The sequence below is a fragment of the Oryctolagus cuniculus genome, chromosome 11 (assembly GCF_964237555.1).
Source record: "Oryctolagus cuniculus chromosome 11, mOryCun1.1, whole genome shotgun sequence".
Lineage (NCBI taxonomy): Eukaryota > Metazoa > Chordata > Mammalia > Lagomorpha > Leporidae > Oryctolagus > Oryctolagus cuniculus.
In genome coordinates, this window is record NC_091442.1 from 58,092,677 (window position 1) to 58,217,424 (window position 124,748).

The 124,748-nt window shown below is 39.1% G+C and overlaps 8 protein-coding genes across 9 annotated transcripts; all 8 read left to right on the top strand.

Moving 5' to 3' along the window:
• Positions 1 to 22,142: 22,142 nt before the first annotated feature.
• On the top strand, positions 22,143 to 23,090 carry LOC127491028 (olfactory receptor 6C2-like). Its single transcript, XM_051845627.1, has one exon. The coding sequence runs from the start codon at positions 22,143 to 22,145 to the stop codon at positions 23,088 to 23,090; it is 948 nt and encodes a 315-aa protein (XP_051701587.1).
• An 8,999-nt stretch (positions 23,091 to 32,089) lies between these two features.
• On the top strand, positions 32,090 to 39,882 carry LOC100344217 (olfactory receptor 6C2-like). 2 transcript variants are annotated; one of them, XM_070052354.1, is made up of 2 exons: positions 32,090 to 33,001; positions 39,865 to 39,882. In XM_070052354.1, exons 1-2 carry the CDS (start codon positions 32,090 to 32,092, stop codon positions 39,880 to 39,882), a joined length of 930 nt encoding a protein of 309 aa, XP_069908455.1. The 2 variants fall into 2 exon arrangements, with proteins under 2 accessions (XP_069908455.1, XP_008254816.4); XM_008256594.4 differs by lacking the exon at positions 39,865 to 39,882 and having other exon boundaries at positions 32,090 to 33,025.
• Positions 39,883 to 48,500: 8,618 nt separating this feature from the next.
• Positions 48,501 to 49,436, top strand: LOC100344466 (olfactory receptor 6C2-like). The gene has a single exon (XM_002711050.2). The coding sequence runs from the start codon at positions 48,501 to 48,503 to the stop codon at positions 49,434 to 49,436; it is 936 nt and encodes a 311-aa protein (XP_002711096.2).
• A 16,117-nt stretch (positions 49,437 to 65,553) lies between these two features.
• On the top strand, positions 65,554 to 66,507 carry LOC138844479 (olfactory receptor 6C2-like). Its single transcript, XM_070053170.1, has one exon. It carries the CDS (start codon positions 65,554 to 65,556, stop codon positions 66,505 to 66,507), a length of 954 nt encoding a protein of 317 aa, XP_069909271.1.
• A 10,649-nt stretch (positions 66,508 to 77,156) lies between these two features.
• LOC138844491 (olfactory receptor 6C2-like) lies at positions 77,157 to 78,137 on the top strand. Its single transcript, XM_070053184.1, has one exon. The coding sequence runs from the start codon at positions 77,157 to 77,159 to the stop codon at positions 78,135 to 78,137; it is 981 nt and encodes a 326-aa protein (XP_069909285.1).
• A 9,069-nt stretch (positions 78,138 to 87,206) lies between these two features.
• LOC100358862 (olfactory receptor 6C2-like) lies at positions 87,207 to 88,160 on the top strand. Its single transcript, XM_008256595.3, has one exon. The coding sequence runs from the start codon at positions 87,207 to 87,209 to the stop codon at positions 88,158 to 88,160; it is 954 nt and encodes a 317-aa protein (XP_008254817.2).
• Positions 88,161 to 107,954: 19,794 nt separating this feature from the next.
• LOC100344719 (olfactory receptor 6C2-like) lies at positions 107,955 to 108,893 on the top strand. The gene has a single exon (XM_002711051.2). The coding sequence runs from the start codon at positions 107,955 to 107,957 to the stop codon at positions 108,891 to 108,893; it is 939 nt and encodes a 312-aa protein (XP_002711097.2).
• An 11,533-nt stretch (positions 108,894 to 120,426) lies between these two features.
• LOC100359120 (olfactory receptor 6C2) lies at positions 120,427 to 121,500 on the top strand. The gene has a single exon (XM_051844918.2). It carries the CDS (start codon positions 120,520 to 120,522, stop codon positions 121,498 to 121,500), a length of 981 nt encoding a protein of 326 aa, XP_051700878.2. The 5' UTR covers positions 120,427 to 120,519.
• The last annotated feature ends 3,248 nt before the right edge of the window (positions 121,501 to 124,748 follow it).

The window sequence follows — 124,748 nt, forward strand, 5'->3', positions numbered from 1 at the left end:
GAATACATTAACAAATTATAGAATAATAGCCAGAAAATAATTCCATTAATCTCGTAGGGACTGAAATTAGGATATATATTGTTGTAAAAAAAACTCTGAAATCCATGCGTTTTAAGGAGTCCTCAAAATGTGATAGAAATGTGTTATGAAAATGCATGACTTTAAAAAATTTGCACATTAACTTATCTTTTATTTGCATTTCTTATACATTTGCAAATACATTTATACAATATGGACAAATCTTAGAACTGTAAGTCAAAAGGTATGTTCCAGAAAACAACATATAACTGATAGCATATGTACAAACCTACATATAATACAATATGGTTGAGAGATAATGGATAGAGAAACATCATAATTGTTGATATATAGGTGATATAGATAGATGATAGACAATCTCAGAGAGAGAATGATATATTTCTCTATACATGGGTGTGCGTATGTATGTAAATGTTGCACTTATTGCAAAAAATAATTTTCTATCTAAAGATTATTACTATCATAGATGCCTAACTAATTCCAACTGAGTATTCCAGAAGAAATTTTACAATACTAAAGCATGCATCAAGACATTTTTGGTTCACAATATGTGAAAATCTATAATCTTGTCAATACTAAGAAAAGCAATATTTGTTGCAGTGAGTAGTTTGATTTTAAACTTAAATAATATGATGGCCCCAAATTAGTAATAATCAATTTTATGCTACCCATAATGCTACAGCAATAATTTTAGAGATTTTCACTTTGTGTTTTATCATCCAATATACATTTCTTAATTAAAGCAATACCAAGCTTTCTAAGAAGAGCAAGACTAGGTGATCAAGCATTAATAACTGACTAATTAGGCACCCATGTTCAGTCACCATTTGCAATGCCAGCATCAATAGGCATCAGAGTGAAAAACTTTAAGCATGGGGGAGACCAGAGTGGAGTTCTAGGCTTCTGGCTTCAGTCTGGCCCAGACCTAACTATAGCAGCCATTTGGAGAGTGAACCTGTGGATTGAAGTTAAAGATTCTGTCTCTCTCTCTCTCTTAGTCTCTGCCTTTTGAATGTATAAAATAAAACTCAATTAAATGCTTGATTAGTATTTGATTGATTAGATAAATAATTTCCTTTCAAGTGATCTAAATGGGCACTTAGAATATGCAAGAATAATAAATTGAAATTATTACAGTAATAAGACAGTTCAGTAACATGAACACAGAAAACAATTACCTAAAAAGGTAAACACTTTTTAGGTTACTTGAGAAGGTAAATGTCACGGTATTATTTAAGAGTGTAAAATGGAAAATACCTTCAATATGTAAAAATAAGTAATTTTCCAAGTAATTTTTATCAGGTAATAAAATTTTGAAGTAAAAACAGTAGTTAATATACATGAGTGCTCTTCAAAAAGTTCACTGTAAATGCCTATGATGAAAAAACTAGGTATGGTTTTCAAAATAAAGCACCAAAATTAACTTATTGTTTAATTCCATTTTTCAACATTTTGACATACCGTTGTAGTCTCATGTAAAATATTGTTAATACATTTTATATACCAAATACCAAAGAGAACTGTATAAGCTGATCCTATTTCTTATAAGGATCTACACAAAGTGCATTTAGTTATGATTTTTACAAATTCACACAAAACAATAGAAAGTAAAAATAAAAATATCTTTTCATAAGATATTATAGTGCATTCATATTTTAAGAAAAAAATCCAGTCATTATTAACAATATTCCATCCAAGAAAATCATCAAAAAACATACATTTTTTCCAATTTCTCTATTAACAGCAAAAATATTAGTGAATTCAGAAACTGATTGATTATTTTAGACATGTTTTTCACTAAAAGAAAAATGATGCACTTCATTTTCCTCTGAACTTTTGTTGCCAATTTGCAAAATAAGTCAGATGTTTCCACATAAACTTAGAACATAAGCACTGAAAGAGAAAGAAAAATAAAATATCCTATGTGGTATACAAAGTTTTTCTTCTTTTAAATTAAAATATTTAATTAGCATTCCTTCTTACACTCGTGTTATTAATAAATATCTTTGCCTCTTCTATTTTCCTTTTTGTTGTTGAATATGTAATATTTGTATTTCTATGTGATTTCCTCATGACTTCATTTATAAGTTTTAAAAACTCCACGTTACTTCATTAATCAGTTTTATTTTTAGTAAACATTTTCTTTTCTTTTCTTTCTTTTTTTTTTTTTTTTTTTGGACAGGCAGAGTAGACAGTGAGAGAGAGAGACAGAGAGACACCCTCCAGTGGCCGCTGTGGCCAGCGTGCTGCGGCCAGCGCACCTTGCTGATCCAAAGCCAGGAGCCAGGTGCTTCTCCTGGTCTCCCATGTGGGTGCAGGGCCCAAGCACTTGGGCCATCCTCCACTGCACTCCCGGGCCACAGCAGAGAGCTGGCCTGGAAGAGGAGCAACCGGGACTGAATCCGGCTCCCCAGCTGGGACTAGAATCCGGTGTGCCGGCGCCACAGGTGGAGGATTAGCCTATTGAGCCGCAGCGCCGGCCAGTAAACATTTTCTTATTTTTTGTTACTTACCATGTTTATTTTCCTGTGTTACTAATTTTCCAAAGACTTAATTCCGGATATTTGATGGACATGACAGCTCTTAGAGCTTTACAGATAAGTCCAAATCTTCCTTACATTTAAGTTGACACTTTTTATTTCGCTAATGTCTGTGTTTTACCCTCTATTCTTTTTTTGCAAAATATAATGAGCATTTTTGTGATTAAATGTGGGATCCAGAGGATTTTCAAAAGCGTCAAATAGACTTTCATTCTTCGGTCAGGTCAGAGCAAATTAGGTAATCAATAATTATCAATGGTAAATTGTTGTTGTACATGTGTGTTGATCAGAATCAGCATTTCCAAAAGAGATATTTTCTTTAGTATTTCTAAATATGTACAAAACTGAGTGAAGTCAACTCTCCCAGAAAAAAAAATCTTGCTATGTTTTATTAACTAAGCAGTTTTATTAACTGTTTAGGTCGTTTTTTAATCTAGATAGAAGTAGAATAATCATCAGTCTTTCCACAATTCTATAGGACAGCGTATGAATAAAATCTCCTAAGGTCATTGAAATGCAGCTCCACGCCATAAATGAAATTTTATGCCCCTGCATGAAGACAATTAGCAATTATTAGTGCTCTACTTAAAAAGGAATAATAAAATAACACACTTAAATCTCTTTTTTGTAACTTATACTGTATTTGTAATTCTCAAATTTTTGAAGGAACAGTAATTCCACTGTTTTACTTACCATTAACAGTGTATGTTGTTATCCCTTTTTCTCTAGAATACATGAGAAACCATAATGAAAGGCAAATGGACTCACTGGAGAACAGTACTTAATATTGGCAGCAGGAAAATTAACATAACTTATCTCTCAGGTTAATTCAAAGCAGAGCTAAGCTATGAATGCTTTAATAGTATAAATTTTCTTCACTATCACATATATCTTAACGTGATTGGATCTATGCCTTGGATAACAAATATTTCTAATAAACTCATCTTTTTAATACATAAATTGTAACATAATGTATGTTAATATACCCAACTAGCCCCATCTCACAAGCCTTCACAAAGATGAACATAACTGAGATAATTGCCTGTTGCTTGCAAAATATTAACTAGTTTCCAATTATTTAAAAGGAGTAATGTTTCTCTGTGGGAAATCTAAGGGGAGATTCCCTATGGAAAACTAGGAAAGATTTAAAATTATCCAAAACAGCATATAAAACACTGGGTTTTTATTGTATATATAGTTGATTAAAATTTCATTTATTGTTAAGCATGATGATATAAAGTATCATGTTTGTCACATAAAAATAATCATTTCAGAACAATCATTATTTGTATTATAAATAATACGTATGTGTCAAAATACCAAAGGAAATTCCTTTGGGGATTATTTTTTACCAATATATGAATCCATCACTCAGAGAATAGCATATTTATGCCTGGTACAAATTTTACTCAAATTATGTTGTAATTATGTTCAATATTAAGAATAAATATAAACTTCTGTATAATATTATGATTTGAAAATGAACTTCTGAACACTTTCATCATGTTATAATGGAAACCTAAGTTTAAGCTTTTCTACGTATTATTAATAATTATAACAATAATCAAGTATTGAATATTTATTATGTGTGAGGCACTCTGCCAATTGTTGTGCATACATTATTCAATTAAATCACCATAATGCACAATGAAGACATAATTATGAACACTTTGCTGTTGAAAACTGAGAATTAGGGAAATCTTTCTCACACTCTTGAGTTTCAGTTTATGGAGACAAGACTGTAATAAATTCTTGAATTTCAAAGTATAAATTGTTAACTAAATGCCATCTTTCCAATAAAGCAAATGGATAGATTGATGATCGATGAGAGACACATGAAGATATACATAGATACAGATAGAAAAGAAAGGTAGTTAATTTAGATAATAGGTATAATATTCCTAACATTATATCTGTTATTTGAATGTAGAACAATGTTTTGAGTAAATGCATGATTTAAAAAGTAACACTTTTGTACTACAGCATACACATAAAAAAAACCTAAAATGAATTCATGAAGCTTTTCTACGTATACATTTTAGATAAAATGTTGAACAATGTTTTGAGTAAATGGATGATTTAAAAAGTAACACTTTTGTACTACAGCATACACATCAAAACAAAACTAAAATGGGCCAGCGTGGCGGCTCAATAGGCTAATCCTCCGCCTTACAGCGCCGGCACACTGGGTTCTAGTCCCAGTCAGGGCACCCGATTCTGTCCCGGTTGCCCCTCTTCCAGGCCAGCTCTCTGCTGTGGCCCAGGAGTGCAGTGGAGGATGCACCCCATGGGAGACCAGGTGAAGCACCTGTCTCCTGCCTTTGGATCAGCGCAGTGCACCAGCTGCAGCGCGCCAGCCACAGAGGCCATTGGAGGGTGAACCAACAGTAAAGGAAGACCTTTCTCCCTGTCTCTCTCTCTCACTGTCCACTCTGCCTGTCCAAAAAATAAAAAATAAAAGAAAACTAAAATGAATTCATGAAGCTTTTCTATGTATACATTTTATCTAAAATTTTGATATTCCAACTATATTATTATTGTATGTATTTTGAGTGAGAGATTTTAGATTTTTGTGATTTTTATTAGCACTCAGAGTTCTTAGACTGCCATTCAAAATACATTAAATTTTCTTATTGCCTTTTTGTCCCCTCTATTGGCTGTTACTCATTGTGAAATACTTACTTAATTTCTATTTGTATCCAATTATAGATTTGCCTGTCTTCATTTATATGACACTTTAAAATATCAACTTTAAACAGATCCTATATCATGTAATGCTTTCCTAATTTCATTTAACTATTCATTATTCTCTTGTATTTCTTTGAGTATCCTTACAATAATCCTTTTAAATTCTTTATAAAGCACTTCATTAATCTTCTTGATATCAAAGCATTATTGAGTTCCTTTATGGGCATGAAATTTCCTTGTTTTTTTTTGTATTCCTTGTGTCCCTATGTTGATGTTTGGGTACCTGGAGGATCATTTATCTCAATTTTTATTTGAGGGGCAGAAGTACCAAGACAGAGAGAGAGAGCGCACTCCCATCCATTGCTTCTCTTCCCAAATATCCATGACAGTGGGAATGAACTTGGTCAAACCAGGGAGCCAGGAACTCAATTCACAACCCCCACATGGGTGGAAGGGATCCAACTACTTGGACCATAGCCACTGTCTCCAAAGGTTTGCATTGGCAAAAAGCTGGAATCTGGAACCATGGCTGATAATTGAATCCAGGAACTCCGGTGTGGGACACAGGTGCCTCAGCCACCAGGATAAATGCCTGCTCCCTCTATCACTTTTATTTTATTTTATTTTATTTTATTTTATTTTACTTTTTGCCAGGCAGAGATAGATAGTGAGAGAGCGAGAGCGAGAGCGAGAGAGAGAGAGAGAGAGAGAAAGGTCTTCCTTCCACTGGTTCACTCCCCAAATGGCCATCACGGCCAGCGCACTGCGCCAATCCAAAGCCAGGAGCCAGGTGCTTCCCCCTGGTGTCCCATGCAGGTGCAGGGGCCCAAGCACCTGAGCCATCCTCCACTGCCTTCCCGGGCCACAACAGAGAGCTGGACCAGAACCCAGAGCCCATACGGGATGCAGGCGCCACAGGCGGAGGATCAACCAAGTGAGCCACGGAGCTGGCCACCCCTCTATCACTTTTAATGCAAGGCTTTTGTGGATTGAAGGCTTTTTCTTGAGGATCTATCTTAGGTGTGAATTTGGTAGGTTACTTCAGCTTTAATTCCAAATGGGTGCTGACTTGCTGTCTCCATGTATCATCTTTCACTATTAATGTTGGCATGTTGAGCACACTACTCCCTCCTGCTTGGGAGCGATGCTGGGTCTGGATCACAGCTTCACTTCTGATTCCAGCTTCATGCTAATGCACACCCTGGGAGACAAAAGATGATGGTCCACGTCCCTGTCACCCACATGAGATACTCACATTGAGCTCTTGTTCCTGGCCCAGCCCCAGCTGTTAGAGGTATTTGGAGAGTGACCCAACCAATGGGAGAGCTCTCTGTTTTCTGTCTCTTTCTGTTTCTCTCCCTCTACAGTTAATAAAAATATGATTATACCTCTTCCAGAAAAATCTCTCTTTCTCTCTCTTTCTCTCTCCTTCTCTTTCTCTCTCCCTGTCCCTCTATATATTCCCCTCCCTCTCCTTTTCTGCCAGGGACTAGAACACGCTGGCAACTTTTCTGCCTAAAACCCTTGCTTCACTTGACGTCCATGGTACCACACTCCTCTATGTTCTTCCCCAACCTCATAACAGACTCTTCTCTTTTTTTTAATTATTTTTATTTATTTGAAAGACTGAGTTACAGAGAGAGGTAGAGACAGAGAGAGAGGTCTTCCATTTGCTGGTTCACTCTCCAGATGGCCGCAACGGCCAGAGCTGTGCCGATCCAAAAGCAGGAACCAGGAGCTCCTTCCAGATCTCCCACGTGGGTGCAGGGGCCCAAGGACTTGGGCCATCTTCTAATGCTTTTCCAGGCTGTAGCAGAGAGCTGGATTGGAAGAGCAGCAGCCAGGACTAGAACTGGCACCCGTATGGAATGCCAACGCTTCAAGCCAGGGTATTAACCCTTTGCGCCACAGTGCCAGCCCCTTAACAGACACTTCTGACATGGTTTTTGCTTGTTCCTCATTATTGTGATCCTGGGTGTTGAACTGGACTTTTGCAATCAATCTTTCTTCTTCCTATACTCATTCCAAAGGTGTTTTCATTCAGTCTTGTGTTTTCAACTCATTTATAGGCTGATATCTCTCCTATTTCACCTCTAGTTAATATCTCACTAGTGAACTCTAGACCCATACAAAGGGTCATGTACCTGAATAAATCAAGTCTAAGAATTCCAAAAAGGAACCACTTTTAATTGCCAGTTGTGTTCTTGATAACACTCTTCCTAGAATCCAGAGCTAAACAGGTCAATGTCACCCATAACTTCTCTCTTTTGCACTCAAAATATAGTTTACTAGCAAATCATGAAAGATTTTTATTGAAAAATTTTTGGACTTAACCACATCTCATCAATCTCAGTGTCACTCTTTAGTTTAAAACCATCTTATTTTTTGATGTTTTATTTACATTTTTAGTAGGCAAAAGATTTAAATTGATGGTGAAGTCATTTCATTTGATAAATTAGTATTGGTCCCAATGGAAAATACGGTATTTTATCTTCAACGACAGGTAATACACTTATTTTTTTGTGAGAAGTATAAACTTATCAACACGGGCATTTCTATTCATATTTTATCTTTCTCGACCTCGGATGAGAATCAAACTACAAACTGTGGTATGGTGGGGGAGGTGACATGAGGAATAGCAAGAGGCCAATGAGCAATGAGTAACATTTTTAGGGGAAATGGGCAGTAAGGGAGATTAGAAGAACAAAATGAGACTATCAGAGATGTATGGTATGTGTGGAGAAATATCAAGGAAATTTACAAAAGTTTATATGAAGTGTGGCAGTGGGTTATGAATTATTCTCCCATTGCTTTATCTAAGAAATGTTCTCAAATCTTACATTTAGCACGAACTACTTCTGGCTTCAATATTTTCCATATTTGACATGCGTCTCCACCTTTATCACAATTGCATCATCCAAATAAAATGCAAAGAATATCTTAGCCAATTTGTGCTGCTGTAACAAGCAACCTGAGACCGGAGAATTTACAAAGAATGGAAATCTGTATTCTCGTAGTTCTGGAGGCTGCGACTTCCAAGAGCAAGGTGCCTGCAGATTCAACTGTCTGATGAAGGTTGCCCTCTTCTTCGAAGCTGGCACCTAAAGGAAGACCATTGTGTCCTCCCATGGTTGAACCTAGAAGAGCAAGCAAGCCTAATACTGAGAGAAGCTTCCCTTGTAAGGGCCTTCATTTCATTCACAAGGGAGAAACCTTCACCCCTTCAAGGGCCCACCTATTAATCCAATCACATTCACCATTAACCTTCAGTGCCTCTGTTTTGAAGAACGATTCAAACCATCATAGTTAGATAATTTTTAATTTTATAATTAAATAGAAACTTTCATTTCAGTCAGTTGTATGTTTAAAATATTATAATTTGATCCCACATACATGTCTTATATATCACTCTTTCCATCATGATGATATAGAAAGCTGAGTATGTAGATACACCATAGGTTTTATTTCTTTTTTGATGGATTAATAAATTGGAATTTCTAATAAAATATTTACATCTGTTATTCAATATTTCAGATTTTGAATTGTAGACTCATCTGATCAACACTTCTGTGAACTCAACCCCCGTTTACTCTCCTTCTCTCCCAACAGAGAATACTGATTTCAATTATTCCATCATTTCTTGTTTGTATCATGACCCCCCCATTGCCTTTTATTGTCCCATATTGCTTTCTTGGTGACACCAGAAGCAGTGTATGTAGAAATCAAGTTCCACTGTCAAATAGCATATTTTTACTCTTGTCCATATTGATTATCACTAAATATAATATTGGATACCTAATATTCCAGTATTAGGTGTCTTTTATCCTTCTTTTTTCCCTAGATTTGCATCCAGTGGTGATATAAATAAGATAAAATAAATATAGAATAAGATTGACACAAAAAATAATTTTTCAAAATGTATAGATTGAAGATGGCTTCCATTTTTTCTTTTCAGGTGAAAGAAATTAATACCAATTCTAAAAGTAACTTCAAAGGTGAGACAAAACCATAATAGTTGATTATTTGCCAGATCAGATTAGAACTGGCTGATCATTTGAAAAAGATATATATCTTCATACCTTACATTAAATCATAATTCAGGAAGGGAATAAATAAATAAGAATGAAAATCAAAAATTATTGGAAGAATATATATTTGTAATATATATATATGTTTGTATATAGTGAGATTAATGTCAGTAGAGACACTCAAAAAATGATAGCATATTCAGAAATAAATGATAAGGTGATTATATTTTATGACAGAGTAATCAAATTTTCTGTACATCAACAGCATCATAAATAGTACTAAATGACAAATTGTAAAGTATGTTTTCTAATATAAAAGATGGTTATCAAAAACTTAAATAAGGATATTTAGCATGTGAAAATATGAACCAACATTCCAAAAACAGTTAAAAAGAAGTAATATTCTAGTCATTAGTTATAAATGACCAATAAATTATGGAGACATTGTTCTACATTATTATCAATCAACAAACTGTGAATTAAAATAAACAACAAAATATTATTTGGATTATTATCATGTGATGTAGTTCCTATACATAGAATGCATCTTTACCTTGGTGCTTACAATGCAACTTCCATTCTCCAAGGAGACTGTTCCAATTCCTGGATGCATTACTTAGCCTTTGTTTTGATTTTATAATAACATTAATTATATTTTATAGTAATTAGTGATTCTGAAGCAGGGTCACCAAGGACACTTGCTTTTTTATATAACTTAGTTTCTCTTATCTATTACAAGGGATGATATGAAACATCTTCAACTTTGTCTTTGTTGAACCTTCTAAGAGACCCATTCTGAGTTAATATTATTAATTAATATTAATATTAACTTTACAATAACCAAAGAGAATTTCTTGTTCCTCCCTGCCCACTTATTACTCCTTCTTTCTAATTATCCTTTGAGATTATGCAGAAACAATTTCTCTCAAAACTTAAACTGCTATTGAAATTCAGGCATTGAGTATGTATTTCAACTGCTAACTTTGAGTAAAAGTTAAATGACAAAGTACAATGAGGTGGTGTCTACCTCACTACCAATACATTCTTGACTGGTGGTAGATTTCACTCAGGATCTATGTGGAATGCCTGCCTGACAGATCAAAGAGTAAGTACTTTTGTATTTCTCAAGCTGCTTATACTATTTTTTGTGAAATTTAGTAAACTGGAATAATTACTATCACTTTCCTGCCATTTACATATGTGTGTGTGTGTGTGTGTGTTAATTTGAAGAGCTCATAAAGATAGAAGGAATTAATTTCACTTCTTGAGTGTCATTCCTTTTCAATAACATTGAACATGGAGGTAGTTGATGTTTACAAGCCTGTTTTTTATGAAGTAGGAAAGTATGTGGGTAATAATATATACTAAATTTAACACATGTGTAATATTAATTTCCCCCACTGCTAACACAAATGCATGCATATAACCATAAATATATAAATATATAATCTACATATAAATATTCCTGTACCAATTTAACAAAACTTGGTTTGACATTTCACCTATAAAATATTCTGTATTTATACAAGCAAAACAGTCTTATTTGTGCATACTAAATTAAAATCAATAATTACACTTGCATTATAATTTTTCAGAATATTTCTTAGACAGGAGTAACTAGAAAGTCAGTAACTAGAAAGGCAAAAGTGTTGTTTTTGCATCCTTGGATAACACCCAAAATCAGCTGACATTTGCTAGGGGTTACAATATTGAATGAAGAGAAGATGCTTACAAGAAAGGAGAGTGGTCACTGGGAAGAGCAGCCCTGTACTTCATATGAGTTCTCATGGATATTTCAAGCATGAATCTGCAAGACAGAACAGGTACCCCGTCCTGTGTCACTGGTTAATATATGCAATTTTTTTAAAGACCTCACTACGCTACACTTATTTTTCATGATGTTTTTAGGTTTTATATCTCTCTATATTAGAGAGAATATAAATGAGTAGTCCTATGGCACTGTGACCAGTAGAGGTGATGAAGTGCCTGTTCTGATTCATAAGCTCATACCGCTCATCCTGCTAGGCATGAGGAAGGCGTGACACCAGTTATTACCCTGAAGGAAATACCTTCCGTGTGCATGCCGCGCCTTCCACGTGGACCACAGGTATAAATGACTTTTCTCAACTAAAATCCTAAAATATGAGTAAAGAACATATACTGATGTCTGTCTGTAAACATCTGAGAAACTATTATAATTAGAAATGGGAGGGACCGGTACTGTGGTATAGCGGGCTAAGTTACCACTGGAAGCGCCGGCACCCCATGTGGGTGCTGGTTCAAGCCAAGCTGCTCTGCTTCCATTCCAGCTCCCTGCTAGGGCACGGGCAAAAGCAGCAAGGGTGGTCCAGGCCCTTGGGCCCCTGCAACCCACGTTGGAGACCTGCATGGAGCTCCTGGCTCCTGACTTAGCGTAGCCCAGCTCCAGCCATTGAGGCTGTTCGGGGAGTAAACTTAACAGAGGATCTCTCTCTCCCTCTCTCTCTGTGGCTCTGACTTTCAAATAAACAAAGTAAATCTTTAAAAAAAGAAATGTGAGAACATAAACATTATATCATTGTGAATAAGGCTCTAATCGCAAGACTATAGCAGTCTAACTGGGGAGAGAAAATAATAAATAAGCAACACTGAACAACTCTGAGGTAGAGATAATGGCTCTCAAAACATCAGAATTATACCTAGTCAGTCTTAAACTAATGGAGATGGTATTTCAGACTTCATTCTAGATACAGTAAGGAAAATGGATTAGAAAGACTTAGAACAGGAGACGTCACATCCAGTTAGAACATGAATTTTCATTTTGAGTGTTAAATCAAAATAATGTGAAACAGAGTAAAAACATGAAATGGAATAGACAAACATATGTATAACATACTAAGGGTATTAAACTGTAGAATCTAAAGAGATTATCAATTACACAGATACAGACAATCAACTAGAAGAAGGTCTGGGAGAAATCTAGGTTTTTTACTTTGTCAAGAAGAAACACTAATGAGTTAAACAAAAGAAGCCAGATTTTTTGTTTCAACAAGCAGCAACCTGAATAATCAAAGAAAGATGAAAAAGTAGAGAAGCAGACTGCTTAGAGAATAAAAAGGAACACACACACACACATGAGGGTGCTTCAAAAAGTTCATTGAAATCGAATTAAAAATGAGTTTATTTTATTGAAAACCTTTCTGGAATTCATGTGTATGAAGAATCATTAAAACACTTATGAAAGGACAACCATTTAGCCTACCACTTGGGACACCAGTTAAGGTGCCTGTGCCCCACATTGGAGGGCCTGGGTCCAATATTTGGCTCCAGCTCCTGACTCCAGCGTCTTGCTAGTGCAGATCCCGGGAGGCAGTGATGATGGCTCAGGTAATTGGGTTCCTGCCACCTACGTGCATGCCTAGCAATTCCCTGACCCAGGTCCAGTTGTTGCAGGTACTTGGGGAGTGAGTCAGCAGGTGGTCTCTCTCTCTCTCTCTCTCTCTCTCTCTCTCTCTCTCTCTCTTTCTCTGTCTCTTCTGCCATCCCTCTAAAATAAATGAATGCTAAAATTGATCATGGAAAATGCATATTATGAAAGACCTAATGCTTGGGTCTCAAAATTTGTTGTATCACACTATCATCTACATTTCCATGAAATTTTTGCGATACCCCCATGTATAACTTCAAAGCAAGTATATAGTTAACTGGATAAATTTATGATTTGAAAGTTTTGTTTTAATAACACAGTCTTTGAAATATAGTTGATTGATGTATGTTAACCTTAGCTACATCTAATCAATACAACTCATGCCAAGCATTTCCTTATATTTTATTACACTTGTGCATTAAATATTAGTAAAAGCTGTAGAAAAAGGAATGATTATATAATATTAAAGGGTTAGGGCTTGCATAGCCTTGGAAACTCATGAGTGGTGCATAGGGAGATTACTGATGCCATAGACAGGAGTGTCAATTGGTAAAGTCAACAACAGGAGTCACTGTGCACTTACTCCTCATGTAGGATCTCTGTCCTTAATGTGCTGTACATTGAGACTTAATGCTATAATGAGTACTCAAACAGTATATTTCCCTTTGTGTTTCTATGGGGGTGCAAACTGTTGAAATCTTTACTTAATGTATACTAAACTGATCTTCTGTAAAAAAAAAAAAAAAAAAAAAAAGAAGAAGAAATTATTAATTCCCAACTTGACTCTCGCTGGGATTAAACATGACAATAGGTCTGATCTGATTTCATCATCATTTAAAAAATCATCTATTATTTTTCACTTTATGTTTGTGTGGGAGCTAACTGTTGAAATCTTTACTTAATGTATGCTAAACTGATCTTCTGTATATAAAGAGAATCGAAAATGAATCCTCATGTGAATGGAAGGGGAGAGGGAGTGGGAAAGGGGAGGGGTGCGGGTGGGACAGATGTTATGGGGGGGAAGCCATTGTAATCCATAAGCCGTACTTTGGAAATTTATATTCATTAAATAGAAGTTTAAAAAAATAAAATAAAATAAAAATAAAGGGTTAGATGAAATGATTAAACTGAAGTTTGTCTTTTTCAATTATTGCACTTTATGTTAATGCAACATTATAGGAAAAGTGAACAGCCACCTCTATGAATAGGAAACAGATCATTGGCCGGCACCTTGGCTCACTAGGCTAATCCTCTGCCTTGCGGCGCTGGCACACCGGGTTCTAGTCCCGGTCGGGGTGCCGGATTCTGTCCCAGTTGCCCCTCTTCCAGGCCAGCTCTCTGCTGTGGCCAGGGAGTGCAGTGGAGGATGTCCCAAGTGCCTGGGCCCTGCACCCCATGGGAGACCAGGAGAAGCACCTGGCTCCTGCCATCGGATCAGCACGGTGCGCCGGCTGCAGTGCGCCGGCCGCAGCGGCCATTGGAGGGTGAACCAAGGGCAAAGGAAGACCTTTCTCTCTGACTCTCTCACTGTCCACTCTGCCTGTCAAAAAAAAAAAAAAAAATTAAACGAAAAAATAAGAAAGGAAGGAGGAGAGTGGATGGGAGCATGGGTGGGAGGGAGGGTAGGCTGGGAAGCATGTTAAGCTCTTAAATCCATATATATGGAATACATGACATTTGTTCACCTTATGTGATTAAAAAAATTTAGATGCTATTCTGAAAATATGTCATTGTAAAAATTAAACAAAGCCGGCGCCGCGGCTCACTAGGCTAATCCTCCGCCTTGCGGTGCCGGCACACCGGGGTTCTAGTCCCGGTCGGGGTGCCGTATTCTGTCCCGGTTGCCCCTCTTCCAGGCCAGCTCTCTGCTGCGGCCCGGGAGGGCAGTGGAGGATGGCCCAAGTGCTTGGGCCCTGCGCCCCATGGGAAACCAGGATAAGTACCTGGCTCCTGCCATTGGATCAGTGCGGTGCGCCGGCCGCATTGCGCCGGCCGCGGCGGCCATTGGAGGGTGAAGCAATGGCAAAAGAAGACCTTTCTCTCTGTCTCTCTCTCTCTCACTGTCCACTCTGCCTGTCAAAAAAACAAAATAATAATAATAATAAAGAAAACAGATTATTAACAGTGTTGCGTAAACCTAAATAAGGGTACGCAAAAGTTCATGGAGACAAAAAGTGAGTTTATTTTGGTGGGGAAATTTTGAAATCCATGCAGTTTTTTTTTTAACTTTTGTTTAATGAATATAAATTTCCAAAGTATGACTTATGGATTACAATGGCTTCCCCCCCATACTGTCCCTCCCACCCACAACCCTCCCCTTTCCCACTCCCTCTCCCCTTCTGTGGGGAGCAACCCGGACTAGACTAAGTTACTGGAATTAAGACTTATTCTATGCATCTGCTCTCCCACAATATGGCGCTGAGAAGGGAGAAGCAGCTTCTACACAGCTGCCTCCAGTTCAACCAGTAAACAGCAGGACCTGCTCCTGATTGGAGGAGAGCAGCGTACTCGGCGTGTGGGCAGCCGAGTTGGGATTGGTGGAAGAGGACTATAAAGGAGGAGAGAGACAACATGCACCAGGAACATCTAAGAGGAACATCTAAGGGGAACATCTATTTGAAGGAACACCTGTGCAGCCCCCGAGAGAGCCGGCCGGCGGTGTGCCGCTCCCCCACGGAAGTGGGGAATGTGGCAGGGGGAACCACCCTTCCACGGAGGTGGAAGGGACGGTAGCCAACCCGGGAAGGACCAGCAGCCAACCCGGGAAGGACCAGCAGCCAACCCGGGAAGAACCAGCAGCAAACCCGGGGAGGGCCGAGCAGACAAAAGAACAGCGCAGGGTCCTGTGTCGTTCCTCCACGAAGACGGGGAGCGACATAATGGTGCGGTGACTCGGATATGAAGCCTAGGCAGGGTTCAGTGTCATTCCTCCACGAAGAGGGGGAGCGACACCCTTCCATTCACATCAAGATTCATTTTCGATTATCTTAATATACAGAAGATCAGCTTAGTATACATTAATTAAGGATTTCAACAGTTTGCTCCCACACAGAAACATAAAGTGAAAAATAATAGATGATTTTTTAAAATGATGATGAAATCAGATCAGACCTATTGTCATGTTTAATCCTAGTGAGAGTCAAGTTGGGAATTGATAATTTCTTCTTCTTTTTTTTTTTTTTTTTTTACAGAAGATCAGTTTAGTATGCATTAAGTAAAGATTTCAACAGTTTGCACCCCCATAGAAACACAAAGTGAAATATATTGTTTGAGTATTCGTTATAGCATTAAATCTCAATGCACAGCACATTAAGGACAGAGATCCTACATGAGGAGTAAGTGCACAGTGACTCCTGTTGTTGACTTTACCAATTGACACTCCTGTCTATGGCATCAGTAATCTCCCTATGCTCCAGTCATGAGTTTCCAAGGCTATGGAAGCCCTCTGAGTTCTCTGACTCTTATCTTGTTTAGACAAGGTCATAGTCAAAGTGGAGTTTTTTAAAAAAGATTTATTTCATTTATTTGAAAGGCAGAGCTAAAGAGAGAGGTAGAGACAGAGTGAGGTCCTCCATCCACTGGTTCACTCCCCTGATGGCCGCAACGGCCAGAGGTGCACCGATCCGAAGCCAGGTGCCAGGAGCTTCTTCCAGGTCTCCCACATGGGTGCAGGGACCCAAGCCCTTGAGCCATCTTCTACTGCTTTCCCAGGCCATAGCAGAGAGCTGGATTGAAAGAGGAGTAGCCAGGACTAGAACTGGCACCCATATGGGATGCTAGCATTGCAGGCCATGGCTTTAACCCACTGCGCCACAGCGCCGGTCCCCATACAGTTTGTTTTTAAGATTTGTTTTACAGAGTGAGAAGGAGAGATCTTCCATCCACTGGTTCACTACCCAAATGACTGCAATGGCCAAGGCTGGGCCACGCCAAAGCCAAGAGCCTGGAACTCCGAGCGGGTCGCTCACATATGTGGCCCAAGTATTTGTGCTGTCTTCCACTGCTTTTCCCAGGTGTGTTAGCAGGGAGCTGGATCAGAAGTGGAATAGCTGAGCTTCAAAACGGTGCCACCATGCTGTCTCCATGGTTTTGTCATAATATGCATTTTTCCATGAACTTTTTGAAGAGCTTTCATATACATTGGTTCAAAAATGTTTTGAATCAAGATAATCAATTCTTTCAATTCCATTTCCACAAACTTTTTGGAGTAGCTTCATATAAACATAGACCTAGTCCCTACCCTCATACTCTCCAAAACTATAAATATTATCTAACTCTATATATAATTTTGGCTTAGATTTGAACTTTGTATGACTATGATGATATCAGTGTTCTGTAGTGTTTAGTTTCTTTCAGTCAAATTTGTGAAAACTTCCCATAGTGTTGCATGTGTATTATGTTTATCTCCTTGTCATATAGCTCAAATTTATGAATACATAATAACTTTAACCTTGATTTTGTCACTGATGAGCATTTTTGGTTTTCAAGTTTGGATTATTGAGAATAATACTGTTACAAACTTTGTGAAGCATATATACATGTATGTATGTAAGTATATTTTGTGTACATATGTACATATTTCTGTTGGGTAAATGTCTAGAATTAGTTCATAGGTACCTGGACATTCAGCTTAAAAATATATTCAGAAAGTTTTCACATTATTTGTAGAAGTGTATGCACATACATTTAAGATATTAGTATTCTACTTATCCCATATTCACAGAAACACTTGTTATCATCCATCTACTTAATATTGATTACTCTGGCGATTATGCAGTAGTTATAAATTGAAGTTCTTTTTATCAGTACTGAAAAGGTCACATTTTTGCATATTCATTGGTTAGGTATAACCATTTGGGAAGGAATTTTTTCATTATCTGTAAGAATAGATTCTGGGCCGGCGCCACGACTCACTAGGCTAATCCTCCACCTTGCAGCGCCGGCACACCAGGTTCTAGTCCCGGTTGGGGCGCCGGATTCTGTCCCGGTTGCCCCTCTTCCAGGCCAGCTCTCTGCTGTGGCCAGGGAGTGCAGTGGAGGATGGCCCAAGTCCTTGGGCCCTACACCCCATGGGAGACCAGGAGAAGCACCTGGCTCCTGTCATCGGATCAGCGCGGTGCGCCGGCTGCATTGCGCAGGCTGCGGCGGCCATTGGAGGGTGAACCAACGGCAAAGGAAGACCTTTCTCTCTGTCTCTCTCTCTCACTGTCCACTCTGCCTGTCAAAAAAAAAAAAAAGAATAGATTCTGTGTTTTTATTGGTTTACAGTAGTTATTTATAAATGCTGATTATAAGTCCTTGGCAGTTATAGCAAATATCGCCTCTCGATTCACAACTTATTTCATCTGATACAATTAACTTACATGCTGTGAAATGCATTTATTTACTGGGTGGTTTTTCAGCAAATTTTGACAAATCTGTGCATGTGGTTTTATAACCATTACCAAACTCAAGGTACATATACATTTCTATCACTTAAAAACATTTGCTTATCCTCTTTCCCAATTAATCTCTGGGAAAAACACTCATCTCTCATAAATGAAATCATAAAGCATGTTCTTCACAGTGTGCATTTTTTAATTTTTTTTTGATAGGCAGAGTTAGACAGTGAGAGAGAGAGACAGAGAGAAAGATCTTCCCTCCGTTGGCTCACCCCCCAAATGGCCGCTACAGCCTCGTGCTATGCCAATCCGAAGCCAGGAGCCAGGTGCTTCTTCCTGGTCTCCCATGTGGGTGCAGGGCCCAAGCAAATGAGCCATCCTCCACTGCACTCCCGGGCCACAGCAGAGAGCTGGACTGGAAGAGGAGCAACCAGGACAGAACCCAGAGCCCCAACTTGGCAAACTATAATTTAGATTTATCGTTCTCATCATATATATCAATTTTTATTCTTTTATACTGTGTAGTATCCCATCAATAGATATAAGAAAAATGTTCATTTATTGATACTTTATTATTTATTTATGCTGCATTCAAATTTTTAAAGTTTTGATTAACAAGATTTTCTCTGTACATATGTTTTTGTTTCTTTTGGGAAAATTCTAAAGAATATATTTTCTAGTCACATAGTAGATATAGTTCTAATTTTATAATAAATAGTGAAATAGTTTTTCAAATTGATTTTCCATGTGAAACTCAGGAATTCTCTTTAACTCATATTTTTCCTGTACTTGGTATTGTTATGCCTCTTGATATTCTTATAAAGGTTTAAATGTTTATTCTTATAAATGTTGATATTCTTATAAATGTTTAGTAATATCTCAGTCTTTAGATCTTACTTGCTTGATGACCAGTGATGTTCAGTATTCATTCTTCTTCCTTTGTGAAATATCTGTTCAGGTTTTGACCATATTTTAGTCAGGCTGTTTGTCTTTTTTTAATTTTTTAATTTTTAAAGATTTTATTGGAGTCAGCGCTATGGCATAGCAGGTAAAGCCACCGTCTGCAGTGCCAGCATCCCATATGGGTTCCATTTTGAGTCTTGGCTGCTCCACTTCCAATCCAGCTCTCTGCTATGGCCTGGGAAAGCAGTAGAAGATGGCCCAAGGCCTTGGGGCCCTGCACCCGTATGGGAGACCCGAAGGAAGCTCCTGGCTCCTGGCTCCTGGCTTCAGATTAGCCCAGCTCTGGCAGTTGGGACCATTTGGGGAGTGAACCAGTGGATGGATGATCTCTCTGCCTCTGCCTCTCCTTCTCTCTCTATGTAACTCTGACTTTCAAGTAAATAAATAAATCTTTTGTAAAAAAAAAAATGTATATACTTGAAAGGTAGAGTTACAGAGAGAGGGAGAGACAGAAAGAGCGGTCTTCCATCCACTGGTTCACTCCCCAATGGCTAGAACTAAGCTGATCCGAAGCCAAAAGCCAGAAGTTTCTTCCAGGTCTCCCATGCAGGTGCACGGTCCCAAGCACTTAGGCCATCTTCCACTGCTTTGCCAGGTGATAAGCAGGGAACTGGATCAGAAGAGGAGCAGCCAGACCCGAATCGGCACCCATGTGAAATGCCAGCACTGCAGGCAAAGGCCCAGTCCACTACAACACAGCGCCAGCTGTTTGTATTTTCATTTGTAAGCTGTGTATGTGTATCAGTATATTGATGAGAATATGTTCTATTCCTATCTGAAACTTTTGTCAAATACATTTTATAAACATCTCTCAGTATGTAGTTTTTATTTCATGTTTTAACAATACCATGCGAGCAGAAGATCTTAAATTATGTCTATTATTTACTTCCTTTTGTTTTTATTGTGTTCTTTTTTTAAAAAAATTATTAACATAAAGAGAACAGATTTCATTCATTTCATAGGTACAGTTCTAACATGATAACCATACTTCCCTGCCTAGCTCTCTCCCTCCCTCAAGGCCCCTACTTCCTTCCCTTCACTTTTTTCTTTAATTTTTGCAAGGATTTAATTTCAATCCCCTCCATAATCACAGCTTTAATTCACCACATGCAATATTCAACAAGTAAAAAAGTAGGAAGACCACAGTTCCCAGGAGTATAAACAAAGGCTAAAACAAAAATGATACCACATGATGTCCATTTCATCCCTACACATTTTTTTCTGTATTGTGTTCACTTTTTTCTATACATATGTCTTATTATTGCAGCTCCATTCATTAAAGACTTCTTGTTTTATCTATGTTTGCTTATGTCGCTCTGTTTCAGTATACACAATTCCATTACAATAAGTTACTTGCAATGTTTATCCTCTCAATTCAAGTTTATATCATCAGTAATCAAGCTTTTCTTATTTTTTGTAATTTCCATTTTCTTTGTCTTTTGCATAATTTTTTACAGATAATTCCCAGGTACTTAATGTTTAAATTGATGTTGTAAATAGCACTTCAAAAGCTTCACGTTCCAAACTCTCAGAGATGGGACACATATCCCAAATTTTACACATACTGACCTTCTATCCTTTCCTTTGCTACACTTATTCATTCCTGATTTTTCTTCATTTCATGGACTTCTTTTGGTATATAATTATGCTATATACCAAGGAAGAAAAGTTCTTTGCCTATTACCTTTGCTTTCATATATTTTTTCTAGCCTTACTGTATTTACTAGGAATTCCTATGGATTGTTGGATAATAGTTGTGCAGTAGTTATTTTTACCTATTTTGTGATTTTAAGGAAGAGTGTTCAGGGTTTCCTCACTAATGTATAACATGAGCAGAATCAGTTTGGTTGTTAGTTTTTAGTAGAATCTTCCTGGGCATCATTTGATATAATATGATGACATTTTCCCCCTCATCCCTTTCATAGGGTACTTATATTGACTATTCAAAACTCTTTTGCATTCTAGGGATGAATTGCACCTGGCAACAGTATATTATGCTTTCTAAATAGTGTTGAATTTCAATCATTAATATCAGTTGAGAAGTTAGTGGCTTATAGTTGTTTTACTTGTATTATAGTTTCATATTTGAATTTCAGCATATTGCTAGTTTCATAAAAGAAGGTAAAAACTGCTCTTCAGTTTTCTGAGAGAATGCATAGACTTGATGATACTTCATGTTAAATACCTTGCACTAAACATTTCTGCTTTAGAATGATTTTAACCACAAATCCATTTTTTAATAGTTGTAGGATTATGCAGGCTGCCTAATTCATCTTAGTTGTGCTTTGGTAGTTTTTTAAAAATCAGTTCTTTCATTTAAATTTTCAAACATATGTATATTAATTCCTTATGGTATTCCATTACTATTCTTTTAGTATCATCAACCATATCCTTTCTTTAATTCTTGATCTTACTAATATATGTGTTGTCTTTCTTCTAGTGTTTTGTTTTACTTTGTTTATCAGTTTGTTGAGAAGCTTATCAGTGTCACTCATCTCTCACAAAAATTAAATTTGGGGATCATGCATTTAACCCACTTGTTAAGACACCCATGTGCCATGTCAGAGTGCCTAGATGTGAGTGCCAGGGCCTGCTCCCAATCGTACCTTGTTGTTAATGTGAACCTAAAAGGTATCAGTTGGTGACTCAACCAATTCGGTCCTTGCCATATTGTGCCCAGATTGAGTTCCCAACTTCTGGCTTTGGCTAACCACAGCCCTGACCATTGTGAATATTTGGGAAACCATTGCAATCTCTCTCTCTTATTCTCTCTCTCTCTTTCCCCCCACCCCCGTCTCCTTCTCTCCCACCCACCCTACCCCCCCCATCTCTCTGCCCCTCAAATGAAAGTAAATAAATATATTGAAAACAAAGTTTTGGTGTTGCTGATTCTATTGTCTTCTTGGTTTTAATTTTACTGATTTCTGGTCTTTATTGTTCCTTCTTTTGGCTTATTTGATTTTATTTCTCTCTTTGGTTTCCACTTTGTTATCACTGAAGTTCATGTATTTCATTCACGTTTAAAATTTTTAATTTCCATTCTTCTTTTCAGATACTCTGGCTTTGACCTTTTACATGCAGCTCGCCCAGAACATTAATGGTAGCTATGAGAAATCACACAACAGTAACAACATTCATCTTGCTGGGACTCACAGATGACCCAAAGCTGCAAGCTCTGCTTTTTATCTTTTTGTTTCTGATGTACGTTCTGAGCATAACTGGAAACACGACCATTATCATTCTCACTCTGACAGATTCCCATCTTAAATCACCTATGTATTTTTTTCTGCGAAACTTCTCCTTTTTAGAAATCTCATTCACAACAGTCTGTGTTCCCAGATTCCTGTACAGTATATCAACTACGGACAACACTATTACTTACAATGCTTGCGCCAGTCAAATATTTTTTATTGGACTCTTTGGGGCCACAGAGTTTTTCCTGCTGGCCGCCATGTCCTATGACCGCTACGTGGCCATCTGCAAGCCCCTGCACTACACGACCATCATGAACACCAGGGTCTGCCTCATCCTTGTCATCTGCTGCTGGATTTCTGGGTTAGTGATCATCATCACTCCACTTGGTATGGGCCTCCAGCTGGAATTCTGTGACTCCAATACTATTGATCATTTTGGTTGTGATGCATCTCCTCTTTTTAAGATAGCATGTTCAGACACATGGTTTATAGAGCAGACTGTTATTTTTTGTGCAGTGTTGACTTTCATCATCACACTAATAGGCGTGATGCTTTCCTACGTATTTATTATCAAGACAATTCTCAGATTCCCTTCTGCTCAGCAAAGAAGAAAAGCTTTCTCCACCTGCTCTTCCCACATGATTGTGGTCTCCATCACCTATGGCAGCTGCATCTTCATCTATATCAAACCTTCAGCCAAAGAAGAAGTGGCCATAAATAAAGGGGTATCTGTGCTCACCACATCTGTTGCTCCTTTGTTAAACCCATTTATTTACACCTTGAGGAACAAGCAGGTAAAACAAGCTTTAAATAGCACAATCAAAAAAATTGCATTTATCTTACACAAGTAAGAGCACTCCAAACCTGGGCAATTAAATGAAAATGAAAGATAAGTTCTTAACATTTTCTGGAATCCTATTTAGTTCAGCCAAAGGCTAACAACTTTCTGATCAATTCTTGAAATCATGATTTTCAAGCTAGTTAGCTAAAATAAACTTTCTCTTTCTTTGATCTCAATCAGAATTATTTCCATTATTAAGAAATATGATAATTGACTTTCAGAAAATAAAATATTCCTTCATTTCTCACTTAGCTTTTCTGCTATTAAAGCATAAGAAATTGCAGAGCAGACCACACTAACTTTGAGTCCAGCCTGGAGACCTACCAGCAGGCAAGGGTACCCATCTAATCCAATGGAAGAAAAGCACGTGTCCTTCTCTCAATGCCCCAAAAGGTTGCCCAGAAACTGGTGGGGAGAAGGTTCTGACAATTTGACATCAGCAGAGGCTTGCAGCAGCTGCTGTGCAAACATGTGACCAGGAACCATTACCACAGGGGAAAAGCCATGTTCCCCAGTGACTTTGAGTATGACTGGGAGGGTTGAAAGGGTACTTGGCACCCATGTAGGACTGAGAGGTGCCCCCAGCCTCTCAACATATCACAGGCTCTGGTGCTCAAACCGCCAAGGTGGGGCACCCACAGGCAGCCGGCTCTGGAAACATCTCTGCTTTCTCCAAGGACGGGGCAGATCCTGTGCACCCTGTGACTGTGGGAGCCTAGTGTCCTGTGACTGTAGGAATCCTGTGACTGTACAATAGGGCCCCATTGTAGCTGGGTTTCTGGGCAACCACTGTGTCTGGTGGCAGAGGCTCAGAGCTCCCTGATTGCCTGGTGTGGGTCACCGTAGAAGGTCCCATGTTCACACTGAGGACAGCACAGACCCTCTGTGTGGTTCATGGGCTATGTGGAGGGGGTGCTGCCCACTGTGAGTTAACCCCACTCATTGCTCACCTTGAAAGACAGGGGTGAGGTTCTGATTATGCCAAAAGACATGAGCATGCCCTATCCCCTGCAGACAACAGAGGAGATTTACCATACCCAACATAGACACTTGCTCCACCTGGTCCCAACATGTAACCCTGGATACTCGCACCACCCAGGAGCACTGACCAAAGCTCCTTGGCCACACCCAGCACACACCTCTGAGAATTCCCTGAAAGAGCAGAAGTCCACTAATCCGAAGAAGTATAGTTCAGAGATAGAGGCGAAACCAACAAGTATCTCCACAAAAGCCTAAAAATAAATGCAGCAATTCAAAAAACAAGAATAAGGGAGACAACATGACTTCCTCCAAAGGAACACAAAAAGCACTTGAATATTAGCATGCCGAGATGAAGAGACAGATGAAATGCTAGAACAGGAATTCAAAAGAAGGATTCTGAGTAATCACTCAGAAGCAATGAGAAGCAAACTCAAGCATTAAAGAAATTCATACATGACATAGATGAAAAGTTTTCCCATGAGATTGAGATTTTGAAAAGATATCCAACTGATATATTAGACATTAAGAATTCACTATGTCAAATAAAAAATACAATGGAAAGTCTTAACAACAAACTTGGTGAGGCAGAATACCTGAGCCAGAAGACAAATCTTTAGAAATATCACAGTCAGACCAAAAAACGAAGAGGAAGTTAGAAAAGTGAAAGCAATGTTCAAGGGTCAACACCGTGGCATAGTAGGCAAAGCCTCTGCCTGCAGTGCCGGCATCCCATATGGGTGTCAGTTCATGCCCTGGATGCTCCTCTTCTGATCCAGCTCTCTGCTTATGGCCTGGGAAAGCAGCAGAAGATGGCCCAAGTGCTTGGACCCCTTCACATACATAGGAGACCTGGAAGAAGCTCCTGGCTCCTGGCTTCAGATCGGCTCAGCTCCAGCCGTTGTGGCCATTGGTGTAGTGAACCAGCAGATGGAAGATGGTTTTTTCTGTCTCTCCCTCTCTCTGTAACTCTGCCTATGAAATAAATAGATTTTTTTAAAAATGCTCAAGATATATGGGATACTATCAAATGACCCAACATAAGGGTCTTAGGAGTTCCTGAAAGTGTGGAAAGAGAGAATGGATTAGAAGGCCTATTCAGTGAAATAATTACAGAAAAATTTCCAAATTTGGAGAAAGAAAGGGTTCAACCAAGTACATGAAGCATATAGGACTTCTAAAAGACATGCCCAGAAACAATCTTCACCACAATACATTGTAGTCCAACTTTCAACAGTAAAATATACAGAAAAGATTCTAAAATGTTCATGAGAGCAAAGCCAGATTACTTTCAAGGGTGTCAAATTAGACTCACAGCTGACTTCTCATCAGAAACACTTCAGGCTAGGAGAGAATGGCAAGACATAGACTAGGCCTTAAGAGAAAAAACCTGTCAACCCAGAATACTGTATTTCACATATACAGATTTTTTTTTTTTTTTTTTTTTTGACAGGCAGAGTGGACAGTGAGAGAGAGAGAGAGACAGAGAGAGAAAGGTCTTCCTTTGCCGTTGGTTCACCCTCCAATGGCCGCCGCTGCAGCTGGCGCACCGCGCTGATCCTGGCAGGAGCCAGGAGCCAGGTGCTTTTCCTGGTCTCCCATGGGGTGCAGGGCCCAAGCACCTGGGCCATCCTCCACTGCACTCCCTGGCCATAGCAGAGAGCTGGCCTGGAAGAGGGGCAACCGGGACAGAATCCGGCGCCCCAACCGGGACTAGAACCCGGTGTGCCGGCGCCGCAAGGTGGAGGATTAGCCTGTTGAGCCACGGCGCCGGCTCTCACATATACAGATTTAGCAACACAGTGACACTTCCACCCAACCCACTCTCCCACCCGTGCCTGCACCTTCCTCCTCCTTTCTCTTTTATTCCCTCTTAGTTTGCATAATTATCTATAAAAATTTTATAATGATCTATAAAAATTTATAATTTGTTCAGTATACTTTATACTCTGAAGATTAACCCTACACTAAGTATTCAACAAATAGTAGGAAGAAAAAAACACTGTTCAATAGAAGAGACAAGAGCTGTAAATAATAATCGAATCTCAGAATGTTGATTTCATTCTTATACATTTTTTGATACTCTATTAGTTACCTCAGATCAGGGAAAATATATGATATTTGTGTTTTGGGTATTGGGTTATTTCACTGAAAATACTGGTTTCCAGTTGCATCCATTTTGCTGCGAAAGACAGGATTTCATTTTTCTGCTGAGTAGTAGGGAATTGGAACATTTATCACTGCTGATGGGACTCTACAACTTAGTTCAACAACTTTAGAAGACAATTTGCATTTCCTCAAAAAATTAAATATACATAAAACAATTGACCCAACAATTTTACTGCTTGTTGTCTATCCAAGGTAAAATATATATACAGACAAAATCTTGAACCGAAGTATTAAGAGTGGCATTATTCATAAAATCTCTACTAATGGATTAAATACTAAATAAATTATAACATATAAATGCAATTAAACTTTATTTGGTGATAAAAAGAATGTAAAATGATACATGTTATAACATGAATGAACCTTGAGAACATGCTGAGCAAAAGACAGTCCTGACAAAAGGCCACACGTTCTATTATTTCAGAAGTCCAGAATGGCAATTCCCCAGAGTCTGAATAAAAGTTATAGATCGCCAGCAGCTGGGGACAAGCAGGAATGGATGTGATGCTAATTACATTGTTTCCTAAACTGAGAAATCTGTTCTAAAATTAGTGGTGAGAATTGCAAGATGCCATAAATAAATAAGTACAAGTAGTATAATTTAAACTGTATAATTTTACAAATATTTTTCATAAATTGCATAAATGTATACAGCAAATTGTATAAATTTGATTATATAATTTAAAAGGGTAAATATTATGACCATCTCCCTTTAAAATAGATATTTATTTTTAATAACTTTATTATTTTTCAGCTTTAAAATTTAACAATCTTTAACACTATTTTGCAATATTTACTTCACAGGTAGACATTGCCTGTGTAGTATTTTTTCTTGAAAATATGGATTTGTTTTTAAAATGAGCTACTGCTACATATAACAATTTCAAATCTTTATACTAAGGGAAAGGAACCAGACTCAACGCATACATATATATTACCATATATTAAAAATCCCCAAAAATAATGTTCTGGTAATAAATGGAATCAATAATGAAACCAAAAGACCTCTGATGAGCTGGAGCTGGAGAAAGGATACAGACGCGACAGGAAGGGACAATGATGGGGTGACAGAATGTTCTATCTTGATTGTGGAGCTGGTTACAGAGGAGTAGATGTCTGTCAAAACTTGTCAAACTGTGCAGTAAAATGGGTACGTGCTATTCTGTGTAAGTTATTACTCAAAAAATCTGCAACCTAGGCTTACCTCAGATCTGTCCTTGATTAGATTAAGTGAGCATTCCCGAGACTCTACAAACATAAAGAACAATAATAAAAATGCTCACTCATGGCAGGAGTGCATCTACAAGGGTGCCCTCGTCTGTGTGGATGGAAGGGAAATTCTAATTACTTTTTACCACATCATTAATGTAGTCCTAAAAGTAATAAAATAATTGGTTGACAAAATTTTGCATTTAGCAATTATTCTGATAATATGCTAAAATAATCTAAACATAGGATTCTTATGAAATTTGTTATAATTAAGGAAAAGTGGGAAAAAATCTAAAATTATTCATTAGAGACTAAACAAAAAAGGTATCCAAGTAGATTTAAATTTAAAATAGCATGTGACAAACTGTCTACTTCAATGTGTTTTCTTAATTTTATATTTATGCATTGTTCAATATTACATGTAATATATATGGGAAGAGGGAAAATATATATTGCAAGAGGGAAAATACAGAATATATTCCAAAATATTAGTATTTGTGACCTTTTATAAAGTTCTTTTCCTTGTTTTTTGCCCTGTATCTCTGCTTTTCTTTATCAAATGTCTCAGAAATATGTAATTTCCCTATACATGCTTTTAATTACTTTATGTGATAGAAATTAAAAGAAACTGGCCTAGATGAGATTTTTTTTAATTAGATTCCAATTGATTTTTCTTCCAGTCCTGTTTTAAACTGTTGTCTGACTCAGATACTTTCTCCTGTCCCTGAGGGCTTCGTCCTCACTAATAGTATCCCAGATTTGATACTTTTTTTTTTCTCCAAGTCCATTCCACAGATGATTCATTAGTTACTTTTAAACCCAGGTGACCAAGGACTCTGTTTATTAACTAGTTGCAAAACTGGCAAATAAAACAAACCTCAAGCTTGAAATTGAAACAAACCTCTCTGAGCAAACAAGTTTGGAGCTTTGATTCTTTCAAAGCTACCAGGCGCTCCTTTTACTGGTATTACGCTCCAGTAATAGAGCATATAAAAGAAAGTTACCTGGGCTTATGACAGCACAAGTTTGTGCAATTACCTGAGGGTAGAATCCTCAGTCTCTGCAAACTTCTATACCAGTGGGCACAGGTTCAGGTGGAAGTCTAAACATTGCTTTCATTTTCACCTGTGTAGCCATAAGAACAATTGTTTCTGAACAACTCATCGAGGGAGTTTGACATTAACTGCCAAAAGTGTAAGTAAAATAAATTCTGAAATTTCAATTATATAACTCTTTTATGACATTGAGTCATATATGTCTCTTAGGCAATGGATTTTTCTTGCTTGCATAAAACCAATAATTGTAAATTTCCAAAGGGATATTATAGAAATGCCATTTTTAGAATGCATTAAATTGGATAGTTTGTGTTCATTGATGTGATCATTTTTGTGCAACAATACATAGGAAGCCTTTAAAGAAGTATAACTTGAGGACCATGAAGACATAATAACACCACCTCAACCCACCCCCCAAAAAACCGACAACTTAAGCAACACTGCATCAGCTCACAAGAACTTAAATCTTAAAAATTTTTAAATAAAATATAAGCAGGCATCAGTCAATGATATTGAGGTCAGTTCACTATTCAATATCTATAATATCAGAGTTCTCACAGAAGTACAGCTGTAATGATTCTGTATCTGAATGCTCCTCAGTGAGCAGGGCTACAGTAGTTACCACAGAGAAGCAATACTCTCTCTCTACCCAGGGAGAAAAGCAGACTAGAGGGGAGAGCCAGCTGCAGAAATGCATGCTCTGCTCTCAAAGTGACCTGGTGGAAGTACAGGTGGGCACCTACATGGCATGGGGGCGTCCTAGTCCTCAGGTAACCACGGGCAAGTCCTTGCACCTCCTGTGTGACAGTGACCCTAACTCCTGGACTTACCTCTGCAACTTACACACATGGTTAGAGCAGGCACAGGCCCCCGCTCAAGAGGGAAGGAATGTCCTAAAGTAACATCAGGACACTGAAGCCCTTCACATAACACAAATATTGAAGCCTCCAGGAAATCCTGCAGGGAATTTACTCTTGGAAAGTACTGATTCAGTTTTTTTTTAACATTTTGAAAAGTTGGTGCAGTGCTTTATGAGCATTAGTGGAGAAGCAGAAGGTACAGAAAATAGCACCACAAATATAGAATGTGGAACTCCCTGGCTTCTGATTTTGCTACTCTGTGGAATGATGCACCAGTGTAGGAAAGCAATGTCAGCAACCAAGCTCTCATTCATCCAAAGGCAGTTAAGACAGGAGAAGAAACAGTGTTTTCAGGAGTGAAGGTAACAGCAGTGAGCAGAGGGTGCTTTTTCATAAAAAAAAAAAAAAAAAAAAAAAAAAAAAAAAAAAAAAAAAAAAACTTCCTAGCAAATACAACCAAACAGTGAAAAATTAGAATACAGCAAATTAAATAAGAAATGCAAAATTCTATAAATTTTTAGATTCATCTTAAATTAAAAAAATCCAGCTTCATCTACAATTTTTTACTTAAATCTTTGTTATTAAGTTCAGGGGCACTGAAAATTAATATATGGCACTGTGTGACACAGTTTTCATTAAAAACATCACTTTGGTTTGTAAAAAAAATGTACATTTTCCATGTTAAAATTGGGATAAGAATTGCTTGCTCCGATTAGTACCCCATCAAGTATCTGAGTTTTCTATGTCCTCAGAACAGATGGAACTGGAGTTTGTTGCACAGAGATATGAAAAGAAAGAGTACCAGATAAAAACTGAGCCCAGAGAGATCATTCATGCAAAGTGATAAACTCAATACCTGGTCAAACTTACCTTTTGAAGATACAAGTCTTTTGGAAAGAAAGACAGGTAAGTGTGGTCACTTCTGTGTTTCTGGTATATGATAGCACTTCAAAACATTCATGGAAAATGAAATAAAAATGTTTCTTTTGATACAAAAACTTTTTTTGAAACACATCATTTTTTATAATACATGTTTTTACAGACATTTAAAATATCTTTAATATTTAGCCATATTCTGAAAACCAATATTTGTGGATCTGAAGCTTTAAGTCAAGATACTATCTACTAAGAATACACTTGTTAAATTATGGAATATTCAGTCTAACACTCTCCCAACCGAGCTATTTTCACTTTGTGTTTCTATGTGGGTGCAAACTGTTGAAATCTTTACTTAATATATGCTAAACTGACCTTCTGTATATAAAGAGAATTGAAAATGATTCTTGATGTGAATGGAAGGGGAGAGGGAGTGGGAAAGGGGAGGGTTGCAGGTGGGAGGGAAGTTATGTGGGGGAAGCCGTTGTAATCCATAAACTGTACTTTGGAAATTTATATTTAGTAAATAAAAGTTAAAAAAAAACTTTAAAAAAAGTTATGGAATCTAAGAGAAGAAACTGAGAAGTTTATGCACAATAGAGACCAATATGAAAAAAAAAATACCCAGAAATTAGAAATAAAAAGGTAAGAGGAAAAATGTATGTGATGTTCAGTTATCAGAGAATGTAATAAACAGTATATGGTCAAAAGTAAACAGTCCACATAGAAATACTTTTAATTTTCAGAAAAACGGAATTTAAAAAATTAAAGAAGACCTTTGGTAAACTTCAGCCAAAATGTTTCATTAAAGTGGTTTGGGCAAAAAATCTAATTACAATAGGGTATAGAAAGAATGGATTGTGACAAAAGAAAGAAAAGCCATTGTGGACCAAGGTTTTCAAATGCTGAGACTATGTGTATTATTTATTTGGAGCTAGGCACTGTTCCAAACAATTTTAGATATAGAGAAAGAAATATAGATATATAGACATCCACATGTAGAGTTTAATTTTTTAAAAGTAGAATATAAAGGACACAGATTTGGGGTTTTTTTCCCATTTTTAAATGACAAAATTGAATCTCAGTGAAAGCAGACAATAATTGAAAGTGTGATTGCATTTGCAACCTTATTCTTTTGTATGTAACTGGCATTGGTACTGAGAAGTTAGAATGTGTTACTACCTCAGTTATATAGATTGAAAGGAAACAACTGTGACAATGTCACTCAAGCCTATGAATGTCTCAGCAAACACATTGTAACATTCTAAATAATGTTCTCATCCAAACAGTTTTTTCTGCAAACTAGGCGCTGCCTACAAATTTTAGACAGAAAGAAGAAGCAGGGTGAAGGTGAAAGGACATGAGAAAGTTTATAATAAAGCGTAAGTTTAAAAACGAGTGTTAATGCTACAACTCAAAATCTTAAGCAATGGATATCAAAAGCTTGTTAGAGTAAACTTGCACTATTGGTGTTACTTTCACAGTTTATCAATAACCAAATTCAATCAGTTGAAGATGTGGCTGTAGAACTTAGGAAACAAAAAAATGATAATACAATCCCATCTGCAAATAAACTGATACAAAATGGGAATTTAAAACATTGAAAAAAGGACTTTTAATATGTTGGGGTAGAGTATACATTAAGTATTCTGATTTTCAAATATCCCCTAAATTATCCCACAAAAAGTCACAGTGAAAACTGTGCTACTATTGTGATGGTATTATTTATAAACTAACACATATTGTGTGTCCTACAGTTTGGCACAGTTTGATGAGCAATTAATTATTGCTGGCTGATGTTAACACCAAGCCCCTCATAGCAAATATCTGAATTGCATATGCGGATTGGGTAGGAGTCAGTTATGAGAAACCACACAGTCACAACGTTTGTCTTGCTGGGGCTGACGGATGACCCCCAGCTGCAGGCTGTGACTTTCATCTTTCTGTTTCTCACCTACGTGTTGAGTGTAACTGGCAACCTGACCATCATCTTCCTCACCTCCATACATTCACACCTGAAAACGGCCATGTACTTTTTCCTACAAAACTTCTCCTTCCTAGAAATCTCATTTACAACGGCTTGTATTCCCAGATACTTGTACAACATATCAACCGGTGACAGAACAATCACATACAACAACTGTGTCATTCAAATGTTTTTTATCGATCTCCTTGGTGTCACAGAATTTTTCCTCCTGGCCATCATGTCCTACGACCGCTATGTGGCCATCTGCAAGCCCCTGCATTACGTGACCATCATGAGCAGCCAGGTCTGCAGGAGACTCGTCCTCTGCTGCTGGGTAGCCGGCTTCTTGGTCATCCTCCCACCCCTGAGCTTGGGCTTACGTCTAAAGTTCTGTGACTCTAACATCGTTGACCATTTCATCTGCGATGTGTCTCCCCTCCTGAAGATCACATGCACAGATACACGGTTGATAGAGCAGATGGTCATGGTCACTGCTGTGCTGACCTTCATCATGACCCTGGTCTGTGTGGGTCTATCCTACATATACATCATCAAGACCATTCTACGATTCCCCTCAGCCCAGCAAAGGAAGAAGGCCTTTTCCACCTGCTCCTCCCACATGATTGTGGTCTCCATCACCTACGGCAGCTGCATCTTCATCTATGTGAAGCCCTCAGCAAAGCAGTCAGTGGCCACTAACAAGGGTGTGATTGTGCTCACCACCTCCATCGCACCTATGCTGAACCCCTTCATCTACACCCTGAGGAACAAGCAAGTGAAACAAGCCTTCAATGACTCAGTCAAAAGAATTGCTTTGTTCTTAAAGAAGTAAGAGAATATACAGGCACAATTGTTTTTTCCCAACATTTTCCATCCACAGTTGGTTGAATCCAAAACTCTGGAACCCATGGATGTAGTAGGATGACTTCCTTTGTTATATATTGTAAACCAAGGAAGAAGAATGGCTTTGAGACACTGGCTTGGTCTGAAAGGTAAGATTTAAATCCTGAAGTCATAATGTTGTTGTTGGTGTTTATCTTTACACTATAGCAACAACAAACAGAGCAGTTACTCTTCAGAAAATCACTAGAGCCCTATTGTTTTGCATTCTACAAAAATAATTTTAAAAATTGGCACACCCTCAGATCCCAAAATGGTGGACACTGGATTACATGTATACATTGTGCAAGGTTCAGTCAGGAGTGTATATTTAGACTTTCAACCATTTATCATTTCATTATAGTGAAAACATCCAAAATTCTAACTTCTAGTTTTCTTATATAGAAATATATACTAAATTAACCCTATATGTTGTCATCATGTAAAAGTACATATATGGCATGCCATTTAACATAAGCATTCATAGAAATAAATAATTTAAATATTTGTTGTATTGAAAACAGTTTATATTCAATATCATTCTTCTAAAATGAAAACATATCTTATCATAAACAATGAGGGGCCAAAATTTTAAACAAAAAATAAATGAGGTCAATACATTAAGTACATTCTGTTTAGGAAGTAATTAAAATTGAAATTGCCTATGAAATCCAATACAGAACTGAATATGTGAATATAACAAATGTTGAGGTTCCTAAGAAAGGCCAATGGAATCAGGGAAATGAGCTTAAGAAGCCACTGGCCACGAGCAATGACCTTCAGTGGAAGCAGAACTCTGTCAAGTATAGGACCCCGAAGTCACAGATGTCCCTTCCATCCAGGCTTGGTGACATGCTCCATTCCATCAGCTGCTTAAGGTTAGTCCATGACCAGGATGGTTACAAAACAAAGAAGGTATTTTCTGAGGTGTAAAAACTTACACTTCTTTGTTGTATATAACTCCAAAAGGGGAAGAGAGTAGCCTGGGACACTGTTGGTGGAAACACACATTGGTACAGACTTTATGGAAAGCAGTGTGGGGACCAGCACTGTTGTGTAGCAGGTAAAGCCACCAACTGCAGTGCATAGCATCCCATATGGGCACTGGTTGAGTCCCTGTATCTTATCAGGAGCACTACATGTGCTAATATGTGAAATGCTTAGAAAAGTACTCACTCAAGATTTTTTTTTAATTTTTAAATAATCAAGATAGGCATGAACTAAAAGAGAAAGTCTTCCAAACTTCGTATGACTCCAGGAATAAGTTAATAGACACTAAAAGGCCTGTTCTCCCCTTCATTGTTGGATTGGGGATTATTATCATCCCCCAAAGATGGGGCAGTTGTCCAACATGTTGGAGAGAGCAATGGTGAAACTGATAGGAACCAGGATCCGAGGAGCTGGTTTTCCTAGATTCAAGAGGAGAACAACAGGCAGGCACTGTGGCCCAGTAGGTTAATGCTAAGCCTGCAGTGCTGGCATCCTATATGGTTGCTAGTTCTAGTCTTGGCTGCTCCACTTCTGATCCAGCTCTCTGCTATGGCCTGCGAAAGCAGCAGAAGATGGCACAAGTTCTTGAGCCCCTGCACCCATGTAGGAGACCTGGAAGAAGCTCCTGGCTCCTGGCTTCAGATGGGCTCAGCTCCGGCTGTTGTAGCCATTTGAGGAGTGAACTAGTGAATAGAAGACAGACCTCTCTCTCCCTCCCACTCCTTCACTCTCTCTCTCGCTCTCGCTCTCTCTCTCTGCCTCTGCCTCTCTCTCTCGCTCTGCCTCTGCCTCTCTGTAACTCTGCCTTTCAAATAAACTTAAAATCTTAAAAAAATTAAAATAAAACAATGTGGTGGTTCCTAAAAGCAATTAAAAATAGAATCCTAAGGGCCAGTACTGTGGCAGAGCAGGCTAAGCCACTTCTAGCAACAGTGGCATGCCATATCGGAGTGCCTGTTCAAGTCCCAGCTGTTCTGCTCAGATCCATCTTCCTACTGATGCACCTAGGAAGGCACTGGGTAATGGAACAAGTACTTTGGCCCCCGCCACCCACATGAGAGAACAAGGTGGAGTTCCTGGCTCCTGTCTGCAACCTGGCTCTGGTCGGGCTGTTGTGGTCATCCAGGAGCTCTTTCTGTCTCTCCCTCTCTGTCAATCTGCCTTCCAAGTAAATAATAAAAATACAACTTCCAAAAAATCTTAAGTGTAACTACTAGTTAATATTATTTTGAAGCTGCTGGCTTACTCTATCATTTTCCAACAAAGTCTATGTTTTCATTTGAACATCATTAATTTTTATTTTTCACAGGAGTTTTATCCTAAATGATTATTGTAATTTCTTACATAAATGTTTGTAGTGATTTCTACACTACACTGATGATGGCCATCCATGCCACAGATGCATTCCCTTATCCATTTGAACAAGATGAATTATTTAGTAATTAAAATATCAAATAGTTCAATTTATTTTTTATTTTTTTATTTTTTTTTATTTTTTTTATTTTTTTTTAACTTTTATTTAATGAATATACGTTTCCAAAGTACGAATAATGGATTACTATGGCTTCCCCCCCATACCGTCCCTCCCACCCACAACCCTCCCCTTTCCCACTCCCTCTCCCCTTCCATTCACATCAAGATTCATTTTCGATTATCTTAATATACAGAAGATCAGCTTAGTATACATTAAGTAAGGATTTCAACAGTTTGCTCCCACACAGAAACATAAAGTGAAAAATAATAGATGATTTTTTTTAATGATGATGAAATCAGATCAGACCTATTGTCATGTTTAATCCCAGTGAGAGTCAAGTTGGGAGTTGATAGTTTCTTTTCTTTTCTTTTCTTTTTTTTTCTTTTTCTTTTTTTTTTTTTTTTTTACAGAGGATCAGTTTAGTATGCTTTAAGTAAAGATTTCAACAGTTTGCACCCCCATAGAAACACAAAGTGAAATATATTATTTGAGTACTTGTTATAGCATTAAATCTCAATGCACAGCACATTAAGGACAGAGATCCTACATGAGGAGTAAGTGCACAGTGATTCCTGTTGTTGACTTTACCAATTGACACTCCTGTCTATGGCATCAGTAATCTCCCTATGCTCCAGTCATGAGTTTCCAAGGCTATGGAAGCCCCTTGAGTTCTCCGACTCTTATCTTGTTTAGACAAGGTCATAGTCAAAGTGGAGGTTCTCTCCTCCCTTCAGAGAAAGGTACCTCCTTCTTTGAAGACCTGTTCTTTCCACTGAGATCTCACTCACAGAGATCTTTTGCCAGAGTGTCTTGGCTTTCCATGCCTGAAATACTCTCATGGGCTTTTCAGCCAGATCTGAATGCCTTTAGGGCTGATTCTGAGGCCAGAGTGCTATTTAGGGCATCTGCCATTCTATGAGTCTGCTGAGTATCTCACTTCCCATGTTGGATCACTCTCCCCTTTATTTATTCTATCGGTTAGTGTTAGCAGGTACTAGACTTGCTTATGTGCTCCCTTTGACTCTTAGTCCTTTCATTATGATCAATTGCGAACTGAAATTGATCACTTGGACTAGTGAGATGGCATTGGTACATGCCACCTTGATGGGATTAAATTGGAGTCCCCTGGTATGTTTCTAACTCTACCATTTGGGGCAAGTCAGCTTGAGCATGTCCCAAATTATATATCTCTTCCCTCTCTTATTCCTACTCTTATGTTTAACAGGGATCACATTTCAGTTAAATTTCAACACTTAAGAATAACTGTGTATTAATTACAGAATTAAATCAGTCATATTAAGTAGAACAGACAAAAAAACTACTAAGAGGGATAATGTATTAAGTTGTTCATTAACAGTCAGGGCTGTGCTGATATTTTTTTTTTTTATTTTTGACAGGCAGAGGGGACAGTGAGAGAGAGAGAGACAGAGAGAAAGGTCTTCCTTTGCCATTGGTTCACCCTCCAATGGCCGCCGCAGCCGGCACGCAGTGGCCGGCACATCGCGCTGATCCGAAGCCAGGAGCCAGGTGCTTCTCCTGGTCTCCCATGTGGTACAGGGCCCAAGGACTTGGGCCATCCTCCACTGCACTCCTGGGCCATAGCCGAGGGCTGGCCTGGAAGAGGGGCAACCGGGACAGAATCCAGCGCCCTGACCAGGACTAGAACCCGGTGTGCCGGCACTGCAAGGTGGAGGATTAGCCTATTGAGCCGCGGCACCGGCCTCACATAGTTCAATTTAGATTGATCACTCTGGCTTTATTTGATCAGTGAGCTAATTGAAAGGTTGCCATCTACCCAGTGAATTTTAAACGAGACCGCACTGTGACCCAGCAGATTAAGTCACAGCCTGCAGCACTGGCATCCCATATGGGCACTGGTTTGAGTCTTGGATTTTCCACTTCCAATCCAGCTCCTGCTAATGCACCTGGGAGATCACTGAAGATGACCCAAGACCCTGGACTCCTGCCTCCCACCCAGGAGACGCAGATCAATTTCCTGGCTCCTGGCTTTTTCCCGGCCCAGCCCCTGATGTCCTGGCAATTTGGAGAGTGAATCAGCAAACTGAAGATCTCTCTCTCTCTCTCTCTCTCTCTCTCTCTCTCTCTCATTTTCACTCTTGGTAACTCTACCTCTCAAATAAATGAATAAACTTTTAAAAGCAAATAAATAAATAATAAAAACAAGGAAAAAAAGAAAAGCATGGGAAAGTCAGCAAAGTGTAGATTTAAAAAAAAAAGAGAGAGAGAGACAGCACTGACACACTATAAGCAAAGGAGAAAACAATATTGTGGAATTGAAAATCTAGCCATCTTGAATGGGAAAGAAATAAGGGCCTCTTGTTAAGGCTAGTCTTGATGTCAGGCCAGTGGTGGGGCTGACCTTGTTCTTCCCATGTGTGCCCCCTTAAATCTACCTGATGACACATTGAACAAATCACAATTTTATATGTAATTTTATATATATGTATATAATTACACAGAAAAAAATACCCTTTTTGATAATTCAAAAATGCATTGGTCAATTGAAGAGGTTCATTTACTGCCTCCATTGAAAAATAAAAATTCCATCAGATAAAATATTTATAGCTAGAATAGTAACTATTGCAAACTCTGTAAGCTGTTCCCAACTACTCAACCAGACTCAGGGAAAAATAAACTCTACCTACCAGCTGCTATACTTTTTGACTATGTCTAACTAAGACAGTGTTAGACATGTGCAGTATGCTGAACAACACCTCCCAGAAATATCCTGAGCCCTGAAATCTATGCATATTCATGTGCTACCTCACTGGGGAAAAGAAGCATGGCAAGTCTGATAAATTCATGGTTCTGAAAATGAGAAGACGATCATGGATTATTCAGGGGAGCTCATGTAGTCATATGGTACTACTGAGAGGAGGCAAGAGAATCAAAACAATAGTACATAGTCCGGGGAGGGCGGCGGCACTGTGGCACAGTAGGTTAATCCTCCACCTGCAGTGTCAACATCCCGTATGGACACTGGTTCTAGTCCCGGTTGCTCCACTTCCAATCCACTTCCCTGTAATGCATCTGGAAAGCAGTGGAAGATAGCCCAAGTGCTTGGGCCACCGCGCCCGCATGGGAGACCCAGAAGAAGCTCCTGGCTCCTGGCTTCGGATCAGTTCAGCTCCGGCCATTGCGGCCATCTGGGCAGAGAACCAGCAGATGGGAGACCTCTCTCTCTGTCTATCCCTCTCACTTTCTGTAACTCTACCTCTCAAATAAATAAAATCCTTTTTTAAAAAAAAGTATATAATGGGGCTGATAGAAGGAATTCATACAGACCATAGATGCTAAAAGACAAAAAAGGAAAGAAAAAGCAGTTTCACTCTTGTCAACAACTTCATTTTAGATTTCTGATATTCAGGGTTCAAAGAGGAAAATTTTGTGATGTTTCAGACACTATCTTTGTGAATATTGGCTGCAGCATGATGGGAACCTAAACATGAAGAGAAAGAAGCATTTCTGCCAAAATTTTTGTGAAAACAGGTACATGCTGAATTCAAGTATAATACCTGATGTGAATACCCCAGTGCTACAACACCTCAGAGCAAACCCCTTCAATGCTTTCCACACAATTACCATTTTTAGAATCTATGTAATCAGACCCATGACAAAAATCTTCAGTACATTTTATAGGAGTAGTTTGAATGGTACATAAAAATGTTATTGAACTAGGGACAGTGTGTGGCATAGCAGATCAAGCCACTGTTGGTGAACACGGGATGTAGTCCTGACTGCTCTTCTCCTGACTCAGCTCCCCGATATTGTGTCTGAGAAGACAAAAAAAGGCAGCCCAAATATCTGAGCCTCTGATACCCACATGAAAGACCCCAACAGAGCTCCAGACTCCTGGCTCCAGCCTGGCCCAGTCCCAGCCCCAGGCATTGCTACTATTTTGGTTTTTTTTGTTTGTTTAAAGATTTATTTATTTATTTGAAATTCAGATTTACCCAGAAAGAGGAGACACAGACAGAGAGAGGTCTTCCATCTGCTGATTCACTCCCCAACTGGCTGCAACAGCCGGAGCTGCGCCAATCGAAAGCCTGGGCCAGGAGCCAGGAGCTTCCTCCAGTTCTCCCACGCAGGTGCAGGGGCCCAAGTCCTTGGGCCATCTTCTACTGCTTTCCCAGGCCACAGCAGGAGCTGGATCGGAAGTGGAGCAGCCAGGACTCGAACCGGTGCCCATATGGGATGCCAGCACTGCATGCATAGGCCCCACCCTCTATGACACAACGCCAGCCCCCATTGCTACTATTTTGGAAGTGAACTACTGAAAGGAAGATATCTCTGTCAATGTCTATCACTGTCTTTCAAATAAATAAAATAAATAAAGTTGTACTTACAAAACTTGTATACCTTAAATGAAAGGTTTCTTTGGTGAAAAAAAGTCATTGTTAGTATCTGACTACACATACAGTAAGACTTAAATAGACACAATGGTTGTTCCTACTATAAAAATATTCCCAGCAGAAGTTTACTTTTTCTTAGAGTTAATGCTAAATTTCTGATGATGTGATTATGATAAGATACAAGTCACAAAGAGACTAGAATGACTAAATGGCATTGTAGTAATTCCTTAATCATTCAAGAATGGTTCCTGAAAACAATGTCACTGCAAATCCCAGCTAATATTCATGTTCATGAGAAGCATTGACAGTCATTGTAGACCTGTGCCTTAGTTATTGCAGAGGTCATTTATTTGACATTGGTTGGTTCACAGTAGTATAGACTCACATTACATATCCTGTGCTTTCTCCCATTTGTGGGAGCTTATGCTTTGCTTCCTAACAATGTTCTATCAGTTGAAATTCCTGAAATCAGAATTCCATTCCCCAAACTATCTATTGCATCATACTCAATTGTCCAAATATATCAAACAGAAGCAATTGAGAAAGATCATATTTATACTCTGCTCAAAAACACATATTTCAATACATTTCAATCAAGAAACAGTGAAACGTGACCCACATACCCTACTCTAAATCACTATCATTACTCCAGACCCACATGTTTAAAGGTTAAATGTTCATTTTTTCAATGCAATGATTTGGAGATAATTCCAGCAAAAGGCCTAGAAAGAATTTCCACCTGCCTGTCTAGCTTCCATTCTGAAACGTCCTTACTCACCATGGAAAAAATATCAAGGTTTCATGAGATTGGAACACTCAGGATTTCTGCTCAATCTGAGTGAAGAAAACACGAAAAGCACAAAGAAAAAAGAAAATAAATGTTTAGTTGGATTTCGTCAAAATTAAAACTTTCATCTTCAAATGACACCATTACAAAAGCAAGAAGAAAATCAAAAAACAGCAGACACACTTGCAATGATAATCTCTGTTAAGAAATCTGTACTCAAAATACGTAAGAACTCTAACAATTAAACACTAGAAAGAACTAAACTTTAGATATGCAACATATTTGAATAGACATTTCTATAAAGAAGATTTAGAAATATCCAATTTGGTGCTGGCGCTGTGGTGCAGTGGGTTAAAGCCCTGGGCTACAGTCCTAGCCAACCCATCTGGGTGCCGGTTCAAATCCTGGCTGCTCCACTTTCGATCCCACTCCCTGCTAATGTGCCTGGAAAAGCAGAGGAAGATGGCCCATGCCCCTGGGCCCGTGCACCCACGTGGGAGACCCAGAAGAAGCTCCTGGCTCCTGGCTTCAGATCGTCTGAGCTCTAGCCTTGCGGCCATTTGGGGAGTGAACCAGCGAATCGAAGACTTTCTCTATGTATCTCTGTCTCTCTCTGTCTCTCTCTCTCTCTCTCTCTCCCTGTCTCTGTAACTCTGTCTTTCAAATAAACAAATAAACAAAATAAATCTTTAAAAAAACAATAAAAATATCATACATGAAAAGATATCCACATAATTAGTGGCTAGGGAAATGCAAATCAAATCCACATTGAGATACCACTGCACAATGATTAAATGACCAAAAGTAAAAAAACACAGACCAAACAAATGCTTGCAAATATGCAAAAAAGAAATTGAAGCATTCTATGATTGCTAATGGGACTAGCAACATCATTCTCACAACATCGTACAAAAACGTGGCATAAAATTTGTAGTTCCTCAAAAAGTAAATATGAAGCAACCACTGACCTAGCAATTCTAACCCCTAGTATATACCTTATTTAAAATATATGCAGGGAGAAAAATGCAAGCCCAAATATTAATAGCAACATTATTCATAAACAAAAAAAGTAGCTACAAGCCAAACTGTCCAACCAAGGAAGAAAAAATAAAGTGTAACATATCCATACAATTAAATAGTATTTGGTACTAAAAAGAATGAAACACCATCATGCTACAACATGAGTGAAGCTTAAAAACATCATAAAAGACCACATATTCTATTATTTCACTTAAGGACAAAGTCAAAGAATTGGTGATGGTGATTCTCTAGAGTCGAAATAGAAATTGCTGCTTGCCGGCAGCTGAGAAAATGCAGGAATGACAGTAACTGCTAATTGTGGGGATTTTTTCTAAGTGGTGGAAGGTTTCTAAAACTAGTGTTGAGAATTGCAAAATGCTGTAAATAAATAAATGAGTACTAAACCCCACCAAATTGTATAAGTTTTGTAAATATTTACTTTATTTTTTTGAAAGTCAGTGTTACAGAGTGGGGAGAGACAGACACAAAGACAGAGAGAGAGAGAGAGAGAGAGAGAGCGCTCGCGAGAGTACTTCCACATGCTGGTTCACTTCCCCAGTGGCTGCAATGGCCAGGGATGGTCCAGGCTGCACCCAGCAAGCAGAACTATTCTGGGTCTCTCACGCAGGTTATAGGGGACAAAGCCCTTTTGCGGTCTTACGATTCTTTTCCCAGGCACATTGAGATGGATGGGAAGTGGAACAACAAGGACACAGACAGGTGCCCACTGGGATGCCAGCACTGCAGGCAGCAGATTTACCCATTTTGCCACAGCATCAGCTCCAAATTGTATACTTTAAAAGGCTAAATTTTATGACAGCTTCCATTTGGAAATATAGGTTTTATTGTATTTCAGCCTTAAAATGTAGCAATTTTAATACGTTGCCACATCCACTTCATGTGTAGACATTATGTATGAACTATTTTTCTTGAAAATAGGATTTGTTATTAAAATGAACAATTGCTGTGTATAGCAATTTCAAATCCTTATGCTAAAGGATGGAGGCCAGGCTCTAAAGCCTACATATAAATGATCCCTTTCATATAAGACTCCAGAAACGTATCAGCTGTTCATTAACTGAAACTATGATGACAAAAAGATCACTTGTGGCCTGGAGCTTGAGGCGTGACAAGACTCAGTGATAAGAAGGGACACGAAGAAAGAGCAGGTGGGGTGATAGAATGTTCTGTCTTCATTGTGGAGCAGGTTACAAAGGGGTAGGGGTTTGCCAGTTTTCTCAAATGTGCAGTAACATGGGTACGCACAATCTGTATGAGTTATTACTAAAACAATCTGCAACCTAGGCTTACCTCAGAGCAGCTCTTGATAATAAAGTGACATGCCAGCTTTAAAAAGTAAAAAACAAAAAGATGCTCATTGATGACAAGAATGCATCTACAAAGGCACTCTTACCTGCCTGGCTTGAAGAGAAGTTTTAATTACTTTACATTATATGATTAAGGCAGTTCTAAAAATGGATCTGATTCAGTGAAGAAATTTTACTTGTAGCAAGTATTCTGATAAACTACCAAAAACAATTGGACAAGGATTATTTTATAGAAAAATTTGCTATAATGAGAAAAGGTGGGAAGTACTTAAAATTATTAACTAGGGACTAAATAAATAAGGTGTGTCAACATACGACTTCATTTGTAAACACATTGAAACAGTAGAAAGTACCTAAATTTACAATCAAGTTTGGTTAAAACAATGTGCTGAAGCTTAATCAAAATTTAATGATACCTGCCAAAGCTAAAATACATACATATTATAAATGTAAAAGCATGTGCCAAGTAGTCTGCCTCCATATATGTGATTTTGTTAATTTTATATTTATATATTTATAAATATTACATGTGATATAGATAGGTATTTTTACAGGAGAAAAATAATGCTCCATAACAAGCGTTTCCTATCTTTTTAAAATTCACTTTCCTTATTCTTTTGCTGCATTATTTCTCTGTTCATCTTTATTATATCAAATGTCTCAGAAATGTGTATTTTCTCTGTATGTGCTGTTAATTGCCCTGTATGGTAGAAATCAACAGAAATTGCCCAACGTGTGGTACTTAATTAGATTCTGATAATTGCTACCAATGTCTTCTAAATGATTCGAATGCTTTCTCCTGTCTCTGAAGGGTGTGTCCTCAGGATTAATATGCTAGGTTTGATACAGGGACTATCTCAAAGTCAATTCCACTGATCATTCATTAGTCACTTTCAAACCTAGATCACCAAAGACTCTTGTTATTACTTGTACAGAAGTGGGAAATAAAACAAACTTCAAGCTTGAAACCGAAAACGATCTCTGTGTAAAGATGGCTCAGAATACAGACGCTTGCCAAGCTCCGAGGCACTCTTCTGTACTGGTGTTTCTTTCTGGCAATGGACAGCAGAAGAAACTAGGTCTGGGCTTATGACAGCACATCTGGTGCACGAAGTTTCTACCTGAGGGCAGAAACCCCAGTCTCTGGACAGCAACCATGGCACGCATCCAGGTGGTAGTCTCCAACATTCCTTCCATTTCCACACAGGTAAGAATGAGCGTTTCTGAACAGCTCACAGAGTGAGGCTAACGTTAACTGCCAGAAGTGTAAGTATAATAAATTCTGGAATTTCAATTGTATACTCTTTGATGACATTAGGTCCTATTTGCCTCTTAGGCAATGGATTTTTCCTGATTGTATGAAACCAACCGAAGTGAGTTTTCACAAGGATATTAAAGAAATGCCAATTTTAGAGAATATTATCTTGAATAGTTTGTGTTAATTGATGTGATAATTTTCATACTACAGTAAGCAGGAAAGCAAGCAAAACTTGAGGAGCTTGATGAAGCCATAACAACATCTCAACCCCCCCCCCCCCCGCAAAAATGACATCTTATACAACATTGCATCATCTCATTGGAAATTAAATTTTTTAATATTTTAATTCAAATATAAGCAGTCATCATAATACTCAGCTCAGTTCATTACTAAACTATCAGAATTCTCGTGGAAGTACAGAGTTCTTTATTAAGATTTATTGATTGATTCAAAGTCAGAGTTACAGAGAGAGAGGAAGAGAGGTCTTCCATACACTGGTTCACTCCCCAAATGACCTCAAGGCCAGGGATGGACCACACCAAACCCAGGAACCAAGAGCTTCATCCAGGTCACCCATGTGGCTGCAGGGGCCCAAGCACTTGGGCCATCTTCCACTGCTTTTCCCACCCACTTCAATAGCAGGGACTTACATCAGAATTGCAGCAGCCAGGACTCCAACCAACGACTGTACAGGATGCCAGCCTTGTGGGTGGTGGCTTTATCTGCTATGCCACCGTGCTGGCCACAAGAAGTACAGCTTTAATGATTCTGTATCTGAATGCTCTTCAGTGAGTAGGGCTGAAGTACTTACCACAGAGTAGCAATGGTCTCTCTCTACTCGTGGAGAAAAGCAGATTAGGGAGGGGAGCTGGGTGCAGAAATGCATGCTCTGCTCTCAAGGTGACCTGGTGGAAGTACAGGTGGGCACTTACATGCCATGGGGGTGTCCTAGTCCTCAGTTAACCATGAACAAGTCCTTGTACCTCCTGTGTGACAGTGACCCTAACTCCTGGGCTTATCTCTGCAACTTAGACACATGGTTAGAGCGGGCAAGGACCCCGCTCAAGAGGGAAGGAATGTCCTAAAGCAACATCAGGACACTGAAGCCCTTCACATGACACAAATATTGAAGCCTCCAGGAAATCCTGCATGGAACTTACTCTTGGAAAGTACTGATTCAATTTATTAACATTTTGAGAAGCTACCGTAGCGTTTCATGAGTGTTAATGGAGAAGCAGAAGCTATAGAAAATAGCACCACAAATATAGAACTGCAAAGCCCCTGGTTTCTGATTTCGATCCTCTGGGGAGAGAGGCACCAGTGTAGGAAACCAGTGTCAGTGACCACGCTCTCATTCGTCCTTGAGCAGTTCAGACAGCAGAAGGCAACTGTTTTCAGGAGTGAAGATAACGGCAGTGAGCAGAGGATGCTTCTTCATGAACAAACCCTCCCGCTGGCAATACAAACAAACCCCCAAAACAAAACAAACAGTAAAAAGTTACTATATAGCGAATTAAGTAACAAATGTGAAATGCCAGCAATGCTTAGATTTATCCCAAGCAAAAAATAATTTCATGTGGAATTTTTGACTTCAAATTGTTATTAAATCTTGGGGCATGGAGATAGATATCTGGCAGTGTGAAGCATGTACACACTGTTCTAGTTGATTAGCAAAACTTTGATCTGAAAAAAATAAGTATGTTCTCAGAGTAATGTTAAAATGGAAATAAGAATTGGTTGCTCTAAGTGGCCCCTTACCAAATACTAGTGCTTTCTGTGTTCCAGAACAGAAAGAACTGGCCTTAAAGTACATAGAAAAGAGTTATCAGAGGAAAACTGAGACCAGAGAGCTCACTCATGAGAAATGATTCACTCAAAACCTGGCTAAGCCTATTTTTGGGTGATAACAAATGTGGGGAAACAAAAAGGGTAGTGAGATCATGTCTGTGTTTCTGGTATATGAGTGTACTTCAAAAGGTTCATGAAAATAAAATTCAAAATAAATTTGGATTGGTGCAAAAAGTTTTTAAATGCATCCTTTTTCATAATATACATTGCCATGAACTTTTGAAACATCCCACATATTGGGTCACATTCTGAAGAACAATATTGTGGAATTTAAGTAATTAGAAGTACAAGACAATACCTACTGAGGCTAGGTTTGTTAAGTTATGTAATCAAAGAGAGGAGCCTGAAAAATATAAACGTAATAGCCGGCGCCGTGGCTCAATAGGCTAATCCTCCACCTTGCGGCACCGGCACACCGGGTTCTAGTCCCGGTTGGGGCGCCGGATTCTGTCCCGGTTGCCCCTCTTCCAGGCCAGCTCTCTGCTATGGCCAGGGAGTGCAGTGGAGGATGGCCCAGGTGCTTGGGCCCTGCACCCCATGGGAGACCAGGAAAAGCACCTGGCTCCTGGCTCCTGCCAGGATCAGCGCGGTGCGCCGGCTGCAGCGGCGGCCATTGGAGGGTGAACCAACGGCAAAGGAAGACCTTTCTCTCTCTGTCTCTCTCTCTCACTGTCCACTCTGCCTGTCAAAAAAAAAAAAATATATATATATATATATATAAACGTAATAGAAACCAGTAGGAAAAGAAATACCCAGAGATTAAAACACAAAGGTAAGATGAAAAATGTGTGTGACGCCCAGATAAAAGATGTTATGAATCAAGTTAAAAGTAAACACTGCACAAAGAATTCTTAGTATACACCCAAAAAAAGGAAATTTTTAAAAAGTTTTATTAAAGGAGCTGTTTGGTCAATTTTAGCAAATATTGTTTCATTAAAAGGATGTGTGGGAGGCCAGCTCCATGGCTCAATAGGATATTCCTCCACCTGTGGCACCAGCACACAGGGTTTTAGTCCCGGATGGGGCGCCGGATTCTGTCCCGGTTGCCCCTCTTCCTGTCCGGCTCTCTGCTGTGGCCCGGGAGGGAAGTGGAGGATGGCCCAAGTCCTTGGGTCCTGCACCCCATGGGAGACCAGGAGAAGCATCTGGCTCCTGGCTTTGGATCAGCACAGTTCGTCGACGACAGCACGCCGGCCCCAGCGGCCATTGGAGGATGAAACAACGGTAAAGGAAGACCTTTCTCTCTCTCTCTCTCTCTCACTGTCCGCTCTGCCTGTCCAAAAAAAAAAGGGGGGGAAATTATAATAGAAAAAAGAACGAATGGATGGAGACAAAAACAGATGAAAATCATTGGGGGTTGAAGTATTGAAATACTACATACATGTTTACTAGTTACTACAAGCTCAGTACCCTTCTAAAATGTTTAGAATATACAGATAGGTATATACATATGCATAAGCAGAACTTGATTTTTTCAGAAGTAGCATATAAAGGATACTGGAGTGTTTTCCTGTTTTTAGCTGACAAAACTGAATCTCAGTGAAAGCAGACAGTGCTCGGGAGTGTGGCCGCATCTGGAACTTCATTATTTAGTAATTAACCACACTGGTACTAAGAAGTCAGAATGTGTTACAAGCTCATCTCCATAGACTGAAAGTTAGTAATTATGATGATGTCACACAACCCTATGCATGTCTCATCCAAAACACATCTTAAGATTCTACACAGCAAGCTTCTCATCTAAACTGTGTTCTGCACACCTGGCAATGAGCACAAATTTTCGACAGAAAGGAGTTGCGAGGAAGAGTGACAGTGAGAGCAAATGAGGAAAAAGTTGTTGTGAAAAGAAAGCACAAGTTTAAACATTAGTGATAATGCTACTACTCAAAATCCTATGCAGTGGATTTTAGAAGAGCATATGAAAGTGTGCCAGTAGCATTGGTGTTATTTTCACAATTTATCACTATCCAAATTACAAAGAAAGGCATTGAAGTGCTCAAAAAATTAAAGATGTGACTATGGCACATGTTTCAACAAAAAACGATCAATGCAACCCTGTGTGTAAATAAAATAAAACATGAAATGAGAATTTAAAACACTTAGAAAAGGTTTCTTAAATGTTGCAGTATGGTATACATTAAGTATTCAATTATCGCCTAAATTATCCCACAAAAAGTCACAGTGAAACCTGTGCTACTATTGTGATGGTATTATTTATAAACTAACACATATTGTGTGTCCTACAGTTTGGCACAGTTTGATGAGCAACTAATTATTGCTGGCTGATGTTACACCAAGCCCCTCATAGCAAATATCTGAATTGCATATGCGGATTGGGTAGGAGTCAGTTATGAGAAACCACACAGTCACAACGTTTGTCTTGCTGGGGCTGACGGATGACCCCCAGCTGCAGGCTGTGACTTTCATCTTTCTGTTTCTCACCTACGTGTTGAGTGTAACTGGCAACCTGACCATCATCTTCCTCACCTCCATACATTCACACCTGAAAACGGCCATGTACTTTTTCCTACAAAACTTCTCCTTCCTAGAAATCTCATTTACAACGGCTTGTATTCCCAGATACTTGTACAACATATCAACCGGTGACAAGACAATCACATACAACAACTGTGTCATTCAAATGTTTTTTATCGATCTCCTTGGTGTCACAGAATTTTTCCTCCTGGCCATCATGTCCTACGACCGCTATGTGGCCATCTGCAAGCCCCTGCATTACGTGACCATCATGAGCAGCCAGGTCTGCAGGAGACTCGTCCTCTGCTGCTGGGTAGCCGGCTTCTTGGTCATCCTCCCACCCCTGAGCTTGGGCCTACGTCTAAAGTTCTGTGACTCTAACGTCGTTGACCATTTCATCTGCGATGCATTTCCCCTCCTGAAGATCACATGCACAGATACACGGTTGATAGAGCAGATGGTCATGGTCAGTGCCGTGCTGACCTTCATCATGACCCTGGTCTGTGTGGGTCTATCCTACATATACATCATCAAGACCATTCTACGATTCCCCTCAGCCCAGCAAAGGAAGAAGGCCTTTTCCACCTGCTCCTCCCACATGATTGTGGTCTCCATCACCTACGGCAGCTGCATCTTCATCTATGTGAAGCCCTCAGCAAAGCAGTCAGTGGCCACTAACAAGGGTGTGATTGTGCTCACCACCTCCATCGCACCTATGCTGAACCCCTTCATCTACACCCTGAGGAACAAGCAAGTGAAACAAGCCTTCAATGACTCAGCCAAAAGAATTGCTTTGTTCTTAAAGAGGTAAGTGAATGTGCTAACATGGTAAAATCAAGTTTTCCCTTAAAATTAAGCTGTACTTTGAAATGTTTACTAGTTTTAGGAAGAAAAATCTGAAGATTATATATCTAAATAATAAGATGCACTTCCAGGAAATGAAACAATGACTTCACATCTTAGCAAACCTTAATAAAATTCAAAACAAAAAAAAATGAGTTCATTTTCATGTTTGGTATTGAGTAGTTGTGCTTATGGTGTATGAGAGAGAGAGAGAGAGAGGTCTTCCATCTCTGTTTCACTTCCTAAATGGCTTCAATTTGGATATGAAGCCAGGAGCTTTTCCCAGATCTTCCATGAGGGCTTAGTGTCCCAAGCACTTGGGTCATCTTCTACTGATTTCCCTGGCCATAAGCAGAGAACTAGAGCTAGAGCCAGGACAGGAACCAGCACCCATATGGAATGCCGGAGCCGCTGGCAGAGACTTAGGCTACTAGGCCACAAGGCCAGTCCCTGCGGAATATTCTAATGCCAGCCTTTGAATGGCTGTTGTGACTCTAGGCACCATTCTAGATTCCAGTCATCCTTCAATATTGTTGAGAGATTAGTTTCAGGACCTCCAATAGGTAACAAAATCTTTGCATGTTCAAGATGCTTTTATAAAATGCCATAGTTTTTGCATCATCTGAGCTCATCCTCCTGTGTCCATGGTCTCTGGATTCCTTGTACTGTCTAACACAGTTTAAGTGCTATGCAACCAGTTATTGCATTGTTTAGAAAATTGCAGCAAGAAAACTAAGTTTGTACATGTTCAATGTAGGCACAATTTTTTACAAATATTTTCAATCCACACTTGGTTGAGTACAAGAATGGATACAAAAGGTGGACTTATTTTATTATTTATTGTAAACCAAGGAAAAAGGATAGTTTAGGCAAACTAGGTTTAATGTGATAGAAGAGAATTAAATCTCAAAGGGAAGATACTGTTCAATGGGTTTTATCTTTACATTTTTAAGAATTTAATATTTTTTCATATTTTGCCACATTCACTTCAACTGTAAACATTACGTATGTACACATATATACATATATACACCTTAACTTTAATGCTGAGATAATGATATATTCATTCAATACCAAGATAACGAGGTATTTATAACAAGTTCTCCATTAAAATGATAATGATTACAGCAGTTACTACTAAGAAAATCACTAGAATCCTACTGCTTTTTATTACATGTAATAATAAATTTAAAAGTTCTCTTATCTTCTCCTCATTTCCCAGACTGATACATTGAATCAAAGAATCAATAAGACTAGGAACAGGCAATTCTTCATGTGAATCCATTTTTATCTGACTCCAAAGCCTGTGTTTAATACAGTGCTTGATGGTCCAATCATGTGTCTCCTAGTATTAAAATATCCTAAATACATATCTTGAGAAAATCACATAAACAAGATAAGGATACTTGTAAAAAATTTTAAATTTTTTGAAAAAAATCTAAGAGATGTAAAAATTGTACGTTTTGGTGGGGTACTATGTGATATTTTGTTACAATGTTTCTGTTACAATGTGATGTTTTGTACAATGTTCAATCTGGTAAATACATCTATCCTTTCAAGTATTTAACATTTCTTCATAGTGAAAATATCCGAAATACTCTTTCAATTTTCTAATAGGAAAATATACAGTATATTGTCTATCTATAGTCACCCTCTATTGAAATACCTTGAATAGCATACCATCTTAATATAAACATTCATGATATACAAGTAATTTAAATATTGAATATATTAGAAAGTAGATTATATTCAGGATTGTATTTACAAAAAGAAAACTTATCCTTTACCACGGAACAATGAAGAGTCAGAATTTTAAACAAAAAGGTAAGGTCAATAGCTTGTGTACATTCTGTCTGAGAAAGTAATCAAATTAATGAAATTACAGTGATTAGATTAGACTATTAATAAAATTGAGGTTGGGACTCTATGAATGGCTTACGGAATTCAATACATGAATATAATAAATACTCATGCTTCCAGCTAGGACCGATTGGAACCAGGGAAACATGCATAAGATAGCCATGGGCCATGAACAATTACTTTTAAAGGATGCAGGATTCCATATTATACGTAGGACTCCCCCTACCTGAGTCACAGATATTCCTTCCATCAGGGCTTGTTGATATGCTCCGTTCTGCTGTCAAATGCCCTACCACTGAGCTATAGCCCCCCACTATATGCTCCGTTCTAGTAGCTCCTCAAGGTTGTTCTGTGAATTAGCTTCCTTGAACAACCAGAAGAAGCTGTTTGCTGAGATGGAAAAAGCCGCACATATCTGAGGTACGTAACTCAAAGCAGTGAAAAGAGAATCCTGGTACACGGTTGGTGGGAACGTATACTAGTATAGTCTTTATGCAAAACAGTATGAAGGTTCCTAAAAGCAATTAAAAATAGAGCTACTGGGGCCAGTGCTGTGGTACAGCAGGTTATGTCGCTGATTTTGATGCTGGTGTCCCATGTCAAATGCCAGTTCTAGCCCCAGACGCTGAGCTCCCCATCCAATTTCCTGCTAATGCACCCGGAAAGGCAGTGGAGAATGCCCCAAGAATTTGAGCTTCTGCCACCTAAATGGAAGACCTGGATGGAGTTCCTGGCTCCTGCCTATGGCTTGGCCCAGACCTGGCTTTTGTGGCCATTTGAAAAGTGAACCAACAGATGGAAGATCTTTCTGTCTGTATTTCTCTCTCTCTCTTTCTCTCTCTCTCTGCCATTCAAATAATTAAATAAATATTCTATTAAATTTTTTTATATAGAACTACAGATTGATGTAGGTTCAGAGGTCACTGACTCAATCTAAACTTTTTCATCAAACTCTATGAGTTTGCATTTAAGATCATTAATTTTGGTTTTCACACACATAGAGTTTTATTCTAAATGAATTTTTCTGGTTTTTAACACAACTCTTTGCAGAGATTTCTACACTATAACTTTAAGATGGCTATCCATCCCACAAGTGTACGTCCTTTTCTATTTGAGTAGGATTAATTATTGAAAGAATTAAATTGTCAAAGCCTCAATTTACATTGATCATTCTATTTTAAGTTGATCAATGAACCAGCCTAAAGTTTGCTAACTACACACTGAATAAAAAGAGGCAGTACTGGGCCAGCGCCGTGGCTTACTTGGTTAATCCTCTGCCTGCAGCGCCGGCATCCCATATGAGCGCCAGTTCTAGTCCCGGTTGTTCCTCTTCCAGTCCAGCTCTCTTGGTGCTTGGGCCCCTGCACCCTCATGGCAGACCAGGAAGAAACACCTGGCTCGCTTCGGATTGGCGTAGCACCGGCCGTAGTGGCCATCTGGGGAGTGAATCAACCTTTCTCTCTGTCTTTCTCTCTAACTCTGTCAAAAAAAAAAAAAAAAAAAAAAAAAAGAGGCATTACTGACTTACTGGCACACTTACAAACAAAAGAAAAAACAACACTGGAATAAAAAAACTAACCATCCAGAATGAGAAGAAAGCAAGGGCTTCTTTGTAAGAATAATCTTAGTGTCAGTCCAGTGGCTTGCCCTAACTTTCTTCCTCCTGTTAACAGCCCATTCATTAACTCTATCTGATGACACATTGACTCGATTTTTCAAAATTCCATTGAAACAACTACTGTAATATGTACATCATTACACTGAAAAAGTACCTATTTTTGGTAACTAAAATATATATATTAACCAACTGAGAAGTTCCATTTAGTCTCTCCATTGAAAAATAAAAATTCCATCAGATACACTATTTAGAGGTGGAATATTTAGTGTTCCAAAATCTGTAGGCTGTGCCTACGTACTCAACCAGGATGGGGGCTAGAACAAGCTCTACCTACCATGGGATACAGAGACCGACTATGTCTCCTTAGACCCAAGGCTATATGTGGGAGAAGAGGAAATAATTTCTCTAAGTGGAAAGGATATTCAAACTGACATGTAAATGGAAAACAGAAGTCATAATGAAAAAACTATCAGATGAAAAATCATTTGGTATTAGTGAACTCTTTTGAGAAAAAATTATAAACATTTTATGTTCTATAAGTCATGTGTTTCAGAAAAAAATAAATCATTTATTTAATTTTTACTTTTCATTTGGACTTCCTTTTAAATTTCTGAGACTTCCACATAGACTGCTGCTTCAATTTCCTTTATTCCTATTGAAACTGTAAGTTTATTGTTTTACTTAGCTACATTATGAGTTAAGATATTTATTTTCTATATTTTAATATTTATTTATTTATCTGAAAGGTAGAGTTACAGAGAGACAGAGGCAGAGAGAGAGGTCTTCATCCACCGGTTCACTCCCCAGATGACAGCAACCACCAAAGCTGTGCAGATCCGAAGCCAGGAGCCAGGAACTTCCTCCAGGTCTCCCACGTGGATGCAAAGGCCCAAGGACTTGGTCCATCTTTTACTGCTTTCCCAAGCAACAGCAGAGAGTTGGATTGGAAGTGGAGCAGCCAGGACTCGAACCGGCACCAAGATGGGACACCAGCCCTACAAGCAGCAGTTTTACCCGCTACACCACAGCACAGGCCCCTTTTTTCTATTTTTTTAATTTATTTTTTATTTAGTAAATATAAATTTTCAAAGTACAGTTAGTGGATTACAATGGCTTCCCTCCCCATAACTTCCCTCCCACTCACACCCCTCCCATCTCCTGCTCACTCTCCCATTCCATTCACATCAAGATTCATTTTCTATTATCTTTATATACAGAAGATCAATTCAGTATATATTAAGTAAAGATTTCATCAGTTTGCACCCACACAGAACATAAAGTGTAAAATACTGTTTCAGTACGAGTTATAGCATTACTTCACATTGGACAACACACTAAGGACAGATCCCACATGAGAAGTAAGTACACACTAACTCCTGTTGTTGACTTAACAATTTGACACTCTTGTTTATGGTGTCAGTAATCTCCCTAGGCTCTAGTCATGAGTTTCCAAGGCTATGGAAGCCTTTTGAGTTCGCGGACTTCGATCTTATTCCAACAGGGTCATAGTCAAAGTGGAAGTTCTCTCCCCGCTTCAGAGAAAGGTACCTCCTTCTTTGATGGCCCATTCTTTCCACTGGGATCTCACTTGCTGAGATCTTCCATTTAGGTTTTTTGTTTGGTTGGTTGTGGTTTTTTTTGTTTGTTTGTTTGTTTTGTTTTTTTGCCAGAGTGTCTTGGCTTTCCATGCCTAAAATACTCTCATGGGCTCTTCAGCCAGATCCAAATGCCTTAAGGGCTGATTCTGAGGGCAGAGTGCTATTTAGGACATCTACCATTCTATGAGTCTACTGTGTATCCCGCTTCCCATGGTGGATCATTTTCTCCCTTTTTGATTCTATCAGCTAGTATTAGCAGACACTAGTCTTGTTTGTGTGATCCCTTTGACTCTTAGACCTATCAGTGTGATCAATTGTGAACTGAAATTGATCACTTGGACTAGTGAGATGGCATTGGTACATGCCACCTTGATGGAATTATATTGGGATCCCCTGGCATGATTCTAACTCCACCATTTGGGGCAAGTCCGATTGAGCATGTCCCAAATTGTACATCTCCTCCCTCTCTTATTCCCACTCTTATATTTAATAGGGATCACTTTTCAGTTAAATTTAAACACCTAAGAATAATTGTGTGTTAATCACAGAGTTCAACCAGTAGTACTAGAACAAAACAAAGAGAAAATACTAAAATGCATAAAGTATTACATTGTACATCAACAGTCAGGACAAGAGCTGATCAAGTCACTGTTTCTCATAGTGTCCATTTAACTTCACCAGGTGTCCTTTTAGGTGCTCAGTTAATTGTCACCGATCAGGGAGAACATATGATATTTGACCATGTGGGACTGGCTTAATTCACTCAGCATAATGTTTTCCAGATTCCTCCATCTTGTTGCAAATGACCGGATTTCGTTGTTTTTTACTGCTGTATAGTATTCTATAGAGTACATGTCCCATAATTTCTTTATCCAGTCTACTGTTGATGGGCATCTGGGTTGGTTCCAGGTCTTAGCTATTGTGAATTGAGCTGCAATAAACATTAAGGTGCAGACAGCTTGTTTGTTTGCCAATTTCATTTCCCTTGGGTAAATTCCAAGGAGTGGTATGGCTGGGTTGAATGGTATGGTTATGTTCAGGTTTCTGAGGAATCTCCAGACTGACTTCCATAGTAAATTATACCATGTCACTTCTTGATAATAGTACTTTAAAATATTTACCTATGTATGAGAATACTTCACAGTGGAAATGGAATTAAAAGATAAGCTATTGGGGTCCAAAACTTTTAACATCATGCAGTTTTCTGAAAATGCACATTTTCATGAACTTTTTGAAAATTTCTCATATGCATGGATTTAAAAAAAATTTTCCTGCAAAATAAACTTTTAATTCTATTTTCCACATGCTGTTGAGAGTACCCTTCTAGGATTATTAGTGAAATGAATAAATTCTGAGATATTATAAATATTTTTTCTTTGCCTCAAAATCCTTCTGTCAAGAAGACACTCAACATTTTTAATTTAGTCAAACCATTCAGCAACATCTAGACTAGAAGACTTAACAAAAACTCTAAATAAGGCATTTTCTTGAATTCCAAGAAAATTTAAGATAGGATATTTATATCATTATTGGATTTACTTTTGTCTTATTTTCCTTGGTTTTTAATTACTGTTCGCTAGGTTAGAAGTGAAACTGGGCTCATGTTTACTATAAAATACATCTCATCAGGAATTCATCTTGAAAAAGTTTTGCAAGGACACGTTAAAGGAGTAAACTTCCATGATGCAGAGTATTTTTGTCCGGGTGCAATAAATGTGTGGGAAGGTTTACTTGAACCTGATAGGATGAATAAGAGACACATAGAATTGGAGTTCAATGATTTTTGCTGAGTTTAATATTTATAGACTTGCCCATCCTCCTTCTTCTTTGAGACCAATGTGATCTTTTTGAAGGAATCGCTGAATGCTTCTCTCACTTGCTGGTTTCTCAGAGTGTAAATGAACGGGTTCAGCATGGGAGCAATGGACGTCATCAGCACCGCCATCCCCTTGTTGATAGCTACAGAGTTCTTAGCTGAAGATTTGACATAGATGAAGATGCAGCTCACATAGGTTATGGAAACCACAATCATGTGCGAAGAGCAGGTGGAAAAGGCCCTTTTCCTTTGCTGGGCAGAAGGGAATCTCAGAATGGTCTTGATGATGTATATGTAGGACAGAACCACACACACCAGGGTCAGGATGAAGGTCAGGACTGCACAGACAATCACTAACTGCTCTATGAGCCACGTATCTGAGCATGAAGTCTTCAAGATGGGAGATGCTTCTCTGTAGTAATACCAATTCTTGTTGAGTGGGCTGTTACATTGTTGTTAATTTATAGTTTTAGTAGTTTGTAAAATTGCTCTATATTGCAATTCCTTCATTTGTTTTATGTTTATAATCAACACTTAAGACTGAATTATCTTGTTTTTATATGTCACAATGCCTTGCAATTCAACAAAATTATGGTTTTCTTCTGTATAAGATTTCTTCTGTATTGTAAAGGTGAATATTTAATTGTAATCATTTTTCCATACCTTTCTTAAAAGACTTTGTACTTGATAAAATGCAAACATATAACAACTTGTCTGGATTTTTACATACAAGCTTTGTAGAACCACATTTAGCTATATTTTTTGTTTTACCACTTTGACCAAACATGTTTACATTATTTTGTTCCACAGAGTTGGCTCACTACACTGATAGTAGTTCTGTTTCCCTGCTGGTATGTAATTTATACTCAGCATCCTTTGAGATACACTGCACAGAGAGTATTTTAACATAAAATTTATTTGCTACATGTGAAGAAATCAAGGTTATACAGTTGGAAAAACAAAAATATGTATATATCTCTGAGTTTTCCATCTATTAAGTATGAAAAATACTTTGACATTTGGTATCATTAGCACCAAGTTCAAAGTTAAATTTAAAATAATGAATTTAGTCTCCCTGGGCTTCTATGTATTGATGGCTGTCAGTTTGAGCACCATGTCTACTGAAAAGTCTTCTCAAACTCTGTTGTATATGTGGATGACATATTTTTGCTCCCATGCCAATTAATTGTCACTCCTGTTTGAGCACTTCCTCTAAGAAAACAAGTTTATTAAACCTCAGGACTGCTCTCATTTACAAAAAAACAAAAAACAAAAACAAAAACACTAGGATAGATCCGTACAGTCCTCTATTTACGGTCAAGCTTTAAGAAATAGTGTTGTCTAAAGACATACATATGCATTTCATTGACTTACATATTAAGTTGAATACTTATATCACTAGTTTTGAACATATATTTTCTAAAATATGCCTTAAATGTATGACCTTCTAAACTGTGGCATTCTCAATATTCCATAAATTTTTATGTCACATTTTATTATAACTACACTGCAAGTGTATTCTAATTTACACTGTGAATATTTAACTTTGGCCCTAGTTATTTAAATGTTTGTATTAAAATACTAGGAAATAGGCCAGTGCCACGGCTCAATAGGCTAATCCTCCGCCTTGCGGCACCAGCACACCGGGTTCTAGTCCCAGTCAGGGTGCCGGATTCTGTCCCAGTTGTCCCTCTTCCAGGCCAGCTCTCTGCTATGGCCCGGGAGTGCAGTGGAGGATGGCCCAAGTCCTTGGGCCCTGCACCCCATGGGAGACCAGGATAAGCACCTGGCCCCTGCTTTCGGATCAGCGCGGTGCGCCGGCTGCAGCGCGCCGGCCACAGAGGCAATTGGAGGGTGAACCAATGGCAAAGGAAGACCTTTCTCTCTGTCTCTCTTACTGTCCACTCTGCCTGCCAAAAAAATAAAAATAAAAAATAAAAATAAATAAATAATATTAGGAAATAACCACTATAAAAATAAAGCATTGAAACAGGTAAGCTCTTCTTAGATACAACCAAATTATATAAAGGTAAAAAGGCAGATAATTAATATTATAAATAATACTTTTGTTATTAAAGAGTAGATGCAATTGCTATAACAAATAAATATGAAGGATGTATAAATTAATGTGAAAATATGAGACCTACCCAGAAGAATGTTTTTAGTTTTCTGAAACATAGTCTGAGTTTCTCTAAATCATAGAAAGATCAATACAAAATTAAAACAAATGGCAGGACGGCGCGGCGGCTCACTAGGCTAATCCTCCGCCTTGCGGTGCCGGCACACCGGGGGTTCTATTCCCGGTCAGGGCGCCAGATTCAGTCCCAGTTGTCCCTCTTCCAGGCCAGCTCTCTGCTGTGGCCAGGGAGTGCAGTGGAGGATGGCCCAAGTCCTTGGGCCCTGCACCCCATGGGAGACCAGGATAAGCACCTGGCCCCTGCTTTCGGATCAGCGCAGTGCGCCAGCTGCAGTGCGCCAACCACAGAGGCCATTGGAGGGTGAACCAATGGCAAAGAAGACCTTTCTCTCTGTCTCTCTCTCTCACTCTCTCTGTCCACTCTGCCTGTAAAAAATAAAATAAAAAATTAAATTAAAAAAATGAAAAAAAAATGGCTAGCTGATGGAATGTCTCAAATCATATACGCCATTAAACATGGCTGTAAGTATAAAATTAAGTATAGATACAAAAATAGGCCACAAATAAAATTTGAATGCATAATTTGCCATAATCTGCTTAAGAGCATGTTGGTATTTTAATAGAAAAGCCTCAATATATGAATAAATTTGCATTCTGAAATTTTACCTCTAGTAAATATGTGTAAGCATAGTTTCTCTAGCAATCAGTAGCCATTTAAAAATTCCCAATGAACTGAATTTATGCATTGATGTGATCATATAATTGCTAACGATGAAGGTTCTTTTAAGTATTGGTGATAAATGTATATATATTAAAAACTGAGTGTTTTAAAATATGAACAAGTGTTCCAAAAACATTTTATGCATCATGATGGGCTTCTGTGTTTATTATTATGAAAGTATTTTATGTAATTAGTGAAAGAATATGCAATTAATGTGAAAAATGGAAATCTCATTTATTTTTTGAAACCTCAAATATTCATATATTTATTTAAAATTTGAAAAAGTTACTTGTGATGCTTTTAATGATTTTGTGACTACTTTTTATTCGTTGAATATAACGGTTAGTGGTGAATCAAGTCTTTGGTTATAGAGTGCACTGAATGCACACCTGAAATAATCAAAGAAAAAAAAAAGAAGGAAAGGGGGATTGAGGAAAGAAGAGAAGAAGGAATGGCAGTAGGGGTATTGTCTTAGAATTATACCTATAAATCAGTTCTCTTTACATTAATAAAAGTAAAAATAAAATAAATTGACTTCCTATGAGTGAACTTGATCATCTTTTCACTTGCTTGTAGTTTGTAGAATGTGCCTATTTTCATGCTCTTTACTGTTTATGTGTTGAATTCTTTAGTTACTAGAGCAGTTAAGCCTTTGACTATCATGTAAATTAAAAAATATTATTTGCAAAAAAAATATTGAGTTTAAAAATGTAACTTGCTTTGAGTTTCTAGTATTTTCCTATTTGGTTATCTTTCTTTAATGGCTGAGGGAAAAGAGCAGATGGCTTCATTTTGTGATTTTTTTGTCTTTCAGACAAGATTTGGAAAAAAGAACAAGCAAGGCAGGATTGGTTTTGACCACTCTGTATCTGCAGTCCCAAGTTGACCTGTACCTGTTGCTACCACTGCGTCTTTGTGTCTCCAAGGACACTGCCCCCACGGCAGCATCTTCCAGGATGCTGCCCAAGTTCATTACAAAGACTCATTAGTGAAATTTGAACATGGGTCACCAAGGACCTAGTTGTTTGTTATTTAGTTTAAAATTTAGCAAATAAATCAGATGTAAATCTTTATGATGTACAAGCAATTCACCCTGCCCAGAGAAGTCATAGTATTGAGGCTTTGAAAGCAAGAGAAGGCAATATTTGAAATAATGTATTTTCAACAAATGAGAGCAACAAAGTATTTCCTAGGCAAAAACAGGACCAATATCCTTGGTTAGAAAAGCGTCCCTGCCAGCAGTGGCCAGAGGAAGTTGGGGATCCTAAAAAACCCGGATGAGAAAATTCCACACAAACCTTTGCTCTCAGGTCTCCCGCATCATATTAGCCTTTAGGACTCGGATTAAAAAGTATCAGTTGAAGCTATTGTTAACTTGCAAAACAGTAAGTACTCTCGCTACCTCATTTACTCTCACCTTCCATAAATCTATACGATGATTTTCTCTGGAAACTGTGGGGATTTACTGAAATCAAACAGAATTATTTGAAATGTTATCGAAAGATCCACAAATCTGTCTGAGTTGTATTTTTGGATGTTCCTTTATACAGTTACAAACAGGTAATAGTCAAGATGATGAGAAGTTATCTCTGTCACACCCTCACTTGCCTCTTTAAAAGAAAAAAGTGTGTATCTTCATTAAAAATCCCCATTTATGATAAATTACCAAATATTAATGACAAAATTAGTTATCTTTGCACTTTTTTAAATTGTAAACTTCTCTGCAGGATGTAACTAGTTTCTTAAAAATTTCCTTTTAAAAGCTAGGATTCTCAGCCAGCGCCCTGGCTCAGTAGGCTAATAACTCCTCCTAGTGGCGCCGGCACACCGGGTTCTAGTCCCAGTCAGGGTGCCGGATTCTGTCCTGGTTGCCCCTCCTCCAGGCCAGCTCTCTGCTGTGGCCAGGGAGTGCAGTGGAGGATGGCCCAAGTCCTTGGTCCCTGCACTCTATGGGAGACCAGGAGAAGCACCTGGCTCCTGCCTTTGGATCAGTGTGGTGCGCTGGCCGCAGCGCACTGGCCCCGGCGGCCATTGGAGGATGAACCAATGGCAAAGGAAGACCTTCCTTTCTGTCTCTCTCTCTCACTGTCCACTCTGCCTGTCAAAAAGAAAAAAAAAAAACTACGATTCTCAAGGAGCGAAATAGAAAAAGGAGTTCTGAAATAAGGACTGTTACCCATGGGTACAGGAACAAGTGTGCTACCATGCAATTGCTGTAGGAGTCACTGGGTTCACAGGAAATGGGCTGCGGACAGAAGGAAGGCTAAAAAGAATATCCTTTCCTCAAGTAAAATGGGCCAATGTCATTATTACAGTGTGTCCCTGTGGTTCCTGAGATGGTCATAGGTCTTCAAAATCATTATCACTCTCCTTCCCAGTGACTGCTACATAAACCTTGGAGTTTACCTGTAACAATTTACCACAGCAAACAGGGGACCCAGTCCTGATTTCTGGAGAAAATGACTATTCCAGCAGAACAAATGACAGTCATTCAATTAAATAAGCTAACAGAGTTCAGTTGGGAAATTTGGTGGAAAATGTGCCTTCTATTCCCCTACTTGAGGGAAACTCACACACTGGAGATACTAATTCAGAACTGAAAAGCATTTGGTTGTCCTAATAATATTAAGTGTGATGGCTGACGGGAAACTAGAACAGCTATTAATCCAAACCAAGAAACAGAAAGCCCTTAACTCCCATTTTCAAATATTATGAAAATATCCACCAAGGAGGCAGAAGTAGAAAATCTAGGGCAGGAGAGGGGAATGTCCAACTCACCGGCTTCTATATAAGACTTACAAAGTCATTTGGACTGGCTCTGCAAAGGCAACCACAGGTGAGACTTGAAATTCAATCAATGTGCACCATGGTAATCTTTAATTTGACAATTATATGTGACTTACGAGTGATGTTAAAAATATCCAAATGGCCCTTGGCAGAAGAGATTCCCCATTTCTGATCTAGGGGAAAGAATTTTGAACTACAGAAGCCAAGGATGAAAGTCTTACATGTGGACTGATCAGATGAATACAATATTCCATGTGCAACTGTGTGAATTCAGATATCATAGGAACCAATTTTTTTCAAATAATAGTGTTAACGCACTTGAGAAGAGATAAATAATACTTTACAAAGATTTGATACCACATGCTTATGGAGAGTTGCAGGAAAGCAGTGATATAAAGTTCACAGACATTGCATTGGTAAATGTACACATAAGTTTTTATTTTTAAAGGCAGAGTGGACAGTGAGAGAGAGAGACAGAGAGAAAGGTCTTCCTTTGCCATTGGTTCTCCCTTCAATGGCCACCGTGGCCTGCATGCTGCGTCCGGTGCACCACGCTGATCCCATGGCAGGAGTCAGGTGCTTCTCCTGCTCTCCGATGGGGTGCAGGGACCAAGGACTTGGGCCATCATTCACTACACTCCCTGGCTTCAGCAGAGAGCTGGCCTGGAAGAGGGGCAACCAGGACAGAATCCGGCACCCTGACTGGGACTAGAACCCAGTATGCTGGTGCCGCAAGGCGGAGGATTAGCCTATTGAGCCGCGGCGCCGGCCACATATATCCTTTTTGTTGAAATTATATATCTGAGAACTATGATGTTATATTTTTATAAAAGCATGCATTTTGAAGACATTATAATAATTCTACAAAACAAAGAAATCATAATGGCATTTTGGAAATTGGTTTAAACTTCTGGTGCATTCAGAGAATTATTTTAATATAAGTGTAATTTCACAATCAGAATTCACAAAAATGAAGAAGTATTGAAAATTGTTATCCATGAATACAGAGGGCTAAAATTAAATGGAATAAAATTAAGTGCACTTATGAAGTTAAAACATATTTGGAGAAGTATTCCATGTAAAAGATGTTTGTTTGTGGGTCTGAATTCCATGACTGCAGATTTGACTATCTTACTGAACAATTCTACAAAGAATCCAAAATCAGCACAAATATAGAATTGTTCCCTGCTTTAGAGATAAAGCATGGGAGAGGTGACACTTCACAGCTTATGCAGAACAGGTGGTAATAAGTGCAGCGTGGGGAAGTCTCTGCAACACACATTTTTTAAATAATTTAAGTCAATCACAGAGCTGTTTCAAAGTGAAAGCCAAACAAGATAGGAGACAGCTGTTAATATGTAGATCAATGAACTAGCTATGTGTGGATTTACACAATGTTCCCTACACATTGAATGTAAACCTAGGACTGTTGGTTTGGGTAGCTAAGCCAGTTTTATAAAAAAGAAAGGCACCAGGAACAAGTTTTAACAAACTTCCTTACTAAGAGGAAGTGCTAAGTAACAATTACTTGTCATGTGAGCAAAAATGAGACATCCACACAGACAATGTAGTTTTACAAGGCTTTCTTTTTAAACTTTTATTTAGTAAATATAAATTTCCAAAGTACAGTTAGTGGATTACAATGGCTTCCCCCCCTTAACTTCCTTCCCATCCACACCCCTCCCATCTCCACTCCCTCTCCCATTTCATTCACATCAAGATTCATTTTCAATTTTCTTTATATACAGAAGATCGATTTAGTTTATATTAATTAAAGATTTCATCAGTTTGCACCCACACAGAACATAAAGTGTAAAATACTGTTTCAGTACTTGTTATAGCATTACTTCACATTGGACAACACATTAAGGACAGATCCCACATGAGGAGTAAGTACAGAGTGACTCCTGTTGTTGACTTAACAATTTGACACTTTTGTTTATGGCATCAGTATTCTCCCTGGGCTCTAGTCATGAGTTTCCAAGGCTATGGAAGCCTTTTGAGTTCGCTTACTTCGATCTTATTTAGACAGGGTCATATTCAAAGTGGAAGTTCTCTCCTCCCTTCAGAGAAAGGTACCTCCTTCTTTGATGGCCCATTCTTTCCACTGGGATCTCACTCACAGAGATCTTTCATTTAGGTCCTCTACTTTTTTTGCCAGAGTGTCTTGGCTTTCCATACCTAAAATACTCTCATGGGCTATTCAGCCAGATCCGAATGCCTTAAGGGCTGATTCTGAGGCCAGAGTGCTATTTAGGACATCTACCATTCTATGACTCTGCTGTATATCCCGCTTCCCATGTTGGATCATTTTCTCCCTTTTTGATTCTATCAGTTAGTATTAGAATACACTAGTCTTGTTTGTGTGATCCCTTTGACTCTTAGACCTATCAGTGTGATCAGTTGTGAACTGAAATTGATCACTTGGACTAGTGAGATGGCATTGGTACATGACACCTTGATGGGATTGTATTGGAATCCCCTGGCACATTTCTAACTCCACCATTTGGGGCAAGTCTGATTGAGCATGTCCCAAATTGTACATGTCCTCCCTCTCTTATTCCCACTCTTATGTTTAACAGGGGATCACTTTTCAGTTAAATTTAAGAAGGCTTTTCAGCAGAAATGATGCTCAAACTGAAAACCACAAATGAGTAGCTGGACACAGGCAGTGCATGGAGACCATATTTCTATGTTAATTTGGAAACTATATTTAACATTCCAAATTTGATTTTGAACTTCATGACAACGATAGAATATGCTAAAGCATTTTCCATACTTAACAGACTGCAAACTTAAGAGAGATATGCTTTTGTTTTTCCAGCTGTATATCCTGGGACCTAAGATTTCTTCACGGTAGCAAATACATTGTACTCTAAAATACTCCTTTGAGCGGTGTATCCCAGTGGACACCAAGCATAAATTACACACAGGCAGAGGCACAGGACAATCAGAAGAAAGAGCCAACCATATAGAAGTTGCTGCTTAAAACTCAAAACACAATAACAGGAACACATACTTGGCCACAGTAGTACAATATAAAATAAAGCCAAACATGGACCAACAAAGACTGCATGTAAAATCCAGACAACCTGGCACATATTTACATTTCATAAAGGACAAAATCTTTTAAGAAAGATATGTGGAAATCATTACTTCTAAATATTCACATTTAAAATACAGAAGAGGCCTTAGACACACACAAAAAAACATAATTTGGTTGAATCATAAGACTCTGTGACTCAAATATAAAAACCAGATCACTCAATCTTGAGTATTGATTATAAATCTAAAATAAATGAAGAAATTGGGATATAGAGCAATTTCAAATATCATGAAAGATCCACTAAAATAATAAACAATGAAATAGCCAGCCCACCAGAGAAGTGGCAATATCAATTACTACTTAGGGGAAACATTACAAATGAATAAATTGGCCGACTCTGTTAGTCACTGTTTCTTGCTACCTGGTTTGGACACCACCTGATCCATATAAAATATCTATAAATTTGATTTGATGAAGACAGAGGAAAATTCAGTAGTCAGTGATGAAAAACCACACAATAACAGCCTTCATCCTGTTGGGACTGACAGATGACCCTCAGCTTCAGGTTCTGGTCTTCCTGTTTCTGTTTTTCACCTACATGTTGAGTATAACCGGGAATCTGACCATCGTATCCCTCACTCTTTTGGACTCCCACCTCAAAACACCCATGTACTTCTTCCTACAAAATTTTGCCTTGTTAGAAATTGCATTTACATCCTCTTGCATCCCTAGATATCTGTACAACATAGCAACAGGTGACAGGTCAATTACCTACAACATTTGTGTCGTTCAAGTGTTCTTTACTGATGTCTTTGGAGTAACTGAATTTTTCCTCCTGGCCATCATGTCCTATGACCGCTATGTGGCCATCTGCAAACCCCTGCATTACGTGACCATCATGAGCAACCAGGTATGCAGGAGCCTTGTCCTCTGCTGCTGGGGGGCTGGCTTGGTGATCATACTTCCCCCACTCATGCTGTTCCTCAATTTGAAATTCTGTGACTCGAATGTCATTGATTATTTTTTCTGTGACGCGTCTCCCATCTTGAAGATTTCATGCTCAGATACGTGGCTCATAGAGCAGTTAGTGATTGTCTGTGCAGTCCTGACCTTCATCCTGACCCTGGTGTGTGTGGTTCTGTCCTACGTATACATCATCAAGACCATTCTGAGATTCCCTTCTGCCCAGCAAAGGAAAAGGGCCTTTTCCACCTGCTCTTCTCACATGATTGTGGTTTCCATCACCTATGGAAGCTGTATCTTCATCTACGTCAAATCTTCAGCTAAGAACTCTGTAGCTATCAACAAGGGGGTGGCAGTGCTGATGACGTCCATTGCTCCCATGCTGAACCCGTTCATTTACACTCTGAGAAACCAGCAAGTGAGACAAGCGTTCAGCGATTCCTTCAAAAAGATTGCATTGGTCTCAAAGAAGAAAGAGAAGATGCAAGTCTAGAAAGAAAAATCTGACTAAGCATAAATCATTGAGCTTCAATTCTATTTGTCTCTTTTTGACCTGATCTATTCAGGTCAATCTTCCCAAGCATTTATCATACCCAGAACAAATGCTCTCCACCACAGATACTCAACCCCTTCATACCTCTCCATCCTCTTCTAGGATAAATTTCTTTCTTTTGGTGGTGGTGGTGGGGGGGGTTCTTTGTGTGTGTGTGTGTTTGTTTTTAAATTTTATTTAATAAATATAAATTTCCAAAGTACAGTTTATGGATTACAATGGCTTCCCCCCCATAACTTCCCTCCCACCCACAACCCTCCCATCTCCCACTCCTTCTCCCATTCCATTCACATCAAGATTCATTTTCGATTCTCTTTATATACAGAAGATCAATTTAGTTTATATTAAGTAAAGATTTCAACAGTTTGCACCCGCACAGAAACACAGTTTACTGAGTACTAGTTATTGCATTAATTCACATTGTACAAAACATTAAGGACAGAGATCCTACATGAGGAGTAAGTGCACACTGACTCCTGTTATTGACTTAACAAATTGACACTCTTGTTTCTGGCGTCAGTAATCACCCTAGGCTCTTGTCATGAGTTGCCAAGGCTATGGAAACATTTTGAGTTCACCGACTTTGATCTTATTTAGACAAGGTCATAGTCAAAGTGGAAGTTCTCTCCTCCCTTCAGAGAAAGGTACCTCTTTCTTTGATGGCCTGTTCTTTATGCCGGGATCTCCCTCACAGAGATCTTTCATTTTGGTTTTGTTTTTTTTTGTTTGTTTTTTTTTTTTTTTTTTTTTTTTTTTTTTTTTTTTTTTTGCCAGAGTGTCTTGGCTTTCCATACGTAAAATACTCCATGAGTTCTTCAGCCAGATCCGAATGCCTTAAGGGCTGATTCTGAGGCCAGAGTGCTGTTTAGGACATCTGCCATTCTATGAGTCTGCTCTGTGTAGCATAAGTTTCTAATCAAAAGATGTGATAGGATTTTGCTAGTAAATAACATGCTAACTTCACTTCTAATGCAACAAACAAAAATTGAAAGCCAAGAAAAATAAAATAAAAGAGAATCCAACAACAAAACACTCTATCTTAAATTTTCTTGTTGTCACAAAATAATTGATTTAAAGTTATTGTTACCTCTTCCAGTCTAAATTTTACTGAATAGTTTAATTTATTAAATGAAAAAAATTTGATAGCATCCTTGGCAGACAGAATTTCAGTCAAAGAGAAAAAATATCATAATATCTTTTAACTTATTTAGCTTAACTGATAATTCCTATTAGGGCACCTCAGCTAACTTATGGGAAAATGGAATTAAAAGACAATTTAGGGGCCAATGTTGTGGTTAAACCTCTGCCTGCAATGCCAGAACCCCTTTATGGGCACCAGTTGGAGACTGAGAATTTGAAATACATATATCTGAAAATATATTATATTAATATATTATATATTTAGAAAATGCTTATACTTTGAAATATATATATATATAGTAACTCTAATGAAGTTTTTTTGAGATCAGCAGAGCATTGCTGTTAGAATATGCATGCCCTGTCAAATCATGGGCATATTCTAGGATGCTGGGGTGAGGGAAAATTTTCAGTGACAGGACTGAGGAGGAGTGCGGCTGCTATCTTGAAAAACAATCTCTGGGGGCCAGTGCTGTGGCACAGCAGGTAAAGCCACTTCATGCAGCGCCAACATCCCACATAGGCGCCAGTTCGAGTCCTGGCTGCTCCACTTCCAATCCAGCTCTCTGCTGTGGCCTGGGAAAGCAGTAGAAGATGGCCCAAGTCCTTGGGCCCCTGCACCCATGTGGGAGACCCGGAAGAAGCTCCTGGCTCCTGGCTTCATATTGGCACAGCTCCGGCCATTGCAGCCAATTGGGGAATGAACCAGTGGATGGAAGACCTCTCTCTCTCTCTCTCTCTCTCTCTCTCTCTCTCTCTCTGACTCTCCTTCTCTCTCTATGTAACTCTGGCTTTCAAGTAAAATAAATAAATCTTTAAAAAAAAAATCTCTGACCACACAAAGGTGTCAGTCTGAGACTGAAGAGAGAGTTGCTGGGTAGCTGTTTTTACAGAAATACTTTTGACATAATATTGCAGCAGCCTCTGTGCAACGTTGTGGTTCTGGTGGTCTTCTGTGACAGCTGCTGTCAGGTAATAATGCTTAAAACTGTTTCTTCACAATCTCTGGCTTTGTTTTTATTTCTATTGGGGTTAACACAGGTGACTTGGCTTTCTCATTTTGACTCTTTTTTTATCCACATTCTTATTTAATGCATGAATGATTTAAATGCATGCAATTTCTAAGTGTATACCCAAATTCTTCGTAGTTTCCATTTGAAAATAAAAAGATATGTCAAGAGGCTTTTCTTTACTACAAACATGCTTAATATGAAACAGTTGACCCTGTGTTTATTGCACAGAAATATACAAGTAAATCAGTTTTTTGTCCTCTGATCACTCTGAAAACCAACATCCAAATTAAGAACAAAACAATGTAAGAGTTATGTGAATATTATATCATTTGGTATATAGTTATATAAAAAAAAGAAAAGAGGGGCTGATGTTGTGGCATAGTGGGTGAAGTCACAACCTGTGACACTGGCATCCCATATGGGAGCCAGTTTGTGTCCTAGCTGCTCCACTTCCAATCCAGCTACCTGTTAATGTGCCTAGGAAAGCAGGGAGGATGGCCCAAGTGCTTGGGTCTCTACCACCCATGTGAGAGACCTGGAAAAAGCTCCTGGTTCCTAGTTCGTGGCTTCTGCTCAGCCCAGCCCTAGCAATCTCTGTCTCTCTCTCTCTCTCTCTTTATCCTCCTCCTTCTCCTCCTCCTCTCTCTATAACTTTCTCTTTCAAATAAATAAGTAAGTCTTTAAAAATTAAAAGAAATAGAGAGGCGGGGAATAGTGAGGACTTGGGATACTAGAAAATTATGTATGAATCAGCTATCAAAACAAATTCCCCTGAACATTGCACAAGCAGTCACCATTTGCAGAGCAGTGGAAAAATATCTTGAAGGTTCTGCATAAAAATACATACTACCAAAAAAATGCACATACAAAATAGAATATCATTACAGCTTGATACAGAAAATCCAGTGACTTTTGCTCTGGAATTTTCAGTTCTGGGAATACCAATTCTACCAGGATATTCCAATTGAATTTTTTTTCATTTTTGATTTGTGGAAATGTCTTTGACATATTTTAGAAGTTCAATACCATAAGTATCACCTCTTAAGGATGGTCAAGAGCTAATGAATTTTTTTCTGTTTTTGCTTTTCCTGGAAAGTCTTTCTTTCTCCTTCATTTGTGAAAGGCATCTTCACTGGATAAATCATTCTGGGTTAACAGAGGGTTTTTTTTTTTTTTTCCAAAACTTGGGGTATATCTTTCGATTCCCTCCTGGGCTGCAAGATTTCCATTGAAAATCTCCTGTCAACCTTAAATAGTGATGGCTAGAGGCTGGGAAGGGTGGGGGACTGGAGGTTGGAGATGGTTGGTAATGGGTACAAAGACACAGTTGGGTGAAAGAAACGGGTTCTGGCGTCCACACAATAGTAAAATAATTATAGTCACCAAGAAAGGAAACAGAATGGCTAATAGTCTCATGTGATTGGATTACATTATAGATAACTGTTGAAATATTACACTATACCCCATACAAAGTATAAAGTATTCCTTACCAATCAAAAAATTTTAAATAAACTAATAAAGAAAATTAAGTACAAAGCTTTAAGATCTTGTGAAGATATGTATGTCCTCTGTAAATTATGACTCAAAGTACTGATTTTCCTCACTTTTACTATTTCTAGGCTTTAAATATTGTGCAGCTTCTCTGGAAGCAAAAATATTTCTCCATTTACCTTAATTTCTGGGACAGTAGAGAGTAGCTTCAGGATTCAATTTTCCACTGATATTCCCCTAATCTTAAAAAGACGTCTTCTTGAGTATTTTTAGACTTTTATTTGTTTATTTTCTTTTTATTTGAAAGGCAGATATAGAGGAAGAGAGCTATCTTCCACATTCTAGTTCACTCCCCCAAATTCCTTCAACAGCCAGATTGTTTCAGGTCAAGGGCAGGAGTTGGGAACTCCATGTGAGTGGCAGAGACAGCTACTTGAGCCATCAACTGCTACATCGAAGGTTACACAATAGCAAGAAGCTGGGATCAGGGGTGAGTCAGAATTCAAATCAGGCACTCCAATATGGAATGCAGCTGCCTCACACAGCACTCTTTTTTTTTTAAATTGGAGGGATAAGGGTACCCTCTTTTTTTATTATTTGTTGGTTCCCCTCCAAATGGCCACAACAACTGTAACTGCGCCGATCCAAAGCCAGAAGCCAGGAGCTTCTTCTGAGTCTCCCATGTAGGTGCAGAGGCCCAGGGATTTGGGCCATCTTCTACTGCTTTTCCAGGCCACAGCAGAGAGCCAGACTGGAAGTGGAGCAGCCAGGACTAGAACCAGCACCCATATGGGATGCCGGTGCCACAGGCAGAGGAATAACCTACTGCGCCACAGCGCTGGCCCTAGCACTTTTTTTTTTAATATTTATTTGTTTTTATTTATTTGAAAAGCAGAGTGATGGAGCAGGAGGGAGACAGGGAGGGAAATCTTCCATCCACTGGTTTCACTCCTCAAATGACCACAGCCAAGCCAAAACCCCATGGAGTCTCCCATGTGAGTGACAGGAGCCCAACCGTGTGGGCCATTTTCCAGTGCCATCCCAGGTACATTAGCAGAACAGTTGGATGAGAAGTGGAGTAGCTGGGACTTGAATCAGCATTCCTAGATGGGTAGTTGGCACTAAAACACCAATGCTCCACATTGTTTCTTAATCTCCAGGCCAACATCTGCCCCGATTGAGGATTTTTTAACAACTTTATTAAGGCATATATTATAAAATACAAGGGTTACAAAAGGAAAACACCCATGAAGCCATTACCCAAATCTAATAATGAACATATCCATCGTGTACCCCCATGTAGCATTTCCTGCCCATCCCTTCCCACCCACCCACCACCAATCTAAGCCACTAATTTCTATCCAAATATATTTGTTTACATTTTCCAGAGCTTCATATAAGTAGAATCATACAGTATATTCTTTTTACTGTCTGGCTTCTTTCATTCAGAATAATTATTTAAGATTCACTTGATGTTTTGTGTATCCTTAGTTGATTCCAAGTGATTGGCTACTACTAGTATTCCACTGCATGTAATAACAAAATTGGTTTATCAATTGGTCTGCTCCCAATTTTGGTCTGTTAAAAATAAAGCTCCTTGGGGCAGGCATTTGGTACAGTGGTTAAGATGCTGGTGAGGATGCCCCCATCAGAGTGCCCAGGTTCAAGATCAGGTCCACTCCCTATTCCAGCTTCCAGCTAATGTACACCCTGGGAGGCAGTAAGTGATGGTACAAGTAGCTGGGTCCCTGCCACCCACGGGAGAGACCTGGTTGGCGGTTCCTGCTTTCAGGCTTCAATCTGGTCCTGTTAGCTGTTGGAGGTATTTAGGGAGTGAACCAGCAGATGAGAGCTCTTTCTCTTTCAATTTTACTTTCTCTTTTGCATGCTCTCCCTTTCTCTCTGACTTTCTAATAAGTAAAATAAATAAAAACTTTTAAGTAAGCATTTGTATTTCTAAAAAAAAAAAAACCTGCTATGAAAATTTGTTTGCATGTCTTTATATTCTTTGTATGGACATATGCTTTCTCTTTTCTTGAGTAACTATCCAAGAGTGATGTGGCTTGGCTGGTGTCATGGCTCACTTGGCTAATCCTCCCCCTGCGGCGCCGGCACCTGGGTTCTAGTCCTGGTTGGGGTTCTGGATTCTGTCCCCATTGCTCCTCTTCCAGTCCAGCTTTCTGCTGTGCCCCAGGAGGGCAGTGGAAGTTGGCTCAAGTGCTTAGGCCCTGCACACGCATGGGAGACCAGAAGAAGCACCTGGACCCTGGCTTAGGATCTCCCATAGCAGCCATCTGGGGGGTGAACCAATGGAAAAAGGAAGATCTTTCTCTCTGTCTCTCTCACTCTCTCTAACTCTGCCTGTCAAAAAAAATAAATAACATTAAAAATTTTTTAAATAAAATATAAGCAGGTAACAGTCAATGATATTGAGGTCAGTTCACTATTCAACATCTATAATATCAGAGTTCTCACAGAAGCACAGCTTTAATGATTCTGTATCTGAATGCTCCACAGTGAGCAGGGCTACAGTAGTTACCACAGAGAAGCAATGCTCTCTCTCTACCCAGGGAGAAAAGCAGATTAAGGAGGGAGAGCCGGCTGCAGAAAAGCATTCACTGCTCTCAAGGTGACCTGGTGGAAGTACAGGTGGGCACCTACATGCCATGGGGTTGTCCTAGTCCTCAGGTAACCACGGGCAAGTCATTGCATCTCCTGTGTGACATTGACCATAATTCCTGGGCTTACCTCTGCAACTTACACACATGGTTAGAGCAGGCACAGGCCCCCGCTCAAGAGGGAAGGAATGTTGTAAAGCAGCGTCAGGACACTGAAGCCCTTCACATGACACAAATATTGAAGCGTCCAGGAAATCCTGCAGGGGAATTTACTCTTGGAAAGTACTGATTCAGTTTTTTTATTTTTTATTTTTTTTACATTTTGAAAAGTTGGTGCAGTGTTTTATAAGCATTAGTGGAGAAGCAGAAGCTATAGAAAATAGCACCACAAATATAGAACTGCAAAGCCCCTGGCTTCTGTATTCAATCCTCTGGGGAGAGATGCACCAGTGTAGGAAACCAGTGTCAGTGACCACGCTCTCATTCGTCCTTGAGCAGTTCAGACAGCAGAAGGCAACTGTTTTCAGGAGTGAAGATAACGGCAGTGAGCAGAGGATGCTTCTTCATGAACAAACCCTCCTCCCTGGCAATACAAGCAAACCTCAAAAACAAAACAAACAGTAAAAAGTTACTATATAGTGAATTAAGTAACAAATGTGAAATGCCAGCAATGCTTAGATTTATCCCAAGCAAAAAATAATTTCATGTGGAATTTTTGACTTCAAATTGTTATTAAATCTTGGGGCATGGAGATAGATATCTGGCAGTGTGAAGCATGTACACACTGTTCTAGTTAATTAGCAAAACTTTGATCTGAAAAAAATAAGTATGTTCTCGGGGTAATGTTAAAATGGAAATAAGAATTGGTTGCTCTAAGTGGCCCCTTACCAAATACTAGTGTTTTCTGTGTTCCAGAACAGAAACAACTGGCCTTAAAGTACATAGAAAAGAGTTATCAGAGGAAAACTGAGACAAGAGAGATCACTCATGAGAAATGATTCACTCAATACCTGGTGAAGCCTATTTTTTGGATGATAATAAACCTGGGGAAAGAAAAAGGGTAAGTGTGATCATTTCTACATTTAATTCGCATTGGTGCAAAAATATTTTAAATGCGTAATTTTTCATAATATAAATTCCCTGAACTTTTGAAATATCCCACATATTGGATATTATTCTGAGAACAGTACTATAGAATTTAAGCAATTAGAAGTGCAAGACAATATCTGTCGCTCCCCTTCTTCGTGGAGGAATGACACAGGACCCTGTGTTGTTCTTTCGTCTGCTCGGCCCTCCCCGGGTTTGCTGCTGGTTCTTACCGGGTTGGCTACCGACCCTTCCACCTCTGTGGAAGGGCGGTTCCCCCTGCCACTTTCCCCACTTCTGCGGGGGAGCGGCACACCGCCGGCCAGCTCTCTCGGGGGCTGCACAGGTGTTCCCTCAGACGTTCCTGGTGCATGTTGTCTCTCTCCTCCTTTATAGTCCTCTTCCACCAATCCCAACTCTGCTACCCACACGCCGAGTACGCTGCTCTCCTCCAATCAGGAGCAGGTCCTACAGTTTATTGGTTGAACTGGAGGCAGCTGTGTAGAAGCTTTTTCCTCCTCTCCCAGCGCCATATTGTGGGAGAGCAGATGCATAGAATAAGTCTTAATTCCAGTAACTTAGTCTAGTCCGAGTTGCTCCCAGTTGCTCCCCACAGATCCCCCTTTCTTTTATTTTTGGCGTTGATACGCGCCTGTCTTCGGTGCCCCGCGGCACACACTCTGCTCTGCTTGCTAGAGTTGCCCACAGGTGCTTACAAGCCCTACCAGTCAGGCAAACCGAATCCGGGTCCTCTCTTCGCCATGTTGTGAGGAGGTTTTTAGGCGCTGATGCATGCCTGTGTTTGGTGCCCTGCAGTGCATGCTCTGCTCTGCTAGAACTGCCTGCAGGTGCTTACAAGCCCTACCAATCAGGCAAACCGAATCCAAGCCTTCTCATTGCCGTCTTGTGGGGAGACTTATTGGTGTTGATAACGTGCCTGTCTTCGGTGACCTGCAGCTGCCCACAGGTGCTTATCGTCTTACTAATCAGGCAGACCGAATCCAAGCTCTCTCATTGCCGTGTTGTGGGGTGGCCTTATTTTTCTGTTTCTCTATCTCTGGGCATTCCTATTTCTCCTATTTTACTTCTATCTGCCAGCATTCCTATTTCTCTCATTTTACTTCTAAACTTCTGTTTCTCTTATCCCCGCGGCTTCCTGGCGCCCGCCCCGAGGCTGCTTCTCGGCGCCTCCCCCGCAGCGGCTTCCCAGCTCTGCGCGGCTTCCCGGCGCCCGCCCTGCTGCAGCTTAACGGCTTCTATTCGCGCCCCGTGTGCTCTCCCTACTTGTGCCCCACGCACTCTCTCTGCGCGCGGCAGCTTCCGCGAGTCACACAGCCTAGCTCACGTTTCCACCACCAGTATTCAGTCTAAGTCCCCCGGGCTAACCTGGAGAATTCAACCTAGCTCACGTCTGCACCTCTCGGTTTGGCTTCCCGTCTTTTGCTCCCCGGGCTAATCTGACGGATTCCAACCTGGCTTACACGTCTGCCTCTAGTTTTAGCTTTTCACCTTTTGCTCCCCGGGCTGACTTGAAGAATCCCAAGCTAGCTTACATCTCCACCTCAGCCTGCCCCCGCGGCTTCAATTTCCCTAACATTTTTCTCTACCCGGTATGTTTCCTAACTTTTCTTCCAACAATATTCCCCTCTCATTTCTCCTGGCTTCTCCCCACAGTCCGTATCCGAGTCTAAGTTTCTTCTAGGTTTCACTTTCGCTTTCGACCTTAGAGATTTCTCCCAGCTTCCCCCCATAGTCCATATCCGAGTCTATGCCTAGGCTTTTGATAGCTTCTTCCGGCACCTTTTCCGTCCGGCTTTTCCCTAGGCTCTTTGCTAGTCTCTCTCTTCAGTATTTTCCCACTGCTTCCCGTTTCTTCCCTCCTAGGTTTCCTATCCGAGTCACGGCACCATTATGCCGCTCCCCCTCTTCATGGAGGAACGACACTAAACCCTGCCTAGGCTTCATATCCGAGTCACGGCACCATTATGTCGCTCCCCTTCTTCGTGGAGGAACGACACAGGACCCTGCGTTGTTCTTTCATCTGCTCGGCCCTCCCCGGGTTTGCTGCTGGTTCTTACCGGGTTGGCTACCGACCCTTCCACCTCTGTGGAAGGGCGGTTCCCCCTGCCACTTTCCCCACTTCTGCGGGGGAGCGGCACACCGCCGGCCAGCTCTCTCGGGGGCTGCACAGGTGTTCCCTCAGATGTTCCTGGTGCATGTTGTCTCTCTCCTCCTTTATAGTCCTCTTCCACCAATCCCAACTCTGCTACCCACACGCCGAGTACGCTGCTCTCCTCCAATCAGGAGCAGGTCCTACAGTTTATTGGTTGAACTGGAGGCAGCTGTGTAGAAGCTTTTTCCTCCTCTCCCAGCGCCATATTGTGGGAGAGCAGATGCATAGAATAAGTCTTAATTCCAGTAACTTAGTCTAGTCCGAGTTGCTCCCAGTTGCTCCCCACAAATATCTACTAAATCTATATTTGTTAAGTTACGTAATCAAAGAGAGGAGCCTAGGAAATGTAAACATAATAGAAACCAGTAAGAAAAGAGATACCCAGATTAAAACACAAAGGTAAGTTGAAAAGTCTCTCATTCAAAACACATCTTAAAATTCTACACAGCAAGCTTCTCATCTAAACTGTGTTCTGCACACCTGGCAATGAGCACAAATTTTCGACAGAAAGGAGTTGCGAGGAAGAGTGACGGTGAGAGCAAATGAGGAAAAAGTTGTTGAGAAAAGAAAGCACAAGTTTAAACATTAGTGATAATGCTACTACTCAAAATCCTATGCAGTGGATTTTAGAAGAGCATATGAAAGTGTGCCAGTAGCATTGGTGTTATTTTCACAATTTATCACTATCCAAATTACAAAGAAAGGCATTGAAGTGCTCAAAAAATTAAAGATGTGGCTATGGCACATGTTTCAACAAAAAACGATCAATGCAACCCTGTGTGTAAATAAAATAAAACATGAAATGAGAATTTAAAACACTTAGAAAAGGTTTCTTAAATGTTGCAGTATGGTATACATTAAGTATTCAATTATCGCCTAAATTATCCCACAAAAAGTCACAGTGAAACCTGTGCTACTATTGTGATGGTATTATTTATAAACTAACACATATTGTGTGTCCTACAGTTTGGCACAGTTTGATGAGCAACTAATTATTGCTGGCTGATGTTAACACCAAGCCCCTCATAGCAAATATCTGAATTGCATATGCGGATTGGGTAGGAGTCAGTTATGAGAAACCACACAGTCACAACGTTTGTCTTGCTGGGGCTGACGGATGACCCCCAGCTGCAGGCTGTGACTTTCATCTTTCTGTTTCTCACCTACGTGTTGAGTGTAACTGGCAACCTGACCATCATCTTCCTCACCTCCATACATTCACACCTGAAAACGGCCATGTACTTTTTCCTACAAAACTTCTCCCTCCTAGAAATCTCATTTACAACGACTTGTATTCCCAGATACTTGTACAACATATCAACCGGTGACAAGACAATCGTATACACCGATTGCTTCATTCAAATCTTTTTTATCGATCTCTTTGCTGTCACAGAATTTTTCCTCCTGGCCATCATGTCCTATGACCGCTATGTGGCCATCTGCAAGCCCCTGCATTACGTGACCATCATGAGCAGCCAGGTCTGCAGGAGACTCGTCCTCTGCTGCTGGGTAGCCGGCTTCTTGGTCATCCTCCCACCCCTGAGCTTCATCCTCCCACCCCTGAGCTTGGGCCTACGTCTAAAGTTCTGTGACTCTAATATCACTGACCATTTCATCTGCGATGTGTCTCCCCTCCTGAAAATCACGAGCACAGATACACGGTTGATAGAGCAGATAGTCATTGTCAGTGCCATCCTGACCTTCATCATGACCCTGGTCTGTGTGGGTCTATCCTACATATACATCATCAAGACCATTCTACGATTCCCCTCAGCCCAGCAAAGGAAGAAGGCCTTTTCCACCTGCTCCTCCCACATGATTGTGGTCTCCATCACCTACGGCAGCTGCATCTTCATCTATGTGAAGCCCTCAGCAAAGCAGTCAGTGGTCACTAACAAGGGTGTGATTGTGCTCACCACCTCCATCGCGCCTATGCTGAACCCCTTCATCTACACCCTGAGGAACAAGCAAGTGAAACAAGCCTTCAATGATCAGTCAAAAGAATTGCTTTCTTCTCTAGAAGGAAGAGAATGTACTAACAGTGTAAAATAAAGTTTTTGCTTAAAATTTAAGCTGTATTTAGAAATGTTAACTAGCTTCCTAGGAAGAAAAATCTGAAGATTATATATCTAAATAAATAGTTGCACTTCCGGCCTGCACCACGGCTCAATAGGCTAATCCTCCGCCTTGCGGCGCCAGCACACCAGGTTCTAGTCCCGGTTGGGGTGCCAGATTCTGTCCCGGTTGCCCCACTTCCAGGCCAGCTCTCTGTTGTGGCCCGGGAGTGCAATGGAGGATGGCCCAAGTGCTTGGGCCCTGTACCTCATGGGAGACCAGGAGAAGCACTTGGTTCCTGCTTTCAGATCGGCACGGTGCGCCAGCCGCAGCGCGCAGGCTGCGGCAGCCATTGGAGGATGAACCAACGGCAAAGGAAGACCTTTATCTCTGTCTCTCTCTTTCTCTCACTGTCCACTCTGCCTGTCAAAAAAGAAAAAAAAAGATGCACTTCCAGGAAATGAAACAATGACTTAAATCTTAGCAAAGCTTAATAAAATTCAAAACAAAAAATAAGTTCATTTTCATGTTTGGTATTGAGTAGTTGTGCTTATGGTGTATTCTAGAGTTAGAGAGAGAGAGAGAGAGAGAGAGAGAGAGAGAGAGAGAGAGAGAGAGAAAGGTCTTCCATTCTGTTTTACTTCCTAAATGCAACATGCATGTGAAACCAGGAGCTTTTTCCAGATCTTCATGAAGGTGCAGTGGCCCAAGCACTTGGGTCATCTTCTACTGATTTCCCTGGCCATAAGCAGAGAACTAGAGCTAGAGCCAGGACAGGAACCAGCACCCACATGGAATGCCAGAGCCGCTGGCAGAGACTTAGGCTACTAGGCCACAAGGCCAGTCCCTGTGGAATATTCTAATACCAGCCTTAGAATGGCTTAGTGATTCTAGGCACCATTCTAGATTCCAGTCATCCTTTGATATTGTTGGGAGATTAATTTCAGGACCTCCAATAGGTAACAAAATCTGTGCATGTTCAAGATGCTTTTATAAAATGCCATAGTATTTGTATCATCTGAGCTCATCCTCCTGTGTCCATGGTCTCTGGATTCCTTGTACTCTCTAGTACAGTTAAAGCTATGTAAAAAGTTATCGCACTTTTTAGAAGATTGCAGCAAGAAAACTAAGTTTATACTTAGTTCAATGTAGGTACAATTGTTTTACAAATATTTTCAATCCACACTATTTTGAGTACAAGAATGTAGAACTCATAGTTGCAAAACAGTGACAAAACATAGTGCAAAAAATGCCTGCCGTATTGTCCATTTAGGGGATAAAACAACAGAAAGGAAGACACCTCTCTCTCTCTCTCTCACTCTCTCTCTCTCTCTCTCTCTGTCACACTGGCTAACTCTGCCTGTGAAAAAAATAAAAAATAAAAAGATAAAAAAAGGAAAATCCCTATAATCCTACTACTTTTTATTATATGTAATAATACATATTAGATTAGAAAATAGATTATTTTCAGGATTGTATGTACAAAAAGAAAACTTACTTTTAAAGGATGCAGGATTCCATATTATACGTAGGACTCCCCCTACCTGAGTCACAAATATTCCTTCCATCAGGGCTTGTTGATATGCTCCGTTCTGCTGTCAAATGCCCTACCACTGAGCTATAGCCCCCCACTATATGCTCCGTTCTAGTAGCTCCTCAAGGTTGTTCTGTGAATTAGCTTCCTTGAACAACCAGAAGAAGCTGTTTGCTGAGATGGAAAAAGCCGCACATATCTGAGGTACGTAACTCAAAGCAGTGAAAAGAGAATCCTGGTACACGGTTGGTGGGAACGTATACTAGTATAGTCTTTATGCAAAACAGTATGAAGGTTCCTAAAAGCAATTAAAAATAGAGCTACTGGGGCCAGTGCTGTGGTACAGCAGGTTATGTCACTGATTTTGATGCTGGTGTCCCATGTCAAATGCCAGTTCTAGCCCCAGACGCTGAGCTCCCCATCCATCTTCCTGCTAATGCACCTGGAAAGGCAGTGGAGAATGCCCCAAGAATTTGAGCCTCTGCCATCTAAATGGAAGACCTGGATGAAGTTCCTGGCTCCTGCTTATGGCTTGGCCCAGACCTGGCTTTTGTGGCCATTTGAAAAGTGAACCAACAGATGGAAGATCTTTCTGTCTGTATTTCTCTCTCTCTCTCTCTGTCACTCTGCCATTAAACATGGCCATAAGTATTAAATTAAATATAGATAGGCCACAAATAAAATTTGAAAGTATAATGTGCCATAATCTGTTTAATAGCATGTTGGTATTTTAATATAAAAGCCTCAATATATGAATAAATTTGCATTCTGAAATTTTACCTCTAGTAAATATGTGTAAGCATAGTTTCTCTAGTAATCAATAGCCTTTAAAAATTCCCAATGAACTGAATTTATGCATTGATGTGATCATATAATAGCTAACGATGAAGTTTTTTTTTCAGGTAGTGGCAATAGACATACATATATTAAAAACTGAGTGTTTTAAAATATGAGCAAGTGTTCCAAAAACATTTTATGCATCATGATGGGCTTCTGTGTTTATTATTATGAAAATATTTTATGTAATTAGTGAAAGAATACGCAATTAATGTGAAAAATGGAAATCTCATTTATTTTTAAAAAAATCAAATATTCATATATTTACTTAAAATTTGAAAAAATCACTTATGATGGTTTTAATGATTCTGTGACTACTTTTTACTCATTGAATATTATTCTTAGTTGTGAATCAAGTCTATGGTTATAGAGTGGATTGAAAACACACCTGAAATATCAAAGAAAAAAAAAGGAAGGAAAGAAGGGGATTGAGGGAAGAAGAGAAAAAGGGATGGGAGTAGGGGTATTGTCTTAGCATTGTACCAATAAAATACATGAAATGAGTTCCTTTATATTAATAAAAATAAAATAAAATAAATTGACTTCCTATGAGTGAACTTGAACATCTTTTCACTTACTTGTAGTTTGTAGCCTGTGCATATTTTCATGCTCTTTACTGTTTATGTGTTGAATTCTTCAGTTACTAGAGCAATTAAGCCTTTGACTATAGTGTAAATTCTAAAAACATTATCACAAAACTAAATAAAATATTGAGTTTAGGCCGGCGCCGTGGCTCAGTAGGCTAATCCTCTGCCTTGTGGTGCCGGCACACCGGATTCTAGTCCCGGTCGGGGCGCCAGATTCTGTCCCGGTTGCCCCTCTTCCAGGCCAGCTCTCTGCTGTGGCCAGGGAGTGCAGTGGAGAATGGCCCAAGTGCTTGGGCCCTGCAGCCCATGGGAGACCAGGATAAGTACCTGGCTCCTGACATTGGATCAGCACAGTGCGCCGGCCACGGCGGCCATTGAAGGGTGAACCAACGGCAAAAGGAAGACCTTTCTCTCTGTCTCTTTCTCGCACTGTCCACTCTGCCTGTCAAAAAAAAAAAAAATATTGAGTTTAAAAATGTAACTTGCTTTGAGTTTCTAGTATTTTCCTATTTGTTTATCTTTCTTTAATGGCTGAGGGAAAAGAGCAGATGGCTTCATTTTGTGATTTTTTTGTCTTTCAGACAAGATGAGGAAAAAAGAACAAGCAAGGCAGGATTGGTTTTGACCACTCTGTATCTGCAGTCGCAAGTTGACCTGTACCTGTTGCTACCACTGCATCTTTGTGTCTCCAAGGACACTGCCCCCACAGCAGCATCTTCCAGGATGCTGCCCAAGTTCATTACAAAGACTCATTAGTGAAATTTGAACATGGGTCACCAAGGACCTAGTTGTTTGTTATTTAGTTTAAAATTTAGCAAATAAATCAGATGTAAATCTTTATGATGTACAAGCAATTCACCCTGCCCAGAGAAGTCATAGTATTGAGGCTTTGAAAGCAAGAGAAGGCAATATTTGAAATAATGTATTTTCAACAAATGAGAGCAACAAAGTATTTCCTAGGCAAAAACAGGACCAATATCCTTGGTTAGAAAAGCGTCCCTGCCAGCAGTGGCCAGAGGAAGTTGGGGATCCTAAAAAACCCAGATGAGAAAATTCCACACAAACCTTTGCTCTCAGGTCTCCCGCATCATATTAGCCTTTAGGACTCTGATTAAAAAGTATCAGTTGAAGCTATTGTTAACTTGCAAAACAGTAAGTACTCTCGCTACCTCATTTACTCTCACCTTCCATAAATCTATACGATGATTTTCTCTGGAAACTGTGGGGATTTACTGAAATCAAACAGAATTATTTGAAATGTTATCGAAAGATCCACAAATCTGTCTGAGTTGTATTTTTGGATGTTCCTTTATACAGTTACAAACAGGTAATAGTCAAGATGATGAGAAGTTATCTCTGTCACACCCTCACTTGCCTCTTTAAAAGAAAAAAGTGTGTATCTTCATTAAAAATCCCCATTTATGATAAATTACCAAATATTAATGACAAAATTAGTTATCTTTGCACTTTTTTAAATTGTAAACTTCTCTGCAGGATGTAACTAGTTTCTTAAAAATTTCCTTTTAAAAGCTAGGATTCTCAGCCAGCGCCCTGGCTCAGTAGGCTAATAACTCCTCCTAGTGGCGCCGGCACACCGGGTTCTAGTCCCGGTCAGGGCGCTGGATTCTGTCCTGGTTGCCCCTCCTCCAGGCCAGCTCTCTGCTGTGGCCAGGGAGTGCAGTGGAGGATGGACTAAGTGCTTGGTCCCTGCACCCCATGGGAGACCAGGATAAGCACCTGGCTCCTGCCTTTGGATCAACGCGGTGGGTGTGCCGGCCGCAGCACGCCAGCCGCGCCGGCCATTGGAGGGTGAACCAATGGCAAAGGAAGACCTTTCTTTCTGTCTCTCTCTCTCACTGTCCACTCTGCCTGTCAAAAAGAAAAAAAAAAAAACTACGATTCTCAAGGAGCGAAATAGAAAAAGGAGTTCTGAAATAAGGACTGTTACCCATGGGTACAGGAACAAGTGTGCTGCCATGCAATTGCTGTAGGAGTCACTGGGTTCACAGGAAATGGGCTGCGGACAGAAGGAAGGCTAAAAAGAATATCCTTTCCTCAAGTAAAATGGGCCAGTGTCATTATTACAGTGTGTCCCTGTGGTTCCTGAGATGGTCATAGGTCTTCAAAATCATTATCACTCTCCTTCCCAGTGACTGCTACATAAACCTTGGAGCTTAACTGTAACAATTTACCACAGCAAACAGGGGACCCAGTCCTGATTTCTGGAGAAAATGACTATTCCAGCAGAACAAATGACAGTCATTCAATTAAATAAGCTAACAGAGTTCAGTTGGGAAATTTGGTGGAAAATGTGCCTTCTATTCCCCTACTTGAGGGAAACTCACACACTGGAGATACTAATTCAGAACTGAAAAGCATTTGGTTGTCCTAATAATATTAAGTGTGATGGCTGACGGGAAACTAGAACAGCTATTAATCCAAACCAAGAAACAGAAAGCCCTTAACTCCCATTTTCAAATATTATGAAAATATCCACCAAGGAGGCAGAAGTAGAAAATCTAGGGCAGGAGAGGGGAATGTCCAACTCACCGGCTTCTATATAAGACTTACAAAGTCATTTGGACTGGCTCTGCAAAGGCAACCACAGGTGAGACTTGAAATTCAATCAATGTGCACCATGGTAATCTTTAATTTGACAATTATATGTGACTTACGAGTGATGTTAAAAATATCCAAATGGCCCTTGGCAGAAGAGATTCCCCATTTCTGATCTAGGGGAAAGAATTTTGAACTACAGAAGCCAAGGATGAAAGTCTTATATGTGGACTGATTAGATGAATACAATATTCCATGTGCAACTGTGTGAATTCAGATATCATAGGAACAAACTTTTGTCAAATAATAGTGTTAACGCACTAGAGAAGAGATAAATAATATTTTACAAAGATTTGATACCACATGCTTATGGAGAGTTGCAGGAAAGCAGTGATATAAGTTCACAGATAATGCATTGGTAAATGTACACATAAGTTTTTTTTTTAACAGGCAGAGTGGACAGTGAGAGAGAGAGACAGAGAGAAAGGTCTTCCTTTGCCGTTGGTTCACCCTCCAATGGCCGCCGCAGCGCACCAGCGCACCGCACTGATCCAAAGGCAAGAGCCAGGTGCTTTTCCTGGTTCCCATGGGGTGCAGGGCCCAAGCACTTGGTCCATCCTCCACTACACTCCCTGGCCACAGCAGAGAGCTGGCCTGGAAGAGGGGCAACCAGGACAGAATCCGGCGCCCTGACTGGGACTAGAACCCAGTATGCTGGTGCCGCAAGGCGGAGGATTAGCCTATTGAGCCGTGGTGCCGGCCACATATAAGGTTTAAATAAACACATCCTTCATGTTGAAATTATATATCTGAGAACTATTATGTTTATATTTTTATAAGGGCAATCGTTTTGAAGACATTATAATAAGTCTACAAAACAAAGAAATCATAATGGATTTTTGGAAATTGGCTTAAACTTCTGGTGCATTCAGAGAATTATTTTAATGTAAGTGAAATTTCACAATCAGAATTCACAAAAATGAAGAAGTATTGAAAATTGTTATCCATGAATACAGAGGGCTAAAATTAAATGGAATAAAATTTAGTGCACTTATGAAGTTAAAACATATTTGGAGAAGTATTCCATGTAAAAGATGTTTGTTTGTGGGTCTAAATTCCATGACTGCAGATTTGACTATCTTACTGAACAATTCTACAAAGAATCCAAAATCAGCACAAAGAGAACTATTCCCTGCTTTAGAGATAAAGCATGGGAGAGGTGACACTTCACAGCTTATGCAGAACAGGTGGTAATAGCATAAGTGCAGCGTGGGGAAGTCTCTGCGACACACATTTTTTAAATAATTTAAGTCAATCAAAAAGCTGTTTCAAAGTGAAAGCCAAATAAGTTAGGAGACAGCTGTTAATATCTAGGTCAATGAACTAGCTATGTGTGGATTTACACAATGTTCCCTACACATTGAATGTAAACCTAGGACTGTCTTGGTTTGGGTAGCTAAGCCAGTTTTATAAAAAAGAAAGGCACCAGGAAAAAGTTTTAACAAACTTCCTTTCTAAGAGGAAGTGCTAAGTAACAATTACTTGTCATGTGAGCAAAAATGAGACATCCACACAGACAATGGAGTTTTACAAGGCTTTCTTTTTAAACTTTTATTTAGTAAATATAAATTTCCAAAGTACAGTTTATCGATATCAATGGCTACCCCCATAACTTCCCTCCCACCCACAACCCTCCCATCTCCCAATCCCTCTCCCACTCCACTCACATCAAGATTCATTTTCAATTATCTTTATATACAGAAGATCAATTCAGGATATATTAAGTAAAGATTTCAACAGTTTGCACCCACAAAGAAACACAAAGTGTAAAATACTGTTTCAGTACTAGTTATAGCATTACTTCACATTGGACAACACATTAAGGACAGAGATCCCACATGAGGAGTAAGTACAGAGTGACTTCTGTTGTTTACTTAACATTTTGACACTCTTGTTTGTGGTGTCAGTAATCTCCCTGGACTCTGGTTATCAGTTTCCAAGGCTATGGAAGCCTTTTGATTTCACTGACTTCGATCTTATTTAGACAGGGTCATATTCAAAGTGGAAGTTCTCTCCTCCCTTCAGAGAAAGGTACCTCCTTTGATGGCCCATTCTTTCTACTGAGATCTCACTCACAGAGATCTTTCATTTAGGTCCTCTACTTTTTTTGACAGAGTGTCTTGGCTTTCCATGCCTAAAATACTCTCATGGGCTCTTCAGCCAGATCCGAATGCCTTAAGGGCTGATTCTGAGGCCAGAGTGCTATTTAGGACATCTACCATTCTATGACTCTGCTGTATATCCCGCTTCCCATGTTGGATCATTCTCTCCCTTTTTGATTCTATCAGTTAGTATTAGCAGACACTAGTCTTGTTTGTGTGATCCCTTTGACTCTTAGACCTATCAGTGTGATCAGTTGTGAACTGAAATTGATCATTTGGACTAGTGAGATGGCATTGGTACATGACACCTTGATGGGATTGTATTGGAATCCCCTGGCACATTTCTAACTCCACCATTTGGGGCAAGTCTGATTGAGCATGTCCCAAATTGTACATCTCCTCCCTCTCTTATTCCCACTCTTATGTTTAACAGGGGATCACTTTTCAGTTAAATTTAAGAAGGCTTTTCAGCAGAAATGATGCTCAAACTGAAAACCACAAATGAGTAGCTGGACATAGGCAGTGCATGGAGACCATATTTCTATGTTAATTTGGAAACTATATTTAACATTCCAAATTTGATTTTGAACTTCATGACAATGATAGCATATGCTAAAGCATTTTCCATATTAACAAACTACAAACTAAAGAGAGATATGCTTTTGTTTTTCCAGCTGTATATCCTGATACCAAAGATTTCTTCAAATAAATTGTACACTTAAATACTCTTTTGTGTAGTGTATCCCAGTGGACACCAAGCATAAATTACACACAGGCAGAGGCACAGGACAATCAGAAGAAAGAGCCAACCATATAGAAGTTGCTGCTTAAAACTCAAAACACAATAACAGGAACACATACTTGGCCACAGTAGTACAATATAAAATGAAGCCAAACATGGACCAACAAAGACTGCATGTAAAATCCAGACAACCTGGCACATATTTACATTTCATAAAGGACAAAATCTTTTAAGAAAGATATGTGGAAATCATTACTTCTAAATATTCACATTTAAAATACAGAAGAGGCCTTAGACACACACAAAAAAACATAATTTGGTTGAATCATAAGACTCTGTGACTCAAATATAAAAACCAGATCACTCAATCTTGAGTATTGATTATAAATCTAAAATAAATGAAGAAATTGGGATATAGAGCAATTTCAAATATCATGAAAGATCCACTAAAATAATAAACAATGAAATAGCCAGCCCACCAGAGAAGTGGCAATATCAATTACTACTTAGGGGAAACATTACAAATGAATAAATTGGCCGACTCTGTTAGTCACTGTTTCTTGCTACCTGGTTTGGACACCACCTGATCCATATAAAATATCTATAAATTTGATTTGATGAAGACAGAGGAAAATTCAGTAGTCAGTGATGAAAAACCACACAATAACAGCCTTCATCCTGTTGGGACTGACAGATGACCCTCAGCTTCAGGTTCTGGTCTTCCTGTTTCTGTTTTTCACCTACATGTTGAGTATAACCGGGAATCTGACCATCGTATCCCTCACTCTTTTGGACTCCCACCTCAAAACACCCATGTACTTCTTCCTACAAAATTTTGCCTTGTTAGAAATTGCATTTACATCCTCTTGCATCCCTAGATATCTGTACAACATAGCAACAGGTGACAGGTCAATTACCTACAACATTTGTGTCGTTCAAGTGTTCTTTACTGATGTCTTTGGAGTAACTGAATTTTTCCTCCTGGCCATCATGTCCTATGACCGCTATGTGGCCATCTGCAAACCCCTGCATTACGTGACCATCATGAGCAACCAGGTATGCAGGAGCCTTGTCCTCTGCTGCTGGGGGGCTGGCTTGGTGATCATACTTCCCCCACTCATGCTGTTCCTCAATTTGAAATTCTGTGACTCGAATGTCATTGATTATTTTTTCTGTGACGCGTCTCCCATCTTGAAGATTTCATGCTCAGATACGTGGCTCATAGAGCAGTTAGTGATTGTCTGTGCAGTCCTGACCTTCATCCTGACCCTGGTGTGTGTGGTTCTGTCCTACGTATACATCATCAAGACCATTCTGAGATTCCCTTCTGCCCAGCAAAGGAAAAGGGCCTTTTCCACCTGCTCTTCTCACATGATTGTGGTTTCCATCACCTATGGAAGCTGCATCTTTATGTATGTCAAATCTTCAGCTAAGAACTCTCTGGCTATCAACAAGGGGGTGGCAGTGCTGATGACGTCCATTGCTCCCATGCTGAACCCGTTCATTTACACTCTGAGAAACCAGCAAGTGAGACAAGCGTTCAGCGATTCCTTCAAAAAGATTGCATTGGTCTCAAAGAAGAAAGAAAAGATGCAAGTCTAGAAAGAAAAATCTGGCTAAGCATAAATCATTGAGCTTCAATTCTATTTGTCTCTTTTTGACCTGATATCTTCAAGTCAATCTTCTCAAACATTTATTGCACCCAGATTAAATACTCTCCACCAGACGCCCACCCCATTCATACCTCTCCATCCTTTACTAGGATAAGTTTCTAATCAAAAGATGTGATAGGATTTTGCTAGTAAATAACATATTAACTTCACTTCTATTGCAACAAACAAAAACTGAAAGCCAAGCATAAGAAAATAAAAGCAATTCAACAATGAAACAGTCTATCTCAAATTCTCTTGGTGTCACAAAAAATAATTGATTTAGAGTTATTGTTACCTCCTCCACTCTAAACTTTACTGAATAGTTTAATTGATTAAATGAAAAAATTTTGATAGCATCCTTGGCAGACAGAATATCAGTCAAAGAGAAAAAAAATCATAATATCTTTTAACTTATTTAGCTTAACTGATAATTCCTATTAGGGCACCTCAAGTAACTTATGGAAATATGGAATTAAAAGACAATTTAGGGGCCAGTGTTGTGGTTAAACCTCTGCCTGCAATGCCAGAACTCCTTATGGGCATCAGATGGAGATTGAGAATTTGAAATACATATATCTGAAAATATATTATCTTAATATATTATGTATTTGGAAAATGTTTATACTTTGAAATATGTATTTTTTGTAACTCTAATGAAGTTTGAGAACATCAATGCATTGTGGTAGGAATCTGCATGTCCTGAAAATCTGGGCATATTTCTAGGATGCTGGGGTAAGGGAGAGTTTTCAGTGACAGGACTGAGGAGGAGTGCAGCAGCTATCTTGAAGCAACAATCTCTGACCACACAAAGGTGTCACCTGAGACTGAAGAGAGAGTTGCTGGGTAGCTGTTTTTACAGAAATACTTTTGACATAATATTGCAGCGGCCTCTGTGCAACGTTGTGGTTCTGGTGGTCTTCTGTGACAGCTGCTGTCAGGTAATAATGCTTAAAACTGTTTCTTCACAATCTCTGGCTTTGTTTTTATTTCTGTTGGGGTTAACACAGGTGACTTGGCTTTCTCATTTTGACTTTTTTTTTCATCCACATTCTTATTTAATGCATGAGTGATTTAAATGCATGCAATTTCTAAGTGTATACCCAAATTCTTGGTAGTTTCCATCTGAAAATAAAAAGATAAGTCAAGAGGCTTTCCTTTACCTACAAACATGCTTAATATGAAACAGTTGAACTCCTGGAATCTGTGCTGCTTTTTTTTTTTTGAGGGGGGCTTAAACATTTTATTGGAATACAGGGTACATATCAAGAAATGCACAGAAGTATACAGGTAAAATGAGGTTTCTGTCCTCTGATCACCCTTATAACCAACATCCAAATTAAAAACAAAACATTGTAAAAGTTAGGTGAATGTCATATCATTTGGCATATAGTTATATATATGTATATTGCTTCTCTGAATCATACCATGTAATAACAATATATTCTTCTTCCCCACATTAAAAAAATAGAAAAGAGGGGCTGATGTTCTGCATACTGAGTTAAGTCACAACCTGTGACAGCAGCATCCCATATGGGCACCAATTTGTGTCTTGGCTACTCCACCTCAAATCCAGCTCCCTGTTAATGTGCCTAGGAAGCAGGGGAACATGGTCCAAGTGCTTGGGTCTCTACCACCCATGTGAGAGATCTGGAAAAAGTTCCTGGTTCCTGTTTCGTGGTTTCTGCCAAGCCCAGCCCTAGCACTTTCTCTCTCTCTCTCTCTTTTCTCCTCTCTCTGTAACTCCGTCTTTCAAATAAATAAGTAAGTCTTTAAAAATTAAAAGAAATAGAGAGGCGGGGAATAGTGAGGACTTGGGATACTAGAAAATTATGTATGGATCAGCTATCAAAACAAATTCCCCTGAACATTGCACAAGCAGTCACCATTTGCAGAGCAGTGGAAAAATATCTTGAAGGTTCTGCATAAAAATACATACTACCAAAAAAATGCACATACAAAATAGAATATCATTACAGCTTGATACAGAAAATCCAGTGACTTTTGCTCTGGAATTTTCAGTTCTGGGAATACCAATTCTACCAGGATATTCCAATTGAATTTTTTTTCATTTTTGATTTGTGGAAATGTCTTTGACATATTTTAGAAGTTCAATACCATAAGTATCACCTCTTAAGGATGGTCAAGAGCTAATGAATTTTTTTCTGTTTTTGCTTTTCCTGGAAAGTCTTTCTTTCTCCTTCATTTGTGAAAGGCATCTTCACTGGATAAATCATTCTGGGTTAACAGAGGGCATTTTTTCTTTCAAAACTTGGGGTATATCTTTCGATTCCCTCCTGGGCTGCAAGATTTTCATTGAAAATCTCCTGTCAATCTTAAATAGTGATGGCTAGAGGCTGGGAAGGGTGGGGGACTGGAGGTTGGAGATGGTTGGTAATGGGTACAAAGACACAGTTGGGTGAAAGAAACAGGTTCTGGTGTCCACGCAATAGTAAAATAATTATAGTCACCAAGAAAGGAAACAGAATAGCTAATAGTCTCATGTGATTGGTTTACATTATAGATAACTGTTGAAATATTACACTATACCCCATACAAAGTATAAAGTATTCCTTACCAATCAAAAAATTTTAAATAAACTAATAAAGAAAATTAAGTACAAAGCTTTAAGATCTTGTGAAGATATGTATGTCCTCTGTAAATTATGACTCAAAGTACTGATTTTCCTCACTTTTACTATTTCTAGGCTTTGAATATTGTGCAGCTTCTCTGGAAGCAAAAATATTTCTCCATTTACCTTAATTTCTGGAACAGTAGAGAGTAGCTTCAGGATTCAGTTTTCTACTGCAAATCCCCTAGTCACCTAATCCTAAAAGGATGGCTTCTTGAGTATTTTTAGATTTTTGTTTATTTTCTTCTTAGTTGAAAGGCAGAGAGAGAGAGAGAGATCTCCCATGTTAGTTCACTCCCACAAATTCCTGCAACAGCCAGTATTGCTCCAGATCAAGGGCAGGAGTTGAGAACTCCATGTGAGTGGCAGAGACAGCTTCTTGAGCCATCACCTGCTACATCGAAGGGCACAAAATACCAAGAAGTTGGAACCAGGAGTGAGTCAGAATTCAAATCAGGCACTTCAAAATGGGATGCAGCTGCCTCACACAGCACTTTTTTTAAGATTTATTTGTTTTTATTTATATGAAAGGCAGAGAGATGGAGCAAGAGGGAGACAGGGAGGGAAATCTTCCATCCACTGGTTTCACTCCTCAAATGACCACAGCCAAGCCAAAACCCCATGGAGTCTCCCATGTGAGTGACAGGAGCCCAACCGTGTGGGCCATTTTCCAGTGCCATCCCAGGTACATTAGCAGAACAGTTGGATGAGAAGTGGAGTAGCTGGGACTTGAATCAGCATTCCTAGATGGGTAGTTGGCACTAAAACACCAATGCTCCACATTGTTTCTTAATCTCCAGGCCAACATCTGCCCCGATTGAGGATTTTTTAACAACTTTATTAAGGCATATATTATAAAATACAAGGGTTACAAAAGGAAAACACCCATGAAGCCATTACCCAAATCTAATAATGAACATATCCATCGTGTACCCCCATGTAGCATTTCCTGCCCATCCCTTCCCACCCACCCACCACCAATCTAAGCCACTAATTTCTATCCAAATATATTTGTTTACATTTTCCAGAGCTTCATATAAGTAGAATCATACAGTATATTCTTTTTACTGTCTGGCTTCTTTCATTCAGAATAATTATTTAAGATTCACTTGATGTTTTGTGTATCCTTAGTTGATTCCAAGTGATTGGCTACTACTAGTATTCCACTGCATGTAATAACAAAATTGGTTTATCAATTGGTCTGCTCCCAATTTTGGTCTGTTAAAAATAAAGCTCCTTGGGGCAGGCATTTGGTACAGTGGTTAAGATGCTGGTGAGGATGCCCCCATCAGAGTGCCCAGGTTCAAGATCAGGTCCACTCCCTATTCCAGCTTCCAGCTAATGTACACCCTGGGAGGCAGTAAGTGATGGTACAAGTAGCTGGGTCCCTGCCACCCACGGGAGAGACCTGGTTGGCGGTTCCTGCTTTCAGGCTTCAATCTGGTCCTGTTAGCTGTTGGAGGTATTTAGGGAGTGAACCAGCAGATGAGATCTCTTTCTCTTTCACTTTTACTTTCACTTTGGCGCTCTCTTTCTCTCTCTCTCTCTGTCTAATAAGTAAAATAAGTAAAAACTTTTAAGTAAGCATTTGTATTTCTAAAAAAAACCTGCTAGGAAAATTTGTTTGCACCTCTTTGCATTCTTTGTATGGACATATGTTTTCTCTTTTCTTGAGTAACTATCCAAGAATGACATGGCTGGGTCATGTGGCTTTTGAATTGCAGTTATTCTAACAAGGTTGTAAGTAGCATCTCCTTATAGTTTTAATTTGAATTTCCATAAATAATAATGATATAGAGTGTCTTTTCATGTACTTAAATGTGATCCTCATGTCTTTAAAGAATTACCAGTTCTAACATTTTATATAATTTTATTGAGTTTCTGTCTTATTAATACATGAAAGTGATTTATATATTCTGAATATGAGGCTACTTCAAACAAACCATGGAAAGATAGAATTAAAAGTATGAGTCTATCTTGATGTAAAATATTGAAATGCACACATAATTTTTTGTGATTTTTCACATATTATTAAAAAGCTTTTGCGTCAAAAGAATGCGAATTTGGCACAGAGATTAAGATGCCACCTGAGATGCCCATGTTCCACACTGAAGTGCCTGCTTTGAGTCTCAGCTCCTTTGCTTTAGATCCAGCTTCCTGCTTATGCACAACCCTGGGAAGCAGTAGGTGGTGGCTCAAGTACTTGGATCCCTGACACCCACCTAGTTGACCCAGATCAAGTTCTGGGTCTCCAGCTTCACCTGGCCCAGTCCAGGCTACTGCTAGCATTTGTGTGTATGTGTGCATGTGTCTGAAATAGAATCAAAATGAATAAATTTTAAAATCACATCAAACAAAATAGCACATTTTTCATTCCATTTTTCCCTAAGCTTTCTGAACATGTCCTTTGAAAGAACTTTATCTGTGTCTGTCACCTACCTTCTTTCACTTGATGATAGTGCTTTTCAAAGAATAGAAAATCTTATTGTTAATTAGAAATTTTTATCAATTTGTTCTTTCTAAAGATCATGCTTTAGTGTCATGTCTAAGAAATTGTGGGCTAGCTCAAGATCATAAAGGGTCCCTTTTATTTTTTCTGGATTTTTTATGATTCAAAATTTTACATTTATATTTATCATTCCTTTGGACAAACTCTTATAAGCAATGTGAAGTACTAGTCAAAGCTCTTATTTTTGCATATGAGTGTCCAACTTTTCCAGTGCCATTTGTTCATTAGAGGATCCTACTTTCAATCAATTGCTTTTCACCTTGGTTTTCCATTATCTCCTGATTTTTTAGTCTATCTCTATGCCAAACCATTGTTTTCATTGCAATAGTTACATAATGAATCCTAAGATGAGGGATTGTTACCTCTCCAGTGTTGCTCTCCTTATCCAAATTGTTTTGGCTATTCTAGTTTGTTTGCATTAGCATATAAGTATTAGAATCTGTTTGTCAATTCTACCAAAAATAAAACATGCTGTGATTTTTGTTGAATTGCAATCAATCTGTGGGTCAATTTGAGAAGAACTGTCTAATAACATGTTCCATACCCAGGGATACAGCATTTCTCTCATTTTCTTACTCTCTCCTTAATTTCTCTCAGAAATAATTTGCAGTTTCTAGGGTAGAAGTCTCTTATCTTGTCAGTTACCAACTTATAATTCATATTTTGGATGTCATTGTGTATGTGTCTTAACTTCAATTTCTTATGACTTATTTCTAATACATAAAATTCAGTTGAATTTTGTATATTAATAGGTCTAGGTCATTACACAGTTTTTCTGGTGTTTTTGTATTTCATGGATACCATATATGTTTTATTAACATGATAATTGTACATATCATGTGGTATCTATCTCATTATTTTATTAAAGATTTATTTGTTTGAAAGGCAGAGCAACAGAGAGAGAAAGAAACAAAGAGATCTTCCATCCACTGGTTCAGTCTCTAGATGGCCTGGCTAAAGCCAGGAACCAAGAATTCCATCCTGGTTTCCCACATCTTTGACAGGGGCCCAAGTACCTGGGGTGTCTCCCACTGCCTTCCCAGGCACATGATCAGGAAGCTGGATTAGAAGCAAAGTAGCTGAGACTCAATCTGGCACTCTGATATGGGATACCAGTCACTTAATCAGTTATACTGTAATATCAGCCCTTCCATATCACTACTATTTCTTTACATGAGGAGCTTCTGGCTCCTCTCTTTTAGGCCTTCACAAGATTATATAAAAGTCTTCTATTTCATCACTGATCTTCTACCTCGTTGTTTTATCCAGTAGACCAAGTAGTATTGCTGAAGAATTCTATATTCTTATTGATTTGCTGTTTATTTGTTCTATCAGTAGTTGAAAGAGAAATATTGAAACATCCCACTATATAGGTATGTATCTATTTCTCTTCTCACTCTATTAGGTTTTGTTTCAAGTACTTTGAAAGTACTTTGAAACTCTGCTAGGAACATAAAATCTGAGAATTGCTGTAACATTTTAATAAACTGGACCTTTAATTATAATAAAATGGTTTCCTTTATTCTTCATATTATTACTTTCTCTAAAATACAGTTTGCTGATATTATCATAGCCCCTGGAGATTTCTATTGATTAGTGCTAGCAACTTATATTATTCTACTCTCTTAGTTTTAACCAATTTGTTTCTTTACACTTAAATGGATTTCTTATACACAGTATACAGATTTTAGTTTATTTTCCAGTCTAAGAATCTCTGCCTTTTAATTGGGATATTTAAACTATTTATTAGTGTAATTTTATATCCAAGTAAAAAAATCTATCACTTTTTTGTTTATTTTCTATTCATTCTATCTATTGTTTTTCCCCCTTATTTGTCTACTTTTTTGGATTAAGAGAACTTTTTTCAGTTTTACTTTATTTCTTGTATTGGTTTCCTATTACTCCTGTAAGATATTACCACACATTTAGCTGCTTAAAACAACAGAGAATCATCACCTAACATTTCTTCAGGTAAGAAGTTCAACATGAGTGTCACCAGGCTAAACTCAGGGAGAGCTTCCAGGATTCCTGGAATTCAATTAGCCATAATCGCACTTTGGTAAACCTCACTGGCTACGATAGATGCTCTTGGGGAAGACCCCTTTCCCTGATTCTTACACACCGTAGACTTGTCCATACTGTCTAAGTGACTCCTTCTTTCACCTTCAGCAAATATTACATCTCTCTGAACATTTAAAAAAAGATTTATTTATTTATTTGAAAGTCAGAGTTACACAGAGAAGAGAGGCACGGGGTGGGGGAGTGTCTTCCATCCGCTGGTTCACTCCCTAGTTGGCCATAACAGCTGGAGCTGCGCCAATCCGAAGCCAGGAGCCAGGAGCTTCCTGACTTGGGCCATCCTCTACTTTCACAGGCCATAGCAGAGAGCTGAATCGGAAGTGGAGCAGCCGGGTCTTGAACTGGCACCCATTTGGGATGCCAACGCTTCAGGCTAGGACATTAACCCAGTGCACCACAGCACTGACCCCTCTCTGAACACTTTTCTGCGCTCAAATCTCCCAATGATTCTCTTCACTCTCTCTCTTCTCCTTACATACTGTTGTTATTATAATTTTTTAGATTTTTTTCCTTTTTTTAAAAGGATTTTAAAATATTTTTTTCTTTTTTTAAGAGGATCAACATTCATTCCAACTGCATTTTTTACCCCTTTTCCAGGTAACATAACATGTTCATAGGTCTTACAGGTAAGGAATATTATTCTGCTTGCCACATCTCCTTGGATGGGCTACTATTCTTGATTTGTTGCTTGAGTTGCTGCTTTAGAACTTTGAGTATACACTTTCATCTTGCCCCAGCCTCACTGAAATGACTTTACATCACTGCCCATGCAGAATAACAATGTGGTATATACACACAGTGGAATATTATTCAGCTATAAAAATAATGAAATTCTACCATTTGCCGCAAAATGGAAGCAACTGGAGGACATCTTGTTGGGTGAAATAAGCTGAACCCAGAAAGACAAATGCCTCATGTTGTCCCTTATCCGTGGGAGCTAAAATTTAAAAAGCAAACAATAAAAGAAAGACAAAAGGAGGAAATGTCTGTGTGTATCAGCATTGCTGCAAATATAGTAAAGCTTTGCTTTATGCCTTTCTCAAAACAGTGGATATGAATGTTATACTACTATAATTTTAATTATTTGTGGTGGCTGTGTATAGGTTAAATGGTCATTTTTCCATCCAATTATTGTTTATAATCACTGTCTATATTCCCACTAAACCAGGGTCTTTTTGTTTTACACTTGTTAAATTGTTATCTGATGAAGCATTAAGCCTTTCTCTGTAATGTAACTTTCTGTTTTTTTTTTTTTTTAAGATTTTTTTTTTATCTTTTATTTAATGAATATAAATTTCCAAAGTACGACTCATGGGTTACAATGGCTTCCCCCCCCCCATACCGTCCCTCCCACCCACAACCCTCCCCTTTCCCACTCCCTCTCCCCTTCCATTCACATCAAGATTCATTTTCGATTATCTTAATATACAGAAGATCAGCTTAGTATACCTTAAGTAAGTATTTCAACAGTTTGCTCCCACACAGAAACATAAAGTGAAAAATAATAGATGATTTTTTTTAAATGATGATGAAATCGTAACTTTCTGTTTTTTTGTTTTGTTTTGTTTCTTTGTTTTTAACTTTCACTTAGTAAATATAAATTTCCAAAGTACAGTTTATGGATTACAATGGCTTTCCCCCCGATAACTTCCCACAAACTCACACCCCTCTCATCTCCCACTCCTTCTCCCATTCCATTCACATCGATTCATTTTCAATTTTCTTTATATACAGAAGATCGATTTAGTATATATTAATTAAAGATTTCAACGGTTTGCACCCATACAGAAACACAAAGTGTAAAATACTATTTCAGTACTAGTTATAGCATTACTTCACATTGGACAACACATTAAGGACAGAGATCCCACATGAGGAGTAAGTACAGAGTGACTTCTGTTGTTGACTTAACAAATTGACACTCTTGTTTATGGCGTCAGAAATCTCCCTGGGCTCTAGTCATGAGTTTCCAAGGCTATAGAAGCCTTTTGATTTCGCTGACTTCGATCTTATTTAGACAGGATCATATTCAAAGTGGAAGTTCTCTCCTCCCTTCAGAGAAAGGTACCTCCTTCTTTGATGGCCTATTCTTTCCACTGGGATCTCACTTGCAGAGATCTTTCATTTGGGTGTTTTGTTTTGTTTTGTTTTACTTTTGCAGCAAATTTATTTTCATTAAATAGAATCCACACTCATCTACAGTCTGGATGAGGAACCACAGTGCTAATCATACATAATAAAGTACAAAGATCTAAGACATTATTTCATATATATGTGATTTTAGCATTTGGTGATCTCATGTAAAAAATTAATAATAAGCCATTTTTCATTAATTTTGGTTAGAGCAAATCTGACCCTCCCTGATCCTCTCCACACACAAAACTTTATATAATAGAATACACTATGCAGTAAAATCCACAAAAGCTTTAAATTTTTTGAACAGTTCTAAATTTTGAATAAACTTCACATTGGAGACTGAGTAGGTGAACTATTAGGAAACTGAAAACACAGTATAACATCTTAATGCAAAGATAGAGCAACCAAGGAAGAGGCCCTCTCATGCCCAGGGCTGAGATCCAAATGTCGTTGGAGAAAGTACAACACAGGTAGTGTCACACCCCTGGGACTTGCTGGAAAGCCATGAGAGGGAGTGCAGAGGGGAAGATATTAACTAGCAAGTGCCTTTTTTAATGGCAATTCTGCAATGATGATGAATGGGGTTCTGGAACTGGGACTCTGATATAGGATGTGGGCATTCTTTTTTTAAGTACTTTTAATTTTTTTTAAAGCTTTTATTGGGGCCAGCGCTGTGATATAGGAGGTAAAGCCGCCACCTGCAGTGCCAGCATCTCATGTGGGCACCGGTTCAAGTCCCAGCTGCTCAACTTCTGATCCAGCTCTCAGCTATGGCCCGGGAAAGCAGTGGAAGATGGCCCAAGTGCTTGGGCCCCTGCACCCATATGGGAAGACCTGGAGGAAGCTCCCGGCTCCTGGCTTCAGATTGGCACAGCTACGGCTATTGTGGCCAATTGGGGAGCGAACCAGCAGATGGAACACCTCTCTCTCTCTGCCTCTCCTTCTCTCTCTAACATTCAAATAAATAATAATAAATTTTAAAATATTTATTGAAAGAAAAAGTTACAAACAGTGAGAGGGAGAGACAGAGAGAGGTCTTCCATCCACTGATTCACTCCCCAAATGGCCACAACCGCCAGAGCTGGACCAATCTGAAGCCAGGATCCAGGAGCTTCCTCCAGGTCTCCCACATGGGTGCTAGGAAAGGCCCAAACACTTGGGCCATCTTCTCTGCCTTCCCAGGCCACAGCAGAGAGCTGGATCAGAAGAGGAGCAGCCAGGACTGGAACTGGTGCCAACATGGGATGCTGGCACTGCAGGCGGAGGATTAACCTACTGCAGCACAGCGTTGGCCCTGGGATGTGGGCATTCTAAGCAGCAGCTTAGATTTGTTTTTGTTTTTGTTTTTTCCCAAGTGTCTTGGCTTTCCATGCCTAAAATACTCTCATGGGCTCTTCGGTCAGATCCAAATGCCTTAAGGGCTGATTCTGAGGCCAGAGGGCTGTTAGGACATCTGCCATTCTATGAGTCTGCTGTATATCCCACTTCCCATGTTGGATCGTTCTCTCCTTTTTGATTCTGTCAGTTAGTATTAGAAGACACTAGTCTTATTTGTGTGATCCCTTTGACTCTTAGACCTATCAGTATGATCAATTGTGAACTGAAATTGATCACTTGCACTAGTGAGATGCCATTGGTACATGCAACCTTGATGGGGTTAAATTGGAATCCTCTGGCACATATCTAACGCCACCATTTGGGGCAAGTCCGATTGAGTATGTCCCAAATTGTACATCTCCTCCCTCTCTTATTCCCACTCTTATATTTAATAGGGATCACTTTTCAGTTAAATTTAAACACCTAAGAATAATTGTGTGTTAATCACAGAGTTCAACCAGTAGTACTAAAACCAAAAAAAATACTAAAAGGGATAAAGTATTAAGTTATACATCAACAGTCAGGACAAGGGCTGATCAAGTCACTGTTTCTCATAGTGTCCATTTCACTTCAACAGGTTTGCTTTTTGGTGCTCAGTTAATTGTCACCGATCAGGGAGAACATATGATATTTGACCCTTTGGGACTGGCTTAATTCACTCAGCATGATGTTTTCCAGGTTCCTCCATCTTGTTGCAAATGACCAGATTTTGTTGTTTTTTACTGCTGTATAGTATTCTATAGAGTACATGTCCCATAATTTCTTTATCCAGTCTACTGTTGATGGGCATCTGGGTTGGTTCCAGGTATTAGCTATTGTGAATTGAGCTGCAATAAACATTAAGGTGCAGACAGCTTTTTGTTTGCCAATTTAATTTCCTTTGGGTAAATTCCAAGGAGTGGGATGTCTGGGTTGTATGGTAGGGTTCTATTCAGGTTTCTGAGGAATCTCCAGACTGACCTCCATAGTGGTTTTACCACTTTGCATTCCCACCAACAGTGGGTTAGTGTCCCTTTTTCCCCACATCTATTGTTGGTAGATTGCTGAATGTGAGCCATTCTCATCGGGGTGAGGTGAAACCTCATTGTGGTTTTGATTTGCATTTCCCTGATTGCTAGTGACCTTGAACATTTTTTCATGTGTCTGTTGGCCATTTGGATTTCCTCTTTTGAAAAATGTCTATTGAGGTCCTTGGCCCATCTCTTAAGTGGGTTGCTTGCTTGGACGTTGTGGAGTTTCTTGATCTTTTTGTAGATTCTGGTCATCAACCCTTTATCTGTTGCATAGTTTGCAAATATTTTGTCCCATTCTGTCGGTTGCCTCTTCACTCTCCTGACTGTTTCTTTTGCAGTACAGAAACTTCTCAATTTGACGCAATCCCAAATGTTAATTTTGGCTTTGACTGCCTGTGCTTCCAGGGTCTTTTCCAAGTACAAGTCTTTGCCGGTACCTATATCTTGCAGGGTTTCTCCAATGCTCTCTAATAATTTGATGGTGTCAAGTAGTAGATTTAAGTCTTTAATCCATGTTGAGTGAATTTTTGTGTAAGGTGAAAGGTAGGGGTCTTGCTTCATGATTCTGCACGTGGAAATCCAGTTTTCCCAGCACCATTTATTGAATAGACTGTCCTTACTCCAGGGACTGGTTTTGGATTCTTGATCAAATATAAGTTGGCTGTAGATCTTGGGTTGATTTCTGGTGTTTCTATTCTGGTCCATTGGTCTATCCATCTGTTTCTGTACCAGTACCATGCTGTTTTGATAACAACTGCCCTGTAGTATATCCTGAAATCTGGTATTGTGATGCCTCCGGCTTTGTTTTTGTTGTACAAGATTGCTTCAGCTATTCGAGGTTTCCTGTGTCTCCATATGAATTTCAGCATCATTTTTTCCAGATCTGAGAAGAAGTTCTTCGGTATCTTGATTGGTATTGCATTGAATCTATAAATTGCTTTTGGGAGAATGGACATTTTGATGATATTGATTCTTCCAATCCATGAGCATGGAAGATTTTTCCATTTCTTGGTATCCTCTTCTATTTCTTTCTTTAAGGTTTTGTAATTCTCATCATAGAGATCTTTAATATCCTTGGTTAAGTTTATTCAAAGGTATTTGATTGTTTTTGTGGCTATTGTGAATGGGATTGATCTTAGAAGTTCTTCCTCAGCTGTGTCATTACCTGTGTATACAAAGGCTGTTGATTTGTGTGCATTGATTTTATATCCTGCTACTTTGCCAAACTCTTCTATGAGTTCCAATAGTCTCTTAGTAGAGTCTTTGGGTCCCCTAAATTAAGAATCATATCATCTGCAAAGAGGGATAGTTTGACTTCTTCCTTCCCAATTCGTATCCCTTTAATTTCTCTTTCTTGCCTACTAGCTCTGGCTAAAACTTCCAGAACTATACTGAATAGCAATGGTGAGAGTGGGCATCCCTATCTGGTACCACATCTCAGTGGAAATGCTTCCAACTTTTCCCCATTCAATAGGATGTTGGCCGTGGATTTTTCATAAATTGCTTTGATTGTATTGAGGAATGTTCCTTCCATACCCAGTTTGCTTAGAGTTTTCATCATGAAAGGGTGTTGTATAACCATATGATTATCTCAATAGACTCAGAGAAAGCATTTGATAAATAAGTAACTTTTAAAATAGGAGAAAAAGCTTATAAAATAATGCTAAAAGTATTTTATAAAACTGTAACAATGTATTTGTGTTTTAAATTAAATGCTACTATAAAAGAGCCAAAAGCCTGTTCGCTTAAAATTTTCATAAAGTAAAAATGTTATAATAAGCTAAGGTTAATTTATTATTGAAGAAAAGACACTTTTTATAAATTTAGTTTAGCTTACATGTATAATTTTGATCAATCTACAGTGGTATTTAGTGATGTCCTGGCCTTCCATTTGCTCAGTACTCACTCATTACACCCAGATTAACTGCCAGACCTCCAAGTTCCATTCATGGTAAATGCCCACTATGGATGTACCATATGTTACCTTTTATGCCATATTTTATTGTTCATTTCCATATGTAAACGTTTAGATATACAAGTAGTTAACTATTATGTTACCATAGCCTATAGTATGCAACATAGTTGCATACGAGCAATAGCTTATAAGCCTAGGTGTGTAGTTGGCTCTACTATGTAGGGTTCTGTACATACAATCTATGATGTTCACACAACAATGAAATCATCTAATGCTACATTTCCCAGAATTGAAGACTGTATCCAAAAAATCCTAAAAATGTACATTAATACTTTGTAATTGTTTATGTTTTACTATCTATATTTCTTACTTTTTTAGTTTGATTATGTGATTCTAGGATACTTGGATGAATTATTTTGTTAAGCCACCATTAAATCTACATAAGTAAACATAACAAAATAGCAAAGAACAAAAAAAAATCATTTATGATCATTTAGTTGCCTTAAACAAAACAAATAAATTAATGAGGAGTAATCTGTCTAGTTGCTTATCAACCGATTTCCACTGGTTTGTGTTAGACTGTGCATGCTCTTGTGAATCTTCACCTCTCTAGGGAGCTGTCCCCACTGTTGTATTGTTTTGCCCAAGTGCTTCACACAAGGGATTCATTAGGGGTCCCTTACCCTGAGCCACCAAGGACCTTTTTGTTTATATACTTACTTTCAATATTATCAACAACACTGTTTTCAAAGAAAGAAAAAGCCATAGTATTGATGTAAAATTAGAGCGATGCCCATCATCAGCTCTAAGAGAGTTCCTGACAGTCTAGAGGCCTTTGAATAGTAGTTTACTTTCAAATGGAGAAGTAATTAGAAAATGCTTCCTACAACAAAAATTATAAAGGCTTAGTGAGAAAAGCTTTGCCACGTGTCGGAGTTTAAAAATCAAAGGAGATCTAAGCCATATCAAAAGTACATGACTGTGGTTGTGGGGTCATCAGTTAAGAATGACCAGCAATTCGCATACAAGCCTTTGCTAACTCTTTCCTTTGCCTCTTCAGTCTTCAGGGTTATTGTAATTACTCAAGCAAAATAAGCAATGATGATGCTCAGAAAAGTAAGTACGATGTTGGATGATGTTTGAGATCTCACTTATTTTCAGATGACAGTTCCATCTGAGTAGCAAATTCAATTTTTTACCAAGATTGATGATGAGAAAACTTCTTAAATATCTGTAAAAGAGCCATAAACTCTTTACTGGTTGTAATGTTTTCATCAAGAGTGGGTGAGATGTGTGCATAGTTCACCCCAAAAAAAGACCTAGGAAGATGGTGGTAACTCCTGATAGACATATTATAAATTGAAAATATCATAAACCAAAAATACATTCAAAACACCTTACCTACAGAACACTGTAGGTTAATAACACAGTGCACTGAAGAGAATGGGTTGTTGGCCTTCCTGAACATGTGGCTGGCTGGGAGTTATTGGGTACAGCTCCTGTGAGCAGTAAGTAGTTTCATATTGCTAACCCAGGAAAAGATTAAAATTCAAAATTTTAAATACAGTTTCTTCTGAATGTGTATGGTTTTTACAGTACTGTAAAGTCCAAAAATCATAAGTAGAATTATCCTAAGGTGGGAACCATCTCTATATGTTATACATATATATTATATATATACTATTTTTGTACATTTATGTTCCATATTTTATATAATGACGTATTCCTACCTTCAGTTTATATAATGACCCATGAACTCAAAACCCAAAAATCTCAGTAACCAATAGAATGAATGTGATTCAGTCAGTCACGGTTTAGGGTCAGTTATTATTCCACACATTGTCTCTTAATAACTTTGAAAATAAAGGATGGGGCCAATGCTGTGGCATAGCGAGTAAAGCCAGCACCTACAGTACTGGCATCCCATATGGGTGCCAGTTCAAGTCCCAGTTGATCCACTTCTGATCCAGCTCTTTGCTATGACCCAAGTCCTTGGGCCACTACACCCACATGGGAGACCAGAAGAAGCTGCTGGCTCCTGGCTTCAGGTCAGCACAGCTCCGGCTGTTGCAGCTAATTGGGGAGTGAACCAGCATATGGAAGACCTCTCTGTCTCTCTCTCTCTCTTTCTCTCTCTCTCTCTCTGCCTCTCCTTCTCTCTGTGTAACTCTTTCAAATAAATAAATAAACCTTTAAAAAAAGAAAAGTATAGAAGAGAAGAGAAGAGAAAAGAGAGTATTAGTGATTGGAGAAAACAGTTGGGGCAACAGATATTGCCCACACCATTCAGGACTGAGGATTTTACCAGATCATGATCTGGGAGTTTCTAAGTAGAACAGAAAGAAGGTAGAGCCAATACAGGTGGTTTGTGGTGACTTCTGGACATCACACACAGTGGATTGGTGAGTGTGGCAGCTGTTTAATGGGGAGTTATTTCCAGTTTGGAGTTATTAAGAATAATATTGTTGTGAATATTATTGTATGAGTCTTTTGTAGACAACTGTTTTTATTTCTAACTCTACAAATGGAGAGAGAAAATTTGTTGATTCTATGACAGATGTTTAATTTTATAAAATATTGTTAAAAGACTTCCAAAACTAGTTGTACCATTTCTATTCTTATGAGAAATACAGATGAGAATGATAAATAACATTGTTAGTTAATTGGTTAAGATTAAGTAACATTAATTATTTTTAATTATTAATAATTAATTAATCATCTTCAACCAATTAACATTGTTAGTCTTTTCAATTGGAGCCATCCTAGCAGGTGGGAGAGAAGATTTCATTGTGATTTTTTGTTTCTCTCATAACATGATATCAACAACGTTTCATGTGTTAATGACTCATTTGTACGTCATCCACAGTGAAATGCCCAAGTCTTTTGCCCATTTTCACTAAATGCTCTTCAATATTTTATTTTCATAAGTCATTTACATATTCTATACGTAAGTACCTTGTCAAAAATACATGCCTCGGATATTTTTAAAGACTTAATTGTTTTATTTGAGAGAGTTAACACAGAGAGAGGGAGAGACAGAGAGAAACAGAGATCTTCTATCTACTGGTTCATTCCCACAGAAGGTTGCAACAGCCAGGGCTGAGCCAGGACAAAGTCAGGAGCCAAGAGCTTCATTCAGGTCTCCCACATACGTGGCAGGGGCCCAAACACTCTGGCTATCTTTTGCTGCTTTTCCAGCCCATTAGCAGGGAGCTGGATTGGAAACCGAGCAGCCAGGACTCAAACAGGTACCCATGGGATGCTGGCATTGCAGGCAATGGCTTTACCTGCTATGCTACAGTGCCAGCACTTGCTTCATATATTTTCCAAGGCTGACTTTACTATTTATTGCATTAATGGTGAATTTTGTGAAATACGTAATTTTAAGATTTATTTATTTGTTTGAAATTCAGAGTTACATAAAGAGAAAGAGAGAGAGAGAATGTCTTCCACTCACTGGTTCACTCCCCAAATGGCCACAGCAGCTTGGGCTGGGCCTGGGCAAATTCAAGAGCCAGCAGCTACATCCAGGTCTCCCACATGGATAGCAGGGGTCCAAGCACTTGAGCCATCTTTCTCTGCATTCCCAGGCACATTCGCAGGAAGTTAGGTCAGAAGTAGAGCATATGAGACTAAAACTAGCACTTGTACAAGAAGCTGGTGTAGCAGGCAGCAACATATTTATAATTATTTATGTATGTGGAGTACATATTTATAATTACATTTTACTAATTTGTAAGTATTTTTATAGTTGTTACTTTTTTGCCCTGCAAGAAGTCTTTGCAGGACAATGCAGATTTTCTCCTTTGTTTCTAATGGAAATTTTCTTGTTCCATGTCTATCAAAATCCCTGTAGCATTCTTCCCAGAAAGAGAAAAATGTATTCTTCTGAAATTATTTTTGGAAATGGAATGTGAATGAGGTTTTCAGGTGTTTTCTCCATGTGGAAATTTCTACTACTATGGATTCAAAATCCTTTTTTCTTTTCCTTCTCCCATTTACTTGGCTGGGAACCTTAAAGAAATGAATTGACCACATTCGTGTGAACCCAAATATGGAGTCTCTATGATGTCTCCTTTATCTGTTTTCCATCCTTACACAGATACCATTGGGGCTCATTCACTATGTCTTATATCAAGTCTAAAAATAAGGTTGAATAGGTTATTTAATCAGTACTGTTCAGTTTTGATCTAATACTTATATAGGTGCCATTTTCTTACAAAATTTTAGAACTATCTTGTCAACTACTTCAAAAACCTCTGCTGTATTTTGTACTAAGATTACATGCATTGCATCAGACAATGTGGAGAAAGCTAACATGTCAGCAATATCCATTATGTCATAAACCTGGTAAATGTGTCTATTTAGCTCCACTCATTTCTGCAACTAGAATTTATGGGCTTTGTACATGTTCCACTTGATTTATTCTTGTTAGGTTGGAAGTATGTTTTAATATTTTTATTGTGTATATTTCAGGTATACAACATGATATTAAAAGATTATAAGATAGGCCGGCGCCGCAGCTCACTAGGCTAATCCTCCGCCTAGCGGCGCCGGCACCCTGGGTTCTAGTCCCGGTCGGGGCGCCGGATTCTGTCCCGGTTGCCCCTCTTCCAGGCCAGCTCTCTGCTGTGGCCAGGGAGTGCAGTGGAGGATGGCCCAGGTGCTTGGGCCCTGCACCCCATGGGAGACCAGGAAAAGCACCTGGCTCCTGGCTCCTGCCATCGGATCAGCGCGGTGCGCCGGCCACAGCGCGCCGGCCGCGGCGGCCATTGGAGGGTGAACCAACGGCAAAGGAAGACCTTTCTCTCTGTCTCTCTCTCTCTCACTGTCCACTCTGCCTGTCAAAAATAAATAAATAAATAAATAAATAAAAAGATTATAAGATACACATAAACATGAAATCTGGAAGTGTGATGGCACCAAACATTTTTTTCATATTTGCTTTGACCCTTTGGGGTCTATTGTGGTTTCATATAAATTTTTCTCTTTCTGGGAAGAATGCTATGGGGATTTTGATAGGGATTGAACTGAATCTATATGTTGCTTCAGGTAGTAGAGACATTTTAACCATATTAATTCTTCTGATCTTTGAGCATGGTAGATCTTTCAACTAATTCATACCCTCTTGTTTCTTCCATCAGTGTTTTACACAGGTCCTTTTGGGTGCCCTTTCTTCCTGCACATCTCCATCCTAATTGGTATTAGACATTTCCAGCGTGAGGAGCTCTGCTGGAAATAGTTTGTCTCATCTTTTCTGTACAAAAACATCTTACCTTTTTCTTCACTTCAGCAGATGTTTGCTGAGGACAGAAGCTCAGATTGACAGTTGTGGTTACTGCCGTGGTCATCCCTTTCAGCATTATAAGGACGCAATTCCATTTTCCTCCTATGGGTCAGTTCTCTGCTGGTCTGTTCCCAAATGTCTGAGCCCTATATATTTTCCTGCCATGCTGAACTGCCCCCAAAAGTTTGGAAGTTTTCTCTGCTGTGCTCTGCGTACATTTGGAATGTCTTGGAGGGGTTTCTCTCAATTCTTCCTTCTGCTTTGGAAAGCTTGGAAATATTCAGAGAATGTATGACTCAAACTTGCACCCTCTCCCAGGCTTTGAAAAACGCCCCTCAGTGCCTGGTGAAAACCTATGGGAAAGAAAGTGAAAACTGATTCTGATTGAAGAAATCTCTGAACAACTCTCACAAAAGCCCCAGCTGCTAAAAGTGCATTAATGGCTTTGGTCATTTATTTTTATTCTAAGCTATTGCAAATTCTTCCACCTCCATCCCCTCTGTCACAGGTGAGAACAACTGAGTGTCACTTTTTCCCATAAATGACTTCTTTCTTTACTCAGTTTCTGTCACGTGGGTTTCTTCAGATCCTCAGATCTCTGACATAACTTTCTAAATCTGTGATTTTTTTGGTTATTTTGGTTTGGTTTGGTTTGGTTGCTGAAGTGAAAGCCACAGTCTTTTGCAACTCTCAGTACCCTAACAAGAGAGGACACTAGCAATACTTGCTATAGATACCACGCCATTCACCTCAAATCTCTCCAAATTCTTCCTGAAAACATGAAACAAACTTGGAGTCAATGATGAAAAACAAGACAATAACAACCTTCATTCTGCTGGGACTGACGGATGATCCTCAGCTTCAGGCTCCAGTGTTTGTGTTTCTCTTTCTCACTTACATACTGAGTGTAACTGGGAATCTGACCATCCTATTCCTCACCTTATTAGATTCCCACCTGAAGACACCCATGTACTTTTTCTTACAGAATTTTGCTTTATTAGAAATTTTGTTTACATCTGCTTGTATTCCTAGATATTTATACAACATAGCAACAGGTGACAGGTCAATTACTTTCAATGTTTGTGTCATTCAAGTGTTCTTTATTGATGTGTTTGGAGTAACTGAATTTTTTCTCCTGGCCACCATATCCTATGACCGCTACGTGGCCATCTGCAAACCCCTGCACTACGTGACAATCATGAGCTACAAAGTCTGTGGAAAGCTTGTCTTCTGCTGCTGGACAGTTGGTGTGTTGATCATACTCCCACCACTGATCATGATACTAGGTCTACAATTCTGTGACTCGAATGTCATTGATTATTTCTTCTGTGATTCATCCCCTATCATGAAGATTTCATGCTCAGACACATGGCTTTTGGAACAGATGGTAATGACCTGTGCTGTGTTAGCCTTCATCACCACCCTCCTGTGTGTGGTTCTGTCCTATGTATACATCATCAAGACCATTCTGAGATTCCCTTCTGCCCAGCAAAGGAAAAGGGCCTTTTCCACCTGCTCTTCTCACATGATTGTGGTTTCCATCACCTATGGAAGCTGCATCTTCATCTACGTCAAACCTTCAGCAAAAGAATCTGTAGCTATCAACAAGGGGGTGACAGTGCTGATGACGTCCATTGCTCCCATGTTGAACCCATTCATTTACACTCTGAGAAACCAGCAAGTGAGACAAGCGTTCAAGGATGCATTCAAAAGAACTGCATTACCCTCAAAGAAGTAAGAGAATGATATGCCATAAATATATACAGTTTGGGGCCAGCACTGTGGTACAACAGGTAAAGCCGCCACCTGCAGTGCCGGCATCCCATATGGGCACAGATTCGAGGCCCTTGGGCCCCAGCGCCCATGTTGGAGACCTAGAAGAAACTCCTGGCTCCTAGCTCCTGGCTTCAGATCAGCGCAGCTCCAGCCATTGTGGCGAATTGGGGAGTAAACCAGCAGATGGAAGACCTTTCTCTCTCTCTCTGTCTCTCATTCTCTCTCTGTGTAACTCTGACTTTCAAGTAAAATAAATAAATCTTTAACAAAAAAATTTTTTGTCTGTTCTACTTAATATGACTGGTTTAATTCTGTAATTAATACACAGTTATTCTTAAGTGTTAAAAATTAACTGAAATGTGATCCCTGTTAAACATAAGAGTGGGAATAAGAGAGGGAAGAGATGTATAATTTGGGACATGCTCAAGCTGACTTGCCCCAAATGGTAGAGTTAAAAACATACCAGGAGATTCCAATTCAATCCCATCAAGGTGGCATGTACCAATGCCATCTCACTAGTCCAAGTGATCAATTTCAGTTCACAATTGATCATAATGAAAGGACTAAGAGTCAAAGGGAGCACATAAACAAGTCTAGTACCTGCTAACACTAACCGATAGAATAAATAAAGGGGAGAGTGACCCAACATGGGAAGTGAGATACTCAGCAGACTCATAGAATGGCAGATGTCCTAAATAGCACTCTGGTCTCAGAATCAGCCCTAAAGGCATTCGGATCTGGCTGAAAAGCCCATGAGAGTATTTCAGGCATGGAAAGCCAAGACACTCTGGCAAAAGATCTCTGTGAGTGAGATCCCAGTGGAAAGAACAGGTCTTCAAAGAAGGAGGTACCTTTCTCTGAAGGGAGGAGAGAACCTCCACTTTGACTATGACCTTGTCTAAACAAGATAAGAATCGGAGAACTCAGAGGGCTTCCATAGCCTTGGAAACTCATGACTGGAGCATAGGGAGATTACTGATGCCATAGACAGGAGTGTCAATTGGTAAAGTCAACAACAGGAGTCACTGTGCACTTACTCCTCATGTAGGATCTCTGTCCTTAATGTGCTGTGTATTGAGATTTAATGCTATAACGAGTACTCAAACAATATATTTCGCTTTGTGTTTCTATGGGGGTGCAAACTGTTGAAATCTTTACTTAATGTATACTAAACTGATCCTCTGTAAAAAAAAAAAAAAAGAAAAAAGAAATTATCAACTCCCAACTTGACTCTCACTGGGATTAAACATGACAATGGGTCTGATCTGATTTCATCATCATTTAAAAAAAATCATCTATTATTTTTCACTTTATGTTTCTGTGTGAGAGCAAACTGTTGAAATCCTTACTTAATGTATACTAAGCTGATCTTCTGTATATTAAGATAATCGAAAATGAATCTTGATGTGAATGGAAGGGGAGAGGGAGTGGGAAAGGGGAGGGTTGTGGGTGGGAGGGACGGTATGTGGGGGAAGCCATTGTAATGCATAAATCGTACTTTGGAAATTTATATTCATTAAATAAAAGTTTAAAAAAAATAAATAAATAAAAAATATGTATACAGTTTAATTTTGATTTATCAATTTTAAAAGTAACATTAATCAAAACAACCAAGTTAAATTTGTAAAAGACAATGCTAAAGAAGCCATTGTAGGCCGGCGCCGCGGCTCACTAGGCTAATCCTCCGCCTAGCGGCGCCGGCACACCGGGTTCTAGTCCCGGTCGGGGCGCCGGATTCTGTCCCGGTTGCCCCTCTTCCAGGCCAGCCCTCTGCTGTGGCCAGGGAGTGCAGTGGAGGATGGCCCAGGTGCTTGGGCCCTGCACCCCATGGGAGACCAGGAAAAGCACCTGGCTCCTGGCTCCTGCCATCGGATCAGCGCGGTGTGCCGGCCGCAGCGCGCCGGCCGCGGCGGCCATTGGAGGGTGAACCAACGGCAAAGGAACACCTTTCTCTCTGTCTCTCTCTCTCACTGTCCACTCTGCCTGTCAAAAAAAAAAAAAAGAAAGAAAAAAAAAAGAAGCCATTGTAATCAATATTCTGTACTTTGGAAATTTATATTCATTAAATAAAAGTTAAAAAAAGATCATAAATTCACAAATGTAAATTATTTGTTACAAAATCACTCTGTGTCTTTCTTGCCTATGTATTAACTCAGATTAACTTCTTCAAAGTATCCTAAAGCCCAAATTTCATTTTATTCTTTTTTCTTCATGTAATGAACCATTACTGGGATAACAACCCTTACCAAAAAAATTGCCTCTATGTTCATAGCAAATATATTAATTGCTTTAGGCTAACTGAAACCACAAAATACTACAAATATTTACAAGGGAAAACAATACCACAAAACAATATGAAAATTAGTGCCAAATTTACGAAGAACATGCTTGCAAGAAATTGACACTACTTGCCACAATATGAGCAACACTGTAAGTAAATTTAATCTGAATCGGAAGAGGAAAGCAAGTAGGGAGGGAGAAAGGAAAAGAACACAAGAAAATAAAAAGGAAAAGGAAAGCAATGAGAGACAAGACAAAGGTGGGGAGATGAAGGAAACGGGGCAGTTGAGTGGGACTCTGCTCTATCAAAATCCTGCCAGTGAGTCTTAATGGTTGGGGTTGGCCAACTATGCAACAGGGCCAAAAACAGACCAATGATCTGACCCTCCAGAAAATTTATTCTATGACCTGTGAGACCCAGTCTTACAAATTTCACAAATATATACCCTGACCTCTGACTTCAGGGTTGTTTGGCCAAAGACAAGGCTATAGAAGGTCAGCATTTAGGAGGAGAGTAAAGTCGGATATCTATTTTGCTCATTTCTTCCTGTCATAAATGACAGCGATTGGCTACATCCAACTTTGGAACACCAGAACGGAACTTTTGCTGAGTCTTTATATCTCTTCCTCCACTTTTTGAAGCACTGACTCATCACTGAAGAAGAAAAGTGAAGAGTTAGAAATCAGTCATCAATGATGTCATTATCAAGGACTATCTAGCAGTGATGCATATACTCTCTGACAAGCTATATCTTGCCATCAGGGACATTTTTCTGCACTAATTCCTGGCTAAAGAATTTATCAGATATGTAAAGGACATAAATAAACAGTTTATATTTTTTGGGTCAGAAAAATTAAGTATAAAAAAAAGTGAAATGAGGATTTGTATGCTGGATTGTTAATAGTAAAATATTAAAGAATGAATGTTTCCATTCAAATTGAGGGACAACACAATGATGTCTCCACTCATCACATCTCTTTAACACTACACTGGAAGCTGTGGCTAAAGAAATAAGGCAAGGGCCGGCGCCGTGGCTCACTAGGCTAATCCTCCGCCTAGCGGCGCCAGCACACCGGGTTCTAGTCCCGGTCGGGGCGCCGGATTCTGTCCGGTTGCCCCTCTTCCAGGCCAGCTCTCTGCTGTGGCCAGGGAGTGCAGTGGAGGATGGCCCAGGTGCTTGGGCCCTGCACCCCATGGGAGACCAGGAGAAGCACCTGGCTCCTGCCATCGGATCAATGCAGTGCGCCGGCGGCAGCACGCCAGCCGCGGTGGCCATTGGAGGGTGAACCAATGGCAAAGGAAGACCTTTCTCTCTGTCTCTCTCTCTCACTGTCCACTCTGCCTGTCAAAAGAAAGAAAGAAAGAAAGAAAGAAAGAAAGAAAGAAAGAAAGAAAGAAAGAAAGAAAGAAAGAAAGAAAGAAAGAAAGAAAGAAAGAAAGAAAGAAAGAAAGGAAAAAATTCAGGCCTCCAAAATGGAAAGGGAGAAACAATTCCATCTTTATTTGGAGACTGTATGATTGTCTATGTGGAAAATCCTCTGGAATCTGTTGTAAAACTACTAGGATTGGTGTAGGCACTTAGGTAAGTGGTTAAGATGCTAGTGTCCCACACCAGAGTACCTGGCTTTGAATCCCAGCTTCTAATTGTGACTCAGCTTTCTGCTAATGCATATTTTCCAAGACAGCATTGATGATGCAAATTATTGGGTTGGGTTAAGCATGGATTGAGTTCCAGCTCTGGGCTTCAGGCAGAACCAATTCCAGTCAATGCAGGTATTTGGGGGAGTGAACCAGTCAATGGGACAATAGGAGTACATTTCTCTCTCTCCCTCTCTTTCTCTCTCTTCCTCCCTCCCTCTCAAATAAAATTTTTCAAAACCACTAGAACAATAAGTGTATTTAGTAAGTGTGAAATATAACATCAATATACAAAAATCAGTTCTCTCTACACTTGAAAAAAAATCAAAATTGAAATTATTAATAAACAACACTGCCAATAATTGCTTCAAAGTAGAAAATATTTAGTGATAAATTTGGCCAAATATCTATGTACAGAAAGCTACAAAACATGGCTGATGGAAATTAAAGACAAAAACAAATGGAGAAATACACTATATTCATAGAATAGAAGACTCAGTATTACTAAGATGTCAGTTCACCCGAGTGCTTCTGTAGGTTTAATACAACCTCCACCAAAATCTCAGCAGATTTTTCTGTATGAATTGAAAAACTGATTCTAAAAATTATATCTACATGCAAAGGTATAGGATAGCTAAAACAGCTTTGAGAAAGAGCATTGGGAAATCTGACTTAAAGATATATAAAGCTATAGTAATCAATACAGTATAGAAAAATAGGCCAATACACCAATAGAAAAGAGTCCAGAAATAAACATACATACATATATTGTCATTTTATTTTTGACAAAGATGTTAAACATCAAAAAGTATATAACTACAGATTCTACACTATAGAATATTCACTACAGAGTCATTAAAGAGAAATGACAGTCCAGATAGTCATACAAATGAATTTGGACATATATTGTAACAATCTCCTAGGAAACAAAAGCTTAGAAAAGCTGGCACAAATTAATTCTAAGGGGTTTTTTCCTATATTTATGAAAAGCAAATGCATTTGTAATGAAAAATCTTCCCACCACATAAACTCCAAATAGCATCCCAAGGAGATGACTCTACATATTCCATAATTTACATAAAATCTTCAAAATGAGAACACAACAAAACACATTCATTTTAAGGTCCATAATAGGGGTAGACATTTGACTCAGCAGTTAAGACTCTGCTTGGGATGCCTGCATCCTGTATTGGAGTGCCTGGTTTTAAGCGTCACTTCCAGCTTTCTGCTAAGGTGCACAGGGGGTGGGGAGCAACAGATGACAGCCTGCCATGTGCTTGGGAGACCCTGCCTGAGTTCCTGGCTCCCGGCTTTCACCTGGCCCAGTCCTGGCTCTTTTGGACATTTGGGGAGTGAACCAATAGATAGAAGATCTCTGTTTCTCTGCGTCTCTCTCTCTCTCTCTCTCTCTCTGTGTGTGTGTGTGTGTGTGTGTGTGTGTGTCTCCCTGCCTTTCAAATGAGATGAAAATAATGTTTCAAAGTCCAGAAAAATCTGTTTACAAAAACCTGGTGAAGATTTAAAGGTAAGAAAATTCACTAGCCAATCTCCCATTATCATAGATTATCACAGCCTAAGTCAAGTGTTAGCAAATTGTCTCCAGCAGTATATAAAAAGGGCATGAAACATTAGAATTGGCTCTAGGAAAAAATGTTATATTTAAAATAAGATATACAATTCACTGCATGTAAACAACTTAATTTCTAAACAGGTATTAGGAGTTACCATAATTTTTAAGTAATGCAAAAAATTTGAAGCCCAATAACATTTACAGAAAAAAATTTTCAACATGTATGAGAATAGAAATGTTTATTGGTTGAAAAATAATAAAATGGGTTAACACAGAAGCACACTGAGAAATTAAAATTATGTATAGAAGTCAGTGTGGTGTTTTAGAGAGAATTTTGCTAACAAGATGTAAAAGTCACTTTAGGCTGGCGCCGTGGCTCACTTGGCTAATCCTCCGCCTACAGCGCCGGCAGCCAGGGTTCTAGACCCGGTCGGGGCACCGGATTCTGTCCCGATTGCTCCTCTTCCAGTCCAGCTGTCTGCTGTGTCCTGGGAAGGCAGTGGAGGATGACCCAAGTCCTTGGGCCCTGCACCCGCATGGGAGACCAGGAGAAGCACCTGGTTCCTGGCTTCAGATCAGCGCGGTGCACTGGCCGCAGCAGTCATGAGGGGTGAACCAACAGAAAAGGAAGACCTTTCTCTCTTTCTCTCACTGTCCATGCTGCCTGTCAAAACAAAACATAACAAAAAAGTCACTTCAGTTCTGACATTCTAAACCTAGGAATTAGCTTAAATTTTGCAAAAAATATTTGTGGAAGGACAATATACAAAAAAAACTAAATTACTGAAGAATGATTTTTGGTAATTCTCACTAGATTAGTGGGTATTCACACATTTTGTGATTTTAATTAAAGCTGTAATGAGGGAGAACACTGGGCTCGGCAATCTTAGAGCCACCAGAGATGAGGAGTAAATGTCAGCGGACACAGGTACTTTACCATCTGATTTTTTTAAATATTTATTTACTTACTAAGCAGAGTGAGAGTGAGAGAGGGAGGGTGGGAGAGATGGGGCTGGGGGGATTTCTTCTACTGGTTCATTCCTCCAAAAGTTTTCAATAGCCAGAACTCGGTCAGACCAACGCAGGAACCAGGAGCTCCACTCAGCTCTCGCACATGGGTAGCAGGAATTCAAGTACCTGGGCCATCAGCTGCTTCCCGGGTGCATTAGCAAGAAGCTGGGTCAGAAGAGTACTCAGGTCTCCTAATCAGCCACTCTCATGTGGGATGCAGAAATCCCACGCTGTGGCTTAACCCGCAGGCCTCAATGCCTGCCCCCACCAGCTCTGTTCAATGCTGTTGGCCTGTACTGGCTGCTCCATTGCCACCTCTCTTTCTCTGAGGACACTGTCGGCACTGCTGCGTTTTTCAGGATTTCTGCCAAGTTCATTACACAGAAGATTCATTAGTGATTTTTGAAATTGGATTCCCAAAGTGCTTTTGTGTATTCATTTCATTTCAGCTTTGGCTAATAAATCAAATGCTAATCTCATTAGTGAAAAAGCTTCTCACTCTATACATAGGATTCAGAGTATCAACGTGTAAAACCAGAGAGCTCCTGGCATTTTAAAACCTGTCAATACGGTATTACTTTCACACTTAGAGCAGCTTACAGTGGGTGGAGTCCTTGAGGAGAAAGCTTCGTCAATGTGTCAAAGAGGAAAATGTTGAAGATCAAGGACATTTCAGAGGGTAACAAATGGACTGACAATCCGTGAGGCTGAGTGGCCAGAGGTTCAAACACAAGCCTGGAGAAGAAATCAGTCTCCTGAGAGACTGCAGGGAAATGGAAGGTGCTGTTGACTCCCAGGAAAGTAAGTCCAATCTCTGTGACCTCGCTTATTTTTTAACTTTTTTCAACATACCAGGTATATAAAAACTGTTCCTATTTTGAGGGTACTATGTGATGTTTCAATGCTTGTACACTTTATGTAAGATCCAATCGAGGTAAATATATCTCTCCCTCCTAAAGTTTAGCATTTCATTTTTTAATTTATATTTTGTAAGCCTATTCTTTATTTTGCTATTATTTATTTGAAAGGCAGAGACAGAGACAGACAGAAAGACCTTCTGCTAGTTAGCTCACCCCCAAGTGTTCACAACAGCTGGGGCTGGCCCAAGCCAAGCTAGGAGCCTGGAACTCCTTGTCTTCGGCATGGGTGGAAAGCATCCAAGTATCTGAACCATCGCCTGCTGCCTCCCAGGGTGCGCATGGGCAGGAAGCAGAGCTGGGATGAAAGCCAGGCTCTCTCTCCATCTAGGATGCTGGAGTCCCAGGCAGCGTCTTCACCACTGCATCAAACTTCCATCCCTACATTGAACATTTCTCTATGATAAAAGCGAAGCTTTCTTTTTGAGAGATTAGATCTGAGTTTCTTCAGAGAAGTTGATTTTTTAATATCATTTAATTTTTACAAGTTTCATGTATTTCATATATACAGATTTAGGAACATGGTGATACTTCCCACCCATGCTGCAACCCTTCCTCCTCCCTCTCCCATTCCCACTCTTAACTTTTCCAAAGATATATTTTCAGCCTACTTAATACCCCTAAGTTAACCTTACATTAAGTAAGAGTTCAACAAAGAGTATGAATAAAAAAACACTGTTCTCAACAGTAGAGACAGGGCCATAAACAATCATCAAATCTCAAAATGTCCATTTCACTCCAATATATTACATTACATTTTGGAGAAGTTGATTTCACCTATATGTGTCAAAATGAGTGATGCTATAGCTTTTTGAAACATTTTAAAAAATAAGCTTATATATGAATTGTAATAATTTTTGTAGGAAGCAGAACCTCTGAATAAACCACTTAGGCATGATCGTAAATAATTACTATTATCTAGATTGTGGCCTCATTCTAAGCTGTTGTAAACTCACCCTCCACTTCAAAGTGAAAGCAGTGTGTATTTATATGCACAGGCATGTTTGCACATAGCTCATGAGCTCAAAATTGATAGAATTAATGACTTCGGCAATCTCAAAATTTTTTTTTAAATCTTGGAAAGATATATAAAGAACATAGAAATATCAGTTACAGTTCAGTTTCAATAATTTTCTCCAACTATCTGCTAGTGTTTTGTACAAGAGGAAAATATTAAAAGTTTGGGAAACAATATAGATATCTTTAAACAAAGGGTGCTACTCAGTGTGGCCAGTATGTTTCTACCAAACTGTTTCAGAGAGCTGGAGGAGACTTGGCAGCAGCTGAGCTGGGCTCTGATAGTTTCTCTCCATTTTCTCTGCTTAGTTCTTCCCAGGGTGTCCCTGCAATGCCAAGGAATGGCTGGAGCTCCCCAGAAAGCACACACGTGGTTTTCTCTATGTTTGTGACCCACACTTTGGGATGTTACTGGGGACTAGACACATCCAAAGGAAGGAAATTTTTTAATAAACCAGGGAAACTATTCATATTACAATCTAATGGTGCCTCCAGGAAAATTTTTTCCCACCCGTTGATGGATGCAAGTCTCAAACTCTAGACATACTGATTCAGTATTAAAAATATTTGAGATCATCAACATAGTTATCAGTGATGGCTGGAGAAATCACAGGAGAACCACTGGTGCAAATTCAGAACAGAAAGTTCTTTAACATGATTATGTCACTGAAAGGTGAATTAAGAAGTAAACACAGCATCAATAAGGGAAGATGATTTCACCTGCCCAAGACAGAGAGCTAAGCCCAGGATTCAGTGTTCTTGGCTTTGATTATTACGATAGCTGAGCAGGTATCAGATAGACAGTTCAGAGAGCCTCATGTTTTACAACAAAGAGCAGATGATGAATTGATACCCAATTTGACAAGTTTTGGATTTAATGTTTACACTTCTGTAAGTAGTAGTTACAATATATGTGGATGTATTTGCAGAAGGAAAATGTGAATGTGAATGTTCCAAAATAGTAACTGTTCTGTCATTTTACATTCTCTGCCCATTTTTACATATCAGACTTAATTTTTTAATTTTATACATGAACCATATAATAAAAAAAGTGTCAAGATTAAATATTTGAAAGATGGAATAAAAAGAGAGGAATTAGTCACACTTTAGAGCCATTATCTTGCCTAATTGGACATTTACTATACAGGAAAGATGGTTTTCTCATGGAATAATGGCTTTTACACTTGTAATAAAGCAATGAAATGTATAAAGTCTCTAACATTTTCCAAAGTTTTCAGGGCTGAGTTCAACACGACAGGGAAGCATCTGGTGTCCCTAAGCAGAAGAGAATGAAACTCAAAGGAGGTAGGTGAGCTCCTGAGGTGGGATGTCACTACAGCTTAGTGGATCCATTGAGATTGCTTTTGTGTGACCCTATCTTTCAGAGCTCCAGCTCTCAAGAAAACCAAGATCTTGACTAAGGATACTTCTCTGAGTGGCATAAAAGTGAGAATCTGACACATTATTGGACTTGAGCCTGTGCCCATACTGGTAAGAAGAGACTATTTCAATCAGTGCATTGGCTCCATTCTGGTAACTCTGATTGGAGTTTCCCAAGGAAATCTAATTTCAATCACTGATGTAAGAAAAATAGCAAGTCATAGAGACTGACTGGAAGCATTTCCTTTATGGATATTGTGATTAATTTCTGATAACTGAGGGAAAAGTTATAAAGGAGTTTTGACCCAAACTAAGTATTGCAAACTTGACCTATAATGTTATTATCTTACTTATTATTTATGTCATTTATTTATTTATTATCTCAAAGAAGCAAAATTAAATTCAACTACTCATTTACATGACAGATAAGGCAAGGAAGAAAAGCCAGTTATCTCTTCAGTAAGATATTAGCAGAAATAGTGGAAATTTTGTGGTAAGGCTTAATTCAATAGTAAATATTTCACTTTAATGCAAAAAATGAATAAACATAAAATACAAAATATGAGAACCATGAACATAGAATGCTTCAGGTAAAATTAATGATACAGCAATACCAGGAAGTCCAAATAGGGAAGAAGATAGCTTTATATGTGTCTGGTGAAAAATGTCAGCATTTAACCAATAACCATTTGTTAGGCACTGACTATGTACATGGTTGTGGTTAGTATTGTGCGTTGTCCCAGTTTTTAAAAATAAATCCATTACTAAGCAACAGGCTTATGTTGCCATGGCAACTGCCATGACAGAAATGAGTACTGTCTGGCAATGATGCATAAACGGGAGTGTGGAGGTGGGGGTGGGGAGGAGGATACAACACAGCCACCAGTTTTCAAAGGTTTTCCAAAAGAAATAATACTTGTACTAAAAATCAAAGAACTTTTGTTCTCAAGTTGAATGCAAAGATTGTTAAACAGAATAGAAGAGAGGAAAGGATAGGAGGGGAAATTGATCCAGACAGTTGCTTCCTGTGGAGTGATTATATAACACCCAAAATATCATATGAGTTCAATTACTGTAATCAATTAGTTTTATTACAGAGAATGCATTGGAAGAATAGAATACACAGTTTATGAAATCAGCTCTGCATGTGCTTAGTGTGATGCATAATAGCTATATGTAACAATTTCAGAAAATAAATCAGTATAAATACAGATTAAAATTTATCACACATGAATCCTATTTAAAATCACAGGACTTGATGCTTGTATGTACTACATTTTACACACATAAAATTATAATTGATTATGAATTTTGTAGAGCTTCTGTAATGAATTATTTGTAATGTAATTGGGTTTTACCAAGTACCATGCCATGAGTAAACACATGGAACTATGAGTGAATTTTAAGATTTCAACCTCACACCAAATCAGAATGAATTGGAATACAAGATAATCTTAATATTGAATGATAGTAAAAATTAATATAGGATATAGACAATAATTAATAAGGAAAATACAATGCAGAGGTAGAATTTGTATATTACTAGATCTATAAGATATTTCCTTTTAAAAATATAAAAAAGAAAGCATAAAAACTAAGACTTTATATATGTTAACAATATTAACTACCAAAATAAAGAATAAATTTCATGTGAACCAGTTACTGGCTTCATTTTACTTTTCATTGTTTATCACTATGGAACACTGACATTCCTATATTCTAGCATAATACCTGATTCTGTTCATGAAGACTGGATAAAAATCAGGAGTCAGTTATGAGAAACCACACAGTAACAACATTCATTCTCCTGGGACTAACGGACGATCCACAACTTCAGGGCCTGCTTTTAATTTTTCTGTTTTTTGCCTACTTATTGAGTGTAACTGGTAACTTGGCTATTATCTCACTTATATTCATTGATTCTCACCTTAAAACACCAATGTACTTTTTCCTACAAAATTTTTCCTTCTTAGAAATATTATTCACATCAGCTTGTATTCCTAGATATTTGTATAACCTATTGACAGGTGACAAGACTATTACTTATTGTGCTTGTGCTATTCAAGCATTTTTTACAGATCTTTTTGGAGTTACTGAGTTTTTCCTCCTGGCCATCATGTCCTATGACCGCTATGTGGCCATCTGCAAACCCTTGCATTACATGACCGTCATGAGCAGCAGAGCCTGTAGAAGTTCCATCTTTTGTTGTTGGATGGCTGGCTTTTTAATCATACTCCCACCGTTTAGCTTGAGTCAGAGTCTGGAATTCTGTGACTCTAACATCATTGACAGTTTTCTTTGTGATGTGTCTCCCTTCCTGAAGATATCATGCTCAGACACTTGGGTCATTGAGCAGATGGTTATAGGCTGTGCTGTGTTGACCTTCATCACAACCCTTCTGTGTGTAGTTTTCTCCTACATATATATAATCAGAACGATTACAAGATTCCCCTCAGCCCAGCAAAGGAAGAAGGCCTTTTCCACCTGCTCCTCCCACATGATTGTGGTCTCCATCACCTACGGCAGCTGCATCTTCATCTATGTGAAGCCCTCAGCAAAGCAGTCAGTGGCCACTAACAAGGGTGTGATTGTGCTCACCACCTCCATCGCGCCTATGCTGAACCCCTTCATCTACACCCTGAGGAACAAGCAAGTGAAACAAGCCTTCAATGACTCAGTCAAAAGAATTGTGTTGGGCCCTCTGCTGCAGCACAGTAGGTTGAGCCAACGCCTGCAATGCTGGCATTCTATATGAGTGTCAGTTCAAGTCCTAGGTCCTCTACTTCCAATCCAGCTCCTTGCCAATGTGCTGAGAAAGCAGCAGAGTTTGACCAAGCTCTTGGGACCCTGCCACCCATGTGAGCGACCCTGATGGAGTTCCGGGGTCTTGGCTTCAACCTTGTGCAGCCCCAGCCAGTGCAGCCATTTGGGGAGTGAACCAGTAAACAGAAGGTTTCTCTGTGTGTCTCTCCCTATTTCTCTGTAGCTCTGCCTTTCAAATAAATAATAAATCTTTAAAAAGAAAAATAATTGTGTTATCTTCTAAGAGGCAAATGTCAGTGATTCAAGTTCTCGTAAGAGACTTGCTATCCAAAGAATGGATCATTAAGTTTGTAAAATAATTTGTTCCTGCTTACTCTAAACTCCATTCAAGCTGAATTTCTCAAAACTTTTCTTGTATCCACAACTTCATTTTTACTTTTTGTAAATACAGTTATTTTACTGATATTTTCTATAAGGGAATAAAAACAGTGCAATGTGATACATCCCATAATATAAAACTTTCACTGCTAAAATAAAGCTCATTATATTAAATACATATACTATGAGCAAATCCAAACAAAAGTGTTTAATTCTGTTGTTGTTACTGTTGTCATGGATGTACTAATGGAGACTGGAATGAAGATAGGCCCAATACCAGGACACCAACCTTATCTGAAAGGTGTTGAAAATCCAATGAACTTTGAATAACTATAATGAAAAGTGTTGGACATCAAGTCCCCACTGCCTCCTGGACAAGATGCAGTACAGTCATACAGGCAGGACAGGCAGTCAGGAGAGGGCAGCCGGCCAGCGTTTGCAAACGGCTGCTGCTGTAGAGGCAGAGCTCTCTATTAGATTAGCCATGGCACCGAGAGTCACTTTATCACTTCTTCTATCTTCTTGGTGTGTTTTCTCTGAAATTCTCTTGACGCCAAAGTTTCCACTAACTTGAATCCTTTTCCAAACCTCCCACATGTCCTTGGTTATCCCTCTTTCCAGAAACCCCTAATTTGACAGAGCTCTTAACACAAGAGGTTACTTTTCATAACTGAACAGTCCATTATGTCACTACTGTTTTTCAATGTCCACAAAGCCTACAGGTACTCCCAGATCCTCCCTTGAGCTATGTAGCAGCAGGAAATTTCTCTGAGCCAGTCAGGTCCATCCTGCCACAGCAGGTCCACAAAACACAGGGGCTGCAGTCCCATGGGCTTGCTGAGTTCTGACAATGATTAGGCCTAACAGCATGAATCCGGGGACTCTGCAATTTTCAGTTCCAAAGACCCCTTTTCCTCTGTTACCTAATTCTCCTCAAAATGTTAAAAAGAGCTTAACTATCCCAATGCTAGTAGTCAATACATTCTGTGTATTTATTCTATGCCTTTCCTGGGACTAGACACTTAATTTTTCTTTTTTTTAATTTATATGAAGGAAACAGATTTCATGTGTTTCATATATATAGTTCAAAGAACATAATGATACTTCCCAGCATCCCTCACTCTCACCCTTCCTCCTTCTTCCTTTCTTATTTTTCTTTTAATTTTGGCAATGACATTCTTTCAGTTTATAATCACGAACTTAATCCTCCACCAAACGAGGAATTCAATGAGTAGTAACTAGAGAGACCACTGCACCTCAGGAGTACATACGAGGGCTATAAACAATAATCACATCTCAATATGTCAAAATGGACTGCTTTATTTGGCAACAACAATGGCTATACAGATAAACATTAATTTCATCTTAGTTTTTTAAAATAAAAGAACTAAGGCTGGGAGATGGTTGGGACTTCACTTAAATCTGGAGTGTATAACGCAGCTGCTGCATTTTATAATTTAATTCTTTTTATCTTAAATTTTAATTAGTTTCTAACAGATTCAATATACTTTGTAGATACATTCCTTATAATGATATTCCCTCTCTCCCCGTATCTTCCTCACACCCTCCTTCCTTCTCCTTTTCTTCCTTTTTTTTTTTTTTTTTTAGTTTTTGAGATAACATATTTTAAATTTATATTACAGGGGCTGGTGCCATGGCTCACTTGGTTAATCCTCCACCTGCGGTGCCAGCATCCCATATGGGCGCCGGGTTCTAGTCCCCGTTGCTCCTCTTCCAGTCCAGCTCTCTGCTGTGGCCTGGGAAGGCAGTGGAGGATGGCCCAAGTCCTTGGGTCCCTGCATTCACATGGGAGACTAGAGAGGAGCACCTGGCTCCTTGCTTCAGATCGGTGCAGTGGTGGCCGCAGCAGCCATTTGGGAAGTGAACCAATGGAAGGAAGACCTTTCTCTGTCGCTCTCTCTCACTGTCTATAACTCTGTCAAATAAACAAGGAAAATGCAAAAAAAAAAAAAAAGTTAAAAAATTTACATTACAATGAAAAGGCTAACTGCTTCACCAAATAAGAAGTCCAAGAATTAAAAAGCAAAAAGACACTAGTTTAGTGAGAACAGACAATGGCTGCAAACTACAATTGAATGGAAAAATGACCATTTGTCCCACATAGAGTACATTTTAAAATAATCACAGATCATTGAAGCTATAGTAGTATAACATTCTTAACCACTGGTTCCACAAGGTAAAAACAACGTTCTACAAAACTATATTTGCAGCAGTACTGATACACATTTGATTTTTCTTCTCCTTCTCCTTCTTCTTTTTTTTTACATTTTAGCTCCTACATGTAAGGGAGAACGTGTGGTATTTGTCTTTCTGGGTCCAGCTTATTTTTATTTCACTAAACATGATGTACTCCAGCTGCATCCATTTTGCTACAAATGGTAGCGTTTCATTCTTTTTTATAACAGCTACTCCACTTTTTTTTTAGCTGCTCCACTTTTATACAAAGCTTTTGCCCATATCTTTAAAAATCTTAAATGATTCTCCATGTCTCTTCTTAAGTACATTTAAAAATAGCTACCTACTTGTATAGTAATTCATAAACAAAGTGTGGAGATACTCATTATCTCCAGAGAAAGGGCCTAGGAAATTGCAGGAAAAGAGACTGAGCGTTTCAGTAGCTTAGATTTTAAAAACGTATTATGGGCCGGCGCCGTGGCTCAATAGGCTAATCCTCCACCTTGCGGCGCCAGCACACCGGGTTCTAGTCCCGGTCGGGGCGCCAGATTCTGTCCCGGTTGCCCCTCTTCCAGGCCAGCTCTCTGCTGGGACCCTCTGCTGGGACCCAGGAGTGCAGTGGTCCCTTGGGCCCTGCACCCCATGGGAGACCAGGAGAAGCACCTT

Bases quoted from the DNA above. Each gene is read 5' to 3' on its own strand.
- LOC127491028 (XM_051845627.1), top strand. From the start codon at position 22,143: ATGGTAGCTATGAGAAATCACACAACAGTAACAACATTCATCTTGCTG.
- LOC100344217 (XM_008256594.4), top strand. From the start codon at position 32,090: ATGAGAAACCACACAGTCACAACGTTTGTCTTGCTGGGGCTGACGGAT.
- LOC100344466 (XM_002711050.2), top strand. From the start codon at position 48,501: ATGAGAAACCACACAGTCACAACGTTTGTCTTGCTGGGGCTGACGGAT.
- LOC138844479 (XM_070053170.1), top strand. From the start codon at position 65,554: ATGAAAAACCACACAATAACAGCCTTCATCCTGTTGGGACTGACAGAT.
- LOC138844491 (XM_070053184.1), top strand. From the start codon at position 77,157: ATGAGAAACCACACAGTCACAACGTTTGTCTTGCTGGGGCTGACGGAT.
- LOC100358862 (XM_008256595.3), top strand. From the start codon at position 87,207: ATGAAAAACCACACAATAACAGCCTTCATCCTGTTGGGACTGACAGAT.
- LOC100344719 (XM_002711051.2), top strand. From the start codon at position 107,955: ATGATGAAAAACAAGACAATAACAACCTTCATTCTGCTGGGACTGACG.
- LOC100359120 (XM_051844918.2), top strand. From the start codon at position 120,520: ATGAGAAACCACACAGTAACAACATTCATTCTCCTGGGACTAACGGAC.